Consider the following 123,926-nt stretch of genomic DNA (forward strand, 5'->3'; position numbering starts at 1 on the left):
ATTATAGTCTATGCAGGTTATATCCTCGACATGTATTTAAATATTTGAGTTGGCTTATATCCTCAGTCTATATTTGCAGAAGACTGATAAAGCTACAGTCTAATTGGAGGGATTATATCTTCATTTGTAACTGGTTGGGGGGGGGCGGAGAGGAGGGAATTATATTCTCAGTCTGAAACTGAAGTTTAAAATCTCAGCCTTTATTTAGGGATTTATATCTTCAGTAGAAATGTCTTTTCGAGGAACGGGAAGAGGACAATATATTTTTTAACATAAATATGGAGACAATGGTAGTTTTGTTTAATAACTGAAAATCCAGAGAACTGGAGAAGAGCAGATGTGATCTCTCTCCACAAAAGTAGGAAGAAGAGGTTGGGAACTATAGGCTGGTAAGTCTGACTTCTGTGGAAGTAAATTAATAGAAACACTTTTTAAAGAGAGAATAGTAAAAATTTTGGAATCCAATGGATTACAGGACTTGAGACAACATGGTTTCACTAGAGGCAGGTCTTGTCAGACAAATTTGATTAACTTCTTTAAGTGACCAGAGAGTTGGATCAAGGGAGAGCACTAGATGTGATATATGTAGATTTTAGCAAAGCCTTTGACACAGTTCCACATAGACGATTAATAAATAAGCTTAGTGTCCTCGGTGTGGGCCATAAAGTGACTGACTGGGCTAGGAACTGGTTGAGTGGAAGGCGACAGAGGTAGTGGTAAATGGAGCTCATTCTGAGGAAAAGGACGTTACCAGTGGTGTGCTGCAAGGTTCGGTTCTTAGGCGTTAACATTTTTGTAAACAATATTGCTGAAGGACTGTCTGGTAAGACTTGTCTCTTTGCAAATGACACCAAAGTCTACAATACAGTAGACACCCTGATGGTGTGCATAACATGAGGAAGGACTTAGCAAACCTTGAGGAATGGTCTGGAATTTGGAAACTTAGACTTAATGTTAAAAAAATACAGGGTCATGCATTTGGCCTGCAAAAACCCAAGGGAATGGTACAGTTTAGGGGGTGATGAACTTTTGTGCATGAAAGAGGAGTGGGACTTGGGTGTGAATGTATGTGATGATTATAAGGTGGCCAAATAAGTAGAAAAGGCAATGGTGAAAGCTAGAACGCTTGGGTGCATAGGGAAAAGAATGGCCAGTAGGAAAAGGAGGTGATGATGCCCTTGTACAAGACTCTGGTGAGACCTCATTTAGAATATTGTGTACAATTCTGGAGTCCGCACCTTCTAAAAGATATAAACAAGATGGAGTCGATCCAGTGGTTGCCATAAAGCATATGGGGACAAAGATCTCAATATGTATTCTTTGGAAGAAAGGCAAGATTGGGGAGATATGTAGTAGCGCTCTAGAAATGTTAAGTAGTAGTAGTAGTAGTAGAGATATGATAGAGACATTTCAATACCTATGTGGCACAAATGCACAGGAGGTAGGTCTCTTTCAACTGAAAGGAAGTTCTAGAATGAGGGGGCACAGGATGAAGTTGAAAGGGGATACACTCACAAGTAACCTGAGGAAATACTTCTTCACAGAAAGGTGGTGAATTCATGGAATGGCCTCCCAGTGGAAGTGGTGGAGACAAAATCAGTATCTGAATTCAAAAGAGCTTGGGACAAGTACATAGGATCTCTAGGAGAGTGATAGGGAGAGTAGATGGCATGGATAGGCCATTTGGTCTTTATCCGTCTACATTTTTCTCTGTTTTTGAAATTTATAAAATAGTACTATTAACACAGAAAATAATTTTACTTTTTATTACAATATATCAAAAATATGCAGCTTTAGTAAACAAGATCATATTACAATATCTAACACAATTGTACACTGCTACTTTCCAGGTACTCTGGAGATGGGGATGCCTGCTGGGAGGTCCCTCTGTCCATGTTGCTGTCATCAGAGAACCTCGCAAGCACCAGCGGTGCAGCAGTCACACCCAGCACCAAGCCTCCTGCCCTCAAAGCCGCCTCCTCTGCCTCTCCTTAGTCTTATTTCACCAAGATCCTTTCTTCAAATTCCTCGTGTTTCCACCAGCTTAGTCTATTTTTTCTACTTTTCCAATGATCTTCTCTTCAAAAACTGGCAAGATGGTATCATTGTCTCGCACCTCCTCAAAGACTACTCCACAGTCAAACTCATCGCTTACCTTCTTGAAGTAATACCTGCAGACAGAAAGAAGGGAGAGGACTAAGTTTGCAGGCACATCTGCTGAGGTGCTGAAAAGCAACTTTTAATTTTTCAACAAAGGATACATTTTTCAACCCCAAAATTATTACAACCAATGCCTAATCTCAGATACATCAAATGCATATTAAGATTCAACCCGTGAACTCTCACAAACGGATAAATTATGAACTACCAGTTCTTTTCATCGAGTAAGTCAAGGTAGGCCCTGTGTCTAACAACCAGCTACTGAACATTGCTTTTCTTAGCTATTATAAATGTATTTCCCTCAGTAACAATTTCTCAATTTGGGTAATCTGACTGAAATATTTCAAGGAAAACAAAACCTGGGTCAAGATACGTACATGCTTGTGAATCAGCTTTTCTTATATGTGCATTTTTTGGTCCAGACACTCATCATCACTGGGCACACCCAAAAACTGAAGGAAAGTACCTGCCCTAGTCATGCAGTTTATATTGGTAGTTAATACCAACATTATGGACTTATGAGCCCAGCTGCTACAAATGTAGACTCTCCAGTCATTCAAAAACTGAATCACTTGAATACCTACACTCTGATATTTTAACAATTCTTTTAAAGCAGACATTTAGCGTAATGAAAGATTAATGCATGGTGTCTGGCATTTTCTTAAATGTTTGTAGGAATAAACAGCACAAGTTGTTTTCTAGTGACGTGCAAAAAAGTTTCATCAAATCATTCCTTAAGAGTTTAACATTGATTCTAAACAGAACATGTACACAGAAACACCCCTAAGGACAAGCAAAGAAATCTTTCTAGTGGAACATAAATTTATCTCAGATTTTGGAAGGAGGGTACAAGATAAGACCCATATTGCCGATGTGAAATGTGCGCAATGCTCTTTTGCTCCATCTCTTGAACATTGTGTTTTCAAAGCCAGTTTGGAAATCTTAGTTCCCACAGAGGAATCCCAGTTCCCAGGTTATGAACACGTGTCTCTTAATACAAAAACAATTACCTGGAATGGCTGGGATCAGGCTATTCCAGATAGTGGATTGTTTTAGAAAATGGGAGTGGTCTGATAAAATAATTTTGGATAATGGGGTTTTTCTGGATAATGGGAGTTTTCAAACAAATGCATTTTGGGTAGGTGCTCTACTGTATAAGTTCTGTCCGGATCTTGCCTTTGTAATTGTACAGGCTGCATCTTCCTGTGGTGAGGCAGGACTGACCCTACACAGCATGCTTTCTCTTTATGGTTGGTGCTTGACAAGGGCATGGACTGCTGCAGTGCCTCCACCTGGCTGTAATTCTGTACAGAAACCACCACAAACTGTTCTACATACAACTGAAAAGCACAGAGAAGCTCCCATATGATCTAAGTGAGAAATGTTCATGCTCACTTTATTTGATATACTGCAAACATAATGAAAACCTAAGTGGTTTGACATGATAAATAAAAATAAGGGAATGGTGGACAAAAAAGTCCGAAAATCAGTAGAACAGAGAAACTAACTAGCCACAAAAAGGGGAAAAAGGGAAGGAAGATATAATTAACAAATAGGAGAGGCGGTGGAGAGGAAAAAAACCATCATCACTGGATGAGCTGAAATAAGAAGAGAGCAGTAAGCAGATGAAAGGACAGATGAAAATAATAATCTTAAACATATGTGGGAAAAGCAAGAGAAAAATAATACACCTTTAATTGAGATCTGAATTTAGCAAAAGAGGTTTCTGTCTTGAGGTAGAAGGGCACATTATTCCAGCGGGTTGGTGCCACCACACTGAAGCATGAAGTCCTGTTAGTATCTAGATACACCTGTCAAAAAGAAGGAATGGATAGAAGATATTGTTGTGATGACCGAAGAACCCCTTTAGTTAGTAGAATAAGGAGTAAGATGGACAGCCAAAAAAGATGGGCAATCAAGAGATCATATTTGATGAGTGAGTATAAGAATCTTGAAGAGGATCCTGTAAGGAACTGGAAGCCAGTGTTCATCATATGGCATAGAGTATGATCAAGGGAATGAGGAAAAACAATCCTGGCTTCTCACTTGACACACCCAAAGAAAGCAAGAACAGCAACTTTCTGGGTGAAAGACCAACTAAGTACAACAAAACAAGCAACCCCACTTGCAACCCTATTCACAAGCTTCCTTTTTAAGCCCAACAAACTTTCTTTTATCCAACCCTTAAGTATCTTCATTTTTCAAGCACTATTTTCTGCAATACATCAACTCATTCTACAAACATTCCACAAGCCACACTGAGCCCGCAAATAGGTGGGAAAATGTGGGCTACAAATGCAATAAATAATAATAAAATAATAATCTACAATATTGTCAGCAACTGTGAATATCCATTACAAAGATTGTTGCCCAGGGGCAGGAAGACCTCTGGTTTCAACTTCATGCTGCAAATACTTGTTCTATTTATATTGCAATAAACAGTTGAAATTCAGGAAAACAGTCTTCTTTACGGATGGTCTGCTGCTGGTTTAACTGTCTAGAGAGTGAAAGTACGTGCATGCTTTATGAAGCCAGAAACTGTGAAAAGAGAATAATACAGTGAAGCTCCTTACAGAAGCAGAGACAGCAACTTTCATACAAAATGCATCCAAAGATGTTTTCCTGAGAGAAGAGAGAAAATGCTTCATAAGTACATGACATATTTAAATGTCTAGTCCGATTTTCACACCTATATCTTACCTGTAATTGCCTTTCTTGGTCAGCAGCTCTTTAAACTGCCCTAATGTGACTACTCGCCCCTTAACTAGCGTTCTGTAAGGGATGGGCTCCCCGCAGAAGTAATAAGCTACCACAATGTTTTCACAAGACAGTGATGCACTGTTGACTGGTGCCTTCTTCTGTGGCTTAAACCTGGAACAAAAAAGAAACAAATTCATTGGGTCTTATGGACAAAATATAGGACACTAGAAAAAAGAAAAGCTGGCAACCAGTTCAACCTGTCAAAAACAAGCCTGCATAACACCAGATTCCATATATATATGTAATTCTACATTGGTATCTAAAATATGAGACAAAATCACTCCATTACTAATTGCTCAAATGGAACAAACATGTATATGCTGTATTTGGTCTTGAAGAAATAAGCTCCCAAACCAGTATAAGTTTGACCAACTTATCAATACATTGGGGCTATTCTCAAAGGCTACAAAAAGCACCCACTGCTCTTGCTGCTTGGCTAGCTTTTCACAAGCTGGCTCTGAACCCTGCCAAGACCGCTACTAGCTGAATATCTGGTCATCTGTCCCAACCTAACTTAATCCCTGTTCTGTTTGGCCTCCCTATTCCCACTGTGGCCTCCTTTTGCTATCTAGGGGTTATCACTGATTTTCAACTGTCTTTTCGACAGCAAATTTCTAATGTTTTAAAAACTGGTTTCTTCACCTTGAGTAAACTTCGAGCCTCACACAGTTTTCTTGACTTGTCTATGCTCCAAATCTTGATCCATGCTTTCTTAATTTCTCATCTGGACTACTGCAATACCACCTACGCAGGTATCACGGGGCATCACCTCAAACATCTTCAAAACGTGCACAACTCTGCTGCCAGGCTTCTTGCAAAGCTTGTAAGCTTGATCACATTACCACTCTCATCGTCTGCATTGGCTTCCCATATTTCCTTTAAAATACTGTTTCACACACAAAGATTATCTCTAACTATTATGGCTGCATGTTAATAGCAATTAACTCTGCAAAATGTGCATTTATTAATCCCAATTTAAAATTTTAATCACGGTTAATAAAATGAATCAATCTCCGGTGCCTTACCCTTTTCCTCTTTTTCCTCTCCTGCACTGGATGCCATTACGTTCTACATCCCTTCCCCTGAACCCCAATTGGCTGTCTAGCAGGATCACCTTATTGGCTCTCAGCTGCACAGCCAATGAGGAGGCTGCTATTGGGCAGCCAGGTGGATATCAGTGCACCACACTTCCAGTCTCTGAGACCCTTCTGCTGCCTGGTCTGCCCTTGCCGCTTGCTGCCTGCCCATCACTACCCGGCCTGCTGTCACTGCTTCTGGTGGTCCACCCTCCTACCACTGGTAAGTGATCTTGGTTCTCTTCTCCTCCCCTGAGGTCCAGTAGTCCCGGTCCCCCCCCCCCATGTGGTCCAGCAGTCCTAGTACTCTTCTACCCCCCCCCCCCCATCACAAGGTTCTGCTGGTCCAGGTCCCCCTCCCCCCCAGACTGTTGGGGGGGTGGGAAGGACAGAAGGGAAGAGATGCAGTCACTTGCAGCCTGTGTGACTACATCTCTTCCCTCCTGTCCTTTCTCCCCCCCCCCCCCCCCCCCCCCCCCCCCGCAGTCACAGACCAGGCATACAGCCCACTGTCTGAGAAGGAGGGCTGGGGTGGAAGACAGATGCCGTCACACACAGCCTGTGTGACTGACTGCATCTGTCTCCCCCCAGCCCCTCCCCAGACTGTGTGCTGCATGCCTCATCTGTGACAGTCTGGGGAGGGGGGAGACAGATGCAGTTCACACAGGTGGGTGACTGACTGCATCTGTCTTCCCACCCAGTCCTCCCCACAGTCCTCTAAAATTCCTTCCAAGTTCCCACTTCCCACAACTAGTGGCTCACAGCTTCCCGTCTTTTTTAATCACAAGATTAAAATTTGTAATCGTGTGGTTAAACATTTTAGTTGAACTGTGGCCCTACTAACTATCCCTTATACCTCTTTCCAATCCTTGAAATCTTTTGATTCCCACCAGTTGGTCCTCCCAACTCCCAATTTCCTCAGTTTGAAACTCTGAAACATTCAGCTTTTTTTTTAAGCTCCAAAACTCTGAAATTATCTTCCACCGTACATCCGTTGCAAACAATCATCCCCAAATTTAAAGGTATTACTTAAAACATATTTTTTTGTTCAGGCTTTTGGCCAGCAGGACTGGAGTTGTATTTTGTGGTGGGGTGATAAAATCACATATTACCTCATTGTATCTTTTGTATGAATGTTTTTGATCTAGTTTTTAAATTGGCATTCTTTTCTCTCTTTTTAAATTTGTTAGTTTTAGATACCGCTTCTACCTGCTCACCAGAATAGGTGGTATAAGTACCTAATAAACCAAAAACCTTAATAAACAATTTGCATTCTAACCCTATGTGTCACTAATAATGAACCTCTTCCTCTTGTCCCTCAATTCTTCCCTAGTGGCGCTTGTCAGGATTGCAGGAGGTCAAACTGATTTCATATTAATCCAACAATAATTTTGACCTCCTGCAATCCTGACATAAGGACTGCCTCTGTGAAGTGGACTCCGGGACCACCCTAGACAACTATAGCTGACAGCGCTGTGTTACTGATGAGGATGCTCTCCCTCACTGTCACAGGAGGACTGCAATACTGATGAAGCAGCTCTTCCTCCTTTCCTTCCAGTCCTCTCTGTTAACTCTGTATTAGTTATAAGGAAGGCTCCCCCCCCCCCCTCCTGGTGGCTTGGTTACTGATAAGGAATTTCTCCCCCTTCCTCCACTCCTGGTCTTACCTGGTGGCTCGTACTTATAAAGCAGCTCTCTCTTGCCCTCTTCCCTTCAGTGTTCCCTGATGGCTATAAGTTTCTGCTAAGGAAGCTCTGCCTTCTCTCCTCTTGCAAGTTACCTCTGTTTGGGTGGTAGTTTTGCAGCTTTCTTCTCCTCCTCCTCCAAGCGCCGGCGAGCCTCTTCCAACTGGGTGAGAGGGTTGGGTGCTGGGTTAGGTGGCATTGTAGGGTCTTGAATGAAGGGATGGGATGGCTGTGCTGTATTACGAAGCTGGGCACTAACCCAAGGGTGTACAGCACCAGGTCGCTCAATGGACAGAGGTCTGGGTGCATCATGTACAACCTGCTTCTTAGTACCTGAGGACCTATGAAGGATAAGACAAAGGAATATCAAACACAGAAAGACAGCTCCACCAGAAGAAAAAAAAGGTTTCTTTCCAGGCTGATGCACAGCTGGAAGGGAACACACAACTGTTAATACAGCAGAGTACCAGTAAAGCGAAAATACTTACCTGTAGCAGGTATTCTCCAAGGACAGCAGGCTGATCATTCTCACAAGTGGGTAGGTGAGCCGCATCACCCAGGAATCGGTACAATAACCAGCAAAAGATTTTCGAGAGCCTTCTGGAGCGCGTGCAGCACTCCACTGCGCATGCGCGACGTGCCTTCCCGCCCACAGTTAAATCCAACAGCGTAATTAAGAAATCAAAAATGAACAAAAAGACAACTCCAAGGGGAGGTGGGCGGGACTGCGAGAACGTGAAGCCTGCTGTCTTCAGAAAAAACCTGCTAAAGGTAAGTATCTTTGTTTTCTCCGAGGACAAGCAGGCTTACCATTCTCACAAGTGGGGAATCCCTAGCATCCAGGCTCACCCAACACAACAAACAGTGGTCAATTGGGCCTCGCAACGATGAGGACGTAACACAGATTAACCTGAAACTATATACATGTAGATGAGGGTGTAGCCTGGAACAGAACAAAACATGCCTAGGATGGTGGAGTTGGATTCTAGACCCCAAACAGATTCTGCAACACTGACTGCCCAAACCGACTGTTACACTGGGTAACCTGCTCAAGGCAGTAATGAGATATGAATATGTGGACTGAAGACCAAATCGCAGCCTTGCAAATCTCTTCAATGGAGGCTGACTTCAAGTGGGCCACTGACGCAGCCATGGCTCTAACATTATGAGCCGTGACATGACCCCTCCCCAAAGTAAGCCTAGCTTGGGCATAAGTGAAGGAAATGCAATCTGCCAGCCAACTGGAAATGGTGCGTTTACTGATGGCGAATCCCCTTCTGTTGGGATCAAAAGAAACAAACAATTGGGCAGACTGTCTAAAGGGCTTCATCCACTCCATGTAAAAGGACAACGCTCTCTTGCACTCCAAGGTGTGCAAGCTGCTTTCATCAGGGTGGGCGTGAGGATGGGGATGCATCCACTACTAAGGCTTGAAGCTCACTGACCCTGTGAGCTGAAGTTAACAGCAACCAAGAACACGACCTTCCAGGTCAAGTACTTCAGATGGCAGGAATTCAGTGGCTCAAAAGGAGCTTTCATCAGCTGGGTGAGAACGACGTTGAGATCCCATGACACTAGTGGAGGTCTGACAGGAAGCTTTGACAAAAGCAAACCTCTCATGAAGCGAACAACTAGAGGCTGCCCAGAGATGGGCTTACCCCCTCTATGAGCTGATAATAAGCACTAATTGCACTAAGGTGAACCCATACAGAGTTGGTAAAGACGAGACTCTGATAAGTGTAGAAGGTATTCAAGCAGGGTCTGTGTAGGACATAAAAGGGGATCTATGGCCCGGCTGTCACACCAGACAGCAAATCTCCTCCATTTAAAAGAGTAACACTCTTAGTAGAATCTTTCCTGGAAGCCAGCAAGTCTCGGGAGACACCCTCCAAAAGTCCCAAGGAGTTGAATTCTAGGCTCTCAACATCCAGGCCACGAGAGCCACAGACTGGAGGTTGGGATGTAGAAGCGATCCCTCGTTCTGTGTGATGAGGGTCGGAAAACACTCCAATCTCTATGGTTCTTTGGAGGAAAATTCCAGAAAAAGAGGGAACCAAATCTGATGCGGCCAGTAGGGTGCAATCAGAATCATAGTTCTGTGGTCTTGCTTGAGTTTCAACAAAATGTTCCCCACTAGAAGTATGGGAGGATACGCATACAGAAGACCTGTCCCCCAATGAAGAAGGAAGGCTTCTGACACTAATCTGTCATGGGCCTGAAGCCTGGAACAGAACTGAGGGTCCTTGTGGTTGAGCCATGTGCCAAAAAGATCCACCAAGGGGATGCCCCATGCTCGGAAGATCTTGTAGGCTACGCCCACGTTTAGAGACCACTCATGAAATTCCATTATCCTGCTCAGTCTGTCGGCCAGGCCGTTGTTTATACCTGCCAGATAAGTGGCCTGAAGAAACATGCCGTGATGGTGTGCCCAAATCCACATCTGGACGGCTTCCTGACAGTGTCCCCCTGCTTGTTGGTGTACTACATTGAAACCCGATTGTTTGAATTAGAATAATTTGATGAGACAGCTGATCTCTGAAAGCCTTCAGAGCGTTCCAGATTGCTCAGAGCTCCAGGAGATTGATCTGAAGATTTGTTTCCTGAAGGGACCACACTCCTTGAGTGTGAAGCCCCTCTACGTGAGCCCTCCACCCCAGGAGAGATACATACGTCGTCAGCACTTTTTGTGGCTGAGGAATTTAGAATGAAAGTTCCAAGGTCAGATTGGATCGAATTGTCCACCATTGAAAAGAGCATACAAGATCCGGGGACACTCAGATGAGCAGATCTCATGTGAAGACATGCCATACGTGTAACATATACTGTGGAAGCCATGTGGCCCAACAATCTCAGCATCTGCCGAGATGTAACCTGCTGTGATGTCCAAACCTTGGACACGAGGAAAAGAAGGCTGTCCGCACGAATCTCCGGGAGGTAGGCTCAGACATTCTTTGTATCCAGCAGGGCTCCTATGAACTCCAATTGTTGAACAGGATGGAGATGGGGTAGTTTATCACGAACCCTAGTAGTTCCAGCACCTGAATAATCCTTCACATTGACTCCCGAGCACTGCACTCTGAGGTGCTTTTCACCAGCCAATCGTCGAGATAAGGGAACACATGAACGCCTAGTCTGAGTAGTTATGATACAACTACCGCTAGACATTTTGTAAAAACCCTGGGAGCTGATGCGACGCCAAAAGGCAACACGTGGTACTGAAAGTGATGTATTCCCAGCCGAAATCGAAGCTACTTCCTGTGAGCTGGAAGTATCGGGTTGTGAGTGAAAGCATCCTTTAAGTCCAGAGAGCATAGCCAATCGTTTTCCTGAATCTTGGGGAAAAGGGTGCCCAGGGAAACCATCCTGAACTTTTCACGGACGAGGAATTTTTTTCAGGGCCCTTAGGTCTAAGATGGGATGCATGCCCCCTGTCTTTTTCTGTACAATGAAGTACCTGGAATAGAATCCCTGACCTTCCTCCCCTGGTGGAATGGGTTTGACCGCATGGGTCTTTAGAAGGAAGGGTGGAGAGTTCCTCTGCAAGTACATGCTTGTGATGAGAGCTGAAAGAATGAGCTCTCGGTGGGCAATTTGGAGGATTGGAAAGCAAACTGAGGGTATATCTGAGACGGACTATTTGAAGAACCCACCAGCTGGAGGTTATCAAACCTTGGGGTCATCTTTGACTCTTCTCTCTCCTTCTCTGCTCATATCCAGCAGATTGCCAAGACCTGTCGTTTCTTTCTTTACAACATCCGTAAAATCCGACCCTTTCTTTCCAAGCACTCTACCAAAACCCTCATCCACACCCTTGTCACCTCTCGTTTAGACTACTGCAATCTGCATCTTGCTGGCCTCCCACTTAGTCACCTCTCCCCTCTCCAATCGGTTCAAAACTCTGCTGCCCGTCTCGTCTTCCGCCAGGGTCGCTTTACTCATACTACCCCTCTCCTCAAGTCGCTTCACTGGCTCCCTATCCGTTTTCGCATCCTGTTCAAACTTCTTCTACTAACCTATAAATGTACTCACTCTGCTGCTCCCCAGTATCTCTCCAAACTCATCCTTCCCTACACCCCTTCCCGTGCACTCCGCTCCATGGATAAATCCTTCTTATCTGTTCCCTTCTCCACTACTGCCAACTCCAGACTTCGTGCCTTCTGTCTCGCTGCACCCTACGCCTGGAATAAACTTCCTGAGCCCCTACATCTTGCCTCATCCTTGGCCACCTTTAAATCTAGACTGAAAGCCCACCTCTTTAACATTGCTTTTGACTCGTAACCACTCGCCTCCACCTACCCTCCTCTCTTCCTTCCCGTACATATTAATTGATTTTATTTGCTTACTTTATTTTTTGTCTATTAGATTGTAAGCTCTTTGAGCAGGGACTGTCTTTCTTCTATGTTTGTGCAGCGCTGCGTACGCCTTGTAGCGCTATAGAAATGCTAAATAGTAGTAGTTATGAGAGGGCACCCAACCGGCAAGTTATCTGGCACAGACACTTTGACAGCAGCTATGCTCTGCTAGAGCCAGTCAAAAGCTCATCCCCTGCTTTTGCTGGGGAGTAGCAGGGGCCTTGGGCGCACGCTGTTGATGAGAACGAGCGTGCTGGGGTTGAGCCTGAGCAGGCTGGCGAGCCACAGGGGTGTACCTATGTTTAGAACAGGAATAGATGGCACTCTGCAACCTACCAAAATACCTCCTGGATGAGGAGGTAGCTGCAGAAGACATAGCCTCAGTGTGCTTTTTGACCTTCGCTCCGAAAAGATTATCCCATTGGCAAGGGGCATCCGCCATCCTCTGCAGGACCAAATGGTCCAGGTCAGAAACACGCAGCCATGAGAGTCTGCACATTGCTATACTTTGGGCAGAGATTCTGGATGCCACGTCAAAAGTGTCATAATTGCCCCTGGCCAAGAACTTGCAACATGCCTTCTGTTGCTTGACCAACTGGCGAAAAGGCTTAGCCTGCTCAAGAGGAAGTGCATCGACCAAGTCAGAAAGCTGCCTCAGCGAGTTCTGCAAGTTAACGCTTGTGAAGAGCTGGTAAGATTGAATACAGGCAATGAGCATAGTGGCCTGATACATCTTCCACCCAAAAGAGTCCAGGGTTCTAGCTTCACTGCCTGGGGGAGCAAAGGCATAGTCCCTAGTACTCCTGGCTTTTTTTGAGAGAGGCATCCACCCCCATGGAGTCGTGGGGTAACTAAGACCTCATCAACCCAGGTTCCCCGTGGATTCGATATTGGGTATCAATCTTCTTGGGGACCACAGGACAGACAGAGAGGACGCCCAGTTCCTGACAAGGACTGCCTTGAGTACCTCATGGACAGGAGACGTCACTGCCTTCCTTGGTGGAGAGGTGTAGTCCAGCATCTTGGCCCTGGGCTAATCCTCCTCTTCTACAGGGAATGGAATGGCCTCAACTATTTCCCGCACAAAAGAGGTGGAGCTCTCTGGCGGAGACAGTCTCCTCTCAAGTGGAGGGGAAGGCTCAGAAAGGATCCCATAGGACTCATCGGAAGAAAAGTACCTGGGATCCTCCTCTGACTCCCATGAGCGCTCCTCCTCGGTACTGGACAGCACTTCCCTCAGGGATGCCCGAGACCGGGCCCGCCTCGACATCGACCCATGCCCTCAAGTACAGCATCATGGAGCCAGCTCCTGCCTTGACTCTGGTGAAGCTCCCTCCACCAACGTTGGAGGAGTACCGGCCTGGGTGGCAATCGACACTGGGGCCGCAACCAGCGCCGGCATCGGAGGCTACAATGTGAGCCAGGTGGGGCTGCAGCAGAAGTCATGGCAGGCGCAGGTACCCCCGATGCTGATGCACATCGCTGCATCAATCCCTCCAAAAGCTCTGGGAGCAATGCCCAGATACACTCATCAAGAGCCACTATCGGTAAAGGCCAAGGGGCCGGTTGGGGCTCAGGTTGTCGAACCGCCTGGGGTGCAGGAGCAGGATCTCAGCTGCTGGCAGAAAGACGCATCAGCACCTCTTGGATGGAGGGGGAGCGGTCCTCCCGGTGTCGATGCTTTTCAGCATCCTGCAACTCCAAGCACGGTGCATTGAAGGAGATCAATGTTGGTGCTTCTTGGCCTTCACCCGAGGCACTTCATCCAAACTCCTCGGTGCTGACCAGGACGATGTTGAATCCACCGTTGCCTTGGTGTCAGGTCCAACGAAGGTCGGCCCCGGGGGGCCTGCATAGCAGGAGACCCACTCGATGTCTTGCTGCTCCTAGTGTCTCGGGGTCTTGCAGCAGCCATCCCTACCTTGACTCCCAATGCTGGTGCTTCCCTCGATGCCGCCGACGTACAAGAACCAAATCAAGCTCCAAAAAGTTTTTCACGTTGAGCCTCTTGGGAAATATGGGTCTTTTTCTTCATATGAAAGCAAAGGACACAGTTTGCCGGGCTATGGTCGGACCCGAGGCACTGAATACACCAAGAATGATGTGTATCAGTACCTGAGATGGTCCGGATGCACCGGGAGCAACGCTTGAAGGCACTGGGAGTCTTCGATGACATGGAAGGGAAAATGGCTTTGGCAAAATCAAAAGTCACGATTGTGCCTAAAAAAGAGGGAAAGGCACAAAATGAAGATACCCATTCAAGAAGGCCTAAAAACAACCCACTACAAAAAAGAAAGGAAACAAACGCGGGAGGAAAAAAAACTAGGGAATAAGGGAAAGCTTATGTGAGGAGCAACAAAAAAAAAAACCCCCCACTGATTCTCCCGCGGAGAAAAAAAGAACTGAAGATGAACAGTAGCATTGCAGATGGGAAGGCACATTGTGTATGCATGGTGGAGTGCTGCACACTCTCCAGAAGGCTCTCGAACATCTTTTGCTGGTTACTGTACCGATTCCAGGGCGACATGGATCGTCTACCCACTTGTGAGAATGGTAAGCCTGCTTTCCTCAGAGAACATCATGTATTTGTATCTAAACATTGGTTATATATTGATATTTTAAATAAAATACTGTACCACACTTTGAAGATTTACACAGTAGCATGTAATAAAAACAATCCTGTTAATCACAGGGTTATGGGCACAGCTGGTGAATCTAATGAGAATGATCTCTGCAATACCCACCTAGCTGATGAAAACAAAACTGTGTTCAAGTTTTGTCACATTATGACCTCTGTTCTTGTGTTTGGTGACATACTTGAGGCAACAAACACAGTGAAGCCTTCTTCAGACAGGCTGGCTTTGAAGTGTCAGATGCCAGCTCACACATGCTTTGGTCACTGAACAGAGCACAAACCCCACAGAAACTTGGAGGGACCAGCTTTCCTGACATATCAGGACCATCTGATTTTAATCAATACAATATTTTACTACAAGAATGGCTGTTAAAATGTGACTTTGAATTTCTTGTCCCCATCTGCAACATCTCAAATCTTTTGCTTCCAAATAGCTGGCATGAAAGTTGGTTATGTTCCTGCCTTGAGAAGATTCAGGGACAGAAAAGGGAACGGACAAAACACACAGTGACAAAGAATCATTTAATAATGCTGTGCCTGTGAATTCCAGTTATTCCCAACCAATGCATCCTACTAGCAATCACCAAGTCAGTGATCAGGCTGAGTCTGTCAGGCTCCAGAAGATTTCAGCACTGTGCATGTCCCTTACCCATGGCTAGTTTTCTTATGCCTGCTGATCTCTTTTTCTCCCTCCATAATCCACTGTAGGATTTTCTGGTTACGCTCTGACTCATCAGGAGGCACAGGTGTTTCATGGCTGGCACTTTCACTTTTACCCAAATCCATCTTCTTTGCATTTCGCTTTGAGAGCATGCTTGTTTTCCCACTGAAAGAACAAAGCCATGAGGGTTATAAAGCAGCATGGTTTCATACTTTCTTATTCTAAAAAGAGAGAAATTTTCATCAGGTTCAACCTTCTGTGCCAATCAAACCCAGTAAAGTACTATGTCACCATCCCTATTAAAACTTTGCAAAAACAAAAAACCTCCCAATTACTTCCTTAACACAACCATGAACATCACAAAGAACACTTCAAGAGTCCAGTATGCAATCACCCCAACATTATACAGTTCTTCCACAAAATTAAGTAAAATTTCACCTTTGGCACTTCAGGGTATATTTTCCTGTCATTTGTATATTACCAAAAGTAAACATCTTGTTCACCTGACGTACAAACTGGTTTTCAATACTGACATCCAGCAATCACATCACCTCTGTGTCCTCCCCACAACAGCCACCAGCAGACATATAATCTTCCTCCCCATGTAAAACTTGCTGTCTTTTAATAAAGGTTTGTCATAACTTATGCATATGGTGGTATTTGCTCACTACACCCTTTTATACCGGTGGAATATGAGAATTCTTTTGCTAATCCTCATTTAATGTAATTGATAACTGATGTGCTCAGACTTGTGCTCTAGCTGCAAATGTCAGCACAATGTGAATGCTACTCAGATCTTTCCCATATTAGAATGCTAATTAAATTACCAGCCACTTTATACACAGCACACCTGTTCCCACTGCCAAGGCACATCACTTGATATGTATCTGAAGCTTCTTTACCAATTTCTTGCCCATACAAGTTTGCATCTTTCCTTACAATCAGTCTACACCCTTGCTGTTACTGGGCCTACCACTTGGCTGTATTTGCAGATAAAAGAGTTATTTAGATTGTGAGCCCACTAGGGATAGAGGAAGTACCTGAATATAATAAATGTAAACCACTTTGTACCACAGAAAAGAATATATCAAATCCTAATACCCTGTACATGTATGTTCTACTGCTGCAAGCACCAACCCCTAAGGCACACCACTTGCTACACCTGTCCAAAGAAACCCAGCTCCATTCAGAATCACCTGCAGTTTTTGCTCTTTTAACCAACTGATGGTATGCATTCATACTTTCTCACATACTCATATGTCTCCAATCTTTTTCAGCTGGTTCCTACAGCAATAAATCGTTGGCAAAGTCTATGTATGCAAAGGCTTTCCCTGTTTACATTTTTTGTAACTTTTGCATAAAAGTTCATGCAGATGCTAACAAAGAAGAATGTCAGCAATAATGCTTATTCAGTCAAAGGTTAAAGCTGAGCTAATTCAACTCAATTATCAAGCTACTTAGCCAGGACTACTTTACTTTGATTCCATGTATGATCTGTCTGGTGTTTATTCTTTCCAATCCAAACTTAACAGAATGGGATGAAACTTGGCACATGGCAAAAACTGATTAAACAAAAACACTAGATTGAAAATGGATCTTATGAAGCCATGGGTTCCAGAGAAATAAGTCCCCCCCCCCCCCCAAAAAAAAAAAACCAAAATGGTCGTGTATTTCTATAGGCGAAGCACTCCCAGCATCTGATTTATTTACTTAATATGCTGCTTAACACAAACTAGTTTTAAACTGGTTTACAGCATACAACTTCACATTCCTCCTTTCAAACTGCTTCTCCCTCTTCAAATCCTCAAAATGCCCCATCACTCAAACTTAATTCTCCCCCGTAATAGTCCCAACACTACCAAACTCCTCTCACCCTTAAAACTAGGGCTGTATCGAATATTTGTATTCGATTCAATTCAGCCCCAAACAGTGCCTCATATACATTATTTGTATTCAGCCGAATAGAGATTTAAATTCAAATAATCCAAGGCTCTACTGTGCTAAATCCTACTAAAATAAACTATGTTCTTATAGCATATCTGGGTTTAAAAAAAAAGGTATGGACAAGTTCCTGGAGGAAAAGTCCATAATTTGCTATTGAGAAAGAAATGGGGAAGGTACTATTTGCCACTATTTGGGTTCTGCCAGGTCCTTATTTCACATTGCTTCTTTTATTATTTGCTATGTTAAAGCTCAATGCCCATTATTTGTATTCGGTATTTGTATTCAGCTGAATAATATTTTTTGCTATTCGTATTCTGTACAGCGCTACTTAAAACTACCCCTCCCCCAACTGCCACAACCCAAAAACCAAAGTGCACCTCCCTCACTGCACAGAGGACAGCTTGCCAAAGGAACCATGTTTTCATAGTCTCCCTGAACTCCTCCCCCACCTGTGAAATTTTCTGCAGCAGCTTCTTCCTGGGATATACTTTGATCTCCGAGTCAGAGAGTTTGTTACAATGGCAGCAGAACAAGCCTGCCGTGGATCTCTGCCACCAGCTCTTACATACTGTACAACGGAATCACCTTTCAGCTGACCCTGGTAAACTTGGGGGTAGGGAAGCTTCCATCCTGCTGGCATGTGCCACTATCACTACTGCAGGAAAAGCCTTAAAAAATTATATATATTTTATATCTTTATATTTATGCAGTGCTAGGGCTGCTGAAGAAAGGGGGAGAAGCTACTACTGTATACTCCTAGATCTCTCTTCTTCCTAAACTTTGGGGGGCAACCCAGCCCTAGGACAACTGGTTCCCAAGGGCACAGGGTGGATAAGCCACTTGTTTGGCTACTCCCTGTGAGCACAGTTCCTGCTAAGCAGCCTTGAGCTACATAGGAGTCTCCACCAATGTTGAAACTGGTAGGGGGAGGTGCTTTGATACCGCATTTTCAATTGGAATGGACAAATGGGTCCCTCTCATGAATTGCCTGTCCCTCACAAGTGAAAGCGATATCATTGAACCACCACCAATCTGCAGAAGTTCAAAGCTGCTAAGCCTGGGTGTGCCTGTAAGCACCTTGGCCCTGGTCCTAGGCTCCACGTTGGAAGTAGAACCAGCAGGTCTCTGTCATTGGAGCACGCTCTTCCTTGCTACACTACTTGAGATATCTGTTCCACTGCTGGAAATAGAAAATACAGACTTTGAAAGACAAGCAGTTTCGTTTTGTTTCCACCTGTTGGCAGGGGCACAACCCACTTGCCTAGACTGATATGACACGAACAAAAGAGAAGTATTCTTTAGTAATCCCCTTCAGGCTCTGAATCAGAGTATTCAGTATGAGTTTTCCTTCCAAAAACTGGAAGAGTACTACTTGAAAGAAGGAAAAGAGACAACGGAGGCCATACTAAGATGTCTTTCTTTTAGTGTCTTTTGGTGAATTCACCGACTATATAACAAGCAAAACAGGGGGGGGGGGGGGGGGGGGGGGGAAGCCTTTTAAGTCAGTTATGAGCATCAGAATTAATGGATAAAGTAAGTGAAGTTGAAGGGGGTGCCTTCCATACCAAACAGATCAATTCAGCTTTTGAAGACTGGACTTGCAGTCTGTGTAGTATCTCCTCCCTCTTTGTGCACGAAGCAGAAAAAAATGCAGACATGTGCATCTACAATGATCTTGCAATGAGACAAAGAGCACGTCAGGTAGTCCTCCAGCCCACAGGTCTCCATATCCTGGGTTTGAAAAGGAAGCAGTTCTATGACACTTCACCAGGAAGACGCACCTTGGAACTCCTGACAGGAATACTCAAAATAGTGCCTACAAGGCCTTCTCTTTCCGTGGACTTACAGTACCACATAAAGCAAACAAGTTGAAAGGTGCACAATGGTGTTTTTCACTAACACAGTGCATGGTTGCGGTGTAACTAATTGGCATGGCGTCTGAGTGATTGGGTTAATGGTGGAGCTTATGAGTGGTTGAGGGGTTAAGTGACAGAGTTAATGGTAGGGAGCTGTGACTGAGTTAATGGGGTTTATGAGTGGTGGGGGTGTGGAAAATGATTGAGTTAATGGTGGGGGTTTTGAGTGAAAGGGGGCATGCATGAATGAGTTAATAGGAAGGTATGATTGTCTGGAGGTCCAAGTGACAGACTAATTTATTTATTTATTTTTGTTACATTTGCACCCCGCGCTTTCCCACTCATGGCAGGCTCAATGCGGCAGGCAATGGAGGATTAAGTGACTTGCCCAGAGTCACAAGGAGCTGCCTGTGCCGGGAATCAAACTCAGTTCCTCAGTTCCCCAGGATCAAAGTCCACCACCCTAACCACTAGGCCACTGAGTGCCAGGGTGGACTGAATGACGGAGTTAATGAATGGACATTAGTGGCAGGAGAGCGATCGAGGGAATGGTGGGTTATAAGTTCTAGGAGACCAAGTGACTATGTGGGATTATGAGTGGATGCAAGGGTTATGAGTAGCAGAGTAAGTGGATGGGTGTGCTATGAAAAGTAGACCAGCAGAGTGAGTTGATGGGAAGGTCAGAAGTAGTAGAGGGGTCAAGTGAGTACATGGGTAGGGTGGTACTTATGAGTGTACTTGAAGATGAAGGAGCACTGCCAGAAACTAAGTAAATGGAGGTTTACGTTTGTGTTTATTCCACACTTGATATACCGCCTTTCTATAGATACAAGTGAATGAGGGAGGGATTTGAGCCTACAGCAAGCACAGCATAAGTTGGGGGTGAAGCCCTAGCATAAGTTGGGGGTGAAGCCCTACCCTGTCCTTCCTTCCCCATACAAGGGTGTAGTGTTAGAATCAGAAGTGACTTTGGGTGGAACTGAGTTGGAGTCGGAGTTGTAAAAATGTACCGACTGGCTCTGGCTTCAAAATAAAACCTTACATTACGAGGAGGAGTGGCCTGGTGGTTAGGGTGGTAGACTTTGGTTCTGGGGAACTGAGGAACTGAGTTCAATTCCCACTTCAGGCACAGGCAGCTCCTTGTGACTCTGGGCAAGTCACTTAACCCTCCATTGCCCCATGTAAGACGCACTGAGCCTGCCATGAGTGGGAAATCGCGGGGTACAAATGTAACAAAAAATAAAATATATGGTAAATTTATCATTTTATACTTTTTTTTTTTGTTCTGGTGAATTCAAGTTATATTTACCAGTACTTTAGATCCAGAACAAAAAATTTAGAGGCTCTTTTACTAAAGCATAGCCTTCACAAATGGACAATAGTATACGCTCAGCTAAGTGCCACATGGCCCACTGGTATAAAATGTGAAGCATTTAGTGTGTGCTAATGTCCGTTAGCATGGGCTAAGCTTTAGTAAAAGGGCTCCTTAAAGCCTAATATCAGTAGGAATCGGACAGCAGAAAAATAGAGGAGTCGAGTCAAAGGTTTTATGTACCGACTCCACAGCCCTGCCCCATACTGGTTTTGTTTAGCAGATTGCCGGGCTACCCAACTGCCGCCATGATCTTCTCTCCTAAAGCCATTCCATTCTTCAGCAGATAGGGATCTACCTCCCCGTCTGCTGTGACATTGTGCTCTCTGCCTTCCACTGCTTCAGCACAAGGGGACGGGCTCCACAAATGCAACCACAATCTCCATTCCTGGGGCTATTGCTTTCTTCAGCAGGCCAGGCTTGACATCCCCACCTGCCACAACACTGCTCTCTCCACCTTCCCACAACACTGCTCTCTCCACCTTCAACTTCCTCAGCAAACAATGATCAGGCTCCCCACCTGCTGTGATGGTCAGCTATCACATTTGATGCTATTGATTCTGGTGGCTCCTGGCCACTTCATCCTACATCCCTATGCATAGCTTTGTTTGCATATGTGTAAAAAAAGATATACATACAGACGGAAGCATGAACAGACACCAGGTGTTATCATCTGAGGCAAAACATGCCTAATAATTCTCATATTCCCTTTCCCATTCCAGCAATACTAAATTCATGGTGGGTATTATGAAACTTTCCTTTTCTCAACAGTACAGAACTGGAGGACAGCAACACTTCATTCACCAGCTTTCTTGCTGCTCCAGATGAGACAGGACAACACTCTTCTAAGCTCTGTGCTTTTTTTTTTTTTTTTTAAAGCAGTGCTTTTTGATTTGCAGAGGAAGGTCGAACAGAAAGAGTCTTGGAAGAGTACGCCTTAGTAGTGACTATTCCGTTACATTCTTGGAGCAATTGCCCATCCTTTGTTTATCGCTAGTCAGAACAAAATGTTTATCAATTCAGAAGAACACAATGAAAGAAAAACTTGCTTGTGGTAAATTTAAAACAAATTGGAGGAAATGTTTCTTCACTCAACGCGTAGTTAAACTCTGGAATTCGCTGCTGGAAAAGGTGGTTTAGGCGGTTAACTTAGCGGACTTCAAAAAAGGGTTGGACGGCTTCCTGGAGGAAAAAGCCATAGAATGTTATTGAATGGACAAGGGAATAATACAGTATTTCTAGGATGGGTGGGACAAATTGCTTGTTCTTTTGGCCGCTGTCAGTGACAGGGTGCTGGGCTCGATGGACCCTTGGTCTGTCCCAGCATGGCGATGCTTATGTACTTACGCTAATTTTTTTCTTTAGTTGTATCATGCCAGTCCTGATGAGTGGGATACCAGCAGATGGAGACAGAGAACCAACACAGCCTGCTCCTCTTAAGTTTCATTCTTTAACAAGCAAATATAGGACTCTTCTAATACCACTAAGGAGGGGTGTCCTACAGCCTCCTCTGGCAATGACTCCACATCACTGGGAGACTACTATTACTACTTATTACTATAGTGCTACTACGTGTTTGTACACAAACACATAAGAAAGTCCCTGCTCAACAAAGCTTACAGTCTATTCAAGACAGATAAACAGGCCAAATAGAGGGCTAGGAATGGCTACCTTGCCCATTCACTCTTTCCAGCATGGGAACTGCTGCTCCCAAGTGTAACAGTCTTTTCAGCACTGCTGCTCTCATGACCACAGCCTGGCAAGGCAAAACTATAAAGGCACCTAAAAAGTGGCTAAAAGAGATGAAAGCAAGAAAACTCAAAATCAAACATTTTATACTACATTGAGACCCTCTAGTTTGATATGATCTGGGTCTACTTTTGAGGGATAATCAGCCTCTTATCCACTCGATCAAGGAGGGGACACCTAGTCCATCACTGGGCAACTCTGGAGGCTCTGGCAGGCTTCATGCCTCCTGACCTCTCAGAACAAGAGGAGTATGATCTGCCCAGGAAGGAAGACATTCCCTTGTCTGAACAATGACAAGCCTCACAGATTCTTCCAGCAACCGCTAGACATTAGACTCTCTCAAATATTTAACTTTTCAAGATCCTCCTTGAAAAGCAGCTTTCCCCAAAAAGGAAGCTAACTAAGACATGTCTCTGGAGCCACCAGAATCAGCTTGCTGAAACTGCCACTACCATTCTTCTGGTGAAAGTCCAAAATAGATTGCATGAGACATCCCCCACGCATGCTATGCCTTCTCCACATGAGCTTATTCTGCTTTCTCTGAAGACAGCTGCTGGACCCAGCATGGCCAAGTCTGAGACATGTGACCACTGCAAAGGGCTGCAATCCAAAAGCCTGCTTCAGTAAGTCTTCTATTTTCCAAACCTGAAGATTCTGCACCTCTCTCTCCACAGGGATAGCAGTGTTGCTGGTCTCCACAGAAATGGAGGCCTCCATCTGGGGCAACTTCCACCTTTCTTTTTCCTTGGGTACCAAAGAGCATAGCCTATTTGTGGCTCTGCTACTACTATTCTCTGAGTGTCCTCTGGAACATCCCTCGCCATCGAGACCAGGAAGCAGATGGCCTGATTTGTTTATGTTTATGTTTATTAGTTATTTGATATCCCAAAAATTCTAGAACAGGTCTCAGCGGCTTTGTATTATTTTTTTCTAACATAAAGAAAGGAATGCCATAATCAAATAGGAAAGAATAAATCAGCCATACAACAATCCTCAGAGAATAAAATCTAAAGCCTAAAGTCATTCTGAACATATAACCAGAGAGGTAGTGCAGGTTCACTGGGCTAAACTATGCCCAATTTAAGTGGCATGGTACATGCCTGTTAAAAAAAAAAATATATATATATATATATATAAGCTTTTAAAAGGGCCTTAAATTTTGGAAAAGAAAGTTCCACCTGGAGATATGGGGGCAGATTGTTCCGTAGAAAAGGTGACTAGAAGAGCAGAGGTATCCGGAAGAGAGGACAACCCAGAGATATCATAAAATTGTCTTTACTAAAAAGCTGACCCAACTCGGCCAGGTTTCAGCACAAATGCCTGCATCAAGGGTCATACAAATCTCCAAAAGGCTGCAAAACACAGGCTACAAAGATAATGTATTCACACTTCAATTTTCAATGATTACAAATGAGTATTCCTTACCAACACTTCTCAGAACGACCCCCGATACAGGCATTTATGCAGAAATCTGGCCAAGTTGGGTCAGCTTTTTAATAAAATACATTTGGTGTTATCTCTTCCAGTCATCTCAGCGAGTGTAATATATGTTTGTGGAGGGTTTCTTCCTGTTGTCTTCCTTTACTCTCTGGCACAGCAAGAAGTCCCAAGCACCAACAGGACAAACTCAAGGGAAACTAAGTCTCAATAACACCAAAGATCCCTGGCCCTCTTGAAAGCCAAGAGAACCCTGACCAGACAGAGGACCTACCAAAAACTCCCTCCAGATCAAGGACTGGAGAGAGCCACAGATAAGCCAGCACTTTCATAAGACATTCCCATGATGTGCAGGGACCCTGATATCTCATGTGAGTCAACTCCCAAGCTACCTGGGCCCAACTGCAACAGCTTTGAGATAAGCTCCAGCCACAGGAATTACAACATCCTTCTTGTGGTCTAACTTTCCAATACACTGGCTGTTCTGCTTAGAGTTGTGTAAGCAGCTGCCGCCATGGTAACAGCACTTGACCCACTCTGTCCATTTTTTCACTATGGTGCTAGTTTATCTATTAGTCAGTGCAACGCATTTGCTCTTCCTTGAAAAAAATTGAGATATAGGCATGGGACTTCAGCCAGCGCTTTTTGACCAGAAGTTATCCGCTATCAGTGGTCCACAAAGATTACTTGTGAGCACATTATGACCAGAGAGACTTATTAGTAAACTACAAATCTGAATCTTCAAATGACAGATTAGTGGCAGTATTGCCTTATTCCAGCATGAGTAAAGCAGTGGCCTCCCTATTTTTTAAATTTTGGCACTTTTGTCCATTCATAAATGTTTTCAGGAATCCCCCCCTAATAGCATACTGCAGGGAACGGACTATAGGGGAGTTGTCATCTTATAAACGTATAGCTAATGAGAGGGAGGAGGGATCGATTATAGGCCATAGGGGGTGTGGTCACTGCCTATGGTGCAGCAGCACGATTCTAGGGGTTGAATGGATTCACCCTGTAACCCAATTTAAATTGGCAGCAAGAATTACCACCACTTGTGAATCCGATTATGTGGTGTATTTGATACAATGTCCATGCAATTTAATTTGTATCGGGAGAACTTCCAGGCCCATTAAGCAGAGATTGGGAGAATATAGTTCCCGGATCTTGAAAGAAGTTGTATCAGCTCCTTTAGTGGCTCACTGGAAGGATACGGGGCATCTTCCTACTGGCATTAGGTGGCGTGTCACAGATAAGATCATGATTGGATGGGAGGGAGGGGACAAAGACTGTCTTTTGAATTATAAAGAACAAAAATGGATTTTCACATGGAATATCATCTTCCTGTTGGGGTCAAATATGGAGATTAACAGGGATTCTCTTATATTTATTTTTTTATTTTTGTTACATTTGTACCCCGCGCTTTCCCACTCATGGCAGGCTCAATGCGGTGGGCAATGGAGGGTTAAGTGACTTGCCCAGAGTCACAAGGAGCTGCCTGTGCTGGGAATCGAACTCACTTCCTCAGTTCCCCAGGACCAAAGTCCACCATCCTAACCACTAGGCCACTCCTCCACTCCTAAAGGAATATCTTATATAAAGGTTCACAGATATTCGATTGGCTGGGAGGGTCAAGTAACACTTTTAAAGAGGGCATCTTGAGAACCGGGTTCCAATTTGATAGCGTTTAAATTGGGCAGATTTAGACAGACACCATCTTGAGAGCATATGCAGTGGAGAACAGTAAGCTGTAGAACGGGAGGTATGGGAGAGAATTTAAATACATAATTATCATTTTTAATATAATATTATATGCAATTAAATATATGTTGCAGGACTGAGCCCTGAAGCAGCATTAGTTGCAAAACATGGCCCATGTCAGCAACTGGTCCTTTAAGATAAGTCTATTCTACCGATTAAAGTGTTAAAATTTTAAGGTTAAAACTGAAAAACATTGAAAAATACTAAAATGTGAGGATTGAGCCACTGATGATTATTGGTGAATCAGAGAGGTGAGCTCCTCGTGTGAAATGAGTCACTAGCTGAGGCTCTGTATTGAGAGGGTTCCCGTACACAGATTAACAATGCACTTCATCTTAAAAGTTAAATGAAAAGATTATAGCAGAGTTCCTGAGATTGCTCATGACACGCTCTACTGCCCAAATACTAGGGTCAGAGGGAGAAATACAGGGCTAGGACCTCTCACCTGCCTAACTCAATCAGGGACTCAGTAATCTAACTTGGCCCAGTAATAAGACCCAGAACCAGTCCAACTCTGCACAAGATACCCGTCCACCATCTGCAGGAGATAAATTGAGTAGGAGCAAGGTTCACAAGCATTTGTTCTCCGGATCCATCTGCTAGTAGAGGGGTATAACCCATTCATCTAGACTGTGGTAGATGTTCTTTGGTACTTGAAATATGCATATTGGAATTTTCTAAAAAGGGTAACAGAATGCAAAGTCATTCCAACCTGTCACCCTCACCCTAGAACACAATGCACAGTCATTCCAGCCTGTCACCCTAACCCTAGATTAATACAGTACAACCAGCCTAACCTGTCACCCCATTCAGAGCAACAAAGTGCAGTCAGTCCAACCTGTCAACCTCACCCCACATTAACAAAGCACAGCCGGTCCAGCCTGTCAACCTCACCCCAGATTAACAAAGTGCAGTCAGTCCAGTTTGTCACCCTCACCCCAGTGCATCCATTCCAGCCAGTCATCCTCACTCCAAATTAACAAAGTCTAATATGTCACCCTCACCTCCCAAAAGCAAGAATACAATACCATTTCACTCTCTGACTCCTGTGTCCAATATACTTCTCAGCACTGATTATAGACTGATTCTGACAATGACCTTTCCAGTGATAATGCTTGTTAAGCAGTTGAATTCGACACTCACCTGTATCCAAGAGACTCTATTGAATTAGGTGCCATACCCATGCTCTCTGCATAATTGCGTGACTTAGTTGCATAGTTATGTGAATCTATATTCCAAGGTAAGTTGGTCTGCACTCTCTGAGTGGCTTCTGCTTCTATTTGCTCCTTTGGTTTCATGCCACCATGATGATGCATGTGATGATAAACATGCTTATGGTGATACAATGTCATTGGGTCCAGTTTCATTCCAGACTTGGACGTGTGCTTGCCATGTCCCAGTGGGATGGTTCCCATGGTCCCTGGTACTGCTTTCCCCAGAGGCCCACTGTCCGGTGAACGTGGCTTTGGGGAGTGCCGGCCAGGTCCTGGAGATTGACAGCCAGGAGTTTTCATGACCCGCTGCACATGTTCATCCAGGATAGTTTCCGGATTCTCCTCGTGCGCATCACGTAGTTGCATTCCCATGCAGCCCATTTCTGAGTAACGAGGGTTAAAGTGATGCAGAGCCTGGGATGAAGGCAGTTTGTGGCTAACCACAGAAGGACCAGACGAGATATCTGCATCTTCCCCTTCCTCCTCCTGTAAAAAACAACAGAAAGACAACAGCTCAAAATATGGGTAATAAGCACTTCCTACTAATTGCAAGCCAAGTGAAATAAGTGTAAACGACATACCTATTGTTTCTATAATAAAGCTAACTGTATAAAAGTATGGGAAAAAATATTCTAAACACATGCAGTTCCAAAGTGCATAACTACCTAGCTGTTCATGCAATATTATACCACTTACTGATTGTTTTTTAATAACAATTTTTATTTTTCTTAACTAAGAATTTAATTTTAAAGGGATTGTAATACTTAATTTGTATTTTTTTTAGGTTTAGGATGTTATAATGTGAAATGATTATTATGAATACTGTTTTACAAAAATTAAAGCCCTATGGTACCAGGGGCTTCTGCAGTGGCAGTTTAACATGGAGAAGCCCTTTCATGAAACATGAAATGATGGGACAATGGGAAGCTGGAAGGCTATCAACTACAGCATGGTAGGCAGAGAGAGAGCACTGAGATATACGATATACAGTTTACTTATTGATTTATTTTATGTATTGGGATTCAGTTATGCCTTTTTGAAGTAATTCATCCAAGATATAACAAGATCAATAGACAATATCAATAGAAAAAAATATTCAAACAGTAGTACATATTATGGCATGGTATGCCATTTATAACGTCAACACAATACAAAATAAAACATCTTAATGGACAGTAGAGTGTAAGCGGAGGTGGAGCTTATAGACTGATACGGTAGAGTAACAGGAGTTAGAGAATAAGGGAGGTAACTTAAAGCTGCATGTGAAATCAGAAAGGTACATGAAAATAATCCCAACTACGGTAGAAGTGGGTATGCAAGTCCTGAAAAAGTACTGTATTTGCAGCCAGTTTTAGTCCTTGTGTAGCTGAGACTAGCTGGTTAGTTGCTTCTTCCATTAAAGGCTTGGGAGAAGAGCCAGGCTTTCACCTGTTTCCTGAAGTGGAAAAAATCTTGTGCTGAAGCGAACCCTTTCAGGGAGTGTGTAGGGGCTACTCTGGAGAAGACTCACTGGCAGGCGCCATATCTAGTGATGACCTTTGGAGAGGGTGTAGTTAGGAATACTACTTAGTAGGACCTTAGTGAATTTGGAGGTATGTAGAGGGAGATCCTATTCTACAATACTGTGGCCCACTTCCTTTAAGGGCCTTGAAGATCACACACAGGGTTTTAAGTTTAGCCCTGTACTGTATTGGTAGCCACTGAAGTTTTTGCAGAAATGGTATAATGATACAATTAATGATATCTAATAGGCTACTGAAGCAGGGGTGGCCCAAGGCAATCTGCCGCCTGAGGTAGGGATCAGATGCAGCCCCTGCCTCCACCTGGCCCTCCTCAACCCTCTTCCCACGTTTGCCTTCTTTTTTTTCTTTTCCAAAAGGCAGCTGCAGCAGTGATTCCCACATGCTACCCCGCCACCAGTCTCTTCGTTCTACTACGTTCCACCTCTGAGGCAACAGGAAGTTACGTCAAGATGCAAGCCACAGTAGGGAGAAAAGGCCCATGCCAGCAGCAGGGCAACCTGTGGGAATTGCTGCCACTGCTACCTTTTGGAAAAGAAATAAAGAAGGTAAACGTGAGGAAGAGGGTTGAGGAGGGAAGGGGGGAGATGCCGCTCTATGGAGAGTGACGCCTGAGGCCCCCGCCTCAGTTGGCCTAATGGTAGGGCCACCACTTTCTGAAATATTGTAGTAGGCAGATATGTAATATGCTTCTCACCGGTAACATAGTCAGGAAAGTTTTAAAGGGGGTGTATCTTCCTCCACCCCCCTGTGCTGCGCCCCCCCCCCCTCCATGTCCCACACCCCGCATACCTTAAAATCCTCTCTGCTGCAGTCTTCACCCGGGCATCAGCACTCATAGGCTGCCTGCCCACATGAAGAAGACTGCAGCAGAGAAGCTAATGGCTAATGTGCCATGGTATTTTTGGACTTGGAGACAGCTACACATTATACTGTAACAAGAGGTTCAGCATTTGCAGTAGCAGAACCACTGATGTGGAATGCTCTGGTCAGCTACGCCTGTGTTCAAATGTTCTATAGTTTAAGAAATTATTAAAAACTCAGCTGTTTGTCCAGGTATTTTTTAATGAATAGTGATAGCAGAGAATGAGATGGAATTGGTAAAATGATTTCAGCAGAATTTCATGTTTGTATTTTTGAATGATACTTTTATTGTGTATGCTTTATTTAGCAGCCGTATAGGATATAAGTGGGATATAAGTTTTTAAAAAATAAATAAATAATAAAATAGTCAGCAGTTCATTATGCTAATCACCTCTAAGTCTCCATGATAAAGTGTGGCTGGTTGGTAGTTTTTGAATCCAGTATATTTACTGTCACTTCTTAGAATCTTCTATTTCATAAGTTTCATCCGATGTGGAGGGTAACAAGAGCTATTTCATGCTGCTAGGAATCTTCTGCCTCTTCAGGGTAGATGCTTTCCACTCCATACAATGGGGCATCAAACACAGTTTGGAGTTACCTGCACTCTTAAACTCTACTAGGTCAGATACTCGTAGCTTTTATGCATCAAGTTCAAAATTTGGAAGCCCCCATCTATAGTGGATACCCCTTTCCTGGAGAATCTGGGTGAGAGGGGGGAAATTCTTCCATTTCTGTAAAGTAAGTTAGGCTAAGTTGGCAAAAATTCAAACATGGATTGTAGGAGGGAGTAAGGCGATATATGGATATTCCAACACAAACATTCATACACCACTATAGTCGCAGGATGCATTTACTAAAACACAGCTAGGACCCAACATGGGACAGTGTTTCGGTATTATTGAAGAGTTATTCACTCTGTGTTAAGAGAAGACTAGTTCCATTGTTTCACATGAAAGAAGACCTAGTTCCATTTCTTTCATATCAGAAGGCCCCTGAGCAGGCCTATATGCCGAAACATGGTCTAGTGTCGGGTCCTAGCTGTGTTTCAATAAATGCATCCTGTGATTCTACTGGTGTATAAGTGTTTGTGTTGGAAGATCCATCTATCACCCTACTCCCTCCTACTCTCTTTGTGACTTTCGTAATGATCTTATACTGTTCCTCCACCTGTGTGCCTATCTTGTTATAAATTCTAACCTCACATCACATGAACAGAACAGAGTCTGTCCCTCTGGTTGTCTGCATAAGCCATTGTTTATCCTCAAAACAGTGAAAGTAAACAACTGCTCTAGGGAATTCTTGTGTATTCTTTCGGCACCAGAGAACCTGTGGGCTCTATACAGTTTCTGATCACCTAGATGGTCTGGGACACACTGATGGAAAAGATTCTTCACAATCTTAAAAGGTGTTATCTGTCCCGGATCTTAGTTCCAGAGCACCTAGAATTCTAATGTTGTTCCAACGTTGGTGATCTTCTAGGTCCTCCTGTTTGATTCTATAGCATACTTTAATATGAATATTAAAGCAATAGAAACTACAGTGAGAGATGCTAGAGCCAATCTGCTCACCAATGTGGATATTGTTCTGTTTATCAGCAAGGGACTTAAGATTGCTTTGATCCCTCCCACCACCTTATTCAGATCCACACATAGCATTTTTATTTCTTTTATTAATTCTGCCAAGTCTGATGTGGTTACCAGTAGATCATCCATCTCACTTAGACTTCTTGCCCACATGGTGTGCACCACCAAGGGTGGGGACGTGGTATCTTCCAATGTGATTTGGGGAGTCCTTCTATACTTTGCAAAAAGGCAGTAAATAAATCCTAATAAATAATACTGCCGCATAACTAACCTTGTGGGGCACTTCCATACATACAGCAGGGGAGAGTGCAGTCATTTCAGCTTTGTTATACGTCTTAGGTACTGTAAGATTAAACTAGGACTTTTGGATGTTCCTCACTATGAATGCATACAGGTTCACATTGCCCAAGACTTCCCTGCAATCCTTCACCAATGAGTCTTTAAGGTTCAATAGCATACTATAGCAGGGAAAGCAAATGAGACTGTGCAAAGAAAGCTCTGTGGTGGCGAATGATGAAGTGCCTTACTCATCCACTACTGCAGTCAGAGAGCTCTCTCCAAGAACAAGAAATTGCAGAACAAAAGCACTGAATAAGAACATAAGCATTAACATACTGGGACAAACCAAAGGTCCATCAAGCCCAGTATCCTGTTTTCAACAGTGGACAATCTAGGTCACAAGCAAGATCCCAGGACAGTAAAACAGATTTTACGCTGCCTATCCCAGAAATATGTAGTGGATTTTCCCAGACTTTCAGCTCCCAACTCCCTTGTTTTAGAGCGTCAGTGCATGGCCAGTTTTGCCACTGAATCATGTGATCTTTGTCTCCAGCACCTTCTATTTATACCTTCGGCTCAGCCAGTGAGAGGAGCTGTATCTGATGCCATGGTCACGGCCTAGAGCAGCTACATGGTCAGCTCAAGTTCTGCTGTTTCAATTCTCCTTTCCATGTTTTGGGATCTCACAAACTCCAACATGAGAAACAGAATACATAAACTATCTTCTGCTTGTTTTGGTTTGTGGGGAGATGCTCTGTGTTATTTGGAAGAGGTATGCCTCACTTACCGGGGCTGTTAGGACAAGAGGAAAGATCAACAAGCCATTTCTCAGCCAACTAAGTCTACCCTTCATGTCAGTTTTAAATGTTATATGGCAATCTTCTTGGATGCTTTTGACTCGTAACCATTTGTAACCACTTGCCTCCACCTACCCTCCCCTCTCCTCCTTCCTGTACACATTAATTGATTTGATTACTTTATTTTTTTGTCTATTAGATTGTAAGCTCTTTGAGCAGGGACTGTCTTTCTTCTATGTTTGTGCAGCGCTGCGTACGCCTTGTAGCGCTATAGAAATGCTAAATAGTAGTAGTAGTAGTAATGACTTCACTTTTCAAGTCACTATACCAGAAAATGAAGGTTGTTCCATGGAAGATTCTTGACTTGTACACTCAGAGCTCACAGACATCTGCACAGAAGAGAGCCATTTCTACTCATTCTGCACATGAAGCAGTGTTTATTCAGCATCACAGTGGCTGCAGAGGTGACCGAGGTATTCCTTATGGGTTCTATAGTAGGAGACGTGTGAAAACATTGCTTGCAATCGATCTGCACCCAAGCAAATTAAATACTTGAAGTGAGTGCCAAAGTTCTGCAATTTTCTGCAACATTTCAGGTAACACTGACTTTGGTGACATACCGAAAGGGATAAAGAAAAAGCAAAGAACAAAAAGAAACAATTTAACAAAGAACAACCCTGGTCAGGACAGTTTTATTTTGTGTTCATTCAACTGAGTGGAAAAAGAAAACTGAGGAGCTGAGGGCACCACTGCATGCAGGAAGTGCCATACATGCTCAGAAATTTAGACTAATTTTTCAGCTCTGGGATATCTGTTCTGTTCCAGCAACATGTTATGATGTCACCTGCTTGCATACCTGATTCAACCTAGTTTGTCAATGAAAAATAATTAGTAATATCTGTGTGGCACTCCTCATACAATTTATAATCAGTATTATTAGAATAATACACCTCTTGCTATTTCCTGTAATTGGGAATCTTAAGGGAAATGTTAAGTAGCAGTAACTTCTCCGCCACTTACTTCAAAACAGAAAACTGCAGCTCTGATCCTTGAGGTCCCAGTGTACCAATGACCTATTACTGGCTAAATCCAGAGGTCAATATTCCATCCTCATTCTTCTTGATCTTTCCGCTGCTTTTGACACTGTCGATCACAGCATACTTCTCGATACCCTGTCCTCACTTGGATTCCAGGGCTCTGTCCTTTCCTGGTTCTCTTCCTACCTCTCCCTCCGCACCTTTAGTGTTCACTCTGGTGGATCCTCTTCTATTTCTATCCCTCTGCCTGTCGGCGTACCTCAGGGTTCTGTTCTTGGTCCCCTCCTCTTTTCTATCTACACTTCTTCCCTTGGTTCATTAATCTCATCCCATGGCTTTTCCTACCATCTCTATGCTGATGACTCCCAAATCTACCTTTCTACCCCTGATATCTCACCTTGCATCCAAACCAAAGTTTCAGCGTGCTTGTCTGACATTGCTGCCTGGATGTCTCAACGCCACCTGAAATTAAATATGACCAAAACCGAGCTTCTCATTTTCCCCCCCAAACCCACCTCCCCGCTCCCCCCATTTTCTATTTCTGTTGATGGCTCTCTCATTCTCCCTGTCTCCTCAGCTCGAAACCTTGGGGTCATCTTTGACTCTTCTCTCTCCTTCTCTGCTCATATCCAGCAGACCGCCAAGACCTGTCGTTTCTTTCTTTACAACATCTGTAAAATCCGCCCCTTTCTTTCCGAGCACTCTACCAAAACCCTCATCCACACCCTTGTCACCTCTCGTTTAGACTACTGCAATCTGCTTCTTGCTGGCCTCCCACTTAGTCACCTCTCCCCTCTCCAGTCGGTTCAAAACTCTGCTGCCCGTCTCATCTTCCGCCAGGGTCGCTTTACTCATACTTCCCCTCTCCTCAAGACCCTTCACTGGCACCCTATCCGTTTTCGCATCCTGTTCAAACTTCTTCTACTAACCTATAAATGTATTCACTCTGCTGCTCCCCAGTATCTCTCCACACTCGTCCTTCCCTACACCCCTTCCTTCCCGTGCACTCCGCTCTATGGATAAATCCTTCTTATCTGTTCCCTTCTCCACTACTGCCAACTCCAGACTTCGCGCCTTCTGTCTCGCTGCACCCTACGCCTGGAATAAACTTCCTGAGCCCCTACGTCTTGCCCCATCCTTGGCCACCTTTAAATCTAGACTGAAAGCCCACCTCTTTAACATTGCTTTTGACTCGTAACCACTTGTAACCACTCGCCTCCACCTACTCTCCTCTCTTCCTTCCCGTTCACATTAATTGATTTGATTTGCTTACTTTATTTATTTTTTGTCTATTAGATTGTAAGCTCTTTGAGCAGGGACTGTCTTTCTTCTATGTTTGTGCAGCGCTGCGTAAGCCTTGTAGCGCTAGAGAAATGCTAAATAGTAGTAGTAGTAGTAGTAGTAGTAATAGTACCAAAAAATGTTACTTTTTTTTTTTTTTTTTTTTTTAACTGAATGCATGTGACTGTATCTCATGAATTCTCAGATCATGGTGGGACTCCAATCCAGTTTAGCACACTGTACATAGTAATGACAGCATAACAAAGAACTTGCATACTTTGAAATGAGTTAACACCAGAGTAACTTGTCACTTATATACATGAATTTGCAAGATTAATGTTGTGCTTGCACACAGAGCAAATAACACTTCTTACTTAGTGCAACCAGTAATGCTGGAGAATAACTCACCACTGACATTACTGCAGCAACACTTAAAAATTTGTGTGTGTGTATATATATATATATATATATATATATATATATATATATATATAACTATGGAATTTCTCACCGCTCGCACACGTCGAAGGCGGTCTTCTAACTTCTCTTCCGCTTCCCGCTCCTGCAATACTCCTTCCAACCGACTGATGAGCTCCGCAGCAAACTTTTCAGGATCCACATGGATATCCTTTGGTGCTCTGTCTGTACGCTGCAGAAAACACATCTGCTATTAAAACTGCAGCAAAGCACTTAGATTAACACAGCACATGAATGCAGAATGAGAGCAGGAGGAAGAGGCAATGAAAGGAAGAGAGGAGAACCAGAGGGAATACAGGAGGGAGGAAAGGAAGGAGAATGTGGAAAAATGGATATTGGGAAAGCACATAAATTAGAAAAGTCCTCCCTCTTCAGATATGTATCAAAGTGTCACTACCTCAAACACATCACCTAATTAGGGGGGTCTTTTACTAAGCCACGGTAGTATTTTAGCACGCAGTAGAAATCAGCTGGCAGTAAACGTTGAGATGACCATAGGAATATATGCGTCTCTGCGTCTCTGCGTTTACCATCAGCTGATTTCTACCACGAGCTAAAAACGCTACCGCAGCTTAGTAAAAGACCCCCTTGGCTATGTGCTCAAACCTCTGGGGAACAGACACTATAGTTATCTGAATTATAGTATACCCTGCTGCAAACACCGTATAATTCAAAATTAGTATGGAACCAGTCATAACCAACTGTTCCACCTAACAGAATATTATGCTAAACTTGCTGTGGGCAGATCCTGATAAAAAGATTGCTGGGTCAAGTGTCAGTATCTGCAGAAATAAAGTGAGTGTGTTATTTAGGGGTGCATAAGTTAACAAAACAGCACCATGATGATGGCATACTACATGATACAAACCTAGTGTTTTGGATAACCTTTTCAAAATGTCTACTTTGTGGCAAACCTTGAAAAGAAAAAAAAACTGAATAAAGGGATTAGACAATGATGAAAGCATAACTTTCAGCACACACAACAAAGACACCACAGATTAATTCTCTCTGGCAACTAGAAATTAATAAACTCACAGCTCTCTACCTATCCCTCCTATTAAAAAAAAATCTGAAATGTTTGACAGCAATCAGAACAGCCTGTATGTAACCACAACTGAGGCCACCACATGCCAGGATTCAGCAAAGGAAATATCAATGGTCAAAATTAAGAGTGATGTAAAGCATCAGCATGTTTTGGAGAACTGCTGGACAGTTTTATTTGGTTTCCTTTCATTATGAGTAAATTCAAGGAATAGGATTTTAAAATAGCAAAACAAGCTTCCTATCTTCAGAGAAACAGCTCAGCCAGATGGCAGCAGCGAAGCATGATCGAACTAGGCTACTATATTAAGGAAAGGAGAGGTTGGGGGCTGACATGAACTACTACTACTACTACTACTACTATTTGACATTTCTAAAGCGCTACTAGGGTTACGCAGCGCTGTACAATTTAACATAGAAGGACAGTCCCTGCTCAAAGAGCTTACAATCTAAAGGACAAATGTACAAACAATCAAGTAGGAGTCATCAGATTGGGGCAGTCTAGATTTCCTGAAAGGTATAAAGGTTAGGTGCCGAAAGCAACATTGAAGAGATGGGCTTTGAGTAAGGATTTGAAGATGGGTAGGGAGGGGGCTTGGCATAAGGGCTCAGGAAGTTTATTCCAAGCATAGGGTGAAGCGAGGCAGAATGGGCGGAGCCTGGAGTTGGCGGTGGTGGAGAAGGGTACTGAGAGGAGGGATTTGTCCTGTGAGCGGAGGTTTCGGGCGGGAACGTAAGGGGAGATGAGGGTAGAGAGGTAATGAGGGGCTGCAGACTGAGTGCATTTGTAGGTAAGAAGGAGAAGCTTGAACTGTATGCGGTATCTGATCGGAAGCCAGTGAAGTGACCTGAGGAGAGGGGTGATATGAGTATATCGGTTCAGGCGGAATAAAAGACGTGCAGCAGAGTTCTGAATGGATTAAGTGGGAGGCCAGTGAGGAGCAGGTTGCAATAGTCAAGGCGAGAGGTAATGAGAGCGTGGATGAGAGTTCGGGTGGTGTGCTCAGAGAGGAAAGGACGAATTTTGCTGATGCTGAAGAGGAAGAAGAGACAGGTCTTGGCTGTCTGCTGGATATGCGCAGAGAAGGAGAGGGAGGAGTCAAAGATGACTCCGAGGTTGCGGGCGGATGAGACGGGGAGGATGAGGGTGTTATCAACTGAGATCGAGAGCGGAGGAAGAGGAGAAGTAGGTTTAGGTGGAAAGACGATAAGCTCGGTCTTGGCCATGCTCAGTTTCAGGTGGTGGTTGGACATCCATGGAGCAATGTCGGATAAGCAGGCCGATACCTTGGCCTGGGTTTCCGCAGTGATGTCTGGTGTGGAGAGATACAGCTGGGTGTCGTCAGCATACAGAGAAGGGGGAGAGATAAAAGCCGCTACAGATAAGTGTCACTATGGGAGTTGACTTATATATGGCTGTTTTATTCCCCTGTAAAAAATTGCTTACAAATTAATAAATTTTTGTGATTAAAGATGACAACTTGCATACAAAAAATTAATTAGTGGAAGGAAGTTTCTTGGCCCGTGATTGATACATTGCTTATAAAGACAGTTATCCCAACCCCTGACTTTCTGGGTGTTAAAAAGTCTTTCCGACTTTTGAGGTCTTTTTCCTCCTGATATGAGATAATTGACTTCTAGATGCAATAATCTTTTGTCTGAATCTTTTTTTAATCCACTTTTGGTTGAAGTTTGATGTATTTTGTAGATTATTTTTTGGCCATTTATTGAAATGGAGAGATAAAAGACCAGGGACGCATGGGAGATCAAGAGCTGAAGACAGTGGGAGGGGGAGGGGGAAAGAAAAAGGTTTTAACGATAAACATTGATTAAATAAAACCCTAAAAAAATATTAAACCTAGTTAGAAGTCTAACCTCCACCAACAATGTTGATAATATGCATCAAGCATGTGCCTCCGTTCAAGAAATAGTTGACTATTTTGCAAACAAGATCAATCAAATCAGGTCTGACCTAGCTAAAAGTAATCCAGCAGTGGAAAATGGAAAAAGTTCTCATTCGGGAGCAGGCTCTGGCTCATGTCCAATTCAGGGAATTAATGCAGATCAGATGGAGGTTACATGAAAGCTGTGCTAGCTAGCAGGTGTCGAAGAGCCATGTTCCAGAAGCCCCTATATAACATCTTTACCTTGGGCTGTCTTACTGGCGTTTCAATACCAAATTGTTTTGGAAGTTCCATGGTCCCTAGTGGTGGATCTTGCTATCCTCGACGGCACTCTATGTCTTCGAAACCACCACCACAGCTGCACGGGAGATGGCAAAATGTCAGATGACAGGTCCCAGAGTCAGCCATCATTAAGCTTGGTCTGAGCGACTGAGATGGAGATGATTATGATCGTTTTTGTTTATTTCTGATTTTCTAATTATTATATTTTTATGTTTTATTTTTTACTAGTTGTTTATGTTTACCCCTGATGCAGCCTTTTTGGTGAAACATGGCCACATTGGGATTTGCTTGAATAAAGACTTGTTTTGGACTTCACAGTGTCTGCTTGACCATTTTCAAGATCTCTCTGCAGCAGTTTCTGCCAGGTGCAAGACCTTTATTACAGCCTGCAATTTGCTTTATTTGAAAAAGGTGCCATTCACACTGCTCTACCCAGCATGTCTGGGAGTCTTCCATGCAGGCAAGACCCACTTCTTTACCTCGGCTGCGGGGGCACTCCAATTTGCTAATCATCTAGACTCACCATCCACTACATAGAGAGGAGATTTGATCAGTCTGCAGAGATTTGCCTTTGCTCTCCGTGAGGATGCTTGCCTAGTTGGTGTTTGGTCAGTTCAGGAGGACCGAGGAGTCTTCCCATCGTCGACTGTTTAATCTCTTAAGTTTTGGTTTAATTGTAAGGATTATACTTATCTTTTCATTTTTTTTCTTCTCTTGTGTTTCTGTGTTACTATTGCCTTTCATTGTAATAAGATGCCTGGGGGGGGGGGGGGGGGGGTAGGAATTGATATTTCAGTGGCCCTAAGACATTAAGTATTGTTTGTAAAGTGATAGAACCTGATTGGGATTTGGGAAGCAGGAAGTTGATGGGGACAGGCATCATCTGTTCTGATTTGAGTTTTTTTTTTAAATTTGTGTTTCTACCATCCAAGATATTGTATGCCAATGGCTGCCCTACGTTTGTGGGAGGGGGGGGGGGAGACCTGTGGGCTGGGAGATCTCCTTCCTCTTACTTCTGCATTGTTGTTAATTTCTTTCTTATCTTTCACCTTTGGAGCAGGCAGGATCACTTACAATTGTCTCATGGAATCTGGGAGGTGTCCCTATAAGGAGGGAAGGGAAAGGGAAATGGGAGGTTTCTGCAACTACATTCAAAGCGGTTTACATATATTCAGGTACTTATTTTGTACCAGGGGCAATCGAGGGTTAAGTGATTTGCCCAGAGTCATAAGGAGCTGCAGTGAGAATCGAACTCAGTTCCCCAGGATCAAAGTCCACTGCACTAACAACTAGGCTCTCCGTCTATATGGAGGCCGCGCCATGTGGAGAATTCAAAATGGCATCCACTGCCAGCTCTGAGCGGGAAGAATCATCACTCGCCATGCTCGGGCCGGCTCTTACACCTGTACAGCCCGATTTACAGAGCCCCGCTGCTGATTTGCGCTTGCCACACCGGGAACAGCGCTTTACATTCTCTGCAGCCATCGCTGAAAACGGCGGGAAAATTCAAAATGACGGTTTCGCGCCAAAAATGCCCCGATCGCGGGCCCACCCCGGAGGAGTTAGAAAACACTCTTACCTCACCGGACCGAGTATCACAGCTCCGGTCCCATAGAAGAATCAAAGGAAAACCTCTGTTCCATTTTTTTTTTTTTTTTACACTGTGAGGAAAGCAGAGGTAATAAGAACTCCGGAGGCTCAGATGAGTGGGAAAGGCAGGGAAAGGCGAACCAATGTGCCTGCATCCACTGAGTGGGAAAGGACAGGGAAAAGCAAGCTAATATGTCCACATCCACAGGGGCATGGGTAAGGCAGGGAAAGGGCTAACCTATGTGCCTTCAAAGCGAAGCTGCTATAGCCTCTAACACACCGGCTAACAACTGGCAAGCCAGGAGCCACCCCCAGGCAGATTTTTGATGGAGCTCGAAGAAGCTGCAGCCACCCTGCTTGGGGAGATAGAGAATACTGAAGAGGCAGTGGAGCTGGATGGCCATGAGGCACTGTGAAAAGTTGAGTGCTATCTCCTCCTGCTGGTTGATGGACACAACCCAAACATAATGGCTTCATCTGCTTGATGACAAGGAAACACTATTTATTTTTTTTATCCATAAATTTTTATTGAAGAAAAGAAAACAGTTTAAACACCATAATAACATATGGTCAAGAATAAAACAAATACACATCAAGCCAACTCTCCTATGCTCAAACTGATAGCAATGATGGCTGGATTCAAGTGAAGTTACAAGGATGACAAACTGATGGGGACCTTCAAGCAAGATCTTGCCCACGTTGCCCTTAATTTTGGGTGACTATTCTGATGGACAGTTGGGTTTCTATGCTCTGCACTGTTATCCCAGCTTATCATTCCACTTTTCTACACCATGATGCTATACAACAAATTACATTTAGATACAATAAATCAAGCGTTTACTACCTAGGAGGGTAATTTGCAAAAGCATTTCCACAGGTAAAAGAGTGCTTTACCTGTAGCAATAGGTTTTCATAAAACTGTCCATTCAATATATGGATAAACTTATTTAACAACAACCTATATGTGTGTACGTTTACCCAGGCTAAACAAAGGTACAGTTGGGAAGGGGTCTGCATTTCCACGTACAATTTGAAAAACTGTCTCCATGTGAATAAATTAATCTAGAATTTTTGTGCATGTTAAGGAGTAGATATGAAATAAATGCATAATTTCCCTGGGCTAATTTTCAAAGCAAAGTACATACACACTTTCAATGAGTGAAGTAGTAGCCAACTGATTATAGCTACAAAGTCACTTAACCTTCCATCGCCTCAGGTTCAAACTTACTAAAGCTTAGCATATGCTAACGGAATTAAGTGACAATTCGATAAATCCACTTAAAGCAGTCAAAAATATTTTAAAGGAGTGGGGGCCAAAAGTAACAATCCAAAAACCCAACACTCCACAATAATGAAATATGGAGGCAAATTCTCAATATCCCTCCACAGAAAAAAAACAAATACTGGGGATTCAGTATAGTTCCTTATACAAAACTTTATTCTTCATACAAAAGTTTGTTCCTTCAATCCAATTTGCTTAAAATATATTGCAATCTTTAAATCGGACCTTTCACCCATCAGGGCATAAAATCCTCAATGTGACTCAGTGTTACTCTAACAATATAATCTTCAAAAATCCAATTTTATACGGGCTTATTGGCATTTACAGCACATTAATTCCATTAGCACGTGATAAGTTTTAATAAAGAGGCCCCTTAGACTGTTAAGCCCTCCAGGGACAGGGAAAATACCTAGTATACCTAAATGTAACTCACCTTGAGCTACTACTGAAAAAGGTGTGAGCTAAATCCAAATTCATAACTATATTTTTAAAAATTGGCAGAACCTGCACAGAGATAAAGCATGTGCACAGTTACAACAAATAAAGCAGCTTTCTTTCACTAACAAGTCATGGAAGTGGGAGAAGCAGGATTTGAACTCCACTTTCCTGATTCACAGTCCATTTACTTGAACTGTAAGGCCATTTCCACTTCTCACAAATTGTGGTCAATGTTTTCATGATTTTATTGAGATGTTTTGAGGGTAATTCATATTATACCTGTTGCTTCAGATATATGAAGACCCAAACATGTTTCATGAAACTTGCAGGTTTTCTATTTCTTTTATTTTCTGCTATTCATTTTGTTTAATCTTTCAGGTTAGTATTCACCAGTCCCCTGCTCTGATATGCTTTAAATATTTACTGTACCACCTCTGGATGAAACACTGCAGCATTAGAAATTCTTACACCAAAGGATGCACTTTACTGATGCCAGCTTAACAAACATGAAACGTTTAGTGAATGTAGTAATATGTTCAAATAGCTGATTCGCATCTATTAAGTATCTTCTGCACCAATGTCTTAACCTTCTCAGCAAATGACAAACATATTCCTCTGGTGGAAAATTTGAAACGTCTTTACATGCTACCATATACATTTCTGCAGCACAACTCTCTGTCCATTTCACGAGTAAAGATGTTGATGCCAACAACTTTTTTTAATTTGTTCCAAAAAAAAATACAAGTTGTTTTGATCTAAATAAGTGTTTTTTGCAAAAAAAAAAAAAAAAATTTGAATGATCTACCTCCCTTTTGATTGGTTGGATTCAGAGAAATTGAGAACAATTTCATGACTGATGCGATAACCTGAACACACAACTCTGTGTGGAAAAAGTTTTATAAATGGAAAGACTGAAAATAATACCTTTAATTCACTAACTCCTCTAACTGAACAGACTGCTATGAGGAAAACTGCTCAGAGTTAAAAATGATGATATCATAGCCACTGGTTTATAGGGTGGTTCCATAAGAATGTTTAATACCACCTTTAAACTCCAACTTGGTAAAGGTTTCAAAATATTTGGATAGGCCAACTTAGCAGCCTTCAAACAGTGAACCACATCAAGAGGTGATGCCATTTCCTTACCATTAATCATTCCATTTATGGCTGAAATAGCTGCCAACTGTTCTTCTACAGTTGGTACTTTCATCCAATACACATTCCTTAAAGAAAATCCAAACTGCTTTAACCAATGTTCCTGTAGGTTGAACATTCTTTTTATTTTCCAGTCCACATTGTTTTCCAACATCTTTGCTATTCTTACATTATTTTACTCCTCTACTCACTATGGTGCTCCCAATTTTAAACAATATTTAAGGGTTTTTTATTTTTTTGTCTTCTGTTCCATTCCTAGTCTTACTTTATGTTATTTGAAATCTGTTTTTAGTGAAGAATGAAAATACAAATACAAGCCCAAGACATCCCCAACCCAACCCTTCTCTTAACAAACAAATGATATAAATTATGATGGCCAACCAAGGTGCAACCAATACAGTGTAAAACAATGGAAACAGCAGCTTCATCTGAGGCCAGGATTCTTAAGGCCTCAAACAACTCTACCAGCAGCCAACAACTCCCCCTCCCTGAGTCCCTTTCCTACCCACCCACCCAGAGAACTCAAAGAGCAGAAGCTTATTGCCCTGTGACAAACCTGTTTAAGACCTGGCTGCATGCCCTCAGAGAAAGCTGTTGTAAATAAGGTCCCCAAACTACTAAGAAACTTTTCCGTCTCTGCGGACAGCAAAGAGCCCCCCAGGATTCCCATAGCATAAGTTCATGTAATTTATTCCTCCAATACCAGATAGATGGAAGGGGACTCTTAGTCAACAGGCAAGAATGCCAAGTTTAAATGGGCAGGTATAGAGCCCCTTGATATAATGGTGTTAAAAGCAGAGGTTGGAACAGGGCTGATTTCAGATTTTAGAAGTTTATAAAATTCACTACATAAGCCGTCTAGCGCAGGTGCCTTCCCAACGGGTTTTGTTCAGTAGCCCACTCTACCTCCTCTACTTGAAGCAGAGCATAAACGTTGTCTTTTGTGAATCTGAAATTTGGGTGAGATCCAAATTAAAGAGAGACACCTTTCCGTCCAGTGTGGAGTCAACTGAGGGGAGGGGGGAATAAAGATGTGCATAAAAAATTTTGAAGATCAGATTCATGTCTTCATCAGTATGTACCAGTATTCCACCAGGATCATGCAAAATGGCTATCTTGCTGGGACCTTTATTAGTACACACCAAGCGAGACAACATATTACTGCTTTTATTCGCAAACTTATAAAGCTGATATTTGTAGTAATGAGCAGATTTCTTAGCATGCTGATGTAAAATATCATTTAAGGCATGTTCAGCCTCCAAAAGTCTCACCTTAAGGCCAAGAGAACAATAAGTCCCATATTGCCGGTGAAGTGTTGTCATCTGATGTTCCAAACGCAATATTTCTCAGTGTCGGGCCTTGTGATGAAAACTAACATAACAGAGCACCTCTCCCCAGAACACTGCCTTTACCGCCTCCCAATACAGTACGAAGTCCTCAGAATGAGCACTATTAAGATCTGCATAATCTCGCCTTAGATAGTAAGAACGGGAGAAATTGGCTACCTTTATATAAATAAAATGGAAATCTCCATTAAGTGCCCATGGCTATCCAAGCATGGTCCGAGATCATAATCTGCCCAACAATGGGAGCCTCCACAGAGGATAACACCCCCCAAGATTCTAATAAATAATCAATCTTGGACATCATGGAGTGGGCTCTGGAGAGATGGGTATAGTCCCTCTCAAGAGGGTGTAAGGTACACCACACATCCACCATGTCCAAAGAAATACACAATATATCTATTCCCCTTTGAGTTTGGGCCAAATCCCTCCCGGTGAGGTGTGACCTATCCAGGGTAGGATCAGCCACATCATTCAGATCCCCACCTAAGATGACAGGAATGTTCTTAAAATGTAAACAGAGTGTGCAAAAATTGCTGGATGAAGGACCCCTCTAAAATATTCGGGGCACAGATATTACAAAGTAAAAAGGTTTGCGATCCCAAAAGCGCTGAAGCTATGACGTACCCCAGTGATCACTTATTACTTTGTGGGTCTCCACTGGGATAACCTTGTCGCAGTAAAATGGCCACTCCTCCTTTCTTAACCAGAGCAGGAGACTCATAAACAGTGCCCAAACCCCAGCAACGTAACCTATGTTCTATTGTAGAAAGATGGGTCTCCTATACAAAGGCAATTGAGGTGTGTTTATTGTTTAAAGTGGTAAAAAAAATGTGTATTTTAATAGGGGAATGGATACCCCCTATATTCCATGTGAGAACTTTAAATGGTAGTTATCGCAAGAGGGTTACAGAATCAAGGTAAAGAATTGTATCCACCAAAACCAGAAGGGCGTCCCAACCTACACCCTTCCTGGGGAAAACAGAATCCTCCCACCCAAGATAAAGCAGCCTACAGAGTCAGTGCGATAAACATGTGAGTTCTCCACCCTTGCCTTCCTCCCACTCACAACCAAACCCTCCCCTCCTGGTGCCCTCTACTGCCCCCCCCCCCCCCCCCCCACCACCACCATACCTTCCTGACCATCAATATTACCAACCATACTAAAATGTGTGAACATCCTACTGGGTCCCGGCAATACCCAACAGAGATAAAGTAGCAAAGATGTAAAAACAGCTCCCATATAAAACTCAAAGCAAAAACAAAACAGTTAAAAGTCAACCATAATGAAACTGATCAGAACAAAGCTCCTTCTGCCCACCAATAGAAAGGGAAACAGTAGAGGGGTTAGGGCACCCACTATCCCTCTGGGGGTGGATAGCGTTATACAACATAATTCTGGTACCAAAATGGCTCTATCTTTCAACTGCTGCCCCTATATTTCTATCACAGAAATGAAAAAGCTTTAAACAGGATGTTACAATTGTATTTATGGCAGGAAAAGAGTGGGGCTTTTAAATATGCGCCATCTGACTATTGCCTGTGGGCTGCGTCATTTGAATAATTGGTATCAGGGTACTCAGGATTTTTCTGTCACTGATATTGAAACCCACCTAATCCCGCAAGTTAATTTTAGTTTTGTGCTCCATGGAACCACTGGGTTCCCCCAGGTACATCTTAGAGGCATCTAATACTGAGAATGGGGAGAGCAGTATGGCGCTGGGTGTGTAAAGCGATATCATTTTCTCCCTGTTACGCCATTTTTATCCATCAGTAATAACCCTTCATTTCCTCCAGGTTTGACTTTTAGTGTTTTTCATCAATGGGCACGTAAAGGATTCAGTATGTTTTGCAGGTGGTGACTGATGAGAGGAAGATGAAGACCTTCAAGGAGCTACAACAATCCTACCATCTCCCCCAGTGGGATTTTTTCGCCTATACTCAACTAGGTCATCAGGTCAGCTCCCTGGCTCGGGAGAATCTTAGAAGCTGTTCAAGAGACACTCTGAGGCCTTCACTTTGGCGTCTCAACAACGTGTGCCTCTAACATTTCACCATTGTTACTTGCAGGACACTACTACAGATGTGGACTATGTCGCACTGGTACCTGCCTGAAATGGGGATCTACCGTTTCAACTTTCTGCCTCACAGCTACAAGTCTACATCCTCTCTATACGCAAACGGGTCACTTCTTTACCTCATTGTGAGATGCTTTACAAATCTGTTTGTCTGTTGTATATATCTCCTCATAAAGCTGCTCAGTCTTGGTTGACTACTAGTGGGTCTTGTCCCAAATGCAACATGGTTGGAGTTACACTGGATCATATGTTCTGGTCCTGCTTGGCTGTACAACAGTTTTGGACCTGTCTTCTTACTGGATTTCACTGCCTTTGATCCATCTATGTGCAACTTTCCCCGCTGATTTTGTTCGATAGTTATATTTTTGACGAACCTGTCCCTTCAGGAAGTTCTTTATTCGGTACATCATTCTCTTGGCACTTAAAATGATCCTGTTTTCTTGCATGTCCAGTGAAGATCCTTCGGTGCAGCGATGGCAATCTTACATGATTTATCAGATGAGAATGGATCGCATGCAAGTAAAGACTTTTCAGATGTCACAGGCTCTCGATTTTGCCAGATCTGGGAACCTTTTGGAGGACTTGTAGTCTTGACTGTTCAATATATAGTGGACTTGTTTTGAATCATGGTGCGGTGGGTTTTTTTTTTTTTTTTTGGGGGGGGGGGGGGGAGTATGTAAATCGCATCCGACTTTAGGAGTCTGTTGCCTATAGGGTTGTTGGCATGTTGATCTTGCAGATGTCAGATGTCACTTCTGTGTTCATGTTTGTTGCTTAATAAAAAGTAATTAAACATAAATCGCAATAAATAAATAATCATGTGTCCAGGCTTAACTGGCATTGTGGAACTATTAAGACTGCTGCTTGCTTGTAACCTTCCTATGCATGGTAATATTTGCTCTGCCATTTCTATGTTGTAACAGTGATCATGAAAAGAGATTAGCTTTATTACCCTTCCACACTCTCTTTCACAATGCCTGCCACAGATTTTTTCCTGGCTTGCTGTTGAGACAAAAGTCTTTCCTTCTCTCAGACAAATCATTGATTATTTTGTGAGATCTGTTACCAAGTTAGATCCTTCAAAGGTAACATCCTTCTGATGATCTGTAAAACCACAGATTCTGCCATAATGCACCACTCATTGCCATCCATATGACAGGCAAGGAAAAGGATTTCAGGCTGCAGCCATTACAAACCCACAGGAAGGAGCAACATGAGCATTCTACCAGAATCCCTTCCTGTCTTAAATTTAACACTTAACTTTCCAATTATTGTACACACTAAATCATGGCTCTGGTACTACACTGTGATATGGCCAAGGCTTTTTTTCAGGGGGTATTGAGTACTGGTACCTTTTCCATCCCAACTCCAAAAATATCCCTGGTTGCCTCCCTTTGTCCCCCAAAATATTCCTGGTGAACCAAGTGGGCTCCCATCCCCCCTCAAACACACACTTTAAAAGTTGGGAGGCAGGTCCAATGCCCATTCACTCCTGCCTCCATGCTGCTATCTTGAAAAATGGCAGTGCCCAGTCTGCCAAATAAGGCAATTGTTTGAATTTATTTTTTACATCATAATCCACCTTGAGAAGATCTGGGAAAGAAGAGTATGCCAAACTTAATAAAAGTAAACAAACATGTCTGTCAGAAAACTGTCCATACCCTTGTAAAAATCAGTAACATGACTGCCCTGACAATATTATCTGGCAACAAATTTTACAGCATGATTATGTGATGACTGACAAAGCTATTTAAATTTATATTCTGAGCACGTGAACTCATTTAAGAATTCTGCCTTGTATTTGTTCTCATTTTCAATAATTCCACTATCACCACTTTAGTTTTTCACCCAACCTTTTACATAAGAATAGCTATACTGGGTCAGGCCAATGGTCTATCTAGCCCAGTATCCTGCTTCCAGCAGGGGCCAATCCAGGTCACAAGTACCTGGCAGAAACTCAATTAGTAGCAACATTCCATGCTACCAATCACAGGACAAGCAATGGCTTTACCCATGTTCATCTCAACAACAGACTATGGACTTTTTCTGCAGGAGCTTGCCCAAAACTTTTTTAAACCCAGATACGCTAACCGCTGTTACCACATCCTCCAGCAACGAGTTCCAGAGCTTAACTATTCTTTGAATGAAAAAACATTTCCTTCTATTTGTTTAAAAAGTATTTCCATGTAATTTCATTGAGTGTCCAATGGTCTTTGTACTTTTTGAAAGTGTGAAAAATCGATTCACTTTTACCTGTTCTACACCACTTTTAATGTGGAAATTTTCTCCTCTATTTGGTCCTTGGTCTTCTAACCGCCCTTCCTACATCTGGGTTTTACTGAATATTCTATCATCTAGCCCAGTATCTTCTTTCCAATAGTGGCCAATCCAGGTCATAAGTACCTGGCAGGATGCTTAATGGTACAAAAAGTCCATGCTGGTTATCCCAAGGATATGCAGAGGATTTCCCCATGTCCGCCTTAATAAGGTTTTACAGACATTTCCTTCAAGAACTTGTGTAAATCTTATAGCAGCCTCTTTCTCCATTTCCCTTTGTCAACCAGCCTTACACAGAGATATTTTGTATTTTCAATGATCTCTTTTTATTGCTGATCAAAGTTCTTTCAGCTCTAAGATTCCCAGAAAGGCATTGTCAACATAATCAGTCAGCCCTCCTGAAATCCAGGCAAGAATTTATGTTTATTAAACTTGGATGTTACACAAATACAGTACATAACAAATAGAACAGCAACTATGAGTACAAAACAACATTCCAAGACCATTTTATTAGAAAAACTTTCCCCCCAATAGAGCTATAACTGCATCCTTAAACTCCAGTAAAACCCCATCAAATAAGTTCCAGTGTGCTTCCTATAATCAAGGCAGCAAACAAACACTAGATGTCTATCGATAAATAAAAGCAACTACAGCAAAACAGGAAAGGACAATTTGAGGAAAGATCATATGATTTGGCAATTTCCTTGTTGGTCTTGAATCCTGCAGACAAACACATTCCTAGAGGACAGACTGGTGGAAGAATACTACAGAATTTCATTTACATTTTTATAATATTATGTCTGATGGGGATTACAATTTATTCAAGCAGGCTAACATACTTTGCTAACTTACCTAGCATCCAAGGAAAAAATCTGTACAAATCGAAACCCCTCTAAGTCTCCCACCATTCTTCTCAAGACTGCTGATGTGAAATACTGAGAACACAGTGCACATAACCAGTACAAACCAGGATAGACATCCTCAGAAACAAAGAGTGCAGAGAAATGCTGAAGCAAAGACCAAAAACCATCTACTTACAGGAATGTGAGGTAGTGTCACATGGCCATTCGCTTTGGCGCTTTCCTGCATCTCTCGGCGATGCTGTTTTCTAAGTCGGTATGGAGGGATCCCATCCCTGACAAAAATACAACAAATGTAATTTCAGTAAACAAGCAGACAGCTCTAGTCATGAGTTCAGTGTTACATATACCAAGTCCTGACCCCAGAATCAAAATTACAGATTCACAAATTCCAGTCTTGTGGTAAGTCCTAGAGCTGAATTTTTATATAGGGAATTAGGGACACAGAAGATATATCCCACAAATAACTCTATGTAAAGGAAATCAGGAGACGTATCCCACGAGTGTCTGTAAGTAAGGAGAGTCAGGGGATAGGGGAGGTATAGCCAAAGAGTGACTGTGTTTAAGGGAAAGTACATCTTCATGATTAACAATGTATGGGGAGTCAGAGAAAAATGTGATAAATCCAATGGGTGACTATACATAAGGGGAGTCAAGAAAAAAAGGAGGTATATCCTATGTAACAGTTTGGTAACAGGAGTAGATTTCATCCATGATAGTGTTTCTTTTATATATAGAAATTTCCTTACAAGCTGCTGTCTGTTAGTGACATGGTGTCTGCATCGCTTGACATGCTCTGCTGCTCACTGTCATTAGCGCTGGTTGCTGGGGCAAGGGCATATCCCGTGTTAACATAGTAAGGGTTAACAGGCTCCCTCCATGTTCCATGCCTAGAAAAACAACAGGAAAGAAGATTAAACAATCATTTGTATCCTGTCCCACCACCAGGTGCAAAGATCATCCTCATTGACCCTTGTTACAGGAGCTCCTTTCCTTTTCCAGGTCAGAAGGTCATGGTGGATCCTTGCTGAGGTCAGAGATAATATGGCACTCTTTAGGCTATTTATAAGGGAGAATGCTCAGCAGTATTACAGCTGTTCATGCAGTTTGTGTAAACCCTAGCGAGAAGCTCAGGATTAGAAGGCAGATGGCCGTTCCCAACAAGCTTCCCTTAGCTTAAACCTCCTCTGGCTACTATTGTATAACATCCTTTTTTCTGCTCTCAGCTGCTTTTCCAGTGCTTCCCAGTGCTACTCTGCACTGGGTTTAGAAGTGGTATTTCAGATAATTGGCCTACCATTTAAAAACTATCTGTACATGTCACATACTTTGCAGAATTCCAAAATGTACATGTATGGTATTGTTATTTGCACTATGTCGGATTTCCATAATCTACAGTGCTCTTATGACTGACATTCTTGAAGCTTGCCCTTGTCATTTCCCCGACCATCTGACAGGAGCCAGGAATTACATGACATTCGCTGTATCTGACTATTCAAACTTCTCAACCAGCTACACCAATCACATTGCATTCTGTGACAATGGGAAACACTTAAAAACATGGCAGCTCTCAAAGGCTTGATGATATTAAGAGGTGGCAGATCAAAAAGGTAATATCACTTGCTCCAGGTACTTTTGAAATACTGAGCAGTACATACAGTACATCATTCTTCTGGAGTGTATGCACCATAAAAAATTAGGTCTTACCTGATAATTTTCTTTCCATTAGTCCTTCCCACTGTTCTAGAATCTGTGGGACAATTATATCCATCAACCAGCAGGTGGAGATAGAAAAGTGAAAACTGAGCTGAGACATCTCTAGGCATCCAGTCCAGCTCCTCAGTATTTACATAGACAAGCAATAAGGAGAAACTCAGAATAAACAAAACAACCTTAAACAACTCACTAGCTTAACACTAACCAGATGAGGGAAAGGGGAAAGGGAAATGGGACTTGATATACCGCCTTTCTGTGGTATTTTGGAACTACATTCAAAGCGGTTTACATATATACAGGTACTTATTTTGTACCTGGGGCAATGGAGGGTTAAGTGACTTGCCCACAGTCACAAGGAGCTGCAGTGGGAATTGAACCCAGTTCCCCAGGATCAAAGTCCGCTGCATTAACCACTAGGCTACTCCTCCACAAATTATTATGAGCAAACGTGTGGGCCTCTCTCATCTCTGGACAACCTGTAGAGAGCTAGAGATATTCAGGAAGCACCAAGCAAGGTGACAGTCATTATCTGACCCATTACTTTGCAACACAGAAAGGAAAACTTCCCCAGGCAACACCTGTGCTATTAGGTGCATCCCATGCTGCGAGACTTGTGCTGGTGCTGGAAATCCCTCTATAAGGGCTGAGAGGAAAGAAGGTTACTAGTTATTTACAAACTCCGAATTTATTCCTCAGAGGTGGAACCCTGAGATACCACCAAACATTACATGCACAAATACGTGTGCTGTGCTTCAGAAGGGCCCTCATCCTGTCATACATGTTCCAGGACACCTGCAGTTTTTGGAGCTATACTAATCATTTTTCTGAGTGTTTAGGGTCTGCTTGGATGAAAGCTTCACTAACAGTCATGTACTCACATTTGAGGTGGACGAGAGTGAAAACACTTCTTTTTCTTTTTTAACTTTTGTTTTGGTCTACCTATTTTTTTTTTCTTACATTTGTACCCCGCGCTTTCCCACTCATGGCAGGCTCAATGCGGCTTACATATACAGGTAATTTGTACCTGGGGCAATGGAGGGTTAAGTGGCTTGCCCAGAGTCACAAGAAGCTGCCTGTGCCTGAAGTGGGAATCAAACTCAGTTCCCCAGTTCCAGAGTCCACCACCCTAACCACTAGGCCACTCCTCCACTTTTTGTTTTCTTGAGCTCATTTTTTGTTTTACATTTTCATAAAGTCCCTTAGTGGTCCTTCCAAACTCTCCTCTCCCTTTTATCTGTTTCTAGGCTCACCAAGTCTTTCACTGGGCCTGGAACACACACTCGGGTGCAAGGTCTCAGATTTTAGATGCCTGAGATTTTCTAGAACTGCCTGGGGATGCATTTTCAAATGGATGCTTCCAATTAATCATCACAGGTTGAGATAATTTGTATTGGCAGGTGAGTAAAATATTTAAGGAACATGAGCTCTAGCCAAACCTTTAAAGAGCCAGGGCAAAATTATTTGTTGTTTCCTTTAAACCTTTCTTTTGCCTCTGCCCCCTCTCCTCCCCCTTCCTGCCACTCTACTCCTCTCTCCTTTTCTGTGTGGGCAGAAGTACCCTCACACCCTGGCAACTTCCTTCAGGTTTGAACACACCTTCTTGGTCTGGATACACCAGAGCAATCCCAGCTGCTTTTGACCCTAGCTAGCCGCAGCTACTCCTGCACTCAGGCCAGACACAGTAATTGAAGCACCACTGGAGTTGGGGGTTGGCAACAGCAGCTTCATGAATCATCATTTTTTTTTTTAGGTGTTCATTTGACTTAGGCTCTGGAAATTTCCCATCTCTGTTTATTAGACTAATTAAAAAAAAAAAAAGGTTATAGCGCATGACCATTCTGCCTTCTCTGTAATCTCAAAAGATGCGACACATGCCAGTGCCATAAATCGTTTATAATCCAACTCTCCTTACATTCAGGCAAATGCCACTGAGGAGGTGGGTCTCTTCCTGTTTTCATTTTTTCTTTAGTGTAGTGCATGTACAAAAGGCTTTATCATTGCTTATATACCAATTTATCATATATACCAGAAAACACTGCACCACTACAAGCTTGAGCAAATTAATTGTCCAGTGTTATTGGAGAATGTTCTTATTGCATTTTAGTAATCTGGCAAGTGTACATTTTTTGATTGGTACTGCTGTAATTAAAAAGTCATGACCTGCTCCATATTTTTGTATATAAGGAGGTGATCCTTTCTTGTTAGTGACTTTGAGGCCAATGAAGGCTTCCAGAATTTTCCACAGAACAGGTACAGAACAGGCAGCAGCAGTGCCAGTTTCCCTCACAAGCACACACACTGCTCCACCACAGAACAGGTACAGCACAGGCAGCAGTAGTGCAACCTTCCCTCATACACATTAACCCGGCAAAGAAAAGGTTCAACAAAGGTGTTATTCCTCCACCCAAATAAGGTTTGCCTTGTCCAGTCCAGAGCTACCAAGATCACTGGGCCCTCATGTGCCTCGATACGTTGGATGAGACATCCCAGAAGAGACCACGGAGGAAATGAATAAAGAAGGCCAAGGCTGTAGAAGAGCATCCACTCCCTCTGCTCTGAGATCTCTTCTGCGACTGAATAAGCGAGGCACCTTTGCATTCAGACCTGTGGCTAACAGATCCATGATTGGTAGTCCACAATTATCCACTATTGCTTGGAACACCAGCGGACTGAGAGACCATTCTCCTGGATCCAGGATGTGATGACTGAGAAAATCGGCCTGAATGTTCTCTATCCCTGCTACACGGGATGCCGAGAAGGCCTCGTTGTTTTCTGCTGTAACTGGTGACTTCTCATCCTCCCTTGCCAATTGACATAAGCCACTGCTGTTGCGCTGTCTGATAGGACTTCTCCTGAGGAGACCAAAGACCTGGCGCAAACCGCCCCAGACAGTTAACTCCCCAGCCCTTGAGACTGTCCACTGTGGCGGATCCAGCGGCATCCCCTTGGTTAAATTGGCTGTTCGCAGCCACCAATATAGGTTGCTGCGTTCCCGAGCCCATAGAGGCAATCTCAACTGCAGAGAACCTGCAGATAATCCCAAACACAGGGAACATGTCTTCGCAGAAATGCCCGAATCTGAGATTGTAACTTGAGAATTCTGTCCTGAGGAAGAAAAACCCAACCTTGGGCTGTATCAAAAGACACTCCCAAGTACTCAAGCGTCTGAGATGGCACCAGGCGACTCTTGAGGGCGTTGACCATTCAACCGAGGGACTACAGGAACTGGACCAACCGATCTGTGACCTGCAAACTCTCCTGACATGAGTTTGCTCAGATTAGCCAGTAGTCTAAATAGGGATGGAACAAAATTCCATTCTTTCTGAGAGCCGCTGCCACCACCACCATGACCTTGGTGAACGTGCATGGAGCTGTAGCTAGTTCAAACGGAAACAACCAAAACTGAAAATGCTAGCACAAAACCGCAAAGTGAAGAAACTGCTGGTGCATGGGCCTAACTGAAATGTGCAGATAAGCCTCTGTCAAATGCAATGCTGTCAAAAACTCTCACGATCTGACAGCTACTATCACTGAGCGAAGAGTTTCCATACGAAAACTGGTGACCTCGAGAGTCCGACTGACCGCCTTCAGATCTAGAATCGGGAAGTTCTGCATTTACTATCACTTCCAAATACACAATGACCATGGGGAAAAGATGATGGTGAGGGTATTTTTCAGGCTATTGTTATTAACACACAAAAACAATCAACCTATGAACTATAACTGTGGCCTAGATCTTTATTTATGCCTTACGTTTGAATCCTTAACATTTTTTTATTCTTGTCTCATTTATCTTTTTTAAGTCAAAATGTATTGAAAAGCATCATCACACATGTAATGTACATGTGCTTTTTTAAGAAAGTAATTCATGCAGCATCTTAAATAGAAGTGAAAGCACTCACAGGTTCCTGCCAAACCAGCTCACCTGGGGCAGAAATACTGCCAGCCCTGCCTATACCAGGTTTCATTTAGGAAAGTGGGAGACACACTCACAAAGTTCAACAAGTACAACTGTGAGCTTGTACTATTGGCTCAGAATTGACAGCAGTGTCATAGCCATGGGGGGTACCTCGGAGACCTGGACACCTTCCCTACCAATTTGGGTTCAGGCCCCCTCAAAATTGATACACTGTCTGCTAGTGGGGCAGGCAGGGGTCCCCAAGCCCTGCCAGCAGAAGCCCTCATCCAGCCAATGCTTGCTTTCCTGAATCACCGCATTGCCTGCCCTGCCCCCCCCCCCCCCCACCTCATACACATGCTTGGTTTTAAGTGAAATTCAGCATGCATGAGGGAAGGTCCCCCTACACCACGTATACATGAAAAGTGAGCATTCGCAGGAGTTGGGCCTCCCTCGCACATTCTCAATTTTACTAAAACCAATCATGAACGCCAAGTGGGGGTGGGAAAAGCAGGACAGGCAGCATGGCGGATCTGGAAAACAAATGTCAGTTGGAGGAAAGCTTCCACTGTAAGGCTTGGGAACCTCCGCCAGAAGAGAAAAATGTTGTGTGTCCCCACTATGGGCTCAGCCCCCCCCCCCCCCCAAAAAAAAAAACCTGAGGTCTGGCTATGCGCCTAACTGCAAGTATGTCAGAAGTGACATCTTTACTGTTTTTAATTACTGTATTTTATTCACTGTAAACTGGATCTTATGTTTAAATTGTAAACCATAAATACCTATAAATGAGTACTGCTGGCAAAGATTACATTATTTTTTCTTCTCAATTATTATTACTCAGAGATTTTGCTCAGATTATTCTACACTCATTTTTATTGGACTCTGTTAAATGTACAAGGGCATTGTAATTATGAAGCAGTTTTATCAAAGAAATTATGTTCCTATTAAAAGAGTAGTTTGGCCAGTTCAATGACCATTGAAAGAATGAGGAATAAAGCCTTAAATACAATTTGCAACAGAGTGGACACCCGGGAGGGAGTGGAAAGCATGAAAAAGGATCTGAGGAAGCTAGAAGAATGGTCTAAGGTTTGGCAATTAAAATTCAATGCGAAGAAATGCAAAGTGATGCATGGGAAAATTAGGTTCTTACCTTGGTAATTTTCTTTCCTTTAGTCATAGCAGATGAAGCCATTACGTATGGGTTATGTCCATCAACCAGCAGGGGAGATAGAGAGCACTCAAACTTTCACAGTGCCCTCTTGGCCAGCTAGCTCCACTGCCTCTTCAGTATTTGAAGCTTCCAAAGCAGTATAGCAAACTGCAATGGGAATCACAAGAGCTTTCCTCACAGCAAACGATGGCCCATCACAAGGGCATGAACTCATAAAGGAGGGAATGCACATCCTCCTGGAGGGAATAAACTCATCCTTCTTATTGTATAAGTGGAGGGGAACACACGCGCCTCCTGGAGGGAATCACACATCCTCCCAACACACTGGAGGGAATGAACTCATCCTCCTATTTATAGAACTGGAGGGGAACACACGCACCTCCTGGAGAGAATCAACACATCCTCCAAAACAAAACATGCTGGAGGGAATGAACACATCCTCCTAAATTTAAACTGAACATGAATCCTGAAGATTGTTTTCCAACTTTCTCACAAGGAAGGAACTTCAGGAAATTAGAACAGAACCTGAAAAACAGATTCACAGCATACAGACAATCATACAGGGAGGGCTCATGGCTTCATCTGCTATGACTAAAGGAAAGAAAATTACCAAGGTAAGAACCTAATTTTCCCTTCCTTGTCATCAAGCAGATGAAGCCATTATGTATGGGATGTAACAAAGCAATCCCTAGATAGGGTGGGAACAAGCCACACCACGCGCTAGCACTTGTGCACCAAAACGCCCATCCCTCCTGGCAGCCACATCCAACCTGTAATGTCGGGCAAAGGAGAGCTTAGAAGCCCATGTTGCTGCACTGCATATCTCTTGAAGAGAGAGTGCTCCAGTTTCAGCCCAAGAGGAAGAAATCGCTCTAGTAGAATGTGCCTTAAAGGCTACAGGCGGAACCCTGCCGGCCAGCAGATAAGCTGAAAAGATCGTTTCTTTGAGCCAGCGGGCAATAGTGGCTTTAGACGCTGGAGACCCTCTGCGAGAACCGGATAGCAAAACAAACAGATGATCAGAAGTCCTGAAAGAGTTAGTAACTCGCAGATACTGCAGCAGAGTCCTGCGCACATCCAAAAGGTGCAGCTGCCCAAAAGATTCTGGAAACTCTTCCTCTGAAAAAGAGGGCAAGAAAATAGGCTGGTTTAAGTGAAAGGCTGAAACCACCTTAGGCATAAAGGAAGGCACGGTCCGAACCGTGACTCCGGACTCTGAAAATTGCAGAAATCGGTCTCTACAGGACAGCGCCTGGAGCTCTGACACCCGTCTCGCCGAGGTAATGGCCACCAGAAAAACGGCCTTCAGTGTCAAGTCTTTCTCCGATGCTCGCCGAAGCGGCTCAAAAGGAGATGCCTGCAGGGTTTTCAAAACTAGCCCCAGGTTCCAAGCTGGACAGGGTGCTCGCACTGGAGGTCGGAGCCGAAGCACCCCTCTAAGAAACCGTGCCACATCTGGGTGAGCAGCCAAAGACACGCCTTCCACCTTACCACGAAGGGAGGCCAACGCTGCCACCTGCACCCGCAGGGAATTATAGGCCAAGCCTTTTTGTACACCTTCCTGCAAAAAGTCCAGAATCGGCGAGACAGGAGCCCGCATTGGAACAATGGCTCTGGAAGCACACCAAGACTCAAACAGGCACCAAATCCTGGCATAAGCCACGGAAGTGGACCGCTTGCGGGCTTGCAGGAGAGTGGAAATAACTTTATTGGAATAACCTTTATCCCTCAATTGCGCCCTCTCAATAGCCATGCCGTAAGACCAATGCGGCCGGCGTCCTCCATGGCTACCGGTCCCTGAGTCAACAGGTTCGGTACCAGAGGTAACGGCAGAGGAGCCTCCAGAAGCATCTGTCGGAGGTCTGCATACCAAGGTCTCCTTGGCCAATCCGGGGCGATGAGGACCACTTCTCCTGGGTGCAGCCGAATCCGCAAGAGCAGGCGCCCTATCAAGGGCCATGGGGGAAACACATAAAGTAGAACCGGAGGCCAGGGCTGAGCCAAGGCATCCAACCCCGCCGAGTGAGGATCTCTCCGTCTGCTGAAGAAGCACGGGACTTTGGTATTGGCACTTGTCGCCATTAGATCCATCACGGGCTTGCCCCATTTGGCACAGATCTGCAGGAATACTTCGTCTGCCAGATTCCATTCTGCTGGATCGATCTGATGCCTGCTCAGATAATCGGCCTGCACATTGATCTGACCTGCAATATGAGCTGCCGACAGACACTGAAGATGCAGCTCGGCCCAGTGGCAAATCAGTTCGGCCTGCGCGGCTAGTGCTCTGCACCTTGTTCCGCCTTGTCGATTTATATAGGCCACCGTTGTCGTGTTGTCCGACATCACTCTGACAGCCAATTCTTCCAGGGTCACTTGAAAGGCCAGAAGCGCCTGAAACACCGCTTTCAACTCTAGGCGGTTGATGGACCACTCCGACTCCTCGGGTGTCCATAGACCCTGGGCATGCTTCCCCTTGCAGTGTGCGCCCCAGCCCTTCAGGCTGGCATCTGTTACCACTAGGCACCAAACGGGGAGCGTCAGCGGCATTCCTCGCCGCAGCATGCTGTCCGAGAGCCACCACTCCATGCTGAGACGGGCCGCAGGGAGCCAAGTAAGTCTGCATTGGTAATCCTGAGAAATAGGAGACCATCTCCGGAGTAGGGAATACTGTAGAGGTCTCAGGTGCGCTCTCGCCCAGGGTACCACTTCCATCGTGGCTGTCATCAATCCCACCAGCTGGACAATGTCCCAAGCTCGCGGGCGGGGCATCCTCAGGAGCAGACGGACCTGATTCTGAAGCTTGCACCGCCTTAGCTCGGATAGGAACACATAGCCCGAGACTGTGTCGAACCTGGCCCCCAAAAACTCTAGAGATTGTGAAGGGGACAGGTGACTTTTGGCCATATTGACGACCCAGCCTAGCGATTGCAGTACTGAGACCACTCTGGCTGTAGCTTGTAAGCTCTCTGTTGCAGAGTCTGCTCTGATGAGCCAGTCGTCTAGGTACGGGTGAACCCTGATACCTTCTCGCCTGAGAAAAGCAGCTACTACCACCATTACCTTCGAAAAGGTTCGGGGAGCTGTGGCGAGGCCAAAAGGCAAGGCCCTGAACTGGAAATGTTTTCCCAACACCGCAAACCTCAGAAACTTCTGGTGCGGGGGCCAAATCGGTATGTGCAAGTAAGCTTCTTTCAGGTCTAGAGAAGTGAGAAACTCTCCTGGCTGAACCGCCGCAATGACGGAGCGCAGGGATTCCATGTGGAAATGCCGCACTCTCAGGGACTTGTTCACTTCTTTTAAATCCGGACTAGGGCGAAAGGACCCACCTTTTCGCAGCACCACAAAGTAGATGGAGTATCGGCCGCAGCCTTGCTCGGCGGGAGGCACCGGGGTCACTGCCCCTAACTGAATCAGACCTTGTAAAGTCTCCTCCACCGCCGCCCGTTTGACGGCAGAACCGCATCGGGACTCCACAAACACGTCTCTTACTGGGGCGTTGAATTCTATTCTGTATCCATCTCTGATCAGGTCCAGAACCCACTGATCTGAGGAAATCTTGGCCCACTCCTCGACAAAGAGGGAAAGCCGTCCTCCGATGACAGGCATCGAGGAGAGGGCTGGCGCACCATCATTGAGAGGGTCGCCCCTGAACTCCTGGTCTTGAGCCACCGGCTGCGGAACGCTTGTCCGAGCGAAAGGAGTTCCTCTGCTGACCACGGGCACGTGAAGTGAACCCAGCAGAACGCCCCGGGCGGTACCTTCTAGCTTCACGGAAGCGAGGTCTGTACGAGGAGTGGACTGCCTGACCCTTAGAGGAAGGCCTCTGCCTATCTTCGGGCAAGCGCTGGGGTTTTGGATCACCCAGGCCTTTCACAATTTTCTCTAACTCCTCACCAAATAGGAGAAGTCCTTGAAAAGGCAACTTCACCAACCTTTGCTTAGAGGCCATGTCCGCTGCCCAGTGTCGTAGCCACAGACGACGGCGAGCCGCCACTGCTACTGCCATTTGTTTAGCCGAAGCTCTGACAAGGTCATAAAGGGCATCAGCCAGAAAGGACAAGGCCACCTCCATCCGCGGAGCCACATCCAAGAAGGGCTCCGCTCCATCTCCGGGCTGAGCCACTGCCTGTTGCAGCCAAGCTAGGCAGGCTCTCACAGCATAACAGCTGCATGCAGACGCCCGAACAGTGAGACCTGCAATTTCAAAGGACCGTTTCAACGCTGTTTCCAGCCTACGGTCTTGAACATCCTTCAGGGCAACACCTCCTTCAACAGGGAGGGTAGTTCTCTTTGTCACCGCAGTGACTAGGGCATCCACTGTAGGCATTTGAAAACGAGCCATATGTCCCTCACGCAGAGGGTATAACTGCCCCATAGCCCTGGAAACTCTCAAAGGTCCCTCGGGGTCAGCCCACTGAGCCGAAACAAGCTCTAGGATGGAGTCATGCAAAGGGAAGGCCCGAGCAGCTTTCTTGGTACTAGCCATCCTGGGATTACCCGAGGAGGCCATGCCACTGTCAGGATCTTCAATCGAGAGGGCCTGCAGGGTATCTGAAATAAGCGCTGGCAGCTCATCACGGTGGAAAATCCTCACCGCGGAGGGATCATCCAGATCCTGTGGTAAATCCGCACCTGACTCTGGTTCCTCAGACCAAGAACGTCTGTCAGAGTTCTCCGAATCCTCACACCCCGACCACGGGGGGGAAAAAGGTACACCACAATCTGAAGGGGAATTAACCCTTCTGCGCTTATCTTTAGGCCAAGCATCTGGGAAAAAAGCCTCACTGGGCAGTCCCAGGCCAGAATCCATCGGGGGGGGGGGGGGGGCAATCAGAGGAGCCTCAGGCGACCCTTGAGGAAGGGCTCTTTTCATCATGTATGCTTTATGCAGCAAAAGCACAAAATCCGGGGAGAAAATCTCACCCTGGGCACCCAAATCCTGTCCGGTACTAGCCACTCCTGAAATAACCTCATCTCGAGGTGCCCCACCCGGCTCAGGTCTCTCCGTGACCACGGAGGCCGCGCCATGCGGTGTAAGCAAAATGGCACCCGCTGCCAGCTCAGAGCGGGAAGAAACATCGCTCGCCATGCTCGGGCCGGCTCCTACGCCAATACAGCACGATTTACAGAGCCCTGCTGCTGATTTGCGCTTGCCACAAGTGGAACAGCGCTTTACATTGTCCACAGCCATCGCCGAAAAACGGCGGTAAAATCCAAAATGGCGGTTTCGCGCCAAAATCGCCCTGATCGCGGGCCCACCCTGGAGGAGTTGGAAAACACTCTTACCTCAAAGGATCTAGTGTACAACTACGATCCTGCTGAAAATCAGGTCAAAAAACCTCTGTTCCAGCGTCTCTGCGCTTAAAAACGTGACGCGACTTTTTTTTTTTTTTTTTAAAGCTGTGAGGAAAGCAGAGGTATTGAAGACTCCGTAGGCTCAGATGAGTGGGAAAGGCAGGGAAAGGGCGAACCTATATGCCTGCATCCACTGTTGGTGGGTAAGGACAGGGAAAGCAAGGCAATATGTCCACATCCACAGAGGTATGGGTAAGGCAGGGAAAGGGCTAACCTATGTGCCTTTAAAGTGAAGCTGCTATAGCCTCCAATACCCCGGTTAACAACTGGCAAGCCAGGAACCACCTCCCGGCAGATTTTTCTGGAGCTCGAACAAGCTGCAGCCACCCTGCTAAGGGAGACAGAGAATACTGAAGAGGCAGTGGAGCTAGCTGGCCAAGAGGGCACTGTGAAAGTTTGAGTGCTCTCTATCTCCCCTGCTGGTTGATGGACATAACCCATACGTAATGGCTTCATCTGCTTGATGACAAGGAATTAGGGAGTAGAAACCCACGAGAGACTTGTGTGTTAGGTGGTGAGAGTCTGATAGGTACTGAGGGGGAGAGGGATCTTGGGGTGATAGTATCTGAGGATCTGAAGGCGACGAAACAGTGTGACAAGGCGGTGGCCGTAGCGAGAAGGTTGCTAGGCTGTATAGAGAGAGGTGTGATCAGCAGAAGAAAGGAAGTGTTAATGCCCCTGTACAAGTCGTTGTTGAGGCCCCACCTGGAGTATTGTGTTCAGTTTTGGAGGCCGTACCTTGCAAAGGATGTTAAAAAAATGGAAGCGGTGCAAAGAAAAGCTATGAGAATGGTATGGAATTTGCGTTCCAAGACGTATGAGCAGAGACTTGCTGACCTGAACATGTATACCCTGGAGGAAAGGAGGAACAGGGGTGATATGATACAGATGTTCAAATACTTGAAAGGTATTAATCCGCAAAAAAATCTTTTCCGGAGATGGGAAGGTGGTAGAACAAGAGGACATGAAATGAGATTGAAGGGGGGCAGACTCAGGAAAGATGTCAGGAAGTATTTTTTCACAGAGAGGGTGGTGGATGCTTGGAATGCCCTCCCGCGGGAGGTGGTGGAGATGAAAACGGTAACGGAATTCAAACATGCGTGGGATATGCATAAAGGAATCCTGTACAGTAGGAATGGATCCTCAGAAGCTTAGCCGAAATTGGATGGCGGAGCAGGTGGGGGAAGAGGGGTTGGTGGTTGGGAGGCGAGGATAGTGAAGGGCAGACTTATACGGTCTGTGCCAGAGCCAGTGATGGAAGGCAGGACTGGTGGTTGGGAGGCAGGAAATACTGCTGAGCACACTTGTACGGTCTGTGCCCTGAAAAAGGCAGGTACAAATCAAGGTAAGGTATACACATATGAGTTTATCTTGTTGGGCAGACTGGATGGACCATGCAGGTCTTTTTCTGCCGTCATCTACTATGTTACTATGTCCCCATTAAAAATTGTAAACAAAAATTTATTACCATCTACTATCAAACACGAAACAAAGCATGTGAGCTTTAGAAAGAAACTAAAAACCTATTTAGTCAGTTATGAGCTTAACCTTAAAGTTTTTTATATTTTGTAGTTCCCAGATTTTGTTTTGTTACCCTTTATTGTAATCTGCATGGAACCTTTTACGTGGTAACTGTGGACTACGTACAGAATAAAATAGTACAGTATTGTACTGTATTATAGTCAGGACTGTAGACTCTAGGCTTTATATTTCTTTGGTCTGGATTTAAATTTCTGGTAAATATAACATATTTACTAGTATTTTAGATCCATTATATATTTTTTTCACTATAAAATGATAAATTTGCCTTTTTTTATTTTGAAGCTGGAGTAGGAGTTAGAGCCAGTACTCCAACCCCACCCAAAATTGCTTCCGACTCCACATGCCTGATTAGAGAGCAAGCATGGTTAAAATCATGACTAGATGACAAGTTAAATAGAAACCACATTTAAGCTGCTCTTTTGAAATTTGCAAAACCCAAACTATTTTTTTCTTATTATGCATGAAGCCATGGTATCTAGGTTAACACACAGGTTGGGATGTTCACAATTCCTGAATATTTTACAAAAGGCTCTGCTGAATGAGGAGCTTTTGTAAAATACCTATAAGGACTAGCACCAACTTCACAAGCCGTGCATTCAAAACACAAAGGACAGCATCACTGGGATCTTTTCACAATTAAGCATCAGTAACTACACATGTAAATGCTGATCTAGAAACGTACATATGTATCAGCCAGTCTTTACAAGACTGCAGGCATAAGAGGAGCCAATAAGGCAGCAGAGTGAACTCCTTTTTGGAATTTTTCAGATCCGGTAACTACAGTTGCCCCCTTAATCACTAATGGGGGTGCCAGGTCCAAAAATGCAGGAAGCTAACACCAGTATCAGAGCAAGTGTAAGTGCAAACAAGGAAATTTTAAATATGTTTCAATCATTTTTATTCAAAACTTAAGAAGAAAAGTTAACATCATCCTGTATGAACGTCTGATATTTCCCCCCCCCCCATGTGGCTAAACTAACACATAGTACTTCTACCCCAACAAATAGGACTTAACCTTCCCTCCCCACCCCCACCCCCTTTCCCTTGCTATGGCATCAAATGAACATATGAAATTTTAAATATATATGTGTACTGCCACTGTATCATGGAAAATACAGTTTTTGGACTGCCCAAACCATGCCTCCTTAAGATCTGTCCTGCAATATCTACATATCTAAATAGTGACACTAAAACCTACTGAAATGATCTCAGACTTTTGCAGAAGAAACCCAAGTAGGTTATGGTCCAATCCATACTACAAGGTCTACAAGTAATGGCTTATGGAAGCATCAGGACTTAACTGCGAAATTTTAGCTAGTTTCCAATAAAGTTCTTAATATTAGGAAATGGATTAATGAGGAGATTGTTTTACTTCCAGTGATATTGGCCAATGTGGATCTAATTCTTTTGGAGTAATTTTATAAAGTCATTTTCATTCATATGTAGCCTCATATGCAAATACCAACCAGTGTAAAAGTACACTCTTTGATGGGATGGTGTGTACTTTGCTGGTAGGCATAGATGGGGTGAAGATTGGGCAGAGCGCATATGTATACATGTAGATTATTAACATGTACTTAATTATACGTGAAGACATTTACATCTGCTTCAGGGCATACGAAAGTATTCACACCTGCAATGTAGGCATCATTTCTGCCACATACACTAGCATTTTAAGAAGGTAAGTAGGTGCCTACTTGTGTTTTTAATATGGACCTAAAATAGGCACCTGAAAACATTTACACTAGAATTATAGTCAGCAAAATAACTCTGTCCAATGTGGAAGGCAGAAATAAATACTATAATAGCCAACATGAAACAAATGTACTGTATTGTTACATCTGTGTCCATACTGGGTCTTAAGAAAAGCAGAAGTGAGTTGACTACCTTTTTGGAAATAGTGTTTAATACTTAATTGGAGCAAGGCCACTTCTCAAATGATCTTAAAAAAAGTTATGATTAAAACACTCAAAGAAAATTCACTGGATCCTAATATGCCTCCAAACTTTAGCCCGTGTCTTATATTCTGTTGTTCCCATAAGTAATTGAAATGCAATAGCATCATAATTAGTTCAGTTCAATGCAATCTCAGATGTTTCATAATTTGAATTCCAGAAGAATCAAAGCACAAAAGTCACATTGGTGGTACTTTGGGATATCTTTAAGAGGGACATGGATAGGCATGTTGACTCTCCCAGGGTTTTTCTGATTCATCAAATTTTTGGAGATTGCACCCTCAGAATGTAGGAATACAATATGGGGCTCATTTTCAAAAAAGAAAAAAATGTCTCAAAAACAGCATAAAGTGGCATTTGAACATTTCTTGCAACTTACATTTGATATCTTTTTCTCTACAGTGCGTGCAAATCACAAGTAGGCATGCTGGAACTGGGATCTGGGCATTCCAAAAATTGGGATGTTTTTCTGCCATAATGGAACACAGCAGAAACGTTCAGGGCTAAACTTTAGGCGGTTTGGTCTAGACCTGTTTCAATCATGCCTAAGTCACAAAAAGATGCCCTAACTGACCAGATGACCACTGAAGGGTTTAAGGCATGATCCCCCCCCCTTACTCCCCCAGTGGACACTGAACCCCCAAAGATGTGAAAGAAACAGTACATACCAGCCTCTATGACAGCTTCAGATGAATGGCCAGTCAGAGCAGCAACCAGATCCCTAGAGTAGCCTAGTGGTCGGTGCAGTGCACTGTAGAGAAGGGGACCCAGGCCCACATCCCACTCTAACTAGCACACTTGTGGTAAAAAAATGTGAGCTCTCCAAAACCCACCAAAAACCTACTGTACCCAGCTGTACACCACAACAATAGCCCTTATGCCTGCAGGTGTCACCTATATGTACGTACAGTAGGTTTTTGGTGGATTTTTCAGGGCTCTTCATACAATATAAGGGGATGACAACGAGGTGCGTACCTAGGACCTTTTATGTGAAGTCCACTGCAGTGCCCCCTAGGGTGTCCAACTGCTCTGCTGGGATGTCTGTGTGGCAGTCTACTAAGAATGCTGGCCCACCCGTGCATACCAATGGTTTGCTTTTGTGCGTTTTTCCCTTGCACTTTTTTGAAAATGGTCCTAAAAGATAGACACACTGAGCACAAAAACATCTAGCAAATGGCTATTTTCGAACCAAAAAGTTGGGACATTTCCTGGTTTGAAAATGGCCATGTTTGCTACTGATTTTTTGGACATTTTTTCCAAATGTCCAAAATCAGATTTACATATCATATTGAAAATGACCCTCTGCATCTATTTATACTGATTTGCATCATATTTTGAAGAATGCTCACAAGTGAAAATGGGTACTACTGCATGTATATATATATATATATATATATATATATATATATATATATATATATATATATATACACATACATATGCCCACTACATGTATCCTCATATCTTTTAACTGTATATATAACTTGTCTTCAGTTTACTGATACCCTTGGGAGTCTGAAAGATTTTAATGGTGTTCAATATCATAGATGACAACTGATGTTCTGCATTTAGTCAGCAACTCAATTAGCACTTTTTATTCTGTCCATTTCAATGGAATGTTGAAAGGAAATTATACATAAGGGTGTACAAAAATCTGTCTGTGAGAAAAAAAGACTCTCTGAAAATGTAATGGAATGGGATTAAATTTGTCATGAAAGAAAAACTGGGGGAAAAGACACACTGAGTTAAACAAAATGGGCCAAATCAGAGTGCAGGTTCCACAGAAATAAGTGACACCATCCCCAAAGAAAAAAATACATAATTTGATAGCTATTGCCTGGACTGGTCTGGCAAGACTTAAGAAACAAGTGGAAATATGCCTTCCCTCCAGCAGAGGCAGAAAGCAAACTCCTGCCTCATCTACCATATATGCCACTGCAGCAGGCAGCCCATCATTATTCTTTGAGAAAGTTCTCTATAGCCAAGCCCTTGGATCTCTTATTACCTAGATATCCACTGGTTCTTTCTTTTTTTTTTTTTTCAAAAAAATAAAAATAAAACTACTTTTGGCTGGAGCAGTTTAGTAGTAAATTTCTCATGAGCCTAAAGGTGTCCTCCAAAATCCCAGGAAGGGAAAGGAGGAGAGGAAGTTCCATGGCATGTAGTCCCCCCCAAAGCACTGGGCCTTGCTCAACAGCAAAGGCCCAGGCTACCAATACTTTCAGTTTTCTTTTTTGCCCTTGCTGAAGGGAACGTATACTACCATTGGTCTGGACTGCTACGACATAGACGAGAACAGCCCAATGCAGAGAGACAGAGTTCCAGTAGCTGCAGAATAGATTGAAACATAATGGTTAGGGAACTGCTACTTTCAAAATGCACCTCCTCTCTCTTCTAGTCAAACAATGACACACTGAAAAATCAAAGTTAATAACAGTGTATGGACTTAACCTCCAGGTATTTGTCCAAAACTTTATTAAAAACAGATACATTAACTGCTTTTATTACATCCTCCAGCACTGAGTTCCACAACTCAACTATGTTCTGAGTAAAAAAAATATCTTCTCTTATTTAAGCACTGCCATACTGTGTCAAACCAAAAGGTCCATCAAGTCCAGGATCCTTGTTTCCAACAGTGACCAATACAGGTCAAAAGTACCTGGTGGGATCCAAGAAAGAAAAAAAAAATTCCATGCTGCCTAGTTCCACGGATAAAGAGTGTCTCTCTCCAAGATTACCTTAATAGGGATTTATGGACTTTCCCTCCAGGACTTTGTCCAAACCTTTTTACACACAGATCTACTAACTGCTTTTACCATATTTTCCAGCTTGGTAGGCTCTTAGGAATTCAGACATTCATTTTCTTTTTTGTAAATTTATTTATTTATTACATTTGTACCCTGCGCTTTCCCACTGGAGGCAGGTTCAGTGCAGCTTACATAGTGTGTGAAACCTAGTAATTGAACCATACAGCTTTCCTAATGTGAAACCTAGTAACTGAACCATGCAGTTTACTGCTGGTAGTTGTGTGCACTGCCTCTCAGTGGTAAACAAGCATGTGAATACTAATTGCCTTGCTATACTGGCACCTTGTGTTTAAAATGTGAAATGTATCCTTTCAAATCTGTTGACAGTGACATCTAATGGTTAGATATATTATCACCTTTCAGTGCTAAATAGGACTCAACCACAATATTTAATGGAAGTGTCACTTAATATTCAAATAGTGGTTGCAAAAAAACGTGGCAATGATTATCTCTGTGTGATGAAGGAAAAGCCTCTGTATCCCCGGTACAGAAAATTATTGCATTCTGATCTACGGGGTGGAATTTTCATTGGCTGAAAAACCTTCTTATTTGAATATACTTTTTATATATATTATGCAAATGTTGTTAATGCTGTCTCTCTATATTCAATATTTAAGCATAACACTTATCTTCGTATTCCGACGGGTTCCCGTTTCGCCGTATTCGGCTTTATCAAGGGAACTGACCTCGCGCGTATACTGATCTTATTTTTTCAGCATGACTTCTCTTTGCTGTGCTCCGTCACGCTGAAACAATAAGATCAGCATAAGCGCAAGGTCAGTTCCCTTGATAAAGCCAAATACGGCGAAACGGGACCCCATCGGAATATGAAGATAAGTGTCTTATGCTTAAATATTGAATATAGAGAGACAGCATTAACAACATTTGCATAATATATATAAAAAGTATATTCCAATCAGGAGGTTTTTCAGCCAATGAAGATTCCACCCCGTAGATCAGAATGCAATAATTTTCTGTACCAGGGATACAGAGGCTTTTCCTCTATCACACAGAGATAATTATTGCCACGTTTTTTTGCAACCACTATTTGAATATTAGATATATTATCACACATGATTTCAGTTTATTATTCTTTCTTAACCAACAGGGAAGTTTGTGAACCATTCCACTCTAACCAGCCATTCCCCTCTAAATCAGAGACAGAGAGACAACATAAATACAAACACATGCATACACGTACACATGCAGAGACAGACACACACACATGCAGAGTTGGAAAAAATCCCATGAGCCATTCTCTGCATGTTTTTCAACTTATTTTTAGTGTACGCATTTTGTTTTCAGGTCTGCCTGACTCTCCAATAGGATATGAGCTCTTTGGTTCCATAAGATATTGTCAGTACTCTGCCCAAAATAAATACAGCGCCTGCCAAACAGTTCTCAACCAGCACAAAAAAAAAAAAAAAAAGAGAAATGGCTGAAAAGCAGACGAGGCAAACCCACCAAGTGTGAATACTGCCAAGTAACAGTTCAATCATACCTCAGGAGACACCTTGCTGGCGTGTTACTCAAAAGACGTGCATGACAGAAGAAGCGGCTTGTTTCACATACACCCCAACATCAGAGACAGATACCAGCTGCTCACTCTTAATCGTTCTTTTAAATAAAACATATTTTCTAATTCATCATAAATAATCACTCAGCCATTTGAACAGTAGTACAGCACGTGAAGGAAGTCTGTGGTAATACGTAACATTGCTAAAGCAAGAAATGTCAAATCTTAGCTTCCTGTCAATGCCTCTCATCCTGAATTCATTCTACATAAAATTTTAGGTTTGGGAAGTTATAACACCTCAAAATCCACCTCCAACCAGCTTTCAATCATCAAACCTTTACAAAAGGTACAAGGTCTGCAACAGTTTTTTACGTAGATTGCAAGAACTTGAGTTTTTAAAAAACTACAAACTATTCAAAATACAGCAGTGCATCTGATTTTCAGGTCCCCAGCAGGGCCTTCCCACTGTTTCAAGCACTTCATTGGCTCCCCATAAAAGCCAGAACTATCTTTAAGGTTACAGCTCTTGTCTTCACAATTCTACAAGGTCTATCCCCAGAATACCGCAACATTAATCCAACTTCCCCCGAGGAACGTTATAGCGGGGAGTCGTACTTTTCTGACTCTCCACCATCACCAGGGAATACAGTACAAATCTATTTATGCTACTTGCTTCTTCTATCAACCAAAAACTGGAACACCCTCCCATCTGACATCAGAAAAATCACTATCTATACTTCTGGAAAATGCTAAAAGCCTATCTGTTTCAAAAATTAATCATGGATTTAGGTTAATCAGAACACCACCATCATCCCTATCTTTAAGACCACCTCAATATTCCCAATGGAACCGATACCCTAAGTATCCACCAATGGTTCTCCAAGCAAGTGGCTGAGAAAATAAAGGCTAAAGAGTTGGTGTTCCTGAAATACAGAAAAACTCAAGAAGCGGAACACAGAGAGGAAGATCGGATGAAACTGAAAGAAGCCAAGAGAGAGATAAGGCTGGCGAAAGTATTTCGGAAGAACAAATGGCTAGAAATGTAAGGAGGGTGACAACAATTTCTTCAGGTATATTAGTGAAAGGAGGAAGACTAAAACGGGACTTGTGAGATTGAAAGATGCTGCAAACCGCTATGTAGATAATGATGAAGAAAAAGCAAATTTGCTAAACAGATACTTTTGTTCTGTTTTCACAGAAGAAAATCCAGGAGGACCACGATTGACTGGCAAAAGTACATATGAGAATGAAGTGGATATAGCACCGTTCACAGAAGAGAGTGTGTATGAACAACTTGAAAATCTAAAGGTGGACAAAGCCATGGGACCGGACAGGATCCACTCCAGGATACTGAGGGCGCTCAGAGAGGTTCTGGCGGGTCCTCTTAAAGATTTAATAAATCCTTGGAGACGGGAGAGGTTCCGTGGGATTGGAGAACAGTGGATGTGGTCCCTCTTCACAAAAGTGGTGATAGGGAAGAAGCTGGAAACTACAGGCCGGTAAGCCTCACTTCGGTTATTGGAAAAGTAATGGAAGCAATGCTGAAGGAAAGGATAGTGAATTTACTGGAAGTCAATAAGTTGCAAGATCCGAGACAACATGGTTTTACCAAAGGTAAATCGTGCCAAACAAATCTAATTGAATTCTTTGACTGGGTGACCAGAGAACTGAATCATGGGCGTGCTATAGACGTAATCTACTTAGATTTCAGCAAAGCTTTTGACACGGTTCCCCATAGGAGGGTCTTGAATAAAGTTGACAGGCTGAAGATAGAACTCGATGTGGTGAACTAATCACTTTACTTAACAGCTTTCGGCAGGAAATAGCTCTAGGCAAAAGCCTACTGTTATTACAGTTCGATATGTCAAATGCTTTTGACATGGTTGATCACACCATACTGCTGAATCTTCTTGACAGCATAGGAATCTGTGGACATGTTCATAACTGGATTAAGGGCTTTCTCTCTTCCAGAACTTACCAAGTTATTGCCAACTCAGATTTATCGCAGTCGTGGTAAGCAACTTGTGGAGTCCCTCAAGGCTCTCCGCTATCACCAACTCTCTTCAATATTATGATGATTCCACTGGCCAAGACCTTAAGTAACTTAGGACTTAACCCGCATATTTATGCTGATGATGTTACTATTTATATTCCCTTCAAAAATGGCTTGTCCAAGATTTCTAGAGAAATTAACCGCTGTTTAAATACAATGTACTTTTGGGCATCTTCTTTCAAACTCAAGCTGAATGCTGACAAAACACACTGACTACTATTATCATCTCAGCACAACAAGTACAGACCTCCCACATTAATCACCCCCACCTTAAACGTTCCCATACTAAATAGCCTCAAAATTTTAGGAGTCACCCTTGACCGCTCACTTTCACTCGAACAAGACGTTAACGCCAACACAAAGAAGATGTTCTTCTCGCTGTGGAAACTAAAAAGAATAAAACCATTTTTCCCTCGAGAGGTCTTTCGCAACCTCATACAGTCCGTCGTACTATGCCATCTGGATTACTGTAACGGAATGTATGCTGGTTTGTGGAAAGCCCAAGTTTGAGAGTGCCACGCCCCTCCAAAAGAAACTACATTGGCTTCCTGTCAAAGAATGTATCACCTTTAAACTCTGCACTCTAGTTCACAAAATCCTATATGGTGAAGTACCTGCCGCTTCGGAATACATTCAGACTCTCCCGTTCATATCTTACCCTTCATTATCCCAACTGCAATGGCATCAAGTACAAGTCCACGTATGCTACCTCCTTCTCCTTCATTAGCACTCAGCTTTGGAATTCTTTGCCGAGGACCATAAAAACCATCAGAGATCATCTAACTTTCAGGAAATCTCTGAAGACCATGTTATTTGGAAGTGCTTATCCCACGGCCTCTTCATGTGTCTCCACTGCTGGAAGCGCATCGATCTAGAGACATTTGGACACATCCCCCTTCCCTCTTCCCTCACATTTTCCCTTCTCCATCCGTCCATTCCTACTCTTCCCCAGTATCTCTTGTAGGTTTTCTGCTGTATTAGCTTCATTTTACTGCATTGGCGTCTGCCTCTGTGGTGCATTGTAAGCCACATTGAGCCTGACACTGTTTGGAAACTGTGGGGTACAAATGAGTTAATAAATAAAATAAATAAACTGGATTAGGAACTGGTTGACGGACAGACGCCAGACGGTGGTGGTTAATGGAATTCGCTCGGATGAGGGAAAGGTGAGTAGTGGAGTGCCTCAGGGATCGGTGCTGGGGCCGATTCTGTTCAATATATTTGTGAGGAACATTGCCGAAGGGTTAGAAGGTAAAGTCTGCCTTTTTGCGGATGATACCAAGATTTATAACAGAGTGGACACCCAGGAGGGAGTGGAAAACATGAAAAAGGATCTGCAGAAGCTAGATGAATGGTCTAAGGTTTGGCAATTAAAATTCAATGCGAAGAAATGCAAAGTGATGCACTTTAGGGAGTAGAAATCCACAGGAGACGTATGTGTTAGGCGGTGAGAGTCTGATATGTACAGACGGGGTGAGGGATCTTGGGGGTGATAGTATCTGAGGATCTGAAGGCAACGAAACAGTGTGACCAGGCGGTGGCCGTAGCCAGAAGGTTGCTAGGCTCTACAGACAGAGGTGTGACCAGCTGAAGAAAGGAGGTGTTGATGTCCCTGTACAAGTCGTTAGTGAGCCCTACGTGGAGTATTGTGTTCAGTTTTGGAGGCCGTATCTTGCTAAGGATATAAAAAGAATTGAAGCAGTGCAAAGAAAAGCTACAAAAATGGTATGGGATTTGCATTACAAGACTTATGAGGAGAGACTTGTTGACCCGAACATGTATACCCTGGAGGAAAGGAGAAACAGGGGTGATATGATACAGACGTTCAAAATATTTGAAAGGTATTAATCTGCAAACGAACCTTTTCTGGAGATAGGAAGGTGGTAGAACTAGAGGACATGAAATTAGATTGATGGGGGGCTGACTCAAGAAAAATGTCAGGAAGTATTTTTTCACAGACAGAGTGGTGGATACTTGGAATGCCCTCCTGCGGAAGGTGGTGGAGATGAAAACGGTAACAGAATTCAAAAATACGTAGGATAAACATAAAGGAATCCTGTTCAGAAGGAATGGATCCTCAGAAGCATCGGAGATTGGGTGGCAGCACCGGTGGTGGGAGGCGGGATAGTGGTGGGCAGACTTCTACGGTCTGTGCCCTGAAAATGGCAGATACAAATCAAGGTCAGGTATACACAAAGTAGCACATATGAGTTTATCTTGTTGGGCAGACTGGATGGACCATACAGGTCTTTCTCTGCCATCATCTACTATGTTGAAATGAACACTCTTAACTAATCCTACGAACTGACATCCACTTCCTAATCACACACTGGGTCCTCTGTCCACAATAGGATCCAATTCACCCAAATGTCACTCCTAAATGACTCACCTTTTCTCTTATCCCCACACACCAAACTATCCTACGATGTCCCCTGACTTCCCCAAAGTTCTGATTATCCTTATACAACACTAAATACAACTTCCCTACACCACTAGCTATTAGCTAGTTTTCCTACGACATCGGCCACTGCCAACAAACTTATCATGCAAGTTAGTCCAACATTATTGTTAGATTAAGACACAACCTCTACAGTTATTACCTGCTTCTATGTTTGACATTATAATGCTACTGAGTTCTGTACCTCTGTCACTTGTAAGCATAGTTTATTTTAAAGAGTGTTACTAGTTCAATTTTCACAGTTTGTTACTAGTTGATGTATTCTATGCTGTTACTAGTTGATCTACTTTATGTAAGCCACATTGAACCGAACATACTTTGGATAATACAGGTTATAAATAAATAAATAAATTAAATGAAAGAAAATATCTACATACAACATAGTAACAGAGAACAGATAAAGACCAGCATGGTCCATCTAGTTTGCCCAGTACAGTGACTAGAGTTGTATCTGCTGTTCTGTTCTGTTCTGTACAGAACATACAAGTTACCTAGTCTATGTCTTTTTTTGAAGTGTGAAAGTCATTTGTTTTGCTTTGATGTCATCCTTTAGCTACACAGGGATCCTCAGTGGATTTTTGGTCACCACCATCTCCACTGGGAAGGCATTCCAGGCATTATCACCCTTTCCATGAAAAAGCATTTCCTGGTATCACTTTTAAGTTTACATCTTTGCAGCTTCCTTTCATGTTCTCTAATTCTATAGCTTCCCTATCTTTGGAAAAGATTTGCTTATTCATTAATATCTTTCAAGTATTTAAACATCTGTATCATATCTCTTCCATATTCAGGTCTTTAATTCTCTACTCATATGTTTTCCAATACAAACCCCATACATTTTTGGTCACCTTCTTCTGAAATACTACTAACAACTCATACAGGGACATTATCACCTCCTCCTTTCTACTGGTTATATCACTCTCTATAGAGCTGAGCATCCTGCTGGCTTTGGTCATTGTCTTGTCACATTGTTTCATCACCTTGAGATGCTCAGACACCATCACCTCAAGGTCCCTCTCCTGGTCTGTGCACATCAGCTTCTTTCCTCCTATCACTAGCCAAGGCCTTATCAAACCAAGGCTTTAACCCTTTCATCTATGCAGATGATATACACACAATATACTCCTTACAAATCTAACCTGACAGAAATCACCAACGAAATCAAGATCAGCTTGAACATCATGGACTCTTGGGCTAATGCATTTCAACTAAAACTCAACAAAGAAAAAAACAAACTGTCTCATCCTCTCATCCCAACACAGCGCAGACAACCCCACAATCATCAACACCCCAGATTACACCCTCCCTATCTCAGACAGCCTGAAAATCCTCGACATTACAATGGACCGCAACTTAACACTAGAGAGCCAAGTGACATCCACGACAAAGAAAATGTTCCAATCAATGGGGAAGCTCAAACGCGTGAAGCAATTCTTCCCGAGGGAACCATTTTGCAACCTAGTACAATCAATGGTACTAAGCCATGTAGACTACTGCAATGGAATTTATGTGGGATGTAAAGAACAAACCTTAAAGAAACTTCAGACCGCTCAAAACACGGCAGCTAGGCTTATATTCGGAAAAATGCAATTTGAAAGCGCAAAACCCCTCCGCGAAAAACTACACTGGCTCCCAATCAAAGAATACATTGCTTTCAAAATCTGCACTCTGGTTCACAAAATTATCTACGGTGAAGCCCCGGGACACATGACAGACTTGATTGACCTACCAACTAGAAACATATCTGAATCAACACGAACGTACCTAAATCTGCACTATCCAAGCTGCAAAGGACTCAAATACAAATCAACCCACGCATCCGGTTTTTCCTACATAAGCACAAAACTGTGGAACGCATTACCAAAAGCCTTGAAAACTACGTACGATCACTTAAGCTTCCAGAAAACACTAAAAACTAACCTGTTTAAAAAGGCATACCTTGCCAATCCAACATAAATGCCTGATCTCTGCAACACAACAAAACTAAAGTATGTAATGGACATAACACAACTTTTCCGTTATACGATGCCCTAATGTGGCTGTGCCACATGAACTTTATCTTACCACAACATCACTTTGTATTTGTTCACACCGGAGTCTGCAAACGCCTCTCTGGTACTATGTAAGCCACATTGAGCCTACAAATAGGTGGGAAAATGTGGGATACAAATGTAACAAATATATATTATATATATATATATAGCTCCTTTGGATTTCTGCACCTCAAATGCATCACTCTGCTTTTCTTTGCGTTAAAGCCTGTCAAGTTTTAGCCCATGCTTCTAATTTTTGTAAATCGTTTCTCATGTTGTCTGCTTCCTCTGGGGTGTCAACTCTGTTGCAAAACTTCATGTCAAAGGCAAACCTTTCTTCTAACTCTTTGAAAATATCGCTCACAAAGACACTAAACAGAATCGGTTCCAGAGACACACCACTTCTCACCTTTCTTTCTACCGAGTGAATTCCATTTACCATTAACCTCTAATATGTTATTAGTCAAAGCAATTTCTGATCCAGTTCACCATCTTGGGACCCACTGCCAGGCCACTTAGTTTATTCACAAACGGTATCCAAGGCCATATCCATCACATGCCCTCAATCTAGTTCTCTGGTAGAAAAAAAAATCAGATTTGTTTGGGACAATTTTCCTTGGGTAAATCAATGTTGCCTCAGATACTGCACCCTCTGGATTCTAGAAAGTTCATTATCCTTTCCTTCAGAGGCATCTTAATCTAATCTAATACAGTTCTTGTAATCCACAGTAAGCCTCTTGAGTTCTATGAGGATCACATAAAGAGAGCCAGGCATACCTAGGAAGATACATCAACTGAAGCTTCTACATTGCAATGTTACAAACCAATCCACAATATCCAAAACATCATTAGTTTTCCCAGCACTGAGGTAAGGCTTACTAGCCTGTAATTTACCTCCTTTTTTCTCCGTTACCAATTTTGTGAATAGGGACCACATCAGCTCCTCTCCAATTCCATGGAATCTCTCCCATCTCCTAGAATTTGTTCAACACATCACTTACAAGACCCGCCTGAACCTCTCAGAGCTCTCTCAGTACCCTAGGATGTATCTCATCCAACTCAACTGTTTGTCCACCTTTAGTTTTTCTAAGTTGTTTATATACACTGTCTTCTGTGAATAGGATCTACTTCATTCCCATGTGTGCCTTTGTCAAATCATGTGTGGTCCTTCTCCAGGAATTTCTTCCACAAACAAGAACAGACATATTTGTTTTCGCATTCCCAATGTTTTCTCGGCACTCTCAACACATCATTCTTCAGAATCTTGCAATTCCACTTCTGGTCTTCCTTTTGCTTGTACACCTGAAAAAAAAAAAGTCTTCACACCACACTTTACAACTTTAGCTATTCTCACAACCTAATTTCTCGCTTTGCCTCTTTCAGTTTTATCCATATTCCTTTCTATGTTTTTCTTATGATCTTCTGTATTTTATGAATGCTATCTTTTACGCCTTTATTTTTGCAGTCACTTCTTTATCAGTTTCCTTTTTCTCTTGCTTTTATTTACTTTCTTTACATAAAGATCTGTTGCCTTTTTCAAAGCTCTTTTCAATTTAGCCCACAGTCTTTCCATGTTTCTTACCTCCTCCCACCCTGCCAGCTCCTCCTTCAAGTACTTCTCTATTTTACTAAATAGTCAGAATGTTGAAATTCAGGTCTTTTGAGTTTGGTGCGATTAGACTCCATCTTAGCCTGAATATCGAAACACAGCATGTGATGATTACTTCCCCCAGTCACCCTCACACCCTGTCTCCTCCCACTGATCCATTCTCAGCCAGCCTTTCCTCCTCCTGCAGCTCCTTTCTGACTCTTCGAGCCCTTCACATCAGCATTCTCTTTCCTAGGTTTCTCCCACCCCTTTTATTCCTCTCTCTCAGTGCTTCCCTCATGCCCCAATCTGCTGCTATTCCCCTCCCCCACTGGTGGCTTCAGGCAGGAAGTGTGTCTATCCCAGGCTCCTGCAGCTCCTCCTTTACCTGTAGCTCATTGATCAGCTGTTCCGCATCAGCAACAAGAGGTCCACTGTCTAACTGCTCTCCTAATTACGTTACAGCTATCTGAATGTGTTCTTTTCCAAAATCTGCTTACAGTATCCTGCCCATTCATCACCATTCCCTGAGAGCATGTTGTCAATTTTACTTTGGAAACTATTATGCAAGGTTTCTTACATTCTCAAATGTATTCTTATGCCTGACATACCACTGAGGTCTATGGCACCATGTATTAAATATAAAAGGCGAAGCAAAATTACAAGAGGTACAAAACGCACTGCAAAATCACATTCATTACTTAACATACAGAAATGGATGACGACGGCAATTAAACATGAATGGTCCATTTTGTCTGTCTCCCCCACCCAAACACAACCTTGATATCTAGCTATACCCTTGCTTCCCCATTCTTTCTTGAAACTGCACCACTGGGAGATTCAGTAAGGTACCCACAAACTTTCTATGAAGGCTTTCTTCCATATATTATACCTGAATTTATTCCCTCCAATTCTATATCATGACTCTAGTTTAGAATTTCCGTTTCATTGCAACTGTTTTCCTCATGTGCACTTATATCATGGAAGTATCCAAGTGCCTGTATCCTAGTCTAACAGAGACAAAAAGATACACAAAAACAAAGAAAAAAACAAAAGAAAACAATGAGCAGAAAGACAGAATAAATTAAACAAATAATTTAAACAAATAAAGCAGTATGGGAAAATTAGGTTCTTACCATGATAATTTTCTTTCCTTTAGACATAGCAGATGAAGCCATTACGTATGGGTTGTGTCCATCAACCAGCAGGGGGAGATAGAGAGCACTCAACTTTTCACAGTGCCTCATGGCCAGCTAGCTCCACTGCCTCTTCAGTATTTGAAGCTTCCAAAGCAGTATGGCAAACCGCAATGGGAATAACATGAACTTTCCTCACAGCAAACGATGGCCCCTTAACAAGGGCATAAACTCAAAAAAGGAGGGAATGAACTCATCCTCCTGGAGGGAATAAACTCGTTCTCCACTTTGTATAAACGGAGGGAATACTTGCATCCTCCTGGAGGGAATAAACTCATCCTCCCAAAACATGAACTGGAGGGAATGAACTCATCCTCCTATAACTGTAACAAGAATCCTGAAAACTGTTTTCCGACTCCCCAAGGAAGGAATATAACTTCAGGAAGGAATATAACTTCAGGAAACAAGAACAGCACCTAAAATCAGAATCACTGCAATACAGACAATCATACAGTGAGGGCTCATGGCTTCATCTGCTATGACTAAAGGAAAGAAAATTACCAAGGTAAGAACCTAATTTTCCCTTCCTTGTCATCAAGCAGATGAAGCCATTACGTATGGGATGTAACAAAGCAATCCCTAAATAGGGTGGGAACAAGCCACACCACGCGCTAGCACCTGTGCTCCAAAACGCGCATTCCTCCTGGCAGCCACATTCAGCCTGTAATGTTGGGCGAAAGAGAGCTTAGAAGCCCATGTTGCAGAACTGCAAATCTCATGAAGAAATAGTGCTCCAGTTTCCGCCCAGGAAGAGGAAATCGCTCTTGTGGAATGTGCCTTAAAGGCTTCAGGCGGAGACCGGCCAGACAGCAGATATGCTGAAAAGATAGCTTCTTTGAGCCAACGGGCAATAGTGGCTTTAGACGCTGAAGAACCTCTGCGAGGACCTGCAAACAGCACAAAAAGATGATCAGAGGTCCTGAAAGAATTTGTAATTCGCAGATACTGCAACAGAGTCCTGCGCACATCCAAAAGGTGCAACTGCCCAAATGAATCTGGAAACTCCTCCTCAACAAAGGAGGGAAGAAAAACAGGCTGGTTTAGGTGAAACGCTGAAATCACCTTAGGCATGAAGGAAGGCACGGTCCGAACCATGACCCCTGACTCTGAGAATAGCAGAAAAGGGTCTCTACAGGACAGCGCCTGGAGCTCTGATACCCGTCTCGCCGAGGTAATGGCCACTAAAAAGACGGCCTTCAGTGTCAAATCTTTCTCTGAAGCACGCCGAAGCAGTTCAAAGGAAGCCCCCTGAAGGGCCTTCAATACTAACCCCAGGTTCCACGCTGGACAAGGTGCCCGCACGGGAGGACGGAGCCAAAGCCGAAGCACCCCTCTAAGAAACCGTGCCACATCTGGATGAGCAGCTAAGGACACGCCTTCAACCTTGCCACTCAGGGAGGCCAATGCTGCCACTTGCACCCACAGGGAATTATAGGCCAAGCCTTTGTGTACACCATCCTGCAAAAAGTCCAGAATCGGCAAGACAGGAGCCCGCAATGGAGAAAGCGCTCTTGAAACACAACAGACTTCAAACTGGCACCAAATCCTGGCATAAACCACGGAAGAGGAGCGCTTACGGGCCTGCAGGAGAGTGGAAATTACCTTATTTGAGTAGCCTTTCTCTCTCAATTGCGCCCTCTCAACCGCCATGCCATAAGACCAAAGCGGCAGGCGTCCTCCATGGCCACCGGATCCTGTGACAACAGGTGCGGAACCAGAGGTAACGGAAAGGGAGCCTCCAACAGCATCTGTCGGAGGTCCGCATACCAAGGCCTCCTGGGCCCATCCGGGGCGATGAGCACCACTTCTCCTGGATGCAGCCGAATCCGCAGGAGCACTCGCCCTATCAAGGGCCACGGAGGGAAGACATACAGCAAGCCCAGGGGCCAGGTTTGAGCCAAGGCATACAACCCGGCAGAGCAAGGATCCCTCCGTCTGCTGAAGAAGCACGGGACTTTGGCATTGGAACTGGTCGCCATAAGATCCATCACTGGCTTGCCCCATTTGGCACATATCTGCAGGAATACATCGTCTCCTAGTTCCCACTCCGCAGGATCGATCTGATGCTTGCTTAGATAGTCAGCTTGCACGTTGCTCTGACCTGCAATGTGAGCTGCTGACAGGGACTGTAGATGCAGCTCGGCCCAGTGGCAAATTTATTCGGCCTGCGCGGCTAGAGCTCTGCACTGAGTGCCGCCTTGTCGATTTATGTAGGCCACTGCTGTCGTGTTGTCCGACATCACTCGGACAGCCAATCCTTCCAGGGTCACTTGAAAGGCCAGAAGAGCCAGAAACACCGCTTTCAACTCCAGGAGGTTGATAGACCATTCTGACTCGTCGGGCGTCCACAGACCCTGGGCATGCTTCCCCTGGCAATGTGCGCCCCAGCCCTTCAGGCTGGCATCTGTCACTACTAGGCACCAATCGGGGAGTGCCAGCAGCATTCCCCGCCGCAACATGCTGTCCGAGAGCCACCACTCCATACTGAGGCGGGCCGCAGGGAGCCAAGAAAGTCTGCACTGATAATCCAGAGATACTGGAGACCATTGTTGAAGTAGAGAATACTGTAGAGGTCTCAGGTGCGCTCTCACCCATGGCACCACTTCCAAGGTGGCCGTCATCGATCCCAACAGCTGGACAATGTCCCAAGCTCGTGGGCGGGGCATCCTCAGGAGCAGACGGACCTGATTCTGAAGCTTGCACCGCCTTTGCTCGGAAAGAACTACATAGCCCGAGGCTGTGTCGAACCTGGCCCCCAAATATTCTAGAGATTGCGAGGGGGTCAGGTAACTTTTGGCCATATTGACAACCCAGCCCAGAGATTGAAGGACTGAAACCACTCTGGCTGTAGCTAGATGACTCTCTTTTTCTGAGTCTGCTCTGATGAGCCAGTCATCTAGGTACGGGTGAACCTGGATACCCTCTGGCCTGAGAAAGGCAGCTACTACCACCATTACCTTGGAGAAGGTTCGGGGAGCTGTGGCGAGGCCAAAAGGCAAGGCCCGAAACTGGAAATGTTTTCCCAACACCGCAAACTGCAGAAACTTCTGGTGCGGGGGCCAAATTGGTATGTGCAAGTAAGCTTCTTTCAGGTCCAGAGACGTGAGAAACTCTCCTGGCTGTACCGCCGCAATGACGGAGCGCAGGGTTTCCATGTGAAAATGCCGCACTCTTAAGGACTTGTTTAGCTCTTTTAAGTCCAGGATCGGGCGAAAAGACCTGCCTTTTCGTGGCACCACAAAGTAAATGGAGTAGAAGCCTAAACCTTGTTCGGCGGGAGGCACCGGGGTCACAGCCCCTATCTGGCACAGACTGTGCAAAGTCTCCTCTACCGCCGCCCGTTTGGCGGCAGAACCGCATCAGGACTCCACAAACACGTCTCTCACCGGGGCATCGAATTCTATTCGGTATCAGTCTCTGATCAGGTCCAAGACCCACTGATTTGCGGAGATTTTGGCCCACTCCTCGAAAAAGAGGGAAAGTCTTCCTCCGATGACAAGAAACGAGGAGGGGGCCGGCGCACCATCATTGAGAGGGTCGCCCCTGAACTCCAGGCCTTGAACCGGCAGCTGCGGAACGCTAGTTCGAGCGAAAGGAGTTTCTCTGCTGAAAGCGGGCACGCGAAGTGAACCCAGCACCACGCCCCGAGCGGTACCTTCTAGCTTCACGGAAGCGAGGTCTGTAAGAGGAGCGGACCGCCTGACCCTTAGAGGAAGGCTTTGGCCTATCTTCGGGCAAGCGCTGAGCAGTGACGTAGCCAGAAGTCAATTTTTGGGTGGGCCAACAGGTTGGATGGGTGGGCACTAGACAGTGGTGTGCTGGTAAATGTTTAACAACAGGCTCTCTCCCTGGTCCACCTCTGCACCCCCCCCCCCCCCATCCACCTGTGCACCTCCCCTCAAAATTGCAGAGCTGGCTATAGCCGGGGAGAGAGCCTGGGGGGGGGGGGCAATGCATTACTGTCTCCAGGAAAAAAAAATTAAATGATCCCAGGTTCCAATTTAATTCATGTTTAATGTGGGATAAAATGCCATAAATAAGTAAATAAATATAAACTTTTAATGTTGAGCACCTGATTCTCAAAGTGGACATATTCCAAACACTATAATGAAAATAAAATGATTTTTTTCTACCTTTGTTGTCTGGTGACTGTTTTTCTGATCATGCTGGCCCAGTATCCGATTCTGCTGCTATCTGTCCTCTTAACTCCGTTTCCAGGGCTTCCTTTCCATTTCTTTCCTTTCCTCCTTTCTTCTTCATTTCTGGTCCTCAGCTTCTGCCTATTTTCTTCATCCATGTGCAGTTTTTCTCCTCTCTTCCTTTTCCCTCATCTCATCTCATCTCCTTCCTCATTCTTCCATCCCCTCCATCCATGTCCAGCATTTCTTCTCTCTCCCTTCCCTCTCTTCCATCCATGTCCAGCAACCCTCCTCTCCCCTTCCCTCCATCCAGCAACCCTCCTCTCCCCTTCTTCCACCATGTCCAGCAACCCTCCTCTCCCCTGTCCTCTCCTCTCCCCTTCTTCCACCATGTCCAGCAACCCTCCTCTTCCCTCCATCCAGCAACCCTCCTCTCCCCTTCTTCCACCATGTCCAGCAACCCTCCTCTCCCCTTCCCTCCATCCAGCAACCCTCCTCTCCCCTGCCCTCTCCTCTCCCCTTCTTCCACCATGTCCAGCAACCCTCCTCTTCCCTCCATCCAGCAACCCTCCTCTCCCCTTCTTCCACCATGTCCAGCAACCCTCCTCTCTCCTTCCCTTCATCCAGCAACCCTCCTCTCCCCTTCTTCCACCATGTCCAGCAACCCTCCTCTCTCCTGCCCTCTCCTCGCCCCTTCTTCCACCATGTCCAGCAACCCTCCTCTCCCCTTCCCTCCATCCAGCAACCCTCCTCTCCCCTTCTTCCACCATGTGCAGCAACCCTCCTCTCCTCTCCCGTCTGCCCTGTTTCCTTCCTGCCCCCCCCCCCGTACCTTTAAATATTACAGTTTATCTGGAGTCGCGGGCAGCCGGCATTGAAGACATCGGCAGGCTTACGCCGGTTCCAGCAGCCTTCCCTTCCCTCGTTGCAAGTCGGATGATGGCTCCGCCCTCTTCTGACGTATTTCCTGTATCTACGAGAGCGGAGCCATCATCCGACTTGCAACGAGGGGAGGGAAGGGAAGGCTGCTGGAACCGGCGTAAGCCTACCGATGTCTTCAATGCCGGCTGCCCGCGACTCCAGATAAACTGTAATATTTAAAGGTACGGCGGGGGGCGGGGCAGTGGCGGGCTAGGGAGGCAGATGCGGGATCGGAGCTCAGCCTGCTCCCTCCGCTCCGCTGCCTCCACTGCTGGGTGGGCCTGAACCAAAACTGGGAGGGCCTGGGCCCACCCAGGCCCACCCGTGGCTACGCCCCTGGCGCTGAGGTTTGGAATCCCCCAGGCCTTTAACAATGTTTTCCAGCTCCTCACCAAACAGGAGAAGGCCTTGAAAGGGAAACTTCACCAACCTTTGCTTAGAGGCCATGTCTGCCGCCCAATGTTGTAGCCAAAGAGTGCGGCGAGCCGCCACTGCTACAGCCATTTGTTTAGCTGAAGCTCTGACCATATCATAAAGGGCGTCAGCCAAAAAGGACAAGGCCGACTCCATCTGCGGAGCCACTACAGATAAGGTCTCCGCTCCATCACCGGGCTGGTCCACTGCCTGCTGTAACCAAGCCAGGCAGGCTCTAGCAGCATAACAACTGCATGCAAACGCCCGAACAGTGAGACCTGCCAAAACAAAGGACCGCTTCAGAGCTGAATGAAGCCTGCGGTCTTGAATATCCTTCAGGGCAACACCTCCTTCAACAGGAAGGGTAGTTCTCTTTGTCACAGCCGTGACCAGGGCATCCACTTTAGGCATTGCAAAGCGAGCCAAATGTTCCTCACTCAGAGGGTATAATTGCCCCATAGCCCTGGCAACCTTCAAAGGTCCCTCGGGGTCAGCCCATTGAGCCGAAATAAGCTCTTGGATGGAGTCATGCAAAGGAAAGGCTCGAGCAGGCTTTCTGGTACTAGTCATCCTTGGATTAACAGAGGAGGCTGTGCCACTCCCAGGATCTTCAATCGAGAGGGCTTGTAAGGCATCTGAAATAAGCGCTGGCAGCTCCTCGCGGTGGAAAATCCTCACCGCAGACAGATCATCAAGCTCCTGTGGCAATTCTGCACCCGACTCTGGCTCCTCAGCCCAAGAAGTTCTGCCAGACCCCTCAGAATCCTCATAGCCCGACCACGGGGGGGGGGGGGGGGGGGAAAGGGGGTGCGCCACACTCAGAAGGGGAATTAGCCCTTCTGCGTTTATCAGGAGGATAAGAAACAGGCAAAGCCAACTCCAAAAGGCCAGGATCCACCGGGGGGGCAGGCAGAGGGTCCAAAGATCCCTGTGGAAGAGCTCTTTTAAGCATGTACGCCCTATGCAGCATTAAAACAAAATCAGGGGAGAAAACCGCACCCTGACCGCCCAGATCCTGCCCAGGGCTATCAGCTCTATTATTAGCCTCACTCAGAGGGCCCCCCCCCCCTGGATTCAGGGCTCTCCGTCGCAACGGAGGCCGTGCCATGTGGAAAATCCAAAATGGCATCCGCTGCCAGCTCAGAGCGCAAAAGATCGCCGCTCGCCATGCTTGGGCCGGCTCTACCGTCTGTACAGCACGAATTACAGAGCTCCGCTGCTGATTTGTGCGTGCCACATTTAGAACAGCGCTTTACAGTCTCCGCAGCCATTGCCGAAAACGGCAGTAAAATTCAAAAATGGCGGTTCGCGCCAAAAACGTCCCGATTGCGGGCCCACCCCGGAGGAGTCAGAAAACACTCTTACCTCACTAGACCGAGTATCACAGCTCCGGTCCTGCAGAAGAATCTCAAGAAAAAAACCTCTTTTCCAAGATCGCTGCGCTAAAGCGCGACGCGACTTTAATTATTTATTTATGTATTTATTTTTTTAACGCTGTGAGGAAAGCAGAAGCAAAAGAGGTAAATAAAAACACTCCGGAGGCTCAGATAAGTGGGAAAGGCAGGGAAAGGCGAACCAATGTGCCTGCATCCACTGAGTGGGAAAGGACAGGGAAAAGCAAGCTAATATGTCCACATCCACGGGGGCATGGGTAAGGCAGGGAAAGGGCTGACCTATGTGCCTTCAAAGTGAAGCTGATATAGCCTCTAACACCCCGGCTAACAGCCAGGAGCCACCCCCAGGCAGATTTGTGATGGAGCTCGAAGAAGCTGCAGCCACCCTGCTTGGGGAGATAGAGAATACTGAAGAGGCAGTGGAGTTAGCTGGCCATGAGGCACTGTGAAAAGTTGAGTGCTATCTCCCCCTGCTGGTTGATGGACACAACCCATACGTAATTGCTTCATCTGCTTGATGACAAGGAAAAAATGTTTTGTACATTTTTGAGATCTTGCCGGGTATTTGTGACCTGGATTGGCCATTGGAAACAGGATGCTGGGCTCGATGGACCTTTGGTCTTTCCCAGTATGGCAATACTTATGTACTTATAACCTCCCTGGCTCCTAAAGATTTTTTGCCCTCAGTATTCTAAATATTTTTCTAATCCTCAGCAATTACATTTCTACACAATCATTAAAGCAGGGTATGCACACTTCCAGTTGTACAAATATATCACTATGGAGAACAGTGAAACTTAAGGATGAGTTAGAACTTAGGGATCCTTTTACCAAGCTGTGTTAAGCACTAATGAGCACCTAACAGAGCTAAAAATTGAGTATCATGGAACCTGCTCAGGAGTCCTGCAGTAACTGCGAAACATGCACGAGCTAAAAAAATATTTCTCATTTTTTGAGGGGGAATGTCATGGGTTTAAAATGGGTGTTCCTGTGCTAACCAGTTAGAACATGGATAGATTAGGCCTTACCTGCTAATTTGCTTTCCTGTACTCCCTCCGGACCGGCCCATGGCATCTAAGCCTACTATTTCTCGCTGGCTCAAGGAAATGATTGCTTCAGCCTATCTGCTTTCTGGGAAATCCGTTCCAGAGCATGTCAAGGCTCATTCGACGAGAGGTCAGGCAGCTTCGTAGGCAGAGCGTTGTCTGGTGCCTCCGGAGGACATTTGTAGAGCGGCGACCTGGTCATCCTTGCATTCCTTTTCTAAGCACTACTGTTTGGACGTTCTCAGTCGTCGACGGGTGGCTTTTGGAGAGCGCGTGTTGTCGGCGGGGCTGCTAGGGTCCCTCCCATAATTGTACTGCTTTGTTACTTCCCATCAGTCACATTCTGGGCCGGTCCGGAGGGAGGCTAAGGAAGGATAAATTAGGCCTTACCTGCTAATTTGCTTTCCTTTACTTCTTCCGGACCGGCCCAGATCCCTCCCTTCAGATATCGGATTTGTTTTGTTCGTTGGTTCGTTGTTTGGAGCTGTGTTGCTAGTTGTAGCTCTCTAATATGAATAAATGAATGCTAAGTAAGAAGGCACATAAAGTTGTAGAAACAATACTGTCCAAACTTTGGCTATTTGTTTCAGGCACTCACCCTTGGTTGGCAAGGTGCCGGCGGCTGCTCAGGTTTTTGGATGCACAGATTTTAGTTTTTTCTTTCTTCTGCTTTGGTACTCTATTACTGGATCTTTCCCTGTCTGGCAAGGGCTCTTATTGGCTCTCTGGAGTCACACTTTTTTCTCAGTCTCCACCTGCTGGAAGGCGTGCACAACCCATCAGTCACATTCTGGGCCAGTCCGGAGGGAGGCTAAGGAAGTACATTACCATACACTAACTGGTTAGTGCAGGGGTATCACCTGAGCCTTTACTGCTTACAAAATGGGTGGCAGTAATGCTTATACGGTAATTTTTTTAAATAGCTGCACGCTGATGGCAAAACAAAAAGTGGGAAATGGAAGAAGGCTCAAAAAACAATGGGACTTAAAAATGGGATAAACATAAAGGAATCCTGTTCCGAGGGAATGGATCCTCAGAAGCTTAGCTGAGATTAGGTGGCAGAGCCGGTGGTTGGGAGGCGGGGCTGGTGGTTGGGAGGCGAGGATATTGCTGGGCAGACTTATACGGTCTGTCCCAGAGCCAGTGGTTGGGAGGCAGGGATAGTGCTGGGCAGACTTATATGGTCTGTGCCCTGAAAATGACAGATACAAATCAAGGTAAGGTATACACATATGAGTTTATCTTGTTGGGCAGACTGGATGGACCATGCAGGTCTTTTTCTGCCGTCATCTACTATGTTACAACTAAGTATTTAAAGCTGTTATTTTTGACAAACTTTGCTCAATCTGCTAAATTTTCTAATTTGCAATTAAATTTCTTGGGAGGTTTTTTGACAATGATGATGACGTCCTGTTCTTCCAACTGTTACTTAGGAGCTTCTTAAGGCTTTTTCCTCCCTGTTCACCATTTTCATTGCTTATTGATAAGAATAAAAATAATTTTTATTTACTTGTGTTGATAGGCGTTTTTGATTCTTTTTCCCAATATTTTTGTAGTCTGAACATTAGCACATGGCCATTAATACAAAAAATGGTTTTACGGCTGCAGTTAAAATGGCCTTAGTGCATAGGAATGACCTTTGTAAGGGAGAACTAAGGCCACCTTTTGCCACAGGATAGTAAAAGGATCCCTCCTTGACTTTATTTATTTATTTGTGATATCATATCATCATACCAAGGCACAGCAAAGAGGTTTACAAAAGGTACTAAAAGTGAAATAGAGAGGAAGAAGAAAGAAAACAAGGGCAAAGGGAGGATGGTGAATGAGGAAGGAAATAAAGAAAAGCAAACTGGTCGCTGAACTCCAAGCATGGGACCTATGGAAAAGCCAAATGAAAAAGACGTATCTTTTTTTTTTCCCATTTTTTATTTATAACTTTTCAATAGTTTACATCATGATAATAGTACATCAAAATGTATAAGAATTTGAAACATAAATCTTTTAAAGAATTCTAATACAATGAAACATTCCTTATTATTAGTCTCTACTTTTGCCTTCTGTGATTCGTCATCGTAGAGAACTTTTCCTGTTCTATATTTTGGTTATTATTTTGTCCACAATGAGAGGATCCAAGAATATGAAACAAATTTTTTCTAAGAGAATTTAACAATTCACATATAGACTGGAAGGATGTCGGAAGCCTGCAGCCTAGACAGTGCAATTAACTGGGAGATGCCATCTCAGGGACATCTTGCATACTCTCCTTAGCTATAATGAAATCACGAAGTTTCATAGGACAGAAAAAAAGGTATTTAACATCACTTAAGGAAATCATACATCTACATGGATATTGAAGAGCAAAAGTACCTCCCAGGGAAAGGATTCTTGGTTTATATACCAAAAATTCCCTTCTCCTGGTCTGAGTTTCCTTAGCCAAGTCAGGAAAGATTCGAATTTTCCCGCCCATGAAAACAGCATTCATTTTTCTGAAGTAAGAACGCAAAATTAAGTTTTTGTCTATCTCCTATGCAAACGTAACAAGTAAAGTTGCTCAATCTGAAATTTCAGATCGTTCTAGAAAGTCAGTTAGATTATCTTGTGGAGTTTCTGGAACTGTTGTCGCAGATATAGGTTTTTTAAGATATTGCATTCTAGTCACCAAAGGGTGACTCTCTAAAGGAATGTACAGAACTTCCAGAAAGTATTTTTTAAGAGTTCTGCTGGTAATATGAAAGGTGAAATCAGAAAACTCAATATCCTGAGATTAGCCCTCTTATACTGATTTTCTATATATTCCATTTTTTGTGCTTGGATTTTATTCCCTTTTATGACCGTCGCCACTGTAGTTTGCATTAATTTAAAATTAGAGTCAAAAGTTTGCATTTCAGCCTGATGGGATTCAACTTTAGTGGCTAGTTGGTCAGTTTTTTGTATTCAATTGTCTTATTTCAGTTTGAGTGTAATTAAATATGCGTTGGAGGGATGCATTTACCCCTTGTATGGCTTCCCAGATCGTGTCCATAGTGACAATTGCTGGTTTTTCCACACCACCCTCCTAACCCAGAGAATATCTCTTCTTGAGTTAAGGCCAGGGGCAAGTATCCCCCTTCCGTTGTAACAATACCTGGAGTTGAAGCAAAGGCTAGACCTCTCATCACCAACGACAAATCGCCCACTTCGGACGTCTGTTCAGTCGACCCATTCTCAGCTCTCGCTTTCCTTCCAGGTTGTGGCGGGGTCAGACCAGTCGGAGGGCTCAGAGTTACTCCCTCTGCACTGTGTTCCGTTGATAGCAGTACGGAAGTTCTAGAAGCAGGATCCCTCGGTCCCGGTGGTCGGATACCAAAGTTTTCTAACGTGGGCTGCGACATGGCGGGACCCAAAGCTGTGCTCAGAGAGGTAGGAGCAACAGTTTTTCCTTTTCTTTTCCCCATTTCTTAGGGGAGCGCTCCGTGGCACAAATCCAAATCAGAAAATCTCCGGAGCTCACGCTCACACGTCCGGTCTGGAAGCCATCTTGGATCCGAAAAAGACGTATCTTAACAGCTTTGTTGAATTTGGTATGAGCGGATTCTTGCCAAATGGGTAAGAGGAGGAAGTTCCTAAGCCAATTCACATTAGAACTGTGCCATGTTCCATATTTGACATTTTGTCTGCCACTGAAAGTTTAAGTACTACTACTACTACTATTTAGCATTTCTATAGCGCTACAAGGCGTACGCAGCGCTGCACAAACATAGAAGTAAGACAGTTCCTGCTCAAAGAGCTTACAATCTAATAGACAAAAAATAAAGTAAGCAAATCAAATCAATTAATTTGTACAGGAAGGAGGAGAGGAGGGTAGGTGGAGGTGAGTGGTTACGAGTCAAAAGCAATGTTAAAGAGGTGGGCTTTCAGACTAGATTTAAAGGTGGCCAAAGATGGGGCAAGACGTAGGGGCTCAGGAAGTTTATTCCAGGCGTAGGGTGCAGCGAGACAGAAGGCGCAAAGTCTGGAGTTGGCATTAGTGGAGAAGGGAACAGATAAGAAGGATTTATCCATGGTGCGGAGTGCACGGGAAGGGGTGTAGGGAAGGACGATTGTGGAGAGATACTGGGGAGCAGCAGAGTGAGTACATTTATAGGTTAGTAGAAGAAGTTTGAACAGGATGATCATTTAACAAAACAATTTAGACCGCAGTAAATCAAATAAGTGGAACACTGGATCTAGAGTTAATTCCACAGGCAAAACAGATTTTGGTCATCTCTTTGAATTATAACATGTTAGAAGAACTGACCTTTCTGATCAGGCATAGAGGTCTCCCTATGTCTTGATGCAACAGTAACTCTCTTTCAAACATAGAGATGAAAATGGAAGCAATAGGTAGCAGTCACTAATACCCCTGTTTGCTAAGCTGCCCGGCAGTGCTGGCAGAGTTCATTCAAAGTGAACGGACTGTGTGGACAGCACACAGCGGCAGTGGCGTAGCCAAGGGTGGGCCCAGGCCCACCCAGCAGCAGCACACCCATGATGTGGCTGGCAGGGATCCCCAAGTATGTTGCATTAGCTCACTAGGTTCCATGTTCTTTTCAACTACAGTTTACCAAGTCTTTCTCTTCCATTCTCCTTCTTAGAAAAGCCCAGACACCACTTCTCCAACGCACAGACAGCTGCTAGAAGATAGACACTAGCCTTCATATCGCATCTAACAACATTGCTCCCCGGTGATCAGCACAGTAGAATGGACATGGTACAAGGGTGCTTTCAAACACATCTCTGAGGGCTGCATAATAAACAGAACTTGTGCCGTTACAGAACTTGTGCTGTTCTTTTCCAGACTTAGTGCTCCAAAGTACATGCTAGATTTATTATCCAGATGCAAACAAAAGGAATCCTGAACCATATTCCTCCAAGCACAAGTACTCTGATCAACAAAAGAACACTGTCCAATTAATGCAGGAGTTACAAATTGCTGGGGAGAGAAACTTTAGAAGCTTGCAAATCCTCCCAATAAAAAGTGGAAAATATTTAACTGGTTCTGGCTTAGGATCTTTAGAATACACATCGTGGTACGAACAGGTACAACTCCACCCCAGACTCATAAAATTAATTTATACCAGGACGAGTGTCAGATTGCTAGAGTCACCACTTCACCACCTTTGATGTTATCCGCCATCTCTTATGTACACAGACAGATTTGAAGCATGCATCAGGAGACCATGGCCACACCAGAGATAGGAGGGCATCATTCTAAATAAGCAAACTGCACTTGAAAAAGTGGCAAGCAGATAGTCAGAAAACTATACACTCAAGTAACCTCTCCACCACTGCAACCAGAGAGGAACAGGCTACTGAAATACAGGGATGACAGGACAGAATGTTTTCCTCATGTGCATTTATAACCACGTTCATACAGGGGAGGGGGGGCATCACTCTTACCTTTTTAAAACAACATATGGACAAAAATTATGCAAGGCTACATTATCACTTAAACTATGAAATCATGCATCATTAAGGAGCCCTTTTACTAAGCCGTGGTAAAAAGTGTCTTGCGCTAGTTTTGGCGTGTGAAATTGGTGCACTCTGGGACATTTTTTTCCTTTTTTAAAATGGAGCAGTAAATGGCCGTGTGCTAATATTAAAATTAGTGCATGGCTATTTACTGCCTAAGCCCTTACCACCACATATTTAGGAGGAGGTAAGGGCTCATGCGCTACTCATGTGGTAATCAGGCAGCAAGCAGCAATGTGGCTGTGCTGCTGACTACTGCCAGGAATGCCCCCATGGCAGAAAATAGAAATTTATTTTCTACTGCAGGAAACTGCACACATCACTGCTGGGTGCCCACGCTACCCTGGCGGAAGGGTTGATATGGCGCATGCTACTGTTCTGGAATTTTCTGGCCTTTTCTTTTGGGTCTGCTTATTTCTGTTTGTGTTTCTGTGAGTTTCCACTGATAGTGGCAAGACAGGAATTTCTGGCTGACCACAAACTGACAAAGACCATTGCCATGACATCCCAACCAACTGTCTTGTTACAAACAAACTAAGACCCCCGTTGTCATGACATCCCAACTGTTTGCTACTGAGCAGAGGTGTGGCAAGGACACTAAGGCCCTATCACAGGTCTCCTATGTACTTGCAGGATTGCTGATTGGGTGATATATGAGGTGGTCCTTTTGTGATGGGAAGGGTATATAAGTAACTACTCATCTAAAGAGACTCTGAAATAGTCCGGATGGCAGGAGAGTTTCATACCCTTGTCACAGCCTATTTCTAGGTGGGGTACTCTTCCCCCCCCCCCCCCCCCCCCCGCCTCCCGATAGAAACTAATTCTCTATAGCTAAGATTCTGTCTTTCTTTCTCTCTGTTCTATGACCTTTGTAAGTTTGTATGACAGTGAGGAATAAAACTTGCCTTCCTATTGTTAGACTCTGTTCTGTAAAACTACTAATGCCAAGAGCCAATAATATTTCTTGTGCTGTTGCTAATGAGAAATAAAAGTTCCTTTTCTTCTTCTAACTTAGCCTGAGTTTTCTTTTAAGAATAGCATGACCAAACGCGCAGCCTAGTACAAAACTACCCACGTGGTAGCCCTATAGTGGCTTAGTAAAAGGGCCCCACAGTGACTACCTTAGTAATGATACAGGGAGATATGATACAGATGTTTAAATACTTGAAAGGTATTAGGGCCCTGTTTACTAAGGTGCGTTAGTGTTTTTAGCATGCCTACACTAACCATGTAGGCGCCTATAGAGATATTGTAGGCGCATACATGGTTAACACGTTTTTGTTTTTTTTCTGTTTAAATCTCTTTATTAACGCCTCATGCAGAAAGTACATTAATAATATTTCAACCAATAACCGTACTAATACAACTGAGTACTATCAATCATATGTCAAAATGTCTAACCATTTTCACTTTTAGCCCTGAATATAGCCCTCCTCCCCCCCACCCTCCTTTCCTTTATGGTTCATTTTAGTTGCTAATACCCTTCTGCGCGCAGCATTCACACGTTACAGAATATCTATATCTTTTAAGTTCCATTCTAACAAATATCATCTAGAACATTCCCTTCATCTTGCCCACCCTTCCCTTAACCCTCCCTCTAACTCTCTCCCCCCTCTATTCCTTCCAATCCAGTGCACATTCTACTAAATTATTGATTATACATTTGCATGGTGTTAAGTAGTAAACTGCGGGCTCTGCCATTAAGCTTTTGAATATATGGTTCCCAGACTGCCCAATACTCCTTTTTCCGCTTTACGGTTCTTCTGGTGTCTTTGGCTTCCCACGTGACAAAGACATGTAAGCTATTACGCCAGTACCAAAAGGAGAGTGCTTCAGTCTGTATCCAATATTGCATTATATACATTTTCCCTATAATACATGCTTTATACATAAATTGACGCTCTGCGCGTCGTAATGTGTGCCCACTGCCTCTATATCCTAGCAGACATATCTGAGGTGTCATTGAGAGCTGTTTATGCAGTAGATGTTCACGATATCTCTGAATACTACTCCAGAACCGTCTCACATTTACACATTTCCATAACATATGTATCAAAGACGGATCTATGTGTGCACATTTAGGACTTTTACTTTCTGGTATACGTCCTGCATAGTAGGCCTGCTTAGGTGTAAAATATGCCCTTGTTATTATTCTATACTGGGTTTCTCTATGTCTTGCACTCTGCACATTAGCTTTAATCTCTTTTATATACTCTAAAATGTCACCATCTCGGATTATCTTTCCTATGTCAGTCGTCCACCTTTGTGCCACTCCTTCATAGTCCTTAGGAGACAGTAACTTTATCACTGCTCCGTGGAGCCCTGATACAGTCACCCGTTGACTACCTGGGGGCAGAAAAAACGTTTCTAGTTTTGGAACCAGCTTTTTTGAACAACCACTCCTGTTCAACCGTGAGATATAAGTCTTCACCTGCAGGTAGGAAAACCAGTCTATATTATTGTCCCCCACTATCTGTTTTATCTCCTCTTGCGTCCTAAACGTTCCTGTGTTGTTAATTAAATCCGCCACTACCACCACCCCTTCCTGCGCCCATTTGTGGTATCTATCTGTCATTATACCTGACTCAAAGTCTGCATTCCCAGTTAATGGGAGCATATTCGTGCTTCTTGGGTTTTCCCCCAGTCTCTGATAAAGATAATCCCATGCCCGTCTCATTGGCATTAACAAGATATGTTTTTTCCACTCTGGGGGTATCCTTTGATTGGTGGCATGCAAAAGATAATATAGGTGGTATGGTGTAAACAGGTATCTTTCCAATTCCCAGGGTGTGAAATCTGCAGTCCCTAATACCCAATCCGCCAAGTGGTGCAATAAACATGCCCAATTATAGCTGCGCATGTTAGGCAACCCTAGCCCTCCCATCCGCAACCCTCCAAACAATTGCTCCAGCTTAATTTTTGGTCCCCCCCCCCCCCCCAGCAAAAGTGGGAAATCAGACGTCTCAGCTGACGCAGATCAATAGTCTGTAGATACAGAGGTAGTTGTCTAAGCACGTGTGGAGAGGCATAATCGAACGGGCGTTTATCTCCGAGAACGGGTCCGTGAAGGGGCGGGCTGAACCGTATTTTCGAAAAAATGGACGTTTTTGAGCTTGGCGGTTTTTTTTTTAGCAATAATGGAAACTAAAAACGCCCAGCTCAAAAACGTCCTAATCCGAGCCATTTGGTCATGGGAGGGGCCACGATTCGTAGTACACTGGCCCCCCTGATATGCCAGGACACCAACTGGGCACCCTAGGTCAGTGCGGTGGACTTCAGAAAAAGCTCCCACATGCATAGCTCCCTTACCACGGGTGCTGAGCTCCCAACCCCCCTCCCCCAAAACCCACTACCCACAAATGTACAACACTACCATAGCTCTTAGGGGTGAAGGGGGCACCTACATGTGGGTACAGTGGGTTTTGGAGGCCTCCCATTTACCAGCACAAGTGTTACAGGTGGGGGGGGATGGGCCTGGGGCCACCTGGCTGAAGTACACTGCGGTACCTACTAAAAGTGCTCCAGGGACCTGCATACACGCAGGCCTCTAGGACTTGCTGCTGCTGTATAACATTGGCACACCAGTTGACACCTGAAGACTAATCTCTCCGAAAACGTCCTTTATTGGAATAACCGCGTTTACTCACAGTTAACTGCAGATCAGAGGTTGTGCCCCACTGGCAACGAGTCTCCCTGGTACTGAGATTAGCAGTAGGTCAGAGCTGGCAGAATGCTGTACTATGCCCTCTTTCAGCCACATTCAAGGTAAGAACTAAGTTCTGTAACGTGGCTAACACAGGAAAGGGAACTAAAACTGGCTTACAAAAATGGCCACTACCGCATGGACTACAACAGGAAACACAACAGGGCACACTCTGACCCAGTAGGCAGGGGGAAAAGCACCATGGGAGAAGAGCCTATCACCAACATCGTGAGACTGTAACACAAGCTTATGAAATCACAGAGCCCAATACCCTACACCCACCACAATGCAATGCTGATGTGACCCTGTACTGCACCCGAGAGCCACATCTGAACCAGGGAAAGGCTGTGACAGGATCGAACACATTCTGCTGTCATGGAGGTGGGTACGGCATTTGAGGCTGGCATACAGGCTGGAAAAAAAGTTTTTAAAGTGGGGGTTTTTTTGGTGGGAGGGGGTTAGTGACCACTGGGGGAGTCCGGGGAGGTCATCCCCGATTCCCTCCAGTGGTCATCTGGGCAGTTGGGGCACTTTTTTGGGACTTGTTCGTGAGAAAAAAGGGTCCAAAAAAAGTGACCCAAAATCGCGGTCAAAACGCCTTTTTTTTTCCCGATTATCAGCTAAAGACGCCCATCTCTCCTCGGCTGATAACCACACTCCAGTCCCGCCTCCACCACGCCTCCGACACGCCCCCATCAACTTTATTCGTTTCCGCGACGGAGTGCAGTTGGAAACGCCCAAAATCGGCTTTCGATTATACTGATTTGGGCTCCTTTGTGAGAAAAACGCCCATCTCCCGATTTGGGTCGAAATATGGGCGTCTTTCTCTTTCGAAAATAAGCTAGCCACCTGGGAAAAATTACCATACTGTACATGCTAATCCTACCACTTAAAGTCAACGGCAAAGTCTGCCACTGGGTTAGGGCCTGTCTCGTTTGCCTAAGCAGGACATCCACATTCTTCCTATATAATTGTTGGGGATCTGCGTGCTCTAGTCAACCTACCTGCCTGCCTGCCTGCTAGCTTGTCAGCCCATTGACTTACCTGCTCAGCCCTGCCTGATTTTGCCTTCCTGCCTGCCTGACTACTAGCCCATCAACCAACCTGCCTGCCTGCCTGCCTGTTACCCCATCAACCAACATGCCTGCCTGCCTCCCTGCCTGCTAGCTTGTCAGCCCATTGACTTACCTGCTCGCCAGCCCATCAACTTCTTCTCAGCCCATCTACCAACATACCTACTTATCAGCCCATTGACTTACCTGCTTGCCAGCCCATCAACTTGCCTACACCTCCGCCCATCGTCGTGCCTGCTTACCTACCCATCATCTACCTGCCTGCCTGCCTTCAAGCAGCACATCTACCTACCTTCCTCCCCAGCCTACTTGCCTGTCTGCTGCTTACAGTTCCAATTCTAAACCTCCAATCCAACCTTCCTGCTCTATCTATTTGCTTAACACCTCAACCACTACATATACACCCGTAACACCTCAGCCACTACTTATGGCCCCTGTACATATTCTCTTCCTTGCCCTGTCCCTTCCTAATCTTTTTCCCCTCCCCTTACCGCTGTCTACCGCTAAAACTCACTGCCCACCCATGTCCTCTCCCGTCCTGCTCACCACTGCAATACCCTATTCACCCCGTCCCTCGCCACCTCACCATCTCTCGTCCCCCTCTTCCTTCCTAGCTCTCAACCTTCAACACTTCCTTCCTGCCATTAACCCATCCCCCCTAAGTGCATCCCGTCTTCATTGCCTTCGTCACCCTACCTCCCCCACCCTCCTCCGCACTCTCTTGCTCCTCCTCCTGCTATCCGCGGGAGACATCAATCCCAATCCAGGTCCCCCCCCCCCACCTGTCCTCGTCCTATCCATGCAAACAATTCCAGGATGTCTCCAATCTCATCTCTATTTCCCTCCTCCCCCCTCTTCCCTCCCTTTCTCATGTGCCCTGTGGAATGCCCGCTCGGTCTGCAACAAACTGCCCTTCACCCACGATCTCTTCATCTCTCGTTCCCTTCAACTGCTCGCCCTAACTGAAACCTGGCTCTCCCCTGATGACTCTGCCTCAGTCGCGGCCCTATGCCATGGAGGTTCTCTCTTCTCCCACACTCCCCGCCCAGTTGGCCGCGGTGGAGGCGTTGGGTTACTACTCTCGCCCTCCTGTAGTTTCCAACCCCTCCTCCTAACGCAATCTCACTGCTTCTCATCCTTTGAAGCCCACTCCATCCGTCTATTCTACCCGTTGCCACTCAGAGTGGCAGTCATTTACCGCCCCCCTGATAAATCCCTGTCTTCCTTCCTCACTGACTTCGATGCCTGGCTTTCTGTTTTTCTTGATCCCTTATCTCCGTCCCTCATTCTCGGAGACTTTAACATACACGCTAATGACCCATCCGACTCTCACGCTTCTCAGTTCCTCACTCTAACATCCTCCTTCAACCTCCAGCTGTGCTCCACCACCCCTACTCACCAAAATGGCCATTGTCTTGACCTCGTCCTCTCCTCTTCCGGCTCACCCTCCAATTTCCACGCCTCAGCTCTTCCTCTCTCTGATCATCACTTGATCACCTTCACACTTCTTCACCCCCCCCAGCCCCGCCCAACATTAACCACTACTTCCAGGAATCTCCAGGCTATTGACCCTCCCACCTTATCCTCTAGTATTTCTAATCTCGTCCCCTCCATCATGTCCTCCGTGTCTGTCGACAAGGCTGTCTCCGCTTACAATGCCACTCTCTCCTCTGCTCTGGACACCCTCGCACCATCTCCCGTCCCACAAGGCGTACTAATCCCCAGCCCTGGCTGACCCCTTGCATCCGTTACCTTCGCTCCTGCGCCCGATCTGCGGAACGCCTTTGGAGGAAATCTCACACCCATTCAGATTTCCTTCATTACAAATTCATGCTATCCTCCTTCCAGTCCTCCCTATTCCTTGCCAAACAGGACTACTACACCCAATTGACCAATTCTCTCAGCTCCAACCCTCGTCGTCTCCCACCCACCCCCTCACTCTCTCCTCAATCACTTGCTGACTACTTCCACAACAAGGTGCAAAAGATCAACCTTCAGTTCACTACCAAGCCACCTCCTCCTTTTCACCCTTCAACCCTCTCCCTCAACCAACCAACCCTGGCCTCTTTCTCCTCCTTTCCTGATATCACCGAGGAGGAAACCGCCCGCCTTCTTTCCTCCTCGAAACGCATCACTTGTTCCTCTGATCCCATCCCCACCAACTTACTTAACACCATCTCTCATACTGTCACCCCCTCCATCTGTCATATCCTCAACCTCTCTCTCTCCACTGCAACTGTCCCTAACACCTTCAAGCACGCCCTACTATCCTCTCCTCAAAAAACATCACTTGACCCTACCTGTCCCTCCAACTACCGCCCAAGCTCCCTCCTACCCTTCCTCTCCAAAATACTTGAGCGCGCCGTTCACAGCCGCTGCCTTGATTTTCTCTCCTCTCAGGCCACCCTCGATCCGCTTCAATCCGGTTTTCGCCCTCTACACTCAACAGAAACAGCACTCTCTAAAGTCTGTAATGACCTGTTCCTTGCCAAATCCAGAGGCCACTACTCCATCCTCATCCTCCTCGATCTATTCGCCGCTTTTTACACTGTCAATCATGATTTACTTCTTGCCACACTGTCCTCATTTGGGTCCAGGGCTCTGTCCTCTCCTGGTTCTCCTCCTATCTCTCCCACCGCACCTTCAGAGTACACTCTCATGGATCTTCCTCCACCCCCATCCCGCTTTCTGTTGGAGTTCCCCAGGGATCTGTCCTTGGACCCCTTCTTTTTTCAGTCTACACCTCTTCCCTGGGCTCACTGATCTCATCTCATGGTTTCCAGTATCACCTTTATGCTGATGACACCCAGCTGTATCTCTCCACACCAGACATCACCGTGGAGACGCAGGCCAAGGTATCGGCCTGCTTATTGGACATTGCTGCATGGATGTCCAACCGCCACCTGAAACTGAACATGGCCAAGACCGAGCTTATTGTCTTTCCACCCAAACCCACTTCTCCTCTTCCTCCACTCTCGATCTCAGTTGATGATACCCTCATCTTCTCCATCTCATCCGCCCGCAACCTCAGAGTCATCTTCGACTCCTCCCTCTCCTTCTCTGCGCATATCCAGCAGACAGCCAAGACCTGTCACTTTTTTCTCTTTAACATCAGCAAAATTCGCCCTTTCCTCTCTGAGCACACCACCTGAAATCTCATCCACGCTCTCATTACCTCTCGCCTTGACTACTGCAACCTGCTCCTCACTGGCCTCCCACTTAACCATCTATCCCCCCTTCAACCCATTCAGAACTCTGCTGCACGTCTTATATTCCGCCTGAACCAATATACTCATATCACCCCTCTCCTCAAGTCACTTCACTGGCTTCCGATCAGATACCGCATACAGTTCAAGCTTCTCCTTCTTACCTACAAATGCACTCAGTCCACAGCCCCTCATTACCTCTCTACCCTTATCTCCCCTTACGTTCCCCCCCCGAAACCTCCGCTCACAGGACAAATCCCTCCTCTCAGTACCCTTCTCCACCACCGCCAACTCCAGGCTCCGCCCATTCTGCCTCGCCTCACCCTATGCTTAGAATAAACTTCCTGCGCCCTTACGCCAAGCCCCCTCCCTACCCATCTTCAAATCCTTGCTCAAAGCCCACCTCTTCAATGTTGCTTTCGGCACCTAACCTTTATACCTTTCAGGAAATCTAGACTGCCCCTACATTTGTACTTTAGATTGTAAGCTCCTTGAGCAGGGACTGTCCTTCTATGTTAAATTGTACAGCGCTGCGTAACCCTAGTAGCGCTTTAGAAATGTTAAGTAGTAATAGTAGTAGTAGTAAAACTATTCCTAAATATTTAAATTCTCCTAAGGTCCATCGTAATGGGAATTCCCCTTCCCATCTGTCCAGTATCTTGCCATGGGTAGGCATACACTCCGATTTCTGCATGTTTAATTTAAATCCCGAAAAGGATTCATATTCTTTAAACCTTTCCAGCAACACCGGTAGCGCACGGTATGGCTGTGTTAGATGTACTAATAAATCATGGGCAAAAGCTGAAATTTTGAACGCACCCCTCCCCCACGCGCACCCCAGTGATTTCTGGGTCTTCCAATATCGTCATAATCAATGGGTCCAACACTACAGCAAACAGCAAGGGAGAGAGTGGGCACCCCTGCCTCGTATCTCTACTGATCTCAAATGCTGTAGTATAATCCCCGTTGACATACAACCTTGCGCTTGGATCTTTGTATATCGTGGTTATTACTTTTACAAAGGTCCTGTCAAATCCATAGGCTCCCAGGGTCCGGAACAGGAATGCCCAATCCACTCTGTCAAACGCCTTCTTGGCGTCAAAACTAATAAGGAGAGCCTCTGCTTTCATCCTTCTCACCCACTCTATGGAAGCTAATTTCCTTCTAATGTCCTTGACTATTTGTCTCCCTTTAATTAATCCTGCCTGGGGAAATGCAATTATGTCCGGTAATATCCTTGCTAATCTGCTGGCATAGATCCCCGCTAACAATTTAGCTTCATAGTTAATTAAGGAGATTGGCCTATAAGATTCAGGCTTACCCAGATCTTTCCCTGGTTTAGGAAACACAACTATATCTGCCATCTTCAAAGTCCCGGGCAAACTCTCCAGGTCTACCGCCCTCTGAAAGGACTGCAGAAGTGGGTGAGCAATTTCTGCTTCTAGTACTTTATAAAATTCAGCCCGAAATCCATCAGAGCCTGGGGCTTTATGTAAAGCACTTCTTCCGATGGCACTGGTAAGTTCATCAATGTCAATGGGCCTATTAATCATCCTCCTTTGGCCCTCCGTTATCTGAGGTAGTGTAACATTACACAGATATATCTCTGGATCCAATTGATCCTCCGTTGCTGCCTGATAAAGCTTCTTATAATATTCCAGAAATATCTGTCTGATTTTATCATCAGAATGCATTAATTGTCCAGAGGGATGCTGCAAGGCCAACACCTTTTGGGGTCCGGTTTTCCTTCTAATCAGCCCTGCTAGCATTTTACCCTGCTTGTTCCCAAATTTATACAGTTGAAATAGATAATATGTGTCTGATTTAATGGCTCGTTGATGGATTAACGTGTTAAGACTAGTCTGCGTGGCCAGCAGCTGTTCTCTTAGGGATCGTTGGTTTTTATCCATGTAGCTACGCCTTAACCTAATCAGTTGTTTGCCCAACCGCAGTATTTCTTTTCTCTCCATTTCCTCTTTTGACAACTATATGCAATTATTTCTCCCCGGAGTACCGCTTTTGCGGCCTCCCAGTACAATACTGGATCTGATTGATGATTCTCATTGTGTATCTTATATTCCTTCCACTTGTCTCTAAGATATCTCAGAAACTCCTCATCATAGTAGAGCTCCAGGGGAAACTGTCGGCCATGCGCACCTGGTCTACGTAGGATTATAAAGATTGGGGCATGATCTGATATGATAGTAGGGTCTATGCCAGTGTCTTGTATATCAGTGAGGCCTCCCTCATTTATCAAAATATAGTCTATTCTAGACTGGGTGTGGTGTGCACATGAATAATGAGTGTAATCTTTCAGGTCAGGATTTAAAATTTGCCACACATCTATGACTTCTAGAATGTCACAAAGTAATGGAATACCTTTCAGAGAATCTCCTGTCCTCCTACTTAAACCTGATGTTCTATCCATACTAGCATCGGCCACTGTATTGAAATCTCCCCCAATCACCGTTCGTATGTGTGGTTCCTGTGTTTTGATTTTTTGTATCTGTGTTATTAGGATCTTAAAGAATTTCTTACTATATACATTGGGGGCATACACATTCACCAGTAACATCAGTATGCCATCAACTACTACCTTTGCTAGGATGTATCGACCTTCACGATCTTTATAGATATATTTCTGAACCACCTGTAACGTTTTATGAAACAATATCACCACCCCAGCTTTTTTCCCTACTGCGGGGGCCGCTATCAATGTGCCCACCCACCATGACTTGAATTTTTCATGTTCCTGCTTGGTTAAGTTGGGTTTCCTGCAGCATGGCTATAGATGTTTTTTCTCTTATTCAGCGCCCCCAATATTTTCTTTCGTTTGATGGGTGATCCTATACCTCCCACATTCCAGGAATATATGGTTAAGTCCCGCCTCCTATATGCAAGGTATTTCCCAATTCTACATCAGACTGCCACCCCAGCTGCAGCAATCCCCCATCACCTGCCCACCCACCATACAATAGCAATCTTTGTGCAAATTTGTGTCTTATCTTCCTAGTAGTTGGAATGTGCACTGATATGTATCTTATGTTGATGATATCTCCCCACCCTTCCTCCCCCCATCTCCCCTCCCCCCACCCCCGTGCGCCCCCCCTACTTCCAGTCCACCTATCCAACCCCCCCCCCCCCCGGTTGGCTTGTCACGTTCACAACGCTTGCCCATCCACTGCTCATGTTATATATACAACACATTCTCCCCTTACTCCCTGTCACCATCTTTCACCTTACATCATCCACCATCCCACTCACCCAGACCTTCATTATTGTGTTTTATATATATCTAATCTCCATTTAATCCAACCCCACCGATTCACTGATACTCCCCCTCTTTATGTCTCCCATTCCCCATCTAAAACTTTAAAACGTTCAACTATCAAATTAAAGTGCAACAACTGCTTCATATAACAGTTCCTCAAAACCTGTAGAATTGCTTGCCAGTCCATATAGCTGCATACTAGCGCTCTTCCTCCAACCATCCTTATATTGCCACTGTAGATCCCCCAGCTCTGGGGTTCCGTCGTTCACTATTCACGCTGGCTCCGTCTCGGCCGATTCGGAGAGTGCACCATGCTCCAGTCTATTCACATATGCTCTTGCTTCTTTCTCCGATGTGAACAATTTTGGTTCGCCATTATGAGTAAGTTTCAACGTGGCTGGATATTGGAGAGAGAAGCGGATCTTCAACTCAAATAATTTAGAGCACACTGGCGAGAACAACCGTCTCTTTGCTGCTACTCCGGCAGAATAATCCTGAAAACATAGAATCTTCGTGTTCTCATACATTAAGGCTGCAGTAAAGCGCGCTGCTTGCAATATATACCTCTTATGCATAAAATTTTAAATCCTGCATATCACAACTCTTGGTTTTCTATTTTCAGGTTGCCGCATCCCCAAACGATGCGCGCGCCTGATTCTTAGAGGCCCCATATTGGCTTGGAATTCAATCGATTTCAATAGCCATTGTTCCAATACTCTTTCTAGTTGTCGTCCACCCAACGATTCAGGCAATCCCACCAGACGGATATTATTCCGCCTGGATCGATTCTCCAAATCCTGCACTGTTTTCGTCAGGTCTTTCTGATTGTCCTCCACACCCGCCCTGCGGTCCTCAACCTGGCTAGTCCGTGTCTGAAACGCAACGCATTCTTTCGTTAGATCTGCAATTTTAGAGTTGAGCTGTTCCAGCTTACAATCAAGTTTTTGCTCCACTGCTCCGTATCTCCGATCCAGTAGGTCCTCCATCACAACCGTTAATTCTGACGTGATCTCTGCCACCCAGGCCGAGGAGACCGAGGCCCCAGCATCGGGGGGGGAGACGCCGCCATTTTATTTTCAACCACCTTCCCTTTCTGCTTGTATTTTGGAGCGGATCTCCCTGCCATTGTCGGGTTTCACAATCAAATAAATGGCCAGGCTAGCTCTCCAAGTCACGTTCTATAGATTTTTGTAAATTTGGGGAGATTCTTTTCCTTGCAGATTCCGGCACGAGCAGGTAGGCAACGGAGAGAAGTTCATCCACGTCCTCTCTCCATCACAGCGTCACATGACTCTTTGTTTTTGTTATTTATTGCATTTGTATCCCACATTTTCCCACCTCTTTGCAGGCTCAATGTGGCTTACAATGTGTCGTTATTAGCAGATAGTAGATTAGGAGATAACAGTTGGTGTTACATAAAGAATAGCAAATCGAGATTTAAACAATTAAACATAAGTAGTAAACAGTACTAATAATAGGTAAAAAATGTTAACGCGCCTACAACGCTGCTTAGCAAACAGGGCCCTTAATATAGAAACAAATCTTTTCCAGAGAAGGGGAAATGCTAAAATAAGAGGACATGAATTGAGGTTGTGGGGTGGTAGACTTAGGAGTAATGTCAGGAAATTCTTTTTCATGGAGAGGGTGGTCGATGCCTGGAATGCCGAGGGAAGTGGTGGAGACAAAAACAATAAAGGAATTCAAAAAGGAGTAGGATGAACACAGAGAATCCCTAATTAAAAAATGAATGGTATAAAAAAAACTTAAATGAATGTATGTGTGTGATGTGTCAACTTTATTTATTAGGATTTATTTACCGCCTTTTTGAAGGAATTCACTCAAGGCGGTGTACAGTAAGAATAAATCAAACATGAGCAACAATTACAGCAGTAAAAATATTCAAATAATACAAAGTATAACATAGTATACTAGGTGCAATGTCAACACTATACGTAATAGAACATTTTAATTGACAGTGTAGAGTATAATCAAAGATGGAACATATAAGAGAGTGTTAGAAAATCAGGTGACCAATGTAAGTAGACAGAACCTCCATTTTAATGTTTCATGTGAGAGACAGCATGGTTAGCAGCATGATCCATCTTTAATACTCAATGAGAGGGAATAGCACTCCTTACTGAGAGGCTGATGCAGAAAAACATGTGGTAGAGTCAGCTCAGCATGCCAGTTCTACCACCGCTTATTGCTAAACATCACCCCTCCCCGTCATGCTTAGATGGTGAATGTGACTGTAAAGAACTAAGGCCAGTAATGGGCAGACTTCTATAGTCTGTGTCCCATGTATGGCAAGACAGTTTAGGATGGGCTGTAGAGAGCATCGACGGAAACTTCAGTAATTTGCAACATGAAGACAGTGCTGGGCAGACTTTTATAATCTGTGTCCCGCACATGACAAGACAGATTCAGATAGGCTGGAGTGGGCTTTGATGGCAACTCCAACAGTTGGAATGTAATGACAGTGCCAGGCAGACTTCTATGGTCAATGTCCCAGAAATGGCAAAGAAAGACCAGGAACAAAATGGCGGCACCTAGCCCCTGTCCAGTGCATTCTCGGATGCACCGGGTGGGAATAAGCACCATATAAGGAAAAAAATAGCTTTGATTTTCTTGAGGCAATGAATGGACAAAAATAGATAGATCGATCGATCCTGACCAAGTCTGGGATGGCAACTGTACACAGCACAGTTTTTCCTCTGAAAAGCCTGTTTACCCCAAATTCTCAAACTGGATCTACATTTAAAATCCAGACACAAATAAGCACACCCTCAGCCAGATACATATTCACACAGAAATGCGTATCCAGGCCCAGAGAACGGATACGATCACTCATACCTACTCTCACACTTGCACATGTGCTCCCCTGCACCTAGAGACCCATCCTTTCTAATTATAACAAGGAAATGGAAAAATCCCAAACCACTACTGGGTTTTGGCCAGCTTAAAATCTATTGACATGTGAAGGAATCAGAACAGCTCATGGTGGAGACTCTTTTATAGGCACCTAAGAAGTATGAAATTTTTCTAACATACTGTATACATTCCAATGTCAAGTTTATACTTTCTTTTACGATCTACCATGGTAACCTCAGCAAGGGGAATTTCTGGTCCTGAGCAAAGGCAACAGCAGAGTGCCAAAATGCTGCAAAAGTCTTACCTGAACTCCCTTCCCTCGCTATATCGCCTGTTGCTGGAAGCACGCTGATTTGCTGTTTCTAGAAGTAGCTTCTGTGTCAGCTTGTTGGAGGAGGAAGACTCCAGATCCTTTCCCACACCTTGCTCACACTTCCACTCCTCATCTTCATTGACAGTGGGCAAATAGAGCCCCTTCCCTGTCCCAGAACTTGAGCTCTGATCGCTAGAGGCTTTAGGACTTTCCCCACCTGTCCTTGTATATTCCAAATAAATATCCGATTTGAGGAACACAGGGTAAGTGTTCTCCTCCATCATGGACTGGATTTCAGTCTGGGCTTGGTCAAACATGGCCGGATCAATCTGTTGTTTCATGACACAGTCTCTTATGAAGCATTTAGTGGCTGGTTTGATTTGCCGGGACACAATCCCATTATTGTCAAGGATATACTTTTTGAAGATGGCTTTTGCCAGCTTGAGCCTCTTTTCCTCATTTGCATCACAAAGTTCTAATTTCCTGAAACCACTGCAAGCAAACCAGAAGTCCAACAGGTCAGCACATTCCTCCTGCTTCAAGAAAGCCCTGAACAGGTTAATCCCATCCTGGTCATCCAACAAGGAGTGCAATGACTCTGCCCACTTCAAATAAGGAGGTGTTGGAGAAGCACTTCCCTCAGGCTCATACCCCAGGTCCAGGTCTGACCTTCTGGGAGTGGCTGCAGACGGTTCATTCTTAATCCCATCGCTTTTCCCAGAGTAGTAACTGTAGAAAGTTGGCCTTTGATCAGTAGAAACAAGGTCACCTTCCTCACCAGGGACCGGAGGCCTTGGTGCATCTTCTGTGAAACTTCCCCCGAGGTCCAAGGGGAAACCTGAGCCCTGCACATTCATCTCTGCAACGTCTGCTCACACAAGTCAGACACAGCCCCACAATCAGTACAGCAGGGTCCGTGCTTCCACGGAGAACCGGTTCCTCCTGCAGAAACAAAAATAAAAAATAGTTCCATCAGGAAGACAGGAGCTTAAGGTATTGCATCTCAAGAGAAAAACATGAGCATAGTGGTCTTCATGGGAAGAAAATAAGATGCCCAGTGCAGCGTACCACAGATTATGGAATCAATTAAATTTGTGCAAGTGTGACAAACAGTCTAACAACATAATTTTTTTAGAAGCTCTTTACCTATATTATTTTGAGCAGGGCATTGTTCCCATTTCTCCCATCATTCACGTTCTGACAGCACATGCCCTCCTGTGTAGACCATCAACTGCACAGAGCACTCGGGTCAGATTCAGTAAATGTCATTAAAATGTAGGCATGTCAGAATAACGCACAGTAAGAGACAGTTTAAAGAACACCGCATAGGCCAGGGGAATAGGCGCACATTTAGGTGCAGCCATTTACACCACTGAAAACCTGGTGTAAATACCCATGCCTAAATGTACGCACATTCTCCCGAATTCTAAAACAATGCGTGTAAATTTGATTGGTGCCCTCAACATGCCTACATTCCTCCCAGGACCGCACCGCGCCCCCTGTTCTGCTACGCGTGATGGAATTTATGCATGCCTCTTTTTAGAATATGCCTAAAAAGAAGCACATATAAATTCCAATTTGGACGATTAGTGATAATTAGTTATCAGCCAATTATCACTAATTGGCATGTTACTCAATTGAGTAACATGCATAAATTAGCCATGCACACAATTTAACGCATACTATTCGTCATGCCTTATACAGAATCTGGTCCAATGTGCCTGAATATTTTCTATATGTTCAAGTGGTACAGAAAGACTTGAAGTACAGAACGAATGTCTATTCTGGGCATGTGAACAATATCTCAAATGCCAACAGAAACTGCAAGCAATGATTGCAACAAGAGATAAGGCATGAAAACCACTCTGCTTTCAAATCCCTTAATAATCCAGAGGCATTTTAAATACAAAAATGATGAACAGGGAAGCAACCTTATATGTTTCATATCTGGCCTCAAATATTGAAGTGTGTTGGTGGGCAAAAGCCCTTAGACAGGCAATCTGACAGCCAAAAGTTATGCTTCTGTGGCATTATATTTCCTCGGACTCTGCCCACTGAATTTTAAAAAATGTCTGCTACAAATCAGTACTTTCCTCAGATTTCTCCTATATCGGAACTAAATGTTGGAACTCTCTCCCTAAATCTGTTATTCTAATTATTTGCAATTTTGAAAGAAGTTAAAAACTTATCTCTTTACAAATTCATTTCAAATTTCTTCACATTACTCTAAGTTTTCAGATCTAATTAACTGGTCGATAACCTTATCTTCTGCTTGTGTTATGTCATTATCAAATTGTACACTATTATAACCCTTCTATTAATCTGTTATTCCTTGTTGCTCATTCCAATGTATTATGATCAACGTAACTTTTCATTCTATATTTATTCAATCTATACTGTAAGCCACATTTAAAGACTTGAACTGAGAAATTGGGAGAGGGGGGGGGTAGGAACTGAAGTGAACATCAGGACATATAATATTTATTGCTGATATGCTACCACAAGCCTGAAAGCTACTGAAGCAGTGTACATTCAATACAGTAGGTATGTTTCTGTCTCTGGAGGAGAGTCAGAGTTTATACTTGAGGCAATAGAGGGTTACATGACCTGCTCAAGAACATGAGGAAATTGTCATGCCAAAAAATAACTTTCCCAACAATTGGTTCAGTTCTTTTTTTTCTGTAATCTGCCCTGAACTGTACAGGTTGTGGTGGAATAGAAGACACGACATGATACAACAATTCATCCTTGACAACCAGGTGAACTGCTGCACACTTCCCAACAAAAGCTAACCACAGATTAGCTGAAATTTTGAAAAAGCTCTTAATTTGAAAATTGTAACCCATTCCCTTAGTAGAATGCATGTCAAAAACCCAAGAGCCTTAAAAAAGGAGAGATCAGGCACCTACCGTTGGTTATACCCTGGATTCTATATTGCAAAAAAAATGTGTGCGCCCAGTTTGAGAAATGAGCCAATTAGCACCAATAATTAGGAGCTAACAACTAATGGCATTAATTGGTACCAATCTAGATTTATGTGCACATCTTGCTAAGCACTATTCTGTAAAGATGAGTATAAATCTTTTAGCGTGCAACTGAAAAAGGGGCATGGCCATGAGAGGAGCACGAGCAGTCAGGACCGTTCACTAAAAGATGTGCACAGTTACTATAGAAGTCAGGGCATCTGCGCCTAATTTACGCAACAGGATTTACACCAGGTTTCAGTTGGTGTAAACCCTCGCGCCTAAAGTTGGATGCCATTTATAAAAAGCACATAGCACCGGGATCCATGGCCAACCCGGAGACCCAATTATCATTTGTTTTGGCGCCATTTACAGAAATCTAGTCCATAAAGTGTGAACAGGTTCCAGGCCCAAAAGCAGCAGCCTGCAATCCACAGCAATATGCAAAGGGTGAATAAAGCATCTACTGCCTGCCAAACTGGTTGCAATGGCTAAAAATAATTAGCACAGTAAAAAAAAAAGTGTTGAAAACTAGGAAATACGAGCACCCAAAATTGCTGCTTACATTCCACCAGCGATATGCAGCAAGATAGCTCTTGTCAGATCCCTCCCTCACAATGAGATCCTTACTAGGACACATGCATAGTCTGTCTTAGGCCAATCAAGCAGAAAGTGAGCAAGAGAACCTTACACTCACTTTCTGTATCCACTATATGGTGTTGATGAATTTTGAAAACTTAATGCAGCGCCTGTATATAATAACCAAAGAATGTGCTGACAAGGCAGGAAGCAAATTAAACATGTTACTTCAGATTGCTTACATGATTTCACCTGTGCAGTCCTGAACAATCATGCACTGCAATACTGCACTGGGATCATATATTGAAAACAATTATGAATGCCAACTTCTAAGAACTATTTTCAGGAAAAAAACAGTTTGTGAAACCTTGTTTATGTAATTAGACACAGCGCATACTATCACTTAGGGAAAACTGAATTATTAGCACAGACTTGCAATGTAACACTTTCAAACATTTAAGCAGAGCTTGTCCGTCTGATCTGCTGCTGTGAAATCCTTAAAGCTTCACAGCACAAATCCATGAAAAGCCTCTAGTTCTATCACTTTCAACTTCTACATGAATATTTATACTTTCAAGAATAGAGAGTTTCTTTTAATGCACAAGCGAGTAGAACTGCTTTCCCACAGGAACAATCTAGGGGATATTTAGGTTATAGCACAGAATCCAGTTTCCAAGCAGTGAGCTTCAGCTGCTGTTTTACCTCCTAAACAATAAATCCAGTGCCTACCAGGTTCTAGGGTACATATTAAAGGTCAAATTAGCAACTTTATAATACACAAGACAGAAAAATCTGACATTGGTTCTATCTCTGAAATCAGTTTGGAAAGCTATTTAACCAGTTCATCCAAGGAAATATTTAATCAGCTGCACAAATAAATTCCTCAGTATGATTGCTCCATTCCCTTGAAAGTTCATCACCTGTGTAGAGCTAATATATTTTCGTAAACCGGAATGAAATTGCCAAATAAAATATCCTTGCCAACAGCTACTTTCACTGAGTGCATATCGAATTCTGCTTGATTCTAACACAAGTAACTGGAGTGTTGCCACTGTTTTAAAATACATCAAAGAACAATCATGCAGGGTCAAACACTCCTAAAAGTACTGACTGCAAAACCTGCTCAAAAACCCAGTGAAACTTATCTGTACAAGAGTCTGCCCGCCATAACGCCCGCACTGCTGACAATAATCTCATGTACCCATCTACTTTCTGCCCGATACCCCTCTTTGGGAATCCCCGGGCCAGACACTGGATCTCCTTTTCCCCAGGTATCGCCCTCCCCCCCCCCAAATCTGGATCCATGCTTTCCCCTTCCCCGACACCAAACCCATTCCCGAGGCCTTCTATACCTGACACCAATAACCTGCCCCCACCACCCCACAACACCTCATACCCAGTAAGTAGCTGCTGCCTCCTCTCCGTGCATCTCGTAGCCGGCACCACCGTCCCCTCCACCGAGTTCCCTGTGTAAGAACCCTCATCCCAGTGACGGGCGACCGGGGGACTGTCAGAATCGACCCCGAAGCCCTAGGGTCAGTGCCCACCCCAAGCCCGGCGCCAGTCTCAGAGGCACCAGTGGCGGGTCCCGGGCCTCCCTCTCCCGGATCTCAGGCGGCCCCACCACCAACTCCCAGGCTTTCCCCTCTTATCGGCCTCTCACCTATTCCGGATCGTTCAGCTCGCGCCTCACCGGCCCGACCCATGCAGCTCAGCCGGAGGGGGGAGACCTCAGACTCTCGCAATAACAAAGGCCGCACGGCGCTGCCCCCATGGCGGCCGCTGCTGCTCCGTACGGTCGCACACACACACCGTACGTGAGCGCGCCTCACCGCCGCCTGTCGCTGCCAAACAGGAAGAGGAGCGGGCGCAGGCAGCGGCGCCCCCCGCGGCACAGCGTGGTATTGCCGAGCTCGCGCTTCCCACTCAAGACATATAGTACAGCTCGGTTCCGAGACACCTGTACACAGAGACAGAGGAAACCTGTGGCACAGCCTGGTACTGCCTAACTCTGAGATTCTTTCTTTCTATCTACCTATTTATCCATCTGTAGATCAATGGGCACATCCAGCCAGTCAGGATAAACTTGATCGGTATGCATGAGATATATTTGCATAGAATGGAGGCAGTACATGCAAACCTCTTTCATGTATATTCGTTGTGGATATTCTGAAAACATAACTGGTTGGGTGTGCCCCAAAAACTGGTTTGAGAACTACTGCTAGAGATAAAATACACATAGAGAAGGTAATTCTATAAAAGGGCACTTGCTGTCCTTTGTAGCATACTAGTGTAGCAGGACAAAAATGCACATATACTTTATGTCTAACCACTTAAACCAGCTGGTGTCAGGGCTGTGAGAGAGGGTGATGGGGGAGGGCAAGATTACCCAGGCCAGGCTTCCAAGGGCCCGGTGCCAGCAAGGCTTACGGAGGCAGGAGGCAGGCAGAAGGTTCTCTCCTTTGCTCTGTCTCTCTCCTGTTCCTGTGATTGCATTAGCACAATAATAACCCAGGTCCCAGCACACAGGAGCAGGAGAGTGGTGGCGGCCTGAGTTGGGGGGGGGGGGGGCCCTGTTCCAGGCCCAGCTCTGTTTTTCAGCAGCCCTGGCTGGTGTAGATGCTCATGCCTAGACTGTTTAAAAACCTCCCACATGTAAGTTGTAGTCTCTGCTGAGACTCCACCTATGTGTACACCCACCTTCAACTATACCCCATTGCTTTTAAGAACCATTTTATAGACTAGCACGTACCCAGAATATTGGCATTTATGCATCTATGTGCAGAGATGCAGGCATATGTGCCAGTATTCTGGTCATTCATGCACATTCTTGAGGCCTATATGTTAAACCCTCCTTATAGAATTACCCTCACATTGTAGACAGAGACGGAAAAGAACTTCAACCCCCTCTCTTCCCACCACAAAACTAATCTAATTTATTTTAACTCACAACTATTTCTGCTTTAACAATGATATCTAGCTACAAATAATGGGCACTGCGATGGGCACCAGGACAGCACCCCAATATGCCAACCTCTTTATGGCTGAACTAGAAGACACATTTCTGAATACATACCAGACCAAACCCCTAAAATACTACCGGTACATCAATTACATTTTTATGATTTTGACTGAGGGGGAAGAAACTCTGAAACAATTTTACAATTCCTTCAATACATACCATCCTACAATCAGATTCAAAATTGACTACTCCCCAGAAAAAGTCAATATTTTGGGCACCATAGACTCAATCAGTGATGGATATATACAAACATCCATATACAATAAACCCACAGAAAAATGCAGCTACCTCCACAACTCCAGCTTCCACCCTTCACATACAAAAAGATTCATTATTTACAGCCAAGCCACAAAATACCACCGTATCTGCTCTGACCCAGGGGACAGAGACAGACACCTTGAAATCCTGACTGCATCCTTCGAACAGAAAGGCTACAACCCCAAAATAATCTCCAAGAATATTGCCTCCTCCCTCAAAACACCCAGGGAAAATCTGCTACAGTACAAAGAAAAAAAAGCCACAGACAGAATCCCCCTCATTGTGACATACAACCCAGAGCTGGAAAAATTAAGAAAAATGATAAAAGATCTGCAGCCTCTACTCCAGGAGGATGAATTACTGAAAGAGATATTCCCATCCCTACCAGTGCTGGCCTTCCGACAGTCACCCAACTTAAAACACAAGCTAATTAGAAGTAAGCTCCCAACACAGACTCAACAAGAAAAGAATGGCACACATCCTTGCAATATATCCAGCTGCAAACTATGCCAACACATTTCACAGGACCCCACAGTCATTCACAAAGGAAAATATTCAACATTAAGGAATCTTTCACGTGCTCATCTTCCAATGTGGTATATATCACTCGGTGTAAAAAATGCAATGAAGGCTGCTACATTGGAAAAACAAGTCAGATGCTAAAGAAGAGATTTAATTTACATAGACACTATATGAAACATGCTAGTACCAATAAAGATGTCATGCCTGTGGGGCAGCACTTTACAAAACCAGAACACTGTACCAGTGATTTCATGGTAAGAATCCTAAAAGGGAACTTTTAAATAATACAGGAACGTAAGACCTTTGAAGTCAGAATGATTAAATATATTGACACCCACCAGACAGGACTTAACAAAGATCTGGGTTTTCTAGCCCATTATAAACCATAAAATTGTACTGCTTTGTCACCATCCTGTCTCCATGCATATCTCCCTGCCCCTCATCCACCCGACTCTTCCTGTCTCTCACTTATCCACCCCCATCCTGGAATGCTTTGATGTTTCACTTATATATACTGTCATCTACCAACATTTGCTTATTTCCGATCTGACGAAGAAGGGCAACCTTCGAAAGCTAATCAAGAAATGTATTAAGTTATGTCCAATAAAAAAGGTATCATCTTATTTTCTTTTCCATGTTTTATTTTGTTTTATTTCTATTGATTACCTTTAAAAGTGGACTAACACGGCTACCACACCTCTCTGCACTTGTAGTGAAAGTAGGCATACACTTGTACTTTGAAAATCCAGCAAAGTCTGCACCAACACCTACTCCAGATTTTATGTACTTGCAAATTTTAAAACTATGCCCATACATCACAGCTCCTCCATCATGTCATCACACGTCTTTATATCAAAATCAGTTCAAAACAGTTCTCATTTAAGAACGCAACAAACAAAAAAACAAAATCCCACAAATACAGTTTTCCTCAGCTGGGAAGAATAAAGTATCTGCAGGGCTGATAGACCATCCATCCCCCTGGAGAATTTCAGCCTTCCAGTCACATAAAGTTCTGCCAGTAATTGTTCACATAATTAACGCTTAATTGTTAAGTGCTGCTAAGAACTAAGTGATCTTTGAAGTACTGCAAAAGCTGAAGAGGCTCTGTGATCTCTTATCTAATTTAAGAATAAGAAAATAACTCAGCCCAGTTAACTGCTGAGAACAATGCCCTCTGACTATGAGAGAGCCCTGTCATGCTCACCTACCTTAACAACAAGAATGTGCTTTGGCCAAGTGAACCAAAAGGCCTCATACATCCCAACAATATGGGCCAGAGAACTATAGCATCCCCTGACCACCAAGAGGCCACATGCTCAAGAAGCAGAACACCTATCTAAATATACCTACACAACTACCTGCCTCCCACCACGTAGTTACCCCCAAAACTACCAGTCCACTATTTGGAAACTTAGGCCTGGTGAATGCAGATTGGCCAATAAGAAATTTCCTCTAATTCAAGATGTCATTAGTGAACACCACCTAGACATCTTGGGAGTAACTGAGACCTGGCTGGATGGAAGTGGGAAGTCCCATTGGCTGAAATATGTCCAACAGGATTTACCACCCAGCATAAACCTAGACCAGGAAAGAAGGGTGGAGGGATAGCAATTGCCACAACACTCCTAAACTGCCCCAATCCCATAAAAGTACATCCTGCTAACTGCCTCATTCCAAATAAAACTACCCACAATCCTAAACACTATCACCTAAAACTGCCCCAAACACTAAAAACGATCCCCTGCAACTAGCCCCCATGAAAACTACCCCACACCCAAAAACTAGCCTACATGCAACTGCCACAACCTCAAAACCTAGCCCCTGCGACCACCCCACCATCCCACAAACTGCCCCACCCCCAAAATTAGTCCCCCAGAACTGCCCATACATGGTCATAACTACCCCTTACCCCTCAAACTTGCTGCCACACTAGTGTCCCCCCTCAACCCCAGCTACCTCCCCCCACAGACACAACACATGCCCAGCAAGAATAATGCAAATCATAGTTACTTGATGCTAAGATCCACCTTAGGAATCAGCACCCAAGAAAAAGATCTAGGTGTCATCGTAGACAATATGCTGAAATTTTCTGCCCAGTGTGTGGCAGTGGCCACAAAAGCAAACAATGCTAGGAATTATTAGGAAAGGGATAGAAAATAAAACAATTAATATTATAATGCCTCTGTATCGCTCCATGGTGTGACCATACCTTGAGTATTGTGTGCAATTCTGGTCGCCATATCTTAAAAAAAGGTATAACAGAATTAGAAAATGTTGAAAGAAGAGCAACCAAAAGGGGATGAAACTCCTCTCATATGAGGAAAGGCTAAAGAGGTTAGTGCACTTCAGCTTGGAAAAGAGAGGGCTGAGGGGAGATATGATAGAGGTCTACAAAATACTTAGGGGCCAGTGGCAAGATGGCATCCTAGCTAGACCTACAGCATTATCTGTGTTAGCGGGTATTTTGGCGATTCAGCTTCTTTTCCTCTAAATTTGATATGCCACATACAAAGAGAAAGGGGACAATAAGGGGGCAACCGCCGCTTCCTCTAACATCGTCTCCTGCCCAGCTAACACTTGATCGGTTTGTAAGGAGCTTACCTCCCGAACAAGGACCGGCATGCCACGCATTGAGCGACGTTGAGGGAGTGGCGCTGACTCAGGGGTTGGATACCACTCTTTTGCCGCCTATGCTGAGACCGCCTCCTTGCCCAGCCGCTTCCAGATCGGAGGAAGCAGACCAGACAGCATCCGATGTGTCGAGTTTGAGCCTGCTTGGCGGTTCACCCTCTGGAGGGGCGGTTGGAAACATCGAGGAGCAGGAAATGCTCAAGGAGGCGTCGATGGAAGCTATTTGGCAAGCTGTCCAGAGGCTGACGGTTGAGGTGGCAAACTCTACTAAGCAAATGTCTACAGTTGTGAGTAAATTGAAGGTTATGTCAGATTCCTTAGATAATATAAAGCAAGAACATACTAAACAGATTGGGCAATTGGAAACGGATGTTAACTCCATCAAAAGTGTAATGGACACTCTGGTTAAAGACAACATAATTTTGTCTCGAAAGTTAGAGCAATTAGAAAATTATAATCGAAGATTAACTTTGAGATTGCTGAATTTTCCTATGTTACCAACTATGACACCTCATGATTTTCTTAAGAAGTACCTTCTAGAAATATTGATCTTTTCTTCAACAGATATTCCCCCTTGTAGTAGAGTGTATTATTTGCCAAATTTAAAAAAAAATAGAGATGTCTCCGAGTCAGCGAAGGTTGCTTTGGATATTGATACTCAGAATTTAACTGCTATCTTGGAAGACTCTATGAGAGATATCACAGCAAGAGGAACTTTAATTATGACTTTAGTCTTTGAACAAGATATAAATTTGTTGATGAAACTTTATTTCAAATATTCCTCAAAATTATTCTGTGGCCAGAGAGTGTGGATGTTTCCAGATGTAGCAAAGATCACACAACAAAGGAGGAAACAGTTTTTACTTTTGAGAAATGACGTTAAGGGATTGGGAGCAACATTCATGTTGGCCTATCCCTGCAAATGTCTGATTTGCCTATCTGGAATAAAATATGTTTTCTTTGATCCATTTCAATTAAAGACGTTTCTGGACTCTAAAAGACCTTCTAGTTGAACGATATGAACAATTCTCAGCAATAGTAGATAGGGATGAAGATCAGGACTAGCCTTAGATGAAAATAAGTTGCTTCTGTGTTACATACTCCTTGAATTGTACTTACAAAGCCACTCTCCCCCTCCATATGGTGGTCTGAGGAAGAGAAACAAACAGAAAAGTGGGCACAAAACCAGGAGTCCCAGAGACTGGATCACAGTAAAGCTAAAACCAAATTTTATTAATTAGTATATTTGACTCGACACAACCGTTGTGTTTCGGCCAAAAGGCCTGCATCAGGAGTCTACAAATATAAACAGTAAAAATAGACATTTAACATAACATAAAAATGAATTGATATATAAATCTAAATAAGACATGTATATAAAACAACATTAAAAAAAATTATAATAATATGTGGAATATTAATAAAAATGCGAATACAAATGCAAAATATATATCAAATGATCAGAACAACAGCAAATTCATAATAATAATAATACATGCGTAACAATTAAGAATGTTGATATATATGAGAAAATAAATAAAACAAATAAAACAAAACAAAATGAAAAATGTGTCATTGGGAAATAATTCTTAAAACATTATGCAACAGTATAAAACAGAAAAAAAAGAACAAGTAGAAAAAAGAAAAAAACAAAAAAGAGGAAAAAGGAACAAAGAAATAAATAGGAAAAAATATGTAAAGAAAAAAATAAGTAAAGAAAAAAAATATATATATATGTGGCGTAATTTAAAAATATGAAAAAGGACTAACCTAAATACTAAGTTAGACAGCTAATGATGATCCAGAATAAAAAATACTGGCGAATAGACTATAAATGGTCTGTGAAAAAGAAGGGATGTACAAATATTAACAAAGTATCCAATGTAAAAATGCATGTACAAAGTATCCAAGAGTTTATGAACAAAGAATCACATGATTTGAAGCTAGCAGGAATAAGGTGTATATGGTATTAAACACCAGGCTGAGAAGTGACTGAAAAGAACATATATATATATATATACATATACATACACGCACACAAACACACATATACATATATATATACATACATCCACATACATATTAATCTGTGGAAGGTAACAGAGGGATCTGGAGAAAATATTACATACGATAGGCGAACTACCCAGATTGAAGTAATGCAGACTAATATGGCAAAGATGAAAAACAGATATCTCAGAGAAAAAAAGAAGAATGAGAAACAGATATTTATAGTCTATTCGCCAGTATTTTTTATTCTGGATCATCATTAGCTGTCTAACTTAGTATTTAGGTTAGTCCTTTTTCGTATTTTTAAATTACGCCACATATATATATATATATTTTTTTTTTCTTTACATATTTTTTCCTTATTTTTTTCCTATTTATTTATTTTTTCCTTTTTCCTCTTTTTTTGTTTTGTTTTTTTTTTCTTTTTTTCCTTTTTTGTGTTTTATACTGTTGCATAATGTTTTAAGAATTATTTCCCAACTGACACATTTTTCATTTTGTTTTGTTTTATTTGTTTTATTCGTTTTATTTATTCTCTCATACATATCAACATTCTTAATTGTTATGCATGTATTATTATTATTATGATTTTGCTGTTGTTCTGACCATTTGATAAATATTTTGCATTTGTATTCGCATTTTTATTAATATTCCACATATTATTATAATGTTTTTTATGTTGTTTTATATACATGTCTTATTTAGATTTATATATCAATTCATTTTTATGTTATGTTAAATGTCTATTTTTACTGTTGTTATTTGTAGACTCCTGATGCAGGCCTTTTGGCCGAAACACAACGGTTGTGTCGAGTCAAATATACTAATTAATAAAATTTGGTTTTAGCTTTACTGTGATCCAGTCTCTGGGACTCCTGGTTTTGTGCTCACTTTTCTGTTTGTTTTACAAAGTATCCGTGGGTCTTCTTTGAGTTCTCCACGCTTTGTGGATTCTCTATGGTCTGAGGAAGAGTAAATACAAATGTTTCATTAGATTTTCAGACGTATTTTCTTTCTATATAATTTCTCTGTATTACCTTACAAATGATTGTTTGTTTGTATTATTAAAACTATATAAATAAATAAATAAAAAAAAATACTTAGGGGCCATTTTACCAAACAGCAGTAAAAGGTGGCCCACGGTGGCATCAACGTGTGGGATTGCCACTATAAGTAAAAGTTGTTTTTTTTTTTAAGACAGTAAATGGCCATGTGGTAGTTTAAAAATTGCCACGTGGAGGTGGTGAGGGCTCCAGTGGTGACAAGCCCAGCACACAAACAACACAGAACAGAAACTGCTCATCTGTTTTTTTTCCAGTGAGAAGCCCAGTGGTGCAGCTAAGCCCTTCCTACAGTGATGTCATCACCACTGGCCACATCCTTCTCTTCAAAACCATGTCTAGTTCTGAGGCATGCCGCTGAAGGGGCAAACCCAAGGATCATGTAATGCCTCTTAGTGTGCCCCTTTGTGGGCAATTTGGGTGGTACCTTCTGAATAATTTTGCTTAAAATTCACATACTTGCTATTCTAAACCCTTTTAATTTATATCTAGAAATAACGATGATGTAGCTCTATCTTTTCATATTAGTTTTACTGGGCACAATGCAGGGCGTGGTGGGATAATAGTCAATTGTATAAATAAATCCAATAACCACTTCTTATTTCCGAAAGTCTACGATTAGAAGCTACAACTTAAAATATATAAGCACTTCAGCAGATTAAACTGGCTCCAATATCTACCATATTCCTGTAATTCTTGGCAATAGGTCTTTCACTACTAGATATAAACTTTCCAAGCTTTGGAGACAGCCAAGACATATTGAATCTATCTCACTACTAAATTAATCCCCTCCTCTGAACATAATAACTCTGATGCCTTGTTAGTATGTTAATGCTAGATACATCTTGTGAGCACTCTGGAGGGCTGGTACGAGGGAAAGGGGATAGTGGTTCTTTCAGCCGGCATCATCCCCGGTCATTCAGCCCAGCTAGGAGAGCAGGGCACCCTCTAGGGATCAAACTGCCAGGGAAAGCTGTAATGCAGGAGAAAAACTACACTCCCCAGAAGCCAGTGCAGGATCAGCTGAACTCTCAGGAGGGGGAGGGTGGAATGACTGATTGGGAGATGAGGTCTGATCCTGGAGATGGGGAACAGCTGGTGGAGCTTGGGGAGGAGGAGGAGATGGAGTGGAATAAAGAAGAGGTAGAAGGAGAAGGTAAGGAGGAATGTATGGAGGTGGGTGGTTTGGCTCTAACCCATGCAGACAGGGTGAGAGCTTTTGTGGCCTCAGCATTGCCCCGGTTGTGGAGTTGGGGGAAGCTGGGAGCAAAGCAGTGGGGGAGCAACTGGAAAGCACAACTTGCTACCATATTGGCTGTTCCCAAGAGGTAGTGCTGTGGAAGGGGGGGGGGGGGGGGGGAAGGGTTTTAAGACAGAAAGGCATGTGCATTTTGGAACTTAAACTGTAGGAGGTGAGAGAGGAGGTGGTGCCAGCTAAATCTCCAAAAATATCTGTGGTGAAGATAGTGTGGCTGGAGGTTTGGGAAGGAGAATTTAAAACAAAAGCCTGTAATTGAAAATGGATTAAATTTTGCTGATAGTTGGAGGTGTTTAAACCAGGCTGACATCTGTAACAATAAAGAACTTGGATTGCTCTTACTGCTGGAGTGAGACTGAGTTTCTCAGCAGCTGGCAAGGTGGAGAGAGAGAGAGCAAGCAAGCGAAAGTGCGATGACTGGCTAGGAAAGCAGACGGAAGCCGGTGAAAGCTAAGCAGGGTCCACCCCAGCTCCCACCTGGAAGGGGGATCTGGTTACAATCTGTAATGAGATCTGATAGCAGATTCTGAGATAGACTTGGCTCAGATATAAAGGCCAACCCTTTCTCCACCCTAAAGCTGCTCTCTTTTGCATATTTTAGTAAATATACCTTTTAGCGTCTCTCATGGATAAAATCTAGTTGAGCTCTGTTTTTCTGGGGTAATCTGAGACTGCTGGATACCTGTACATGTTTTCTGCTGAAGTGGTGAATACCTGTTATATTTTATGCTCTGATTGCCTTGGGGGAAAAAAATCCAGTTTTATTGTGTTTGAAGCTCTATACTGTCTCTAAATAATAGCCTGATGGCCAAGTTACCAGGAGGCTGCAGAGATACTGATTAGGCATTAGGCCTAGAGGTGTTTTGTTCCACCTGTTTCAGAGATTTACTTTTCTGCTATATTGAAAACCCTTCCGGTAACTAGGAGCCAGAAAGTATTTTGTTTTACTCTGAGACTGGGAGCCCTGAGTGACTCTATTGTCTCTGAGTTCTTTTGTTTTACAATTGATTTTGTCTTGATTCCAACATCATTGGCTTGCTCTCTTGAGATTGTCATTCCCACGGCACTTTCACAGCTTCGTACAAAACACTAGATAAGCCACAACTGATGGCACCAAAAGAGCACCAAAACATTAAATATTATGGGCACTAGGAAAGCAATTACAAATAGTCCAGATAGTTGCAAATAAGCAGTTCACTTGTACCGTGTGTGGATTGCAAAGCTGGCCTTGCTGAGTTTAAAGGGGGTCTGGATAGATTCCTGAAGGAAAAGTCCATTGATCGCTATTAAATTTTGGGGTTTTGCCAGGTTCTTGGGGCCTGGATTGGCCGCTGTCGGAGACGGAGTACTGGGCTTGATGGACCTTGGGTCTTTTCCCAGCGTGGCAGTGCTTATGTGCTTATGGATTGCAAAAAGTATGACCACTGGGCACTTTGCACCTGCTGTTTGAGTGGGCAGCTGAGGTGGGGACATGTATGTTTGAATAGCCCATAGATACATATTATTGGCCTTTTCCAAATCTAAACAAATCTCTGAGAATGCCTGTTTTTAACCCATCTCAAAATACACATACCATGAAAACCCACACATGCTTTTAGCCAGGCAGAAGTGAGCAATTTTAAGACATAAAATTGATAAGTTGTAACAAAGTGCAAAAAGACATTATGACTTCAGTATGCAGGGCAGTGCCTAGGGTCTCTGGTGCCCCACTGCAGACTATCAGTTGGCGCCCCCCCCCCCCCCCCCCCCCCCGTGAAAATGATCGCTCACCACTTGCCACACTGATAGGAATTGTCAGCAATATTCTTAGAAACAAATTGCTATACATTGCAAAATAAGATAGCAGATGTAAATTCTCAAAGTGGACATATTCCAAACACTAAAATGAAAATAAAATGATGTTTTTTTCTACCTTTGTTGTCTGGTGACTTTCTTTTACTGATCATGCTGGCCCAATATCTGATTCTGCTGCTATCTGTCCTCTTAACTCCATTTCCAGGGCTTCCTTTCCATTTATTTATTTTCTTTCCTCCTTTCTTCTTCATTTCTGGTCCTCAGCTTCTGCCTATTTTCTTTATCCATGTGCAGTTTTTCTCCTCTTTTCCTTTCCCCTCATTTCATCTCTCTTCCCTCCCCTCTATGTCCAGCAATTTCTCCTCTCTCCCTGAGCCCTGCCCTCCCATCCATGCTCCTCTGTCCCCTCCATTCATCCCTATCCAGCAATTCCCTTCTCTCCCTGAGCCCTGCCCTCCCATCCATGCTCCTCTGTCCCCTGCCCCCTCCATTCAACCCTATCCAGCAATTCCCCTCTCTCCCTGAGCCCTGCCCTCCCATCCATGCTCCTCTGTCCCCTGCCTACCTCCATCCATCCATATTAAGCAATTTCTCCTCTCTCCCTGGGCCCTGCAATCCCATCCATGTCCATCCATGCTCCTCTGTCCCCTGACCACCTCCATCCATCCATATTAAGCAATTTCTCCTCTCTCCCTGGGCCCTGCAATCCCATCCATGTCCATCCATGCTCCTCTGTCCCCTGCCCACCTCCATCCATCCATATTAAGCAATTTCTCCTCTCTCCCTGGGCCCTGCAATCCCATCCATGTCCATCCATGCTCCTCTGTCCCCTGCCCACCTCCATCCATCCATATTAAGCAATTTCTCCTCTCTCTCTGAGCCCTGCCCTCCCATCCATGCTCCTCTGTCCCCTCCATTCATCCCTATCCAGCAATTCCCCTCTCTCCCTGAGCCCTGCCCTCCCATCCATGCTCCTCTGTCCCCTGCCCCCTCCATTCATCCCTATCCAGCAATTCCCCTCTCTCCCTTCCATGAACCCTGCCCTCGCATCCATGCTCCTCTCTCCCCTGCCCTCCCGCTCCCATGTCCCAACTGCTGCCAGGAGGGCCGTGGGAAGGGCAGGATGCACAGACACGCAACAGGAAACTAGAATGGACTATGCGGAAAGCGTGCAAAAGAAATGTTACTTCCACTGCTGAACTGTTCAGTCACTGTTCTCTACTCTGCCCTGGCAGCCAGGGCTGGGGAAAACTCTGTTTTACAAGAGCGGATGGGTCTGTTTAAACCTTCTTACCTAGAGTTTTTTAAACAGCCTTTGAAATGCGGATCGGGTTCCCTCATTCTCTGCTCTGCTGCCCGCCCTCTTCTCCCCCCCCTCCCCCAACATCCCTTTCCTTTTTTTTTCTTTTAAATTTACCTCCGTCCGGCAGCACAGGCGCAGCATCAGTGAAGGAGGCAGCGCTCCCGATGTGTCTAGCCTTCCCTTCGCTCAGTGTCCCGCCTTCTTCTGACGTAATTTCCTTGACATGAGAAGAAGGCGGAACACTGAGCGAAGGGAAGGCTAGACACGTCGGGAGCACCGCCTCCTTCACTGACACTGCGCTGCTGGACAGAGGTAAATTTAAAAAGGATAAAAAAAAGGAAAGGGATCTTCCGAGAGAGAGAAGAGGGCGGGCAGTTGGGCAATGGGAGCGGGAGGGCGAGGTAAGCATGGTGCGGCGGCGCCCCCAGAGGACGGCGCCCCCCTGCTGTGCTTACCCTGCTTACTGTGTTGGCACAGCCCTGTCAGTATGGATGATACCTTTTGTGGCAAGTACTATAATTGCTCTTTGTGGTGCAAAGAACAATCATAGAACTTGCCACACAAAATCAACCAAAAAAGACAAACAACATGAAAATAGTCAGCAGTGCATCACACACAGACACATTCAGCTATGCAAGTAGCTGAAATGAGA

At 44.1% G+C, this 123,926-nt stretch overlaps 1 protein-coding gene across 2 annotated transcripts; it reads right to left on the bottom strand.

The window, feature by feature from the left end:
- Positions 1-1,772: 1,772 nt before the first annotated feature.
- On the bottom strand, positions 1,773-111,238 carry AXIN1 (axin 1). 2 transcript variants are annotated; one of them, XM_030212525.1, is made up of 10 exons: positions 111,082-111,238; positions 105,868-106,818; positions 49,497-49,637; positions 48,926-49,022; positions 34,532-34,669; positions 26,589-27,145; positions 15,318-15,494; positions 7,777-8,022; positions 4,861-5,031; positions 1,773-2,171 (listed from the first exon to the last, which is right to left on the bottom strand). In XM_030212525.1, exons 2-10 carry the CDS (start codon positions 106,731-106,733, stop codon positions 2,045-2,047), a joined length of 2,520 nt encoding a protein of 839 aa, XP_030068385.1. In that variant the 5' UTR covers positions 106,734-106,818; positions 111,082-111,238; the 3' UTR covers positions 1,773-2,044. The 2 variants fall into 2 exon arrangements, with proteins under 2 accessions (XP_030068385.1, XP_030068386.1); XM_030212526.1 differs by lacking the exon at positions 15,318-15,494.
- Between the last annotated feature and the right edge of the window lie 12,688 nt (positions 111,239-123,926).

The sequence above is a fragment of the Microcaecilia unicolor genome, chromosome 8 (assembly GCF_901765095.1).
Source record: "Microcaecilia unicolor chromosome 8, aMicUni1.1, whole genome shotgun sequence".
NCBI classification, from domain to species: Eukaryota; Metazoa; Chordata; class Amphibia; order Gymnophiona; family Siphonopidae; genus Microcaecilia; species Microcaecilia unicolor.

Coding starts and splice junctions, on each gene's coding strand:
- AXIN1 (XM_030212525.1), bottom strand. CDS start 106,733: ATGAATGTGCAGGGCTCAGGTTTCCCCTTGGACCTCGGGGGAAGTTTC. Junction 49,638..105,867: donor AGCGAGGGAAGGGAGTTCAG/GTAAGACTTTTG, acceptor TTGTTTTTCTAG/GCATGGAACATGGAGGGAGC. Junction 5,032..7,776: donor AAACTACCACCCAAACAGAG/GTAACTTGCAAG, acceptor TTTTTGTTCCAG/GTTTAAGCCACAGAAGAAGG.